This window comes from Xyrauchen texanus, chromosome 15 (assembly GCF_025860055.1).
Source record: "Xyrauchen texanus isolate HMW12.3.18 chromosome 15, RBS_HiC_50CHRs, whole genome shotgun sequence".
Classification (NCBI taxonomy): domain Eukaryota; kingdom Metazoa; phylum Chordata; class Actinopteri; order Cypriniformes; family Catostomidae; genus Xyrauchen; species Xyrauchen texanus.
In genome coordinates this window covers 26,238,701-26,382,879 of record NC_068290.1, presented here as the reverse complement: position 1 = coordinate 26,382,879, position 144,179 = coordinate 26,238,701, and the positions used below count along the sequence as shown (strand labels likewise).

At 40.0% G+C, this 144,179-nt stretch overlaps 4 protein-coding genes, 2 long non-coding RNA genes and 1 pseudogene across 8 annotated transcripts; 2 read left to right on the top strand and 5 right to left on the bottom strand.

The window, feature by feature from the left end:
* Nucleotides 1–2,147: 2,147 nt before the first annotated feature.
* LOC127655694 (probable N-acetyltransferase 14) lies at nucleotides 2,148–7,358 on the bottom strand. Its single transcript, XM_052143633.1, has 3 exons — nucleotides 7,225–7,358; nucleotides 3,531–3,621; nucleotides 2,148–3,362 (listed from the first exon to the last, which is right to left on the bottom strand). Exons 2-3 carry the CDS (start codon nucleotides 3,609–3,611, stop codon nucleotides 2,601–2,603), a joined length of 843 nt encoding a protein of 280 aa, XP_051999593.1. The 5' UTR covers nucleotides 3,612–3,621; nucleotides 7,225–7,358; the 3' UTR covers nucleotides 2,148–2,600.
* A 1,600-nt stretch (nucleotides 7,359–8,958) lies between these two features.
* LOC127655680 (zinc finger protein 628-like) lies at nucleotides 8,959–36,024 on the bottom strand. Of its 2 annotated transcripts, XM_052143604.1 has the most exons (7): nucleotides 35,750–36,024; nucleotides 29,495–30,030; nucleotides 29,134–29,206; nucleotides 14,243–15,319; nucleotides 13,484–13,820; nucleotides 13,052–13,206; nucleotides 8,959–11,805 (listed from the first exon to the last, which is right to left on the bottom strand). In XM_052143604.1, the coding sequence occupies exons 2-7, from the start codon at nucleotides 29,866–29,868 to the stop codon at nucleotides 9,601–9,603; spliced, it is 4,221 nt and encodes a 1,406-aa protein (XP_051999564.1). In that variant the 5' UTR covers nucleotides 29,869–30,030; nucleotides 35,750–36,024; the 3' UTR covers nucleotides 8,959–9,600. The 2 variants fall into 2 exon arrangements, with proteins under 2 accessions (XP_051999564.1, XP_051999565.1); XM_052143605.1 differs by lacking the exons at nucleotides 29,134–29,206; nucleotides 29,495–30,030; nucleotides 35,750–36,024 and adding an exon at nucleotides 17,248–17,320 and having other exon boundaries at nucleotides 8,964–11,805.
* Nucleotides 36,025–51,398: 15,374 nt separating this feature from the next.
* Nucleotides 51,399–60,667, bottom strand: LOC127655701 (uncharacterized). Its single transcript, XR_007972069.1, has 3 exons — nucleotides 58,137–60,667; nucleotides 54,263–54,401; nucleotides 51,399–52,261 (listed from the first exon to the last, which is right to left on the bottom strand). It is a non-coding gene; the product is annotated as an uncharacterized LOC127655701 (long non-coding RNA).
* Nucleotides 60,668–79,151: 18,484 nt separating this feature from the next.
* On the bottom strand, nucleotides 79,152–98,060 carry LOC127655581 (ras-interacting protein 1-like; annotated as a pseudogene).
* A 2,889-nt stretch (nucleotides 98,061–100,949) lies between these two features.
* LOC127655699 (uncharacterized) lies at nucleotides 100,950–102,755 on the bottom strand. The gene is made up of 3 exons (XR_007972068.1): nucleotides 102,470–102,755; nucleotides 101,615–101,774; nucleotides 100,950–101,392 (listed from the first exon to the last, which is right to left on the bottom strand). It is a non-coding gene; the product is annotated as an uncharacterized LOC127655699 (long non-coding RNA).
* Nucleotides 102,756–104,337: 1,582 nt separating this feature from the next.
* On the top strand, nucleotides 104,338–112,861 carry LOC127655697 (cytochrome c oxidase subunit 6B1-like). The gene is made up of 4 exons (XM_052143640.1): nucleotides 104,338–104,357; nucleotides 104,691–104,813; nucleotides 110,325–110,425; nucleotides 112,546–112,861. Exons 2-4 carry the CDS (start codon nucleotides 104,708–104,710, stop codon nucleotides 112,597–112,599), a joined length of 261 nt encoding a protein of 86 aa, XP_051999600.1. The 5' UTR covers nucleotides 104,338–104,357; nucleotides 104,691–104,707; the 3' UTR covers nucleotides 112,600–112,861.
* Nucleotides 112,862–123,178: 10,317 nt separating this feature from the next.
* On the top strand, nucleotides 123,179–138,986 carry LOC127655687 (solute carrier family 2, facilitated glucose transporter member 3-like). Of its 2 annotated transcripts, none has more exons than XM_052143619.1 (12): nucleotides 123,179–123,310; nucleotides 123,991–124,105; nucleotides 128,488–128,589; nucleotides 128,682–128,842; nucleotides 129,093–129,333; nucleotides 129,520–129,682; nucleotides 135,159–135,346; nucleotides 135,577–135,681; nucleotides 135,810–135,911; nucleotides 136,096–136,170; nucleotides 136,264–136,464; nucleotides 137,630–138,986. In XM_052143619.1, exons 2-12 carry the CDS (start codon nucleotides 124,079–124,081, stop codon nucleotides 137,891–137,893), a joined length of 1,629 nt encoding a protein of 542 aa, XP_051999579.1. In that variant the 5' UTR covers nucleotides 123,179–123,310; nucleotides 123,991–124,078; the 3' UTR covers nucleotides 137,894–138,986. The 2 variants fall into 2 exon arrangements, with proteins under 2 accessions (XP_051999579.1, XP_051999578.1); XM_052143618.1 differs by having other exon boundaries at nucleotides 136,261–136,464.
* Nucleotides 138,987–144,179: the final 5,193 nt, after the last annotated feature.

Sequence of the window (144,179 nt, the reverse complement as noted above, 5' to 3'; positions counted from 1 at the left end):
CACACTGAAAAAAGGCAAAGCAGCTCTATTGAAAACACTAAGCCAGTAGACTTCTACTTAATATATTTTTGTTTGAGATGAGAAATAATTATACTGCATAATATATATATATATATATATATATATATTAAACAGTCATCATTTGCTCACATTGCTATGAAATGCTGTTCAAATGGATTTAGACTTCTAACAGATGGTGTTCATTCAATGTGATTTTTACTGCTTGCTCAATGAACTTATTTAAAATTAGCCAATGCAACACAATTCTTTAACATTTCGTTATGTACAATCCATCTATGTTCACTTAACCCAATTGTGCTGGGATTATGAATTATATTCAGCCTTTGTTCAGTTTTACTAACACATGATAGAAAAGTAGCAGCAGCAAAACTTCAAGCAATCACTGAATTGTCACATAAGTCTGTTTACATTTCAGAAAATTGTGCATAATTCATTGAGAGCATGAGTGCACTACTACTTCTGGGCTTAAAAGATACAACTATGAATTTTTTTTTCCCTTTTCTCTTCCAGGATCTACTTAATGGCTGATCTGGCCCCTAAATAATCACACACACCTGCTCAATTGAATATGTAAGGCTAATACTGTAAATACTGCACATTTTCACAAAACACACAAAAATGCATAACTTTTATCATGTCAAATGACATGAAGACTAAAGCACTATCACTAATTGACTAAACATTTGGTTACTTCCACAAGTGACCCAAAGCCGACTTTTGTCCTCTGTCTCACGATTAGGAAGGATGATGGCGACCACCACATTGTATCGAGGGGCGCAATACAAATGAACGAATCATGGCAGGAAACACAAAGTCATATTTTCCGAAACCTACCCACACACAAGCACAGAACCCCATCGTGCAGACAAATTCAACCACAACTCCAAACACACTTACTTTCCACAGTCTTGAACTCGCATCTGTTTCCTGATGACAATAATAGTTACACATCGGTTAGGGGGCATAGTAGCAGGTGTTCATTTGCCTGAGTAGCTCTGTTCATTTTAACAAAAGGTCTTCCACAACAAACTGCCCACTATGACTTGCAAAAGTTACAAAAGGAAAGATGATGAAGTAATTGTGAGCTCATTAATTGACTAACATAATAGCAGCCCATAAAACTTTATAGGGACTAGCACTGAAATGCATAAAACAGGTTTTTACATTGCATTTGTGTTGGTAACAAAAAAAAAGAACAAGGTTAATGGTTCTTCCAAAACATTCACAAAGCCCTGCATTCATCAGTGATTCATTTCGTTTTCTCAATGTGAGTATCTGTGAGGTCTGACAAAATGTAAAACATTTCAGGTAACAGTTCTTATCATCCTGAAACCAGTAATTAAACCTAAACATTCACCACTATGTGTACAGTAATCTCAAAATCAGCTAAATGAGTACTACTTATTCTGTTTTATTAGCTAGAAGTCATTTAATTACTTCATTAACCTTGTTGGTGTTAATTGTTAAAGTTCAGAGTCTGCATGAAGTTTGTGGTTTTAAAAGTACAACAATAATCAGACAAAGGTTTTGAATAAGTTAGCACTGAAAGCTTAGGCTAAACGTGACAGCGCAGCTTTCTGTTGCAGGTGAGCATCTCCCCAACCACACTGTAAACTGTATAAACATCCGGTGGTGAATGAGAGCAAAAGGTGCTGTTGGGTATAGCGTGAGTGGTTAAGGTATAAGCACATAACCGCACAACATGAACAGCTCTTGGTTTCAAACTCGGCGTCACTAAACTATATCCACCTCACACACTTGGGAGCATGCAGATTTTAAACGTAGTTCTCTGTGCAATGTTTCTGCAGTAAATTTAAAGCAATCAGTCTGTATATGAGAAGCTGAACTCCATTTACAAGAAAGTTTGTACAATGTTGTGTCAAAGATTGCTTCTAGTGAGACTTATCAGAGCAGTGCTGCAAAACCACAGATATTTTGGTACACAGCAATCAGCAAAGCAGAAAATAAGACAACTGTACCCATTTGAAACACAATAACTAACAGGTTCACATTCAGGGTACATTGATTAATTTTCATCCTGTGAATTTTAGGAAAACATGAATCCCAAAAGGACAAACCTCTGGAGCAAAACTTTTATTTATACTTTATAAAAGCTTTGCGCTCATTCTTCAACACTCAAGGGAAACATACAAAAAGCACTCAAAAGGGAATAGAGCTCAAATTCACTATATTATAAATACAACACAATAAATAAAGTGAATAAGGTAAACAGAAAGCGAAAACAAACAATAATTATCTTCAGTCCCTTTTCTAAAAAATAAATAAAACTCCAACAAGGTTTCTATAAAACCAATCAGTTATTGACTGATGAATTTTTCAGTCACTCCTTCAGAAGCTTAAATAACACCTTCATGACTAGGGCTCTGAACCCCTGAGATGAAATATGCAATGTTCAACAATATTAAAACACTCTTGCACAACAATATCATTTTTTATGATTTACACATTTATGATTTGTAAATATAAACAATCATAGAAAATAACATGTATAGTAACAAAGCGAGAGGTGTTCTCCGAGTTTACGGCTGTGGTCTATAATTAACTGGAAAAATTGACACTTATAGATCCTTAACAAACACTTTTGTTAAAGGGAACCCTAGCCAACCTCTCTCTGGCTCTTCATAGTCATCATCTTCCTCTCCCTCAGTCCCAGCAGTCTCACCCTGCAGACGATAGCCCAGCCTCCTGAAGAAAGCCTCTCCCATTTTGGAAGGATACGGCACGTGGGCATAGACCCGGCATATTCCACTCTGCTTTACTTTAGATTCCAAGCCCTGCAGCATCAATCTGCCCAATCCCTCTCTGCGGTACCAGCTTTGAACCACCAGCCTGCAGATCCGACTTACACCGTCCCGACTCCTACCATCTCTAGCCACACACCCTATAATCTCCGCATCAGAGTCTGCCACCCACACCTCTCCAGCAACCTTCGCCCTCTCCTTAAGCTCATCCTCATCCACCTTCTCTCTCTCATTTGTTTTCTCTTTCTCCTTGGCTTTTTTACGTCGTCTGGTTTTCTCTTGGTTGGGGATCAGTTTAACTCTGCCTGAGTGAGGATTGGGTAGATCTGGCTCAATGTTTGCATGGTAACTGCTAGCCATATAATCCCAGTATGGCCTGCTGGAGCCCAGGATGCCCACCGATTGTGGGATGGTGAGTTTGAGGTAGATGATGAGAATGAAGACTGGAATGACCAAGGCCATTATAAAAGAGTGAAGCACACAGCGGAGGATGGAGGAGAGAGTTGCAAGCATGAGTAGAGTGAGCGGACGGGTAAGAAGGTGAAGAATCAGGCGGTTCTCTGTTCCCTCACATCCCTCCTGTAAACAGAGAGAGAGAAAAAGAAAGAAAATAGGACAAATGAGGAGAGTGAGAAGGGTGAGGGGGAAAAAAAAGTCTATGAGGGTTATACTGTATGAAGTAGAATGCGCTGAATAATAATAATAATAATAATAATAATAATAATAATAATAATAAAAACATTCTACCTTGATAAGAGCCTTAACAGCTTCAAAGTCCTTCTCCTGCATCCGTCGGAGGACTACATCACCAAGGTCCAATCTAACCATCACACCTAACCTTTTGAAGAAATTAAAGAGATAGTTCACCCAAAATGAAAATTCTCTCATCATTTACTAACTTTCATACCATCCTAGATGTGCATGACATTCTTTCTTCTGCTGAACACAAACAAAGATTTTTAGAAAAAAAATTCAGCTCTGTAGGTCCTCACAATGCAAGTGAATGGTGACCAGTAGGGATGAAACGATTCCTCGAGAAACTCGATTACTAAAAATCATCAAAGCTTAGTTTAATCCGTACTCCTCAGTGGTCAGTGTATTGCACAGATGATTATTACTGTTGCACAACATGCTTATGCTGTGGATAAATGAGGTAGATGTGATTTGATGGCACAGATTGCAAAATGGAGAAAGGGAGAGAAAATAGCGAGGAGCGAGGTGAAGAGACAGGCCAGAGAAAATGACAGTGTGTACAGAGTTTGGATAATTTTAAGCTGGAAAAAAAAAACGAAAACTCTGTACAGTGTGTCTATTGTAAAACCGAACTTGCCTACCACAATAGCACAACGTCAACACTTCAGCATCTCAGCAGAAAGCATCCAGTCAACGCATCCAATCCACAGAGCGGACCCAACACAAGGTTACATTAACGTTAGCATTTCAGTATGATTGCTAGTTGAGATGAAGGCTAGTGAAGAATGTGCATTAATTATGGCTATATGTAATGACTAGTTAAGAATGTAAAACAGTATGTTGGCTAGTTATGATGTCCCTAAGTTAGCGAAGTTTTGCTCAAGAAAATAACCATAGAAAATAAAATGCTGCAGTCAATTTGTGAAAGCCTGAGCTTCATTCACGTTGTTATTATGATAGACTCTCTCTCTGTCTCTCTCTCTCACACACACACACTCCCCTCAGAGTGATTAATAAAATACACCAGAGAGCAAAATATCAGGTGGTGTAAGTAGAAATTGGAGCCTAAAATGCACCAATCCAATACAGCAGATATATTCAGTTAATTTGATTGCAATGAGTTGGGTCAGAAGGTGTAGGGCAACCCTACAACATAGTAAATACATTTACATTAGCCAGTATTATTAACTTCAGGCCTAGTAATAAATATCAATAATTATTATTATTTCACCTCTTTGTCAGTAAATCACAGCGTCGTATGGACAGCTTCGTTCAGACAACTGCACCATGTTCAGTTGAGCAAGCAGCTGAGTTCACAGACAGCATTTCAAACATGGGACACATTTCAAACACTTGCTGCCAAAAAGGAAGCGTGGCAGCCCAACAAAAGTGAAAATGGAGCATCCAGCACAGCACAAGACAACCCAGTGTCAAGAGTGCAACATCGTTCCTCGACAATATACTGGAATCATCATCAGACTCCAGCACCAGTGATGAAGAGGATGAGGAGCAGCAGTTAATAATAAACTGTTCAGATGGAGGTGTCTTGATATATTTCAGAGAACATCCCCTGTCCAAGGAGAATCCGCGGTCATGATGGAAAACAAATGCAGCGCGCTATCCAACATTGGCAAAGCTGGCAAGTCCTTGTTGTGTATTCAGGCAACATCCACACAATCAGAGCATCTGTTTTCTGCAGCAGGAAACATTGCATCAAAGTGCAGAGCAAGTCTCAGTTCTGAGCATGTTGACATGCTCACTTTTCTTAATTGCAACTACCACATGCTCCTTTAAAGGCTTACACGCACACGCACGCACACCATATCTACTTCATCCAGGAGATACAATCCTGCCAAAACCTTTTTCTTTTTGTCTCCTACAGATGCCAAAAAGCCTTCCAATAAGACAGTAAAGGCTTACGTTATGCCCGAGCTGTAGTTAGGTTGAAACTTGTAGTTCTGAAAGTTCAGTTGCACCAACTTTATTTATATATTTTTGATGCGATATCAGCAGCAGTGGCTATATTCATGGCACAGACAACAGTGTTCAAATAAAACAATGTTTACAATAGTTTCACAGATACGAAAAAAAAAAAAAGAAAAAAAAAAATATATATATATATATATATATATATATATATATATATATATATATATAACAAAAATAACAGTAGTAGTAATAACAATTATATAGCGTTTTTCAGTTTAGTATGTGATAGAAACTCAAAAAAATTCACGGAGAGGCCTTATTAAAAATATCCTCAATATATTTTTTAATATCATTTAGATATGGACATTCTATCAAAATATGTTTTATACTCAATTCATTCTTACATAGATCACAAACCAGTTCCTCTTCCCCTTTCAATAAGTATGAATGAGTGAGTCTTGAGTGAAAAATTTGACATCTCGTATTTACAACCTGGTCATATCTATTTTCAAAGAGGAAATAATAAACTCCTTGGTTTAATACTGGGTTCACTTGATGTAGTTTGTTATATATACACATTTATTCCATTCGCCATTTGTAAAGCAATTAATATTATTATTTATTATAACTTAAATATATGCCTTAGTTTTAGGTTGTGTTTAGGTTAAAGTAATTTGAAAAAAAAAAAGTTTCTTTAAACCCCAGAATGTAATACAGCACTTAAATGCACTAAATGGGTTTAGTTTTGACAGATATTATTATATTCAATTTAAGCAATACAAATGTAGATTTTTCTAAAAAGGAAACCAACAAGTTGTTCATTTTAAGAGACCTGTCTTTTCACTTTTGTATATTTAATAATGCTCTTTAAGAAGGCAAAAAGTTTTTCTTATCCGATTACTTGATTAATCAATGGAATAATCAGTAGAATACTCGATTACTAAAATAATCAATAGTTGCAGCCCTAGTGACCAGACATTTGAAGGTCCAAAAAGCATTTAAAGGCAGCATAAAAGTTATCCATACGACTCCAGTGGTTAATTTCATATCATCAGAAGATATATAATAGGTGTGGGTGAAAAACAGATCAATAATTAAGTCCTTTTTTTTTTTTTTACTATAAATTATCTTCTATGCTATGAGGGCGAGCAAATGATGAGAGAATTTAAATTTTTGGGTGAACTATTAGAACATATATAAAACGTTCAAAATTACCAAGGAATTTTAAATATGAATTATCTGAGCCAGGACACTTCGGAATTAGTTTATGCTTTTTTTTTGTTTTTCATCGATTTTGGTATAGTTGCATACAGAAACAGATTTAAAATCAGAACGATTTATTTGAACACCAACAGAACATTTTATGCTTTTATAGAGCAATGTTATATGCGAATGAGGACACATACATTTACTGGAACCTTCTGGCCAACGTGTTATAGACTTGATCTTTACGTTTGGCTCTATATGGGGTTTAGGAAACTATGAATATTACATGTATTGGGGGGCCATGTTACACAAACCTCCTCAACGCGTTTTAAAACATAGCTAGCTCCATATATAAACATGAATGAAAAATATGATTTGTCAACGATTTACAGGATGTGCACCTGATCAGAAGCATTTAACAGGTTTAAGATAGCATGGTCTACCGTTAGCTGGCTCGCTGTCAACCCCCATGACGCCTTTTAAATCCTTATATGGTAAACGCCGCTCATGGCTATAGGCAAATTGTGGTTATGGTATTTAGAGCATGCGTGACCTACTTAACTAATATAGAGACGCAACAAAAAAAAATCAAAGCAAGATAATGCAGGAATACCTTTCTCTGTAGCCTGTTACTTGCAATGTTTGAAGGATTCAGCGTTGTCTCTTCCCACATGGAATTTCACTTCAACCTATCCTTATCCGTGAATCCGACCCTGCGCAAACTGCGTAGTGTAGAAGCTCACGTAGCGTTTGACGCCAGTGAGCATGCGCACTTTGAGGATTTCAGGCAGGCGTCACAGCTAAACTCAGCAAAAAAAAGATACATCCTCTCACATTCAACTTCTTTTCACATTCAACTGATTTTATTTTCAGCAAACTTAACATGTGTAAATATTTGTATGAACATAAAAAGATTTAACAACTAAGACAAAAACTGAACAAGTTTCATAGACATGTGAAATTGAATAATGTGTCCCTGGGGGATGTGACACATATTTTTTGCACCAAATCTGCACCAGATTAGCCAGTTCTTGCTGTGAGATGTTACCCCACTCTTCCACCTAGGCATTTGCAAGTTCCCGGACATTTCTAGGGGGAATTGCCCTAGCCCTCACCCTTCAATCCAACAGGTCCCAGACATGCTCAATGGGATTGAGATCCGGGCTCTTCGCTGGCCATGACAGAACACTGACATTCCTGTCTTGCAGGAAATCACCCACAGAACGAGCAGTATGGCTGGTGGCATTGTCATGCTGGAGGGTCATGTCAGGATAATCCTGCAGGAAGGGTACCACATGAGGAAGGATGATGTATTCCCTGTAACGCACAGCGTTGAGATTGCCTGTAATGACAACAAGCTCAGTCCAATGATGCTGTGACACACCGCCCCAGACCATGGTGGACCATCCACCTCCAAATCGATCCCGCTCCAAAGTACAGGCCTCGGTGAAGCGCTCATACCTTTGACTGGTGAGACAAAACCACAACTCATCAGTGAAGAGCACTTTTTGCCAGTTGGACGTTTGTCTGGTCCAGCGAAGGTGGGTTTGTGCCCATAGGCGACGTTGTTGCCGGTGATGTCTGATAAGGACCTGCCTTACAACAGGCCTACAAGCCCTCAGTCCAGCCTCCCTCAGCCTATAGCGGACAGGCTGAGCACTGATGGAGGAATTGTGCATTCCTGGTGTAACTCGGGCAGTTGTTGATGCTATCCTGTACCTGTCCCGCAGGTGTGATATTCGGATGTACTGATCCTGTACAGGTGTTGTTACACATGGTCTGCCATTGTGAGGACGATCAGCTCTCCTTCCTCTCTCCCTATAGCGCTGTCTAAGGCGTCTCAAAGTACGGACATTGCAATTTATTGCCCTGGCCACATCTGCAGTCATCTATCATTTGGTGTTTTTCAGAGTCGGTAGAAATGTCTCTTTAGTGTCCCAAGTTTTATAACTGTGACTTTAATTGTCTGCCGTTTGTAAGTGGTGGTGTCTTAATGACCGTTCCACATGTGCATGTTCATTAATTGTTTATGGTTCATTGAACAAGCATGGAAAACATTGTTTAAACCCTTTACAATAAAAATCTGTAGTTATGTGGATCTTTACAACATTTTCTTTAAAATACAGTGTCCTGTACTGTCCTGAGTTTATATTGCAATGGAGCCTTTGTCATCTAGATAAATTATATGCAGCAATATCAACATGGAGTGTATTAAGTGCATCCATTAAATGTGATCCAAGATTCACTTGATATGAAGTTAACATTTCTAAGCACTGAAACGAGTGAATTAGCAAACACAAATACTGACATTCATACCTATTTTTATTGGTAATTGTCAAACTAGTAACAATATGAAAAATGAAAACAAATAGAGTAGACATATTTACAAAAGTTCACTCTGTACAGTCACTGTCAACATGACAGCATATCTGAATATAGTTTATAATTAAAAATAGATCATAAATTATTTCTCTTTTCAGTGCACCCTGGATGTAGAAGAGCACCAGAGACTTCCTTCAAACAGAAACCATTATTTTCAGCCGGGTTGTATCTGATGATTGTGGTTTGTGAAACAGCTCCCCATAGGGGCCAGGTGAACAAAGTTCTGCAACTTCCAAGCAATATGCTTTATCCTCATGAAGTGCAGTCTGAAGGTAAAAACACCAGAGTAAGAAGAAACCGTGGTGTTCTACAGATGTCTATTTGTGCAAGGGAAAAGTCAACGTTGATTTATATACTTTAGGATCCAACATTCTTGTAGGTCCTGTGTTGGTCCTACAGCTACAATACTGACATTTGGTTCCTGTCTGTAACTTTTAATCACCATCCAAAAGGAACACTTTATAATAACAGAGAGACAACCACTACTTCATATGAATAGTTTGGACATGAAGTGTCATAAAGGTGTGATTTGTGTTAAAGCCAGTTAAACTAAAAAACAGTTATGTCATATTTAGCCTGAAGTTTTGATCATTCCGATCTCCAATTATTATATGCTCTCGACCTCATGAACTTTTGTCTCCTCTAATGTTACTTCCTCTTGTGCTTCATGTGTGTAATTAGTTTGCCTTTCCTCATTTTCTTCCACTAAAGTATGTCCTACTTCTGCTGATTCTATTCCACCGTCTCCCAAACTGCTGGTGCTAACTTCAATTATAACAATGCCCTCTCCTCCCTCTAACTGAAATATTCCCTCCATTTGCCCAGAGTTTGCCTCAACAGCCCCTTTAAAACCACCCCCTCCCCTAGAGCTGTTCCCCTCACCTTCTATCAGTGCAATCATTTGAACACTGTCTCCAGGGCCTGTGCTCACATCCATTTTAGTTTTATTACCTAGCTCAAAAACCACATCCTGCCCTTCTAGAGGCACCAAGGCTCGGGCAGGATGGCAAGAAAGGCTGAGATCCTCACCTAAGCTTCCAATATAGTCCGAGCTTGGCTGAAGGTCCTCCTCACCCTGAGGATCAGTTTGAAAATGAAGTACAAATGACTTCTCTTCAACACTTCCTTCAGTCTCAACAGATCTATGCCCCTCGCTCTGACCAGTCCACTCTCGTAGAAGGTTAAGAGAGACCATTTCAGACTTCTCTCTTTCTCCATCTCCCTCATGTTCGTGCTCTGTCTGAAACCGAAGCACATATTTTTGTTTTAGTCCCTCACTATTGCCTCCTCCTTCTTGCTGCCCCTCATCTTCAATCTGCAAGACATATGACCGCCCTGCATTGCTCCCTCCCTCCATCTCCACCTTCACCTCCATCCCATCACCCTGTCCTCCGTCCTCCATCCCTTTCTCTAAACACAAAACAAAGCGCTCCCTCGAGATTTCTTGAACAGGTTTCTCCTCGACTGGAGAACTCGCAGGATCACCTCTTAGATCATGAGAATTATAGGAGTTTTGTGCCACTGACACAATGCCAACAGCAGGGACAATAGGGCTTTCAGGCACTTGGCTAGAGCTGACAGATGACACAGCTGGTAGATCATAACCATTAAGCTGCTGGAACTCTGTCCTTGAGGAAGCAACAGAAGAGGCAATGGATATTGTGGTAGATGTGGAAGTTGCAGCTGACGACATCAATGGTTGCTTGACTGCTATATTCTTAATGGCAGGGGGGGTGGTTTGGATAGCAGCTTTAGGCTTCCGTCCACACCTAGTACCTCCTTTCCTGGTACGACTAACAGTGCCTAAAATGGGTTGAGCAATTTTTGGTATGCTTTGGGGATGCAAAGTACTGAGGGGAGGATTATTATTGGTCAATATAAATCTCTGCTGTATCTGAACTGATTGAAATTGTTGGATTTGAGGTTGGGCTGGAGCCAAAACTTGGGGCAGTGCTGGAATGGTTTGCAACAATGGAAGGGACTGTGGTTCTGAAGGGGTGCAAAGAGTGTTTGTATTGGATGTTGTGGGGACTAGAATCAGACTAGGCTGGTTTCCATTGTTAGACTGGCACTGAAGAAGCAGGAAATTCTGAGTCTGTGGTTGTGGTGGAGGAGGAGGGGCAGGTTGTGTTGGTATGGGATTGGACAGTGGGATCAGCTGCAGCCCTGACATTGTCTGGATCATGAAATAATTCTGTGATGTGTTTGGAGGTATGTCTAGATTTGGGGGTGAAATAATCAATGTAGAATAACCATCAGTGGGAAACAATGAGGGAAGCCCACCGTTTACATTCATGTTTAAACTCAGCATTGTTGTCTCTGGTGCCCCACCACCTTTAGCCACCTTCTTCACCTCCTTCGTACCTACTACTACACCCCCAGAACTATGTGTCCTCAGGTGCCTCTGCAGGGAGGAGAACGTGACAAACTCTTTTACACAGTTTTGACACTTGAAGTCCTTGCGCAAGGAGTGTGTGCGCAGGTGCAGCTGCAGATTGGATGAGTGTGTGAAGCTCTTGTGGCACTGAGAACACTGGAAGGGCCTCTCTCCGGAATGTGTCCGTTCATGCTGTTTGAGGTTGGAGGTCTGAGAGAAAGTCTTACTACACACAGAACAAGCATGCGGACGTAGGCCAGAATGGAGCTGACTGTGGCGACGGAGACAGCTGGTGTTCTTGAAAGACTTGCCACATTCCTGACATACATATGGGCGCTCGCCTGTGTGCTGGCGAAGATGGTACTGGTAGTGTGAGCTCCACTTAAAGGTCAGTGGACAGTAGGGGCACTGAAAAGCCCGCACACCTGTGTGGACCTAGATGGGTTGGGAGCAATTGTGAAGTTGTTTTAACTCTGTTTTTAGCACATTGAATGTTTTAAATGCATTTTCATTCAAAGATGATTTAGAAAACATACACAGGATTTAACAATTACTTTTTCCCTTAATATGACATAATTAAAACATGAAAAATTATTAATCAGTACATTCTTTTCACAGGATTATGTAGTTATTACCATGTAACTAATGAATAAACCCTCAGAGACCCTATCAATGTAATTGATGAGGTCTTGGTTGTTTTTTCTCCTCCTTGAAAGGGTTTTTGGGAAGCCACTGGTTATAAACATGATGGTTCTTATGAACATTTTGTTATAGGGAGAATTTTGAAAAAACGTTGCCTGTTGCAACTCTGGCCATTTAGGGTTACACAAAGTCTCTACTCACTACTGTTTTGTTAGAGTTATATTTTTTTCATTCACAACCCAATTCAACACACGTAAGAAAATGAACATTATTTATTACAAGCAGTAAATGTAAATTCATAACCAGTTAGGGACAATTGATACTGATGACATATTTGCTGGTATAATAAATTTAATTGATTATTAATGGTTTACTGTATAGTATTAGTATATTTAATAAACCAATATATACCATGAATTTTTTTTAATGACAGAACAGCACAGAAAACTGAAGTACAGTAATAGAAATCATTTGGAAAAGTCTCTATTGTGAGAATATAGATTTTGTTTTTTAATTATTTTATTTTTTTTACCAATAATGCCTAAAATTGCATTTCTTCTAAACTTAGAAATATCATATTAAATCATTTAAATGAAAACGTTTGAGGACAAATTAAATGACAAATTCAAGATTATATTTTGGGGGGCTGTACTTACAGTATTTTTCCATTACTAAACATGTTGGGAATTAAGTAAAAAATATTACAGGTCAAAAACTTACTAGGAAATTTGTTACGTTTGTTCCAAGAGTGTTTCGCAATTGGGTCATCTAACTGTGACCTTTTTCTGTGAATTTAGCTCTTAATTTCTGACAGTTCATATGCACCAAATCAGTTTTGTGATACAATTCAGAGTGTCAGCATTGTTATGTATACTTTTTCCCATATTTAAATGAAAGTGTGATATTTAATTGCTTTAATGTTGCAATTCTGTTTTGCTGGGTCTCTGAAGGTTAAATACATAATAGATTTAATCATGAAATGAATTTACTTATTTCAAATACTGCTCCTATACAATAGCAATAAAACATGTTTGTATACCCGTTGGTGTATGGAGAGCAGTGAGGACCTTTTGAAGCTCTTGCTACACTCTGTGCATCGATACGGTCTCTCCCCAGTGTGATCTCTCATGTGGTACCTAAGTCCCGATGAACCTTTGAATGACTTCCCACACTCAGAGCAGCGATATGGCCTCTCTGGTAGAGAATGACAGCAGATTTAGAAATACACCCACGAGATGAATATGGGAGTCACATGTTGTGTATGGAAATGCAGGTAACCATATGATAACTATGTATCAAATGTCTGTGTGTTAAACAAAAGCTTAAGAATAAATACTATCATTCAGGATCAAAACCTAAACCTCACAGTCAAGGAAACCAGATTTTAAATATACGATTGTGTTCGACACCTTCAAAATTCAGCCAATTAGACTAAACAAATGGTTTAACATCCACCACACCATTCTCTTACCATTATTTGTGGCAGATGTCTTGCTAACTCCACCTCTCCTGCTTCCCTTTCCTGATGCTTTGGCAGATGGCTTTACAGCTCGTCTCTCTCCCTCCTTAGTGACCGCAATTAGACTGACGTGGATCTCTCTTTCTCCATCTTCTCCCTCTCTCTTTAAAGAGGGAAGGGGCAGTGAGAGAGAGGGGCAGACAATTTCTGCCTCCGCCTCTGCAAGCAATCTCTGCTCTGGAGTGTGGGAGTGCTGGTGGGTGAGCAGAGAAGAGAGCAGCGAGAAGGAGCGGTCACATGCCGAGCAGTTGTATTGAGAACGGGACTCAGACAGAGCGAGAGGATGGAACTTGAAAGAAAAGAATGAGAGATGGAGAATTATTGGCACAAAATTTAAATTAATAAGTGAATTTTCAAAGGGATAGTACACACAAAAATGCTAATTCCATCAAGATTTACTCACCCTCAAGTTCTTCCAAATCAGTATGATTTTCTTTTCTCCATGTTACACAAAAGGAGATGAATGTTAGCCTCGGTAATTATTCAATTTCATTGCATGGAATGGTGGCTGTTTCTAACGTTCTACCTGACATCTAATTTTGTATGCACGGAGGAAAGCAAGTCATGCAGATTTGGAAAAACATTAGGGTGAGTATGATGGCAGAATGGTCCTTCTCACCAAAACAGCACTCTGCATTCAATAACACTCTCCACATATAATTCAACTGTCTAATTACTGCATGTCTCCCACCCTCTCTTTCTCACCCTCACCTGGGCCATGTGTCGTGTCAGTCCACTGCTGGTCTTGAAACTCTTCCCACAGTCAGCACATTCTGTTGTAGATTGTGCACTTAGCACACAAGAATCAGAAGGCATCCGATGCATAGACGTAGGGAAGTTTTGCAGAAGATCAAATGGAGCCTGTCCTGATTTGTTTCTGACCCCATCCAGACCAAGTAACTCCGCCCTCTGCCCACTATCTACAACTGTGGTGGTTTCAACAACCTCTTCAAAATCAGCCAACAATGGTGTTGTCCCTACCAGTGACATCTCACTTCCCTCAGCCTCAGTGCTATTTTCTGTTGCAACTTCACCCCCAGTCCTTGGGCCAAGGCTGTTCAGGTGTAGTGCCTGATGCTTCTCAAGGTGACTTTGTGTTGAAAATGTCTCATTGCAACTGCCACAGCTAAACAGCAAAACACTAGCGCCAGTGTCTGTCTTATTAACATGCAAATGCTCCGTGACTGTGATATCGGAGGAAGTGGGTGTGAGTGTAAGCTGGGGAAGGTGATTTTGATGGGCTGTGCTTGAGGTAGCAGGTGAGGGTGCACTGTGAGACAGGAACACCTGCCCAACCCCTCCCTCCTGTCCACCCACAAGACCAACCATTTCAGAAATGGTCATCCCAACGGTGTTCAAATCATCTGTCAGCACCACCTCTCGAGGAGCTGACCCTGAGCTGGCCCCTCCAGCACCCTTTCCCTTTCCTTCTATGTGCGAGATGCGATGCAGTGCTAAGTTGGACGAATGCGCAAATCTGCACCCACATTCCCCACAAACATATGGACGTTCACTCGTGTGTATACGCATGTGCTGTCGCAGGTTAGTCGACTGACTGAAGGCTTTATTGCAGACATCACAGATGTAAGGCTTGAAACCCAGGTGTACATTCTTATGGCGACGCAGGCTGCTGGAGTTCTTAAAGGCTTTGGAGCAGATGTCACATGGGTACGGACATTCACCAGTGTGCTGGCGGAGGTGATACTGGTAGTGTGAGCTCCATTTGAAGGTCAAAGGGCAATACGAGCACTGGAAAGTGCGCAGACCTGTATGCACACTGCGATGAATCTGGATATACAAATCATTGTGACAGTAAGTACATCATGTATTGTAAAATTTCAACCAAAGTCAGAGTGAGAATCACTTTGAAGACTAAATACATTAATTCATACATGCTGAGAATGAATTTTTTTTTATTTCTTTATAACAGGGACAATGCATATTAATTAACATTGCTGCCAATATGCCAGAATTAGCCAGAAGGCTATTTTTCGTCTGCAGTCCCAGGACAGATTTTAAAAGTCACCCTAAAAAAGACTAAAATTACATATATATAAAAAATATATATAAAAAACTGTCGAATTACAGCAAACCAACAATCAAACAAACATCAAACAACAACAAATGGTTCTTAAATGTACAATAGGTTTTTAGATTTCTGATTGTTAAAGGAATGCGGTTCCATTCAGTAGCAGCTCGAACAGAAAAAGAAGTATGACCAAATACACTTTTTCTAAAGGAAATGACACAATCTCCCCTCACTGCACCTCTGGTTCTGCTCTGATCAGCTGTACGGATGTTAACAAACTGGTGGAGTGGAGGGGATGATAAACCATGAATAATTTTATATCCTGGTTTTGAAAAAACTAAAGAAGCAATGTTTCAATTTGTGGTTTAAACCGTAATTGTCACATACTTCAACAGTGCATATTGAATTATTAGGTTTAATAATTTAAACAAGTTTCAACAACATAGAGGAAAGCACTCCAATTTAAAGCATCTGTGCAGAGACAGTGCTTTAAAGTGACGCAAAGAGAGAGCAGGGCATTCCATTTTACATATACATTTTGCTACGATTCCTCCGTCCACATTTCCTTTCCTTGCATCCTTTCCTCATTTCCTAAGGAAAGGAAGTAAACGACGAAGCACAATTTCAGAAATGAAAAAGAACTCCTAGAAGTCAACATTTAGGCAGGGGTCAACAATATTGCACTTGACCAAACAATAGAAATAAATATATATTTATTTTAATTTTTTTTTATATTAGGGCTGTCGATTTAACACGTTAATTCTGTAATTAATTTTATTAAAAGTGTTAAAAAAATTACAGCAATTAATCGCAATGCCCCCGGATTGTAATAAGGAAGATTCCTGAGAAATGCAAGCTTGTAGTACTACCTGTTTACTCCAGAGGGCAGTAATTGAAACTTCAGCTGTGTGGCAACAGGCAGTTTATACAGTGAAGAAAACAACCAGACAGCACAAAACAGACATTCGTTACATTCTTGCATTCAAAACATTTGGAGCACAAATTTAAACTAAGGGATCTCAAGATGTGTTAAGTATTAAACTATATTTAACTTGACACAGTGACCTAAACATTTTATGTTTATGAAGCAACGCACCAGAGACGCTACACAAGCATGTCTGATGCTTGTTGAAATTGACGGGTCCTTAAACAAGCCCTCATAATAAATCCCAAACTGATTGACAAATTCACTTGTGAAATGGATTGCTGTGAACTGTATGCCAATGATTGGCTTAAGATCAATAATATGGTAGTAAACAATACATTGTATTCTAAAGCCATTTTTTTGTATTGTCTTATCAATGATTAACTCTTCTGCCACAAGAATGTAATGCATTTTTATATATATATATATATATATATATATATATATATATTTATATTTAAAGATAACTATATATCATTATTTCATCATTATATATTGAATTATTGTTATATGAAGGGCTTTCTCAACAAATATTTGTATATGCGATTAAATGCTATTAATTAATAGGGAAACCATGTAATTAATTTTTGATCGAATTAATCGATTGACAGACCTAATATATATTATTCTTGTTGCACTCTAATCTGTCTTAGTATTTATCTGATTCAATATAAACTTTATGATCAAGCTGTCACAGAGCGAGACAAAGAGACCCAAGAGCAGAGGAACAGTTCAAAGGATTTATTAACAATAAATATTCACATCAACTGTGCTGGCTAAGACTGAGGATTCTGGCATCAGCAGCAGTAGCAGAGAGAATTTTGTTGGTGCATGTGTGCCGTGGCTTTGCAATGGGAAAAATCCAGAATGGTGTGTTCATAGGCGAGTGTGTGCAGTGTGGATTTCAGGAGCTGATTCGTAGTAATCCTCCATTGAAGCGTAGTGAGGTGTAGAGAACAAGCGTACAGCAAACTGGAAGGCAACCACACTCCCGACACACAAGGTAGACATGGGCAAACAAACAGATACATGAGACAGCACCAACTAGGCAGAGTGAGTAACTACTTCACATCAAACAGTTTCCATAATAACACAAAAATCAGACTATATTCAACATTCCAGCAAAGAATATGACACTTGAGGGGATTAAAATAAGCAGGAACAAACAAGGGACAGGTGCCGCTCACCAGCTGAAAGTTGGCATGATCAGCGTTCCCATGGAAACCTTTACGGTTCCCATGGAAACGCTGATTCCACATGCCAATGACACCTGAAACACATGAAGGAGAAAATGTCAGCATAATTGGAACAAAAACAAACAGAACATGAAGCATCCAGATCCCGATACAGACCGAAACCGAACCATACAGGAAGTCAGGATCCAGACCCCATGCTCCGGACATCACAACAAGACAACTCAAGACTTGTGCGCTCACACAAAGAACATACACGAAACACAAGACAGAACATGGGGCGATGATGTCACGGTCCCATCAGACAAAAACCCAACCTGACAGAATGGCAAGACCAGTGGTAACTCACGACCGGACCCATGTGCTCACACAAAGACAAGACACGAAACACAAGACAGAACATGGGGCGATAATGTCACGGTCTGGGAGGCGGCCTCAAGGCAGAGTCGGCAGCAGCTGGACAGGGTTCAGGAGGGACTGGCAGAGGCAGGGGAACGGCTTTCGTGGACACGGATGCTGGCAGTGGCAGGGGAATGGCATTCGTGGCCGTGAGTGCTAGTGGGGAAGTGGGAATGATCTCTGTGGCAGTGGGCACTAGCAGCGGCAGGAGAACGGCATTTGTGGCCATTGTCAGCGACAGGGGAACGGACGGCCTCTGTGGCCATTGTCAGCGACAGGGCTCCTACTCCTCCCCCTCCAGGCTGTGACAGGTTCATCAAACTAGACCAACGGAACTAGCCACTTGGAGACCACACCAACATCCAATTCGCTCCACTCAGCTCCGGAATCCCCTGATCAGAAAACAGCTTGACTGGCTGATCCGTCAAACGGATTTATTAACAATACATATTCACTACAACTGTGCTGGCGAAGACTGAGGATCCTGGCACCGGCTGCAGTAGCAGGAAGAAGTTTGTGGATGCGTATGCGCCATGGCCACGCAATGGGCAAATCTGTGAATAGTGTGTTCGTAGGAGAGTGTGTGCATTGTGAAATTCAGGAGCTGATTCTGTAGTGGGGCTTTACTGGTTTTGAAATTAGTCACCAATATGGGGTGTCTAGTCAGGACACGGAAGGCAGGGATATTCGTTGAATGGTTTAATATGTAATAGAAATACAGATGCACAGGCACTATTTCTCATTAACTTTACAGTGCAAGTGTGGTTCTGAAAGAAAGGAAATAAACATCAATATTAACTAACTGTAAACCTAACATAAATCGCTACTATTAACTTATCCATATGATACTTGTAACTTACTTGTGGTCATTGACGCACACGAACACAACCTGAAGCTTAACTTCGAAACTGAAACTAAACTGGCGATCGTTCTCTGTAATCCAGGACATGTCGCAACATGTCAGAAAAGAGGCGTGGTCTGAGCCAACACTCGCTGTACATGCTCAAACTAAGTTCACATCACTTGAGCCTTTTGCACAGCCCCATAATTCACGGTGTGACTTATCTCCTTGAAAGGCTCAACCATCCACAGGAGCTGTTGTCAAGGCATCCTCTGGGATGCCCGGCAGCTCAATGAGCTTGGCTACTGGTCTGGTGTAAGTCCTCCCGTCCACCTGTACCTCAGCAGTCCTCACTTTCCCATCAACACTCCTAATGGTCTTTGTGACTCGTCCCACGGGCCACAATGCCCGAGCTAACCTTTGGTCAATTACCATCACCACTGTACCAACAGTAAGGTTCTCTGTGTCCTTTACCCATTTCTGCCTTGACTGCAAGAATGGTAAGTAGTTCCGAATGAAGTGGGTCCAAAACTGGTCAGCTAACACCTGACTGTGCCGCCATCTTCTCCGACTGAGAATCTCAGACTCAGGGTACACCACTTGAGGAAGCGAAGAGTCGGGCCGCCCCATGAGGAGGTAGTTGGGGGTTACGGGATCTACATCGGCTACATCTGTGGACACATAGCCCAGTGGCTTGGAGTTGAGAATTCCCTCTACCTCTATCAGAACAGTCTGCAATACTTCTTCGGTCACTGTCTGTGCTCCCAGAGTAACGTAGAGTGCAGCCTTAATGGATCTGACTTCCCGCTCCCAGGCTCCACCAAAGTGAGGTGCATTTGGTGGGTTAAACTGGAAAAGGATCTGGTGCTTAGCCAACTTGGTCTGTAGCTCTTCGCACATGGCCTCAAAACTTGCTTTGAGCTCGTGCTCTCCTCTGCGGAAGTTGGTCCCACAGTCAGAGAGAAGCTCGAAGGGAGTTCCCCGTCTGGCCACGAACCTTCTGAGTGACATAAGGAATGAGTCGGTATCCATGTTGGGCAGCACATCTAGGTGAAGGCACCTGGTGGTCATACACTTAAACACTATTCCCCATCTCTTTTCTGTACTCCGACCTCGCTTGACCTGGAACGGGTCAAAGCAATCTACTCCTGTTGAATAAAATGGAGGCTTCAGGAGGCGGAGACGACAAGGGGGCAGATCTGCCATCTTAGGAATAACAGGCTTTGCTCTCCATTTCTGGCACTCCGGGCAGGATCTCTGATGACGACATGACAGCCACGGCCTTGCAGGATCCAAAACTTGCGTCGGAGCTCCGCAAAGACCCTTTCCGATCCAGAATGGAGTAACTTATTGTCATACTGTTGTATGATAAGTCTCATAATATGGTGCTTAGGTTCTAGCACAATTGGGTGAATGACATCTTCCAGACTAGTAGAACGGCGCAACCTACCACCTACTCGGATAAGGCCCTTAGAGACGTCGTACTCTGGAGCAAGTGACAAGAGCTGACTGCTGTATGGAAGTGCTTTCCCTGTTTTTAGACTCTTTACTTCGTCTGGAAAACTATCATATTGCGCTCTCTGAAGGATCCGGAGTTCTGCTTCTGCATAGTCATCTGCACTGAGGGCGCTTGACTGGGAGGCCGCCCCATGCAGTGACCTTACTCGTTGCCTCAAGGAGATCCTCAAAGGTAGAGTGGTCTTCAGCGGCTGGGATCTCTGGAGCAGTAATGCTGACAAGATGCCACAGAACGCAGATCTCTTCATCTCTGTCTCATCTGGGACCTCCATGAAAGAAGTTGCGGCTGGCCAACTCTCACGTGGTAGCCGAAGGAAGGTAGGACCTTGACTGAATTGGTTTGGCTTAGCTAGGTTGGATAGTGTCATCCCTCTGGTGATAGCATCTGCGGGGTTATTCTGTGTGTCCACATACCTCCATGACCGGTGATCCGTTAGCTCCTGAATCTCAGATACAGGAGTCCCTACAAACACTTTGTATCTGCAGGACTCTGACTGTATCCAGGTGAGTACTGTGGTGGAGTCAGACCACAGCACTGTATTACTCAACTGAAGGGTAAGCTCTCTCTGGATCATCTGGGCAAGCTGAGCTCCGGTAAGGGCGGCACAGAGCTCAAGGTGTGGCATTGATTGTTGTTTCTTCGGTGCCACTCTTGAGCGTGCCAGCACAAAGGCTACATGGACTTGGCCATGAGGATCCTCACCACATAGGTAAGCAACTGACCCATAGGCGGACTCTGATGCATCACAAAAGACGTGAAGCTCGAGGGTGATGGCACTTACATCCACGTCCAGTGGGAAGTAACTCCGGGAGAGACTGACCATTGGGAGCTGAGGGAGCTCTTCTTCCCATGTAGTCCAGGCATGCAGGAGGTCAACCGGTAAGTTTGGGTCATCCCAGTCGCGGTCTTTGGCCCACAGTCTCTGGACCAAAACTTTGGCCCTTGTGGTGAAGGGCAGGATATGACCTAGGGGATCATACTGGCTTGCTAGTATCTTATAGATATTTTGCATGGTCGTCTGGCTTGGGGCAACCGGGCGATGCCTGTAATGGAGTGTGTCCTCCATGAAGTGTCAACTGAGGCCTAGCGTCATCTCATGAGCTTCAACATGCGTCTGAGAAACCCATCTTTCGCTGCTGTCAGACTTGGCCTCCTTAGGCAGGTTACAAATCACCTCTGGCTGGTTACTGGCCCACTGGCGTATATCGAAGCCACCTGCAGCTAGAAGAGTTCTAAGCTTCGTCACAAGGTTACTGGCTTCTACTACAGTGGGTAGACTCTGCAGGCAGTTATCGACGTAGAAACACTGTTCTACACTGTGTCGGACATTTTCCCCTGGTTGACTTGACTCATTGACGTGTTTCTGGAGAGCAAAGATCGCGCAGCACGGACTGCACGTCGTCCCGAACGGCAGGACCTGCCACTGGTACACTGATGGCTGTTCATCCATCTTTAGATCCCTCCAAAGGAACCTCAGCAAGGGCTTGTCTCTGTCCAGCAGGCGGACCTGGTGAAACATTCCTTTAATGTCTCCACTCACTGCAACTCGATGCTCTCTGAAGCGCAGGAGAACTCCAAGAAGTGAGGGTCCTAAGGCTGGACCAGGAAGGAGGTAGTTATTTAGACTCTGTCTGCCAAGCTGGAAGCTGCAGTTGAAAACAATCCCTTCCTTGTTATTGTGCCTGACCATGTGGTGGGGCAGAAACCACGAATCCTCTGAATAGTCCGCCTCACGTGAGTCAATCTTGGTGGCGTACCCAGCAATCTCCAGTTTCTTGATCTCTTCCTGGTAGGTAGATGCACGCAGTGGGTCTTGTACTAATCTCCTCTCTGTGTTTCGCAGATTCTTCATCACACCTTCCTTTGAAACTTGCATCTTGGGCATGTTTGGGGCTCGTAGAAGGGGTGTAGCGTACCGATGCACTCCGTTTACTTCGACACGGATGGTCTCGGCCTCTAATAGGTCCACAGAGTACTTGTCCTGTCTGGATCTGGTCACCAATTTCTCACTTTTAAAAGGCAATGTATCTAACTGCCACAACCGTTCAACTTGACTGAACAGCTCAACAGAAGGGGAGGAAACTGTGGTGAACAAACACTGTGTGTTGGGAAGCTGCTGCCGCAGGTATTTTGCTGGACCCTGGAGTGTCCAACCGAGCTTAGTCTTTACTGCTGCAGGACCACCAGGGGACCCAGATGCACTGGCTCAATCGAACGATCAGATCAGCATTATCCGATCCAATCAGGAGGGTTGGCTGAGCTCCATCGATGGGTGGGATTGCCAGACCTCTTAGATGCCGATATCTTATCTGGAGCTGGGTAACTGGGTAGCTGTACTGAGAGAGACCTAAGTGTTCACCTGTGAATGCGCCTTGAATGGAGAACCTCTTCGTTGGTTGGGAAGCTGGAGTGATCGTAAAAGACACACGTGAGCCTGACAGTATCTTGTTGTCTTGGCGGATAGTACGGAGTGTGAGGTCTTCTGCTTGACCCTGGCGTGCTGCAGACGAAAGCAGGATGGTTCTCTCAGAGCCATCATTTAACACTGCATACGTGTCGAGCACTTTATCCTGGTATTGCAAATTGACTCTGACAATCTTCAACAGCACCTGGCTATATCTATTTGGCTGATCCAGGTAATGGGTCTCTGCTGTCAATATGATGGTGGGCTCGTTCTCACTCCTCTGGTTGACCTCGTGTAGAACAGAAAGGTGTTTTGACTGACAAAGGCGACATGGCTTCTTGAGGTCACAGGCAGAGGCTAGGTGAGAACGTCCGCATCTCCAGCACCTTCTCTTGACTTTAATCCAGTCCACCATCTCTGCTTTGGTAAGCTTAGCGAAACTCTCACAATGGCTGAGGTAGTGTTCTGCCTCACAGTAAGGGCAGTATATCTTACCCTTCCCTTGGGTTCGGATAGAATGAGCTGCTTGGGAGGACATGTCGGATGGATGGTTACTGAATCTGCCTGTCCCATGCATAACAGTAGTGATCTTAACCTTGGACTTAAGCTGCTTGAATTCTCTCTTGTCATTCTCACTGTGAGTTTGGAGTGAAGGCTCAATGTCCAGGCATCTGACTTCTGCTTTCAGCCACTCTGAAAAGTCAGTGAGCCTTAACTTTAGTTTATCAGGGTCCTTCCTATACTGTTGATCTACTTAAATCGCTCTTGCTGGTGTTTGGGGAGCCTACTTAGAAGGCGCTTCACATTTGAGCCGCAGTGGAGTTCCTCATGGCCTTCACCTCGGAGAGCTTTCAGCATCCCGACAAGCGACTGCACTCTGATGGAAAACTCGTCGAGAGCCCTATCATCTCGGATGAGGGGTAGACGTTCAATATCCTCTATCTCCTTCAACACAAACTGATATGGATGCCCATAGCGTTCATCCAGAGCTTTCAGAGCTTCAGAGTAGGGCATAGTGGACTCTGCATGAGCTAGCACGAGGCGATGTGCATGTGGCACTTTGACATGTTTCAGCAAAATGGCATACTTGTAATGCTCGGACTGAGAAGGATGAAGAAGTGTGCTAAGGGAAAGGCGTAGCTCCACATATTGAGCTCTATCCTCCTTGGTAAAATCAGGAAATGATGGGCCTTCTATATTGAGGGGTGCATGCTGATACCCGGTAGAAGGATAATGGGCCAGCATGGCTGGGTTCCCTTGGTAGAAGGGTTGGGGTACATAACGAGGCTGGTGCATTGACTGGTGCACGGATGGAGGCCTCATCTGATCGAGAGCTTGATTTACATGTAGCGATCTGGGAGGAACCACATGTGGGAGATAGATATGAGGCTCAGGTGGCACCAGATGTGGATTTCCCAACTGAGGCTCCCTACCCTTCTCGTGCTGGCTGCCGAGTGCTGCTGCGTTGGGCTTACAATTACCTGAAATGGGGTAGGATGGTACTGGGCTATAAGGCATTTCTTAAAAGGCCTACTGAATGCTGTAGTCCCTGGGGTGACCCGCTAGGATGGCTGGGCTGAAGGTGAGCTGGTGGATCATGTTCAGTATCCTGCTTGACAGCCTGAATGACTCGGCTAAGAGGCGGAGGAAGTGTCATTTGTTTTAGCTGATGAGTAAGGTCTGCAGCAACACTTGGGTGATCCTCAGTTCTGTGGTGGTGAGGAGCAAGGGCTGGGGAAGGCTGTGGTTCACCTCCTCTGTCTGGGTAGATTTGGCGTACTGGGGTCTGATGCCGTGATGACCTCCTTGACCACTGAGCTGAGGTCCGAGGGGAATGGTGCTGCAGGAAAAACTCCAAAAGCTCTGTTTGTTTCTTGGCCGTTTCACTCTGTTGCCGCGCTGTCTCCAAAGCCTGATGAACAATGGCGTCATTTGCATTCTGCATTGGTGTCATTGAGGATATACTTCTAGCAGGACTGAGTAGCTTCCTCTCCTCTTCGTGCCTGTGCATCTGCGCTAAGCTATGCTGGTCGGAATATTCGACTAAAAAATCATCCAGATATCTTGGGCGTTGCACTGCGCGTTTGGGGCGCGTTTGGGGCGCGCAGGTGAAACAGGGAGGCTGATTCCTTCCTTACTGGTTGCCATATCGTTGACTCTATCCGGCTCCTTATATAATATAAATTATATAGGACCATAAATTGTAGTGGGGCTTTACAGGTTTTGAAATTAGTCACCAATATGGGGTGTCTAGTCAGGACACGGAAGGCAGGGATATTCGTTGAATGGTTTAATATGTATTAGAAATACAGATGCACAGGCACTATTTCTCATTAACTTTACAGTGTAAGTATGGTTCTGAAAGAAAGGAAATAAACATCAATATTAACTAACTGTAAACCTAACATAAATCGCTACTATTAACTTATCCATATGATACTTGTAACTTACTTGTGGTCACTGACGCACACGAACACAACCTGAAGCTTAACTTCGAAACTGAAACTAAACTGGCGATCGTTCTCTGTAATCCAGGACATGTCGCAACATGTCAGAAAAGAGGCGTGGTCTGAGCCAACACTCGCTGTACATGCTCAAACTAAGTTCACATCACTTGAGCCTTTTGCACAGATTCATAGGAATCCTCAGTTGAAGCGTAGTGAGGTGCAGAGAACAGCGCCCAGCAGACTGAAAGGCAATCACTCTACCGACACACAGACAGAGTTGCGGAATCCTCCGTTGAAGACTTGTGAGTGCAGAGAACAAGCGTAGAGCAAACCGGAAGGCAACCACACTCGGGCAGAGACGGGCAAACAAACAGATACATGAGACAGGACCAACTAGACAGAGAGAGTGAGGTAAGTACAACACATCAAACAGCTTTCTATAATGATAACACAACAATCACTACAGACTACATTCAACAATCCAGCAAAGACCATGACACACGAGGGGATTCAAATAAGCAGGAACAAACAAGGGACAGGTGCCGCTCGCCAGTTGAAAGTTGGCATGATAGGCGTTCTAATGGAAACAATCAGTGTTCCCATGGAAACGCTAATTCCACATGCCAGCGGCACCTGAAACACATGAGGGAGAAAACGTCAACATAATTGGAACAAAACCAAGATCATCGAGCATGAGTGTCCGGATCTGGATTTGTTGGCCAAAATAATATTTTGATACATTTTTACATTACCCATTCCATTTATGCCTCAAAATTGTTCATTTAGCTGAAAACCCTATAATAGGCTGTTTAAGGTGTAGATTTAAAGAGAAGTAAAATACAGTTAAAATCTATATTAAAACATTAATTGAGGCATGTTTTCCACATATTATTTTCACTAAATGAATACAAGGAAGAATGTTATTTCATCATTTATATGCACCAATATAACAATACCTAGTAATAACCAGAAATATTTACCTACATATATTTTTACAAAAACATTCTAATGTGTGAATGACTATGGAAACAAATCACCGAATCAGAGTTTTAAATCAATTAATTGAGATGGACTGTGTGAAATGATTCACACTGCATCGGACTTACCAACTCTAAAGCCATTTTGCTACACTGAAAAATATAGCTCAAAAATATGATCAATATAGCATAAAAGATTAAGTACTTTCAACATTTGAACTTGAAATTATTAAGTAAATTCTACATTTGTCCTCAAAACATGTCAAATTGAATGCTCTAGCTTATATGTATTACTTATGATTGTTTGACATTTTTACAACATGTCATCATGTATCAATCCTAAAGTTGAAAATCTTGTTTCGTAAATTTAAGTAAATTTCACAGGTAAACTAAAAAAAATTTATTGATTTTACCATTATGCAAACTTTTACATGGTGTTTGAACATAAATGTGTGTTGGCAGTGTGGGTATACAACAACCCTATAATGATAAAAATCCACTCAGTCCTTTTTTTTTTAATCCCCATTAATCATAAGCACTGTCTCAGAACAAGCCGTTCGCAAATTCTGTAAAAGTGACTTCACTTTGTACAGCCCCAGCCCACGACTGTTGACGGACACTGCAGACGGACATGTTTGTTTGTGTGTGTTGTTTTGTTATAGTGCATAGCGAACAATGTAACTAGGGATATGCATTCATCAATAATTTGGTATTTGAATATATAAGCTCATAAAAAACAAATAGAATATTCTTTTATTTAAATAAAAGGTAATTAATGAGAAAGTGACGTTGTAAAATTACGTTTTTAGTCATAAATGTTGCATCACCATTAAAAAAAACAAGCTTCTAATTATAATCAAAACAAGCTTATATCATGTCCTGTGTTTTTTTTATTTATATATATATTTAAACAAGCGATGCATGAAAACAAACAAAGAATAGAATGAAAGCATTTAAGCTCACGCAAAGCGAAGAAAAGTAAACGCTAATGAAGTAGACTGACGCAGTTAACATACAGGACGAGTATAAAAACTCCGCATATAATAGTTTTCATGTTTATATTGTATCTCGTGTCATGTTTTTGTTGAGAAAAACAAGCATATCCACGTGCTCAGTAAACTATACTCATTTATACAAGTTTAAATGATGGAATGTCCCTTACCTCAGCTAGCATAGTCTTTCTCAGATGCAATGTTTGTTGTTTACAGAAGTGTTGCAGGAATTACGTTGCTACGGGGTTGCTGCTTTCTGACGAGCAGCACATGTACGAGAGGAAAGTGTATACCACTTATCCAGTACATTTAAACAGGAACCCAGCTTTCTCACAGTAAGCCACATTCTCAAAATAACCCTTTTCTGGTGTCCATCTGAACGCACTGAGCGACAGAACTGTTTTCTCAACGAATGTGATCAACAGCACCACCCAGTGCATTCTGTTATAACTGCCAGTTTTAGTTTGTGTGTTCAGGATTGAACATGCATCTCACTGTATAAAAGGCCAGCAAAGCAAAACTTTGCGAAATTCGAATAGTATTTTTACTATTCTAATAATTACTGCAGAACGAATATTCGACTACTCGTGCCCATCCCTACTTGTAAAAGTATGTGTGTGTGTTGCTCATTCATCGTTTCAAAACTGCTGAAAACACTCAACAACAAATAAATACATTTATCAAATAAACATTCTGAAACTTCCTGGTTCGTTCTCAAAGTTGTTACTTCTGATGGAGTCTCTCCCTCATCAGTGTCTGACTCCGGTTCAAACATATAGGGCTGAATACCACTATTTTCACTGTCAGTCATATTGCTTATGATGTCTAGTTATCCGAAGCAGAGATGTCAAAACTCTGCCCTATTCTGGATATGGGGCGGGGAGTACCAGCTCGTTTGAATTTAAAGACACAAAAACAGCTTGTTTTTATTCCCACCCCAAAATTGGCATTTTCAACACGGTATAATAAATTATCTGTAGGGTATTTTCAGCTGAAACTTCACAGACACTTTCTGGGAACACCAAAGATTTAAATTACATCTTGTGAAAAGGGGCATTAACGTTACAAAGCTGGTGCTCCAGCATGCACAGTGCATGAACAATTAATTAACTTGCAGTGTTTCACAGATTTTTGTTTTAAAGTTTATTTACACTGTTTTTATTTTTTATTTTTATTACATTTGGTAACTTCTTGTTTTGTGAAGTCTGAAGTTTATTTTCTACTCAAAATATCCCATTCGTGATGACATTTTTTTTTACTTTTGATTGTAACCATCATTGTTTTGAAGCTCTGTATTTTGTTTCTATCATCAGTAATAAATACAAGGTAATGTTGTTCAATAGACTACATAGCATGCGTAAACCTTTCCTGTGGAAGACTTCCGTATGTCATTTGGTACATGATTAAACATGTTTATAAAGGAAAGTTAAAAATGTGAAATGTTCATTTAAATTTTACTAAATTTATTTCAGTACCATGTACATCAAATTTGTAAGTAAAAGTTACCATATTAACTGAAATGTTTATTACATTTATTCACTTTAATATTATGTTATGAAGTTAAGTAGATTTTACTTAATTTTATACCATTAAAAGTTTCTTTGAAACAGAAAAATAGTGCAAAAACTTAATAAATACGTAATAAAGAGATTGTAAAATTAGTATAATAAACTTTAGTCTAAAAAAACAATTAAAACTGTCACAATATTTACATTGTTGCTTAATTTTATATTGCCTGCAAAATAATTGGGGATATATTGTGACCATTCCATCACCCAGCCCTAATTAGTACATATCATCACCAGTTAACATGTGAAGTTTGACTAAAGTCTGAATCTTCAACAGAGAAGCCCTACTTTTGATGGGAATGTCTCACCTGCAGAAGAGAGGAGCGCTTGAAGGCTTTTCCACAGTCGTCACATTTATAGGGCTTTTCTCCTGAATGAGACCTTAAATAACACACAAATAAATTTTATAGTGGGAGCTTCACTTTTGTAAATACAGGACACTTGTGTTGAAATATAACAGGACTAATTGAAGAAACCCTAATCAAGTCAAAAGAATTGCTATTTTCTGTAAACTGAAATGTTTTTTGTGAATCATAGAGAACATGGTAAAAAAAAACAATGTGTATTTTGGTGATTTGAGGAAGCACCTTAGAATCACATCTCCATACATCATACATTTTTTGAGGCTTTGTGACCTAGCATGTCAATTCATATCAGTAGAGCTCTCACCTCTGGTGGTAAAGCAAGGCAGATGAGCCCTTGAAAGCCTTAGGACAGAGGTTACAGCGATATGGCCTCTCATTGTTATGGCTCCTCTGATGATGTGCCAGTCTGGATGACCACTTAAAACTCTTGCCACAGTCCAAACACTCAAATGGATGCTCTGGGTTTTGGGCCACCGTCGTAACAGGAGGTATTGATGAGGTCACAATGTCACCTGTGAGCACGGTTCCTGACTCTTTCCCCTGTTCTTCTCCCTTCTCTCCATCCTCCTCCCCATCCACTACAGTGGGGAGGAGGGAAGGAAAGGGAGAAAGGGATGAGGATGTTTGAGAAGGTAAGATTTCAGTTTGGACCACCAGAGTGGCAACAGTGTTGGCCATCACACCTGGTGAGAAAAGATGGCCTGTAGCATAGGGATCTCAGTCGTCTCTGTATTTTGCTCTAATTAAGGCAGCCATTGTTTGCATTTGGTGGGGTTTTCAGCCAGTTTGATTCTCTCTGAGACTATATGACTTGGGCCGCCTCCTCCTTAGCTGACAGAGCTGTAATAATACATAGAACTACCTTAATTTATCCAGATAAACACATTCAATTTATACAGAATGTTCAGCATACATCATATAACACGTCCAACATGTCATTTAACATATACAGTTGAAGTCAGAAGTTTACATACAGCTTAGCAAAATACATTTAAACTCTGTTTTTTACAATTCCTGACATTTAATCGTAGAAAACATTCCCTCTCTTAGGTCTGTTAGGATCACTATTTTATTCTAAGAATGTGAAATATCAGAATAAAGGTAGAATGAATGATTTATTTCAGCTTTTATTTCTTTCATCTTGGGCTGCAACTAACGATTATTTTGATAATTGATTAATCTAACGATTATTAGAACGATTATTCGGCTATTCTGCGATTAATACACCAATTAATCATTCGCTCTTAACGGATTATTCAGCTTGTGCTCTGACTTAAAAGGTTGTATCAAACATGCTTACTAACAATAATGAGGGCAAAATCATCTTTTAAAGATACCTTTAAATTACATTCACTGAATTAAAGGAACAAAAAACATTTTATTATGTTTAATTCAGTAAAATAAATCACTGCAAATCATCCCATTGTTATTGTGTTTTTGTCTTGTTTTAAATTTAAAATAGTCAAAAAATCCTTAAAAAATATACATTTACTCGAGAAGCAACATTTAAGATATTTAGACTTGCTGTAAGAGAATGTATCTTAAATATGAGTGTATTTTGTATTTTTTCACTTGGTTATATTTCTGCGAGTGCAGTAAAGACATATACTTATATTCAAGATCTATTCTCTAAAAACAAGAATACATATCTTATTTGTTGTTTCTCAGGTGAATGCATCATTTTTTAAAGGATTTTTAGATATTTTAAAATAATTGTATTTTTAATATTATATTAAACATTCTCAGATAACAATTTTTTCTTCTGCAGTATAGCTGCTGAAGTAAATGTATGTTGTTTTAAAAGGAGTTTTAGATATTTATATGGGAAAACAAGCCAAAACAAAAACACATTTTTTTTGCAGTGTATAATGGGGGAGAAGACTACCCTCTCTCACCTTTCACAAAAAAACAAACTCTTTATTAATAAATTTGTGTATTGCCAATTTTCTTAACAATAAGAAACACACAGCAACGCATATATTATGATTCAAAAAGTCGCGAGCTATCACGTTATAATCCACATGACAGAGTGTGCATAAACCAGATGCAGTCTCGATCTCTCCCCCTTAGATTGGGACATTTGCGCAACTCATAGAAGAGGCGCTGACCGCACAGAGAAATGCCAGTTTCTGAGTTTGTAGTTATTTACATGATCTGCTTCCATATTATCTTAACTTTAATAAAATTATAATGAATTAAACATAACTTCATTTAAGATGTAACGTCAGGGTGTTTCCTTTAAATAGGCTCGATGCTCAAGTTTTGCTTCAGCGGAGTGGCAGCTCCAGCTCTGCTTATTCCACAACGAGAGTGCTTCTGTATTTAATTATTTGGTATTTTTGCATTATAATTCCCTCATACTTTGCGATCTACATAAGCTGAAGCTGTGAAAGTTTAGAGTGCATCTGGACTGTGATCTGTGTAATTCTTCCTCTCCTCAAGCAGGCGCGAACTGCAGTGCTGTTCTTGCACATCATCATTACCGTACGTTCACACCAGAGGCGGCGAGAGCGTCAAATCGACCGGAAGTCATTCATTTTCAATGACAGCCAGCGTCTCTCGGCGGCGAGAAGCGGCGCGGCGAGTCTTGGGCGCGTGAGCGCCAGATGGAAGTTCAAGTGCAGTCAACATTATGGTAATGAGCTGTGACGCGGTTTGGCGGCAACCTATTGGAATATAGAAGTGCTCCGCTCTAGCGAAGTCTAGAGAACACAACCGTGTAAACTTTGGTTCCCACCAAACATTAGCTCCGAAGATAAAATGGAGGAGAAACTAATTATTGCCGTGACGGGTTTCCCTGTAATATATGACCAAGACCACAGTTATTATTACAAATGTATTTTATTTTTATAACAAACAACTATAATTTTAATTACTTTCTGCCATCGATCGATTTCTTATTTTCACATTTTAAAGAGTTCATGAGGATATACGCTACTTGTGATAGGTCGGCAAAAAGTAAATTGTCGACATGTCTGGATGTTTAAATTGCGGCCCCTTTAAATATAGTTAACAAATCAAAGCATTCAGAACAAACGTTGCCGCCTATTTCAACTACGTCAGAGCGTCCACGAGCGTCCTTGAGCGTCGAAGGCAGGGCAGCCAGGGCGAATTTTGACGCTCTCGCCGCTTCTGGTGTGAACGTACAGTTAGTGTTTAATGCGATCTCATGTTACATTAAATTAGATCAAATGATTATTCAACAATGAAAATGTTTGTAGACAATTTTTATTGTCGATGTTTCAGCCCTACATTCATCGCATTCCCAGTGGGTCAGAAGTTTACATACACTTTGTTAGTATTTGGTAGCATTGCCTTTAAATTGTTTAACTTGGGTCAAATGTTTTGGGTAGCCTTCCACCAGCTTCTAACAATAAGTTGCTGGAATTTTGGTCCATTCCTCCAGACAGAACTGGCGCAACGGAGTCAGGTTTGTAGGCCTCTTTGCTCGCACATGCTTTATCCGTTCTGCCAAAAAAAAAATATATCGGACTGAGGTCAGGCCTTTGTGATGCTCACGGTCCCATGATGTTTATTAAAATACATCCACAGTTACACCCCCAATTGACTCCAATTAGCCCATCAGAAGCTAATTGCCTAAAGGCTTGACATAATTTTCTGGAATTTTCCAAGCTGCTTAAAGGCACAATTAACTTAGTGTATGTAAACTTCCGACCCACTGGAATTGTGATATAGTCAATTAAAAGTGAAACAATCTGTCTGTAAATAATTGCTGGAAAAATTACTCATGTCATGCACAAATCAGATGTCCTAAACGACTTGCCAAAGCTATAGTTTGGTAATATTAAAACAGTAGGTTGGTTAAAAAAAAAAAAAGTTTGAATTACTTCAAACTATATGTAAATGTATGACTTCAACTGTATGTATAAAAGCATAGAGTAGTATATCTTAGGTACTGTAACTGTTCAGCATTTTTTTATTATATTTTTGCTTTCACTAGGTCATTTTAATGGTTCTGCAGTGGTTTGACAACTTTTTTTAAATTTTTGTTTAAAGTACAAATATTGCATATAGCATCTCAACTAACAAATATATACATACAGGTGAAACTCGAAAAATTAGAATATCGTGCAAAAGTTCATTAATTTCAGTAATTCAACTTAAAGGTGAAACTAATATATTATATAAACTCATTACAAGCAAAGTAAGATATTTCAAGCCTTTATTTGATATCATTTTGATGATTATGGCTTACAGCTTATGAAAACCCCAAATTCAGAATCTCAGAAAATTAGAATATTACATGAAATCAATAAAAAAAAAAGGATTTTAAATACAGAAATGTCGGCCCTCTGAAAAGTATAATCATGCATATGTGCTCAGTACTTGGTTTGGGCCCCTTTTGCATTAATTACTGCCTCAATGCGGCGTGGCATGGATGCTATCAGCCTGTGGCACTGCTGAGGTGTTATGGAAGACCAAGATGCTTCAATAGCGGCCTTCAGCTCTTCTGCATTGTTTGGTCTCATGTCTCTCATCTTTCTCTTGGCAATGCCCCATAGATTCTCTATGGGGTTCAGGTCAGGCGAGTTTGCTGGCCAATCAAGCACAGTAATACCATGGTCATTGAACCAGGTTTTGGTACTTTTGGCAGTGTGGGCAGGTGCCAATCCTGCTGGAAAATGAAGTCAGCATCTCCATAAAGCTTGTCTGCTGAAGGAAGCATGAAGTGCTCTAAAATGTCCCGGTAGACGGCTGCGTTGACTCTGGACTTAATAAAGCACAGTGGACCAACACCAGCCGATGACATGGCTCCCCAAACCAACACAGACTGTGGAAACTTCACACTGGACTTCAAGCATCTTGGATTGTGTGCCTCTCCATTCTTCCTCCAGACTCTGGGACCTTGGTTTCCAAATGAGATGCAAAATTTGCTCTCATCAGAAAAGAGGACTTTGGACCACTGAGCAACTGACCAGTTCTTTTTTTCTTTAGCCCAGGTAAGACGTTTGACATTTGAAGCTCATGTCCAGGACCCGTCTGTGTGTGGTGGCTCTTGATGCAGTAACTCCAGCCTCAGTCCGTTCCTTGTGAAGCTCCCCCACACATTTGAATGGCCTTTTCCTGACAATCCTCTCCAGGCTACGGTCATCCCTGCTGCTTGTGCACCTTTTTCTTCCACACTTTTCCCTTCCACTTAACTTTCTATTAATGTGCTTTGATACAGCACTTTGAGAACATCCAACTTCTTTTGCAATTACCTTTTGAGGCTTTCCCTCCTTGTGGAGGGTGTCAATGATGGTTTTCTGCACAACTGTCAGGTCAGCAGTCTTCCCCATGATTGTGAATTCAACTGAACCAGACTGAGAGACCATTTAAAGGCTCAGGAACCCTTTGCAGGTGTTTAGCTGATTAGAGTGTGACACTTTGAGCCTACAATACTGAACCTTTTCACAGTATTCTAATTTTCTGAGATTCTGAATTTGGGGTTTTCATAAGCTGTAAGCCATAATCATCAAAATTATATCAAATAAAGGCTTGAAATATCTTACTTTGCTTGTAATGAGTCTATATAATATATTAGTTTCACCTTTTAAGTTGAATTACTGAAATTAATGAACTTTTGCACGATATTCTAATTTTTCGAGTTTCACCTGTAATTCCACAGGACTTTTATTTTCTTAATGTTCTTTGTTAAAGATACTTGCTATAAATAGTCAAAAGATGAATCCTAGCATGTCACACAGCAGGACCCTTCCTAATATGCATGAAATGTATTTAAAGGTATAGTTCACCCAAAAAGTTAAATTCTCTCATCATTTACTCACCCTCATGCCATCTCAGATGTGTATGACTTTCTTTCTTCAGCAGAACACAAACAAAGCTTTTTAGATTAATATCTCAGCTCTGTAGGTGCATTCAATGCAAGTGAATGATGATCAGAACTTTGAAGCTCCAAAAAGCCTGTAAAGGCAGCATAAAAGTAATCCATACACCTCCAGTGGATAAATCAATGTCTTCAAAAGTGAAATGAAAGATGTAGGTGAGAAACAGATCAATATTTAAGACCTTTTTTACTATAAATGATCCTCCCTGCCCAGTAGGTGGCGATATGCACAAAGAATGCAAATCTGCAAAAACATAAAAATGTGAATGTGAAGATTTGTAGTAAAAAAAAAAAGTGGATCTTCATAGCTCTGGCCACCATTCAATTGCATTGTATGGACATACAGTGTTGAAATATTCTTTAAGAAAATCGTTTTCTGAGCGGAACGTTTTCACTCGATGATCGTACGCTACACGGACGGGTTTAGCCGTTACGCACACCCTCTGTGTTTACATCAGCGTCTCCCGCAAAACGCGTTTACATACGCGCCCTCCCGACAACGTCGACGGGAAATCCCGTGCATTAATGCTGCCCTGATCAATAGTAAACAGACCACCTCGGCATTGATCCACCTTCCCCTTTAAAGATCCTCCTCCTCTTGCCTGATTCACTCCCCCTCACTGCCTTACCCGTTCTCTATCTGTGTGTCCCTACCTTCTTGTCCTAGGGAAATAAGGGGGAAATAAAAATAAAAGACCATATCGCACTCACCCTTTAGTTAATCAAAACAGGATTTTCTTTTTATCCGCTGTTTGTTGATTTATGTGGTGTCAGGAGCTGGCCTTTTCGAATCCATCTGTCTGCGTTCTTCTAACGTCGCAGTATTCGTCGGAATTAGTGTTTTATTCAATTAATTTGTTATTTCCTGTGTTCATTGATGTGAAATGGCTGGTGTTGTTGTAGTAAAATAAGGCCGAAGTGCGCAGTGATAGTCCACACAACCTTAATAATAAATTAGAGCACAAACTAACCAGCAGTCACCCGTCTGCGACCGCCTCTCATTAAAGTCGGCGTCTATTGGTTCAGTCTCGTCATTCGTTAGCTCGTTTCATTGGTCTGTAACGAACATTGCATTAAAATAAGTGTTGACCGTTTTCGTTTTTCTTCCTAGGTCATAGAAACCCTTAATTGGACTTTCTACAAGAGTTGTTCCCTAAATGCGTCTATACAAATCTAGATTATATACTAACAATGGGTTTGTTATATATTGGTTAAGCTCTGTATAAAGGTTTGTGGGTAATGTAGTTTAACCGATACTAGTGTGTCACTTGTAACCGATTGATTGCTTTTTGATATCAAAACGGTATATGAATAAACCTAACTACAGTAATTTTATAGGCCTGCTCACACGTGGAAAACAGTTGTCGTGTTATAAATTCGCTAGCATTTCTAATCGTGTACTCAGCTTCTCTTTTAGACAAGACAACAACAACCAGGTTTATGAAATGTACACGTCAATTCCTTTATTGTCTCTCTCATACGGTACACACAGTTTAACAAAAACAGAGTTTCTGCTTGTTTTAGTTCACATACGTGTAGCAACTTTTGGTGTAGACACAGAAACGGACCTAAACAGAGATGATAATTGATTAAATAAGTAGTATAAAAGTAAAAAACATGGCAGAAATCTTACTTCCGATCTGCGGAAATAAATCTTCTTGAGAAGAAAACAATGACAACAACTATTTGATAATAATCAATTATAATATCAATAAATAGTAAATACTGTATCAAAATCTTAAAAAAAAAAAAAAAGGAGAGAAAGGAAAATTAATGTTAATAGTGCAGCATACTGATAGAGCACTGGACATTATATTGTAGAAAACTATATTATATGAATTGCATTGAATACACCAATTTACATTCGGGAACAAGCGTGTGTATAGCTGTACAGTACCAACGTATCACAATACACAGTATTTTAAGGCTTAGGGTGTCTTTTTCTCAATTATTCTGCTTAAACTGAGGTTAACATGTTACTGAATCACATGATGGATTCATACTGTAAATATAAACCCCAATATGTTGTGCAAATTAAGAAGAAGAAAAAAAAAAAGACAAGCAAAGTTTAGGTCAGTGCTAAACCTCTCTTATTCAGCACTGACATACATTACACTCCCCAAAATATTGCTACATAGTGGCAAAGTACTGTAACCTAGATAACAGTGAAGAGGAAATTAAGACAAGAGGAAATATAATCAGTTTGATAAGACATACTGTATGTAGTTGAAGTTGTCAACCATGTGGTTTCTTTTTGATACAGGTATTAAAGGAATAGAGTAAATTTTACTTCTTTACTTGCAAAAGATAGAACATTGACAATGTAGTTGACATGTTTCTCAAGGAATCAAATAAATAAAATTATCAAATAAATAACGAATTAATAAATAAATAAATACATAAATAACAAATAGTTCCAGAAAATGAATTGTACTAAAAAGGAAAAGGCAACAGAAAATTAAATAGAGCGTCATAAGCAGGATGTCGACTGGAATGCAGAGAAGTCGCACTGTGAGTTTCAGATCAGACTCGTTGACTGATTAGGCTTCTGAATGTGACAAAGATCTCACTATCCAGGCAGATTTTAGTCTTTACAATTGAACTGCGGATGCAATGTTCCAGTGGGTTAATAACGGTAGCAGAAATGAGGACTAAATCATCATACCATCTCATTAATACATAGACTACCGGTTATTGCCTTATTGGTTGAGTGGGTCTTTAGCATCTTGCACACATGAAACACATTAAATTGCAGTAAAACTGCTGCAATACCTTTTCTGGTAAATGTACCATATCTGCTATTCACACAATAAACTGATTTCCATCTTTTATCCATATTGCTACCATACACACATCAGTATGCTGTTCAAACTCTGAGATGTAATTTGCTGGAAATGCTCGGATGGATAGCAGCTCATTTGTTTCAGTGTCTGTCCAATTTGATGACATGTATTTCCACAATGATTTTGGACTCCCACATCACAGGCTTACAACTAAACGCATGATGTAATTGCGTCAGCTCCTTCAGAACTTTGTGACTGGCTCAAACTGGTACATTTCTGGAGCTGATTTGCTGGCATTTCAACAACATGTGCTGTTCACACATGACCTCTAAATGGAAAAATGTCATTAAATTTAAGAAAAGGCTGTATGTGTGAAAGTGCCAATTGAGTCCTGACAATTGAGAGTCCTCATGCCTGTAATCTAGATTTAAGGGTAAGGAACACTCGTGAGGCCCAGTCACAGAAGAGCCTGAACTGCTGCAGAAGTTCCTGAGAGGATTGGACCACCTCCCAGTGAAAGGCAAGATTAGGTGGGAGCGACGGAGAAGGGACAGGGATCCGAGGAGCTTCTGCTCTTGTCATCTGAAATTTCACAAAGACGAGAGGTTAAAGGATGACGCACAAAGTCCAAACATCAACATAATGATGATGCTATTTTCATGGTGTTTGGATGGCACTAAATGCTCATTATTACTCACAATACAAATACAGTAAATTATATCTCTATGAAAACATCTTTAATTGATATCAATTAGAGGTGGACTGATAGTGGTTTTGCTGGTACAGATAACTAAGGTGACGGAAAAGGCAGATAACCGATTAATCAGGAGATTGTTTTTAAATGTATATTTACAGATTTATAGAATGATTTATAAAAAATATTCTTAGACTTTCCTTACTAAGATGGGCACAGATACAGAGGCTACAAGAGTCCAAAATAAATCAAAACCCAGTTATATTTTATTATTCAACCAAAATGCCAGATTTTGTCCCAAGATATAATGCATAATGCGGGACTTTTAGCTATAAATAAGCCTGGAACACACAAGGGGCTCTTATTTTGGAATGACGGATAAACTTTTAATTATTTAGTTAAGAATTAACCAAATTAAGCTTTTTATATCCTATATATTCACCAGATGAAGAATTTTTGTATGTATATACACTCACCTAAAGGATTATTAGGAACACCTGTTCAATTTCTCATTAATGCAATTATCTAATCAACCAATCACATGGCAGTTGCTTCAATGCATTTAGGGGTGTGGTCCTGGTCAAGACAATCTCCTGAACTCCAAACTGAATGTCAGAATGGGAAAGAAAGGTGATTTAAGCAATTTTGAGCGTGGCATGGTTGTTGGTTCCAGACGGGCCGGTCTGAGTATTTCACAATCTGCTCAGTTACTGGGATTTTCACGCACAACTATTTCTAGGGTTTACAAAGAATGGTGTGAAAAGGGAAAAACATCCAGTATGCGGCAGTCCTGTGGGCGAAAATGCCTTGTTGATGCTAGAGGTCAGAGGAGAATGGGCCGACTGATTCAAGCTGATAGAAGAGCAACTTTGACTGAAATAACCACTCATTACAACCGAGGTATGCAGCAAAGCATTTGTGAAGCCACAACACGCACAACCTTGAGGCGGATGGGCTACAACAGCAGAAGACCCCACCGGGTACCACTCATCTCCACTACAAATAGGAAAAAGAGGCTACAATTTGCAAGAGCTCACCAAAATTGGACAGTTGAAGACTGGAAAAATGTTGCCTGGTCTGATGAGTCTCGATTTCTGTTGAGACATTCAGATGGTAGAGTCAGAATTTGGCGTAAATCGAATGAGAACATGGATCCATCATGCCTTGTTACCACTGTGCAGGCTGGTGGTGGTGGTGTAATGGTGTGGGGGATGTTTTCTTGGCACACTTTAGGCCCCTTAGTGCCAATTGGGCATCGTTTAAATGCCATGGCCTACCTGAGCATTGTTTCTGACCATGTCCATCCCTTTATGGCCACCATGTACCCATCCTCTGATGGCTACTTCCAGCAGGGTAATGCACCATGTCACAAAGCTCGAATCCTTTCAAATTGGTTTCTTGAACATGACAATGAGTTCACTGTACTAAAATGGCCCCCACAGTCACCAGATCTCAACCCAATAGAGCATCTTTGGGATGTGGTGGAACGGGAGCTTCGTGCCCTGGATGTGCATCCCACAAATCTCCATCACCTGCAAGATGCTATCCTATCAATATGGGCCAACATTTCTAAAGAATGCTTTCAGCACCTTGTTGAATCAATGCCACGTAGAATTAAGGCAGTTCTGAAGGCAAAAGGGGTCAAACACAGTATTAGTATGGTGTTCCTAATAATCCTTCAGGTGAGTGTATATATATATATATATATATATATATATATATATATATATATATATATATATATATATATATATTTTTTTTTAATAAGTTTTATTATTATTATTCACAAGATATTAAGTATAATATATGTGCTGATGGGGCACGTTTCCATATAGATCCTTCATTATCTAATCAAACAAACAAAATATGCATTGAAGACACTGAAATGAGGATAAAAATATGGATGAATTTTGTCAATGATGAAAGATTGAGGAACACAAAGGAATAATAAAAAAAAAAAATCTGCAACTATCGGCATATATTTTTGTAGATAACTGATAGTTTAAAGAATCAACTATTGGCACCAAACAATCGGTAAAACCAATATAGTATATCTACAGTTTATAGGGTGTAAAATCTATTAATAAGCCCATCTTGCAACAATAGTGCATGATGTTCGCTGATAAAAAATAAATGCGACACACTTTTCAATGGGTTGCAATGGGCCGTTAAATTAAAAAAGTTACATTTAGTGACTGCAGAGTTTTTAAAATCAAATTTAAGAGTTATTAACACATTTTTCCAAGACCTGAACAAATTAAATGAATACTGTATCCCCATACCAAAACAAACCCACACAATCTCAAAATAAATCATGTATCACAGACTCTTACTTAAACAGGCAGGAGCATATATTCAACGTGTCCTTAACATTGCTTATCAGTAAAACAGGGTAGGATCTACTGTATGCAAGACATGCTTTCCACATATATATCACATTAATATTGGTTTATGTACCATTATATAAATAAATACAAATTAGAGGTTGCCCAATATTGGATTACATTTTTAGCCTTTATTAAATGTTCTTAGTCTTTCCTTCCTGTGATGGGGAGGGATAGACAGAGGCCACAAGAGTCCAAACTGAATGAAATTCCAGATGCAGTTTGTAACCAGGAAAAAAAAAGAAGATTCACAGAGTGGAACTTTTCACTTTAAAGGCTGAAATATACCTGGAACTCTTATTTTGAAATGTTTGCACTTCATTTCTTCCAATTGCTCATTCAAGCAAAGAAGGGAAAAAAAATTTATTCTCCTACAATAATCTACAACATATTACAATGTAAAAAATAAAAAGTAAACATTGTCATATTTCATCAACACTATATCATCATTATCAACAGTTGATCATTAGTGATCATTTGTCATAAATTTCCAATATAGTCATGATTGCGAACCTCTTTGCAACAGCTGGAATACATGAAAACTAACAAGCTCCTGACTGAATGCAGCACATGCATTTATTTAATTAAATCATATTCTTTTGAAGTTTGATTATCACATTAGGTCATATCAAGATAACATATCTTTCGGCCTCCTAATTTAAGACCTCTTTAAATGATAATTAAGACTTTTGTTGTATCATTTAAGATATTAAGGCTTTTTATGACCTTCATTTCAGAAAACTGAATTAAGACATTTTTAGACTTTATAAGGATCCAGGAGACCTGTGTCATTTGGCCCGACAGTGGAAATGCGGCTAATGTGACACAAAATGATGGAGCAGGTCATAAATCAATGAGTGTTTGAGCATGTTACCTGACGCTGTAAGGAGTTTATCAGGCTCTTAATGTGGGAGATCATGTCTGTCAATTTTGGTACTGAGCTGTGCTGCTGTTTACGTGTCACTCTGTTCAGCCACTCAAAATGGTGCTCAAAGGACTTGAGGTCTGCATGGAGCTGAGAAAGTGTAGGCTTGAACTGTGAAAGAGAAAAAATGGGAGAGAGCAGGAATATTAGTAAAGGTATTTGGATACACAACAACAGTGGTTTCCAAATGTCACTGCTGTCCTGCATTATATTTAAAGTATGTGTATACACTAATGTAAAAAAATATTTACTGCTAAAGAGATACAGTAAATAGGCCTTTTTGCCCTTACACACACCTCCAGAGTGTTGAGGTCGCTGACTCTGCTACTGATCGCTGGAAGAGACTTGAATCTGTGATGATCAACCTCTGTGCCAAACACTGGGTCTTTCTGAAAGAAAAGAAAAAAGACAAAATAGGCATTAATATAATGATAAAATTACACATCACACACACACTCTGAATGGAAAAATGTCAGCAAAGTCGTATCATGACACTTTTAGAATTTCAAGGTCTCAAACTTTGAACTCGACAACCAAAACAAAACAAGTAAAAGTTGTCCCAGAAATGAAACGATTGGCATCCACTAGCACCACCACAGAATTACAGGGAACAGGAGTCACCCAGAGTTCCCACAAGCTTTAACTTCTGAACCTAGAGAATTCAAGTTCGTGACCTGAAGCCACAGGATGTTTTCTAGAGGAAGAATAACAACATATGCAATGACTAAGGTGCTTGAAGTGGAATTGACAACACTGGTCTGCAGGGAAACTCCAGGGTCAGGACTAAAAAAAAGGTTCTGTGACATATGGCCAGTCCATGCCTTGGTAGTACTCTCCACAGCAGGCACTAGAGGGAGACACAAACACAATTTAACACTGCACAGCTGTTTATAAGGTATCATGCAAATGGGTGAAGAATTACCCAAACTTGCTCTTGTATTTAAACAATGATCCGAGGTCTGCACTTTCTTCATAACGTGGTCACCATACAAACTGAGCAGAGACTGTTTACGAGTCATTGGAAGGGTTGTTTGTGAACACTAATTAGTGCTGATAACTGTTTGACTGACAGGTGTGCTGTACCATTTGCGTCATTGGAGCCTCATCAGAAGAGAAAAACAACACTATCAACCAATCAGAAGGCAATGTGATGACAGAGAGCCATGTCATGTAAAAGCCAGCTTTCCAATGTTCTGCATCCTTCATCCATCTCTGCTTTTTCTCTATCTGTAAGACTCCATAATGACGACACATACAATCCGTTACTTCATTAATTAATGTCATAACTTCATTCACTAGTGGGAGTTTCAACTCTCTCTATCTTAGTGGGCCCTTTGACTGTCATTATACACACACGCACACACACATACACACACACACACACACACACACACACACACACACACACACACACACACACACACACACCTTGTTGAGCGTCCCTCATCCAGAGCACTCTCTGATCTCTTTATCTCCTCGGTTACTTGTCCCTTCGCTCCCCATTTGGATCATGACCTCACTCAACTGATTCTTGTCCCCTCCCTCCTCCTGTTTTCCTGAATGCAAATCCGGTAGTGATAAATCAGACTGATTTTTATCAGGACACTTTGCTGTGGAGACCGAAAGCTAAACAAGCAGCCCCACACCTACACAGACCACAACTATTTACAACATGCACACTCGCACAGGCACGCACACACAATCATACAAACATAGTATGTATATACACTCTCACCTCCTCACACAAGTAACAGTAAAACATTCTGTGCATGCACTCACACACACACATGGTTTTATAACTTTCTTGTGGGGACTTTCCGTCGACTCCCATTCTATTTTTCTTTCCTAGCCTTGACCCCTGTAAAGTGGAACTCCATGCAAGAATAGAAACCAAAATAAATGTTTCATGTCATTGAAAAACTAACAAAATATTTTTCAAAGTGTGTTGGGCCCTTTTGTCACCAGTGGGGTCTTTGATACATTTCTTTGCTGTAACATCTGGTGCACATAAACAGGGAGGCTGATACTAAACACCCATATATACAACACAAACACACTCACAGCCAATCAGAGAACAGCATTATTGTTTCTACAGTATTTGAAGCAATGAGCTGAACTTAGAGAGATGACATTTTGGACTTTGCCTGAAAGAGGTCAACTGAATCTGTAGCCACTTTTCCACTATTAGGCCAGTGCAAGCCAGGTCTATCAACTGGCCAGCCAGCTAGTTAGTGGAAGCACAGCTAGTGATGGAATCAGGGCTGGTACTATTATGCAACCTATGGTGGGGCATGTTTGGGGAGGGCAACGTTGATTGTTTCACCTTCAGTCCAATTGTTTTGCTGTCAGTCAGGGCGGGGGCATCAAAAGTCTTTGCGTGAGAGGCACAAGGCAAAAGTAGGGAGGCAATGAGGCCATGGATGGAAACAGACCTAAAGAACAGGTGATTCTTGATGCTGCAAGAAAATCTGCTGTCTTGTTAGAAAACTATAATATATAGTTAAATAAACCATCCAGTTCAAAAGAAAAACACAAATATGACAAGTAAATATCTTAACGACAAACTTAACAATCTGGAATCACACCCTAACAAATGATTATACCTCATACTGTGGCATTAAGCAGTACATCTGTTAACATTTTCCTAAAGTTCTACTTTACAGTGGAACGACATAGAAGGCAACACTGGCAACACTGTACTGTTCACCTTTCTGTGCCATGTGCTTCGCTCATGCTGGTAAACAGGACCTCCAAGTAACCATGGGAACAAGGACCTGCTTATGTTTCTGAACAGAGAGGTAGGGAAGGGAGGCTTCAAAGAGGTGAGGTGAGCATTGTGGGTTCAATCCCCTCAAAGTGTGGATCTCCATCACTTAGCAACCACAAAACTTACCCCAAAGCCCACGGTGTGACAGTTTGAGCGCTGGATTCGAGCACAAGGCTCAAAGAACCCACCTAAAGGCCTTATACGTTTATGTTACCCACAACCCCCATCCCATAGGTTCAGGCTCATTAGGTTGAAAGTTTACAAATGTTACATTACTAGCTTTTATGAAGCCTGGGATGTTGGCACTGCTGCTGGGCCTGAATCCATAGATCTTTCTTTTAGTCAGATAGAGGTTACAGTAATGAGCTTTATCTGCTCCCACATGGACACAAAGCCACCGCAATCTGCTATCTTGCCTCTTACCATGATTAATATAAGCCAGCTGAATGAAAAGTAGAACATTGTATGTATGTATGTTTGTGTGTGAGAGAAAGTGCGATAAGGCAATTCTTGTCCGCAAATCTTTTTTTGGCAATGAGCATTACTGTTGCCAAGTCATCTCTCACAGCTGTGCAGAAGCTTGATCAAGATGAAGCATCTGATAATCATCAACATCTCTGATAGTACAGTGTTAACTTCCTTTCCTGGTTAGACACACACTGAAACCCAGCACTGGCACTGCTGTCACATCAGATCATAGGAGCCACAGCATTCAACTCACCAGCAGATCTTGAGTCAGCTTAAGAAGGTGTCTGGTTTGATTGGTCAGCTTGTCAAAGTCATGGAACCGGTACCGGGCAGGTAATGCCGACGTGAACAGATGCAGCTGACCCAACAGCAAAGAGAGGAGCAGCGATGAGGAGAAGTCACACAGCACTGCGGAGGAAAACAATTTATTGATTACTAGCCTATTGAAGACGCTGCCTGCAGGCACACAATCAATAATATACTGTAGGTAACAAGCAACACTCCAGGGTTCGTCCCAGGAGCCTGTGCCACTGTTACAACATCACCATGTTTCCACACGTCCAAAAGCATACCAACAGTCTCAGCCAGAGGACACTGCTTGCATCTCTCGAAAATAACAAGCATCAAAAGGAATAGCGGTCTGTAAACAGAGTTGCGCGCTGTTGCGCGACCTGAGCGAATAACGCTTGATCCTTTATTACTGTCGACATGATAAATGATTCACTAATGAACTAACCGCGAGTGCCTCAGGCCATTATCCTGTCAAACTAACTTTACACAAACAATCCATAAAAATTTCCATATTTATAAATCACACGTGGTCTAAAGACAAATAATTTTTGTGAGTTCAAAAGTCTGTAGATATGAGTTCTATATGGTTTATTTGAGCTGAAGTTAATGCGTCACAAATGGATTACGAAACAGAGTGATACAATTACACACTGGCCATTTGCTGAGTTAAAGCAACAAGTGCCGCTACACTGGAAATAACGGATCATTACATATGTGTTGAATAAAGCGTAAAATATATCAGAGCGAATAGCCTATGACTATAATAAATTATTTGGCACTTACATTTCATACTTGTCCAAGTCCTTGATAAGAAGATGATTTTCAAATAAATTACCAAAAATAAATATATAAATAAATATATAAATAAATAAAGTGTAAAAAATTAATAAATAAATGCCGTTCCAGACACTGTCACGTGCTCCAAAATTCGTCTCGCGCGCTCTCTCTCTCTCAAGTGTCCGCGTGGACAGCTCGAGACAGTAGTTGACAGAGGAAGAGTGTGAGGTGAGGAAGAAAATGAATGAATGACAGAAGTGCAGAATTAGTGAGAGCAAGAAAAGGCACCAAAAGTCACCCCTCGAAAGAGACTCTGTTCAGTCCTAATAGTTGTTTAGTATTAACAAATGCGAGTAAGGATGGAAAGATACACGGTGAGGGACAGCGAGGTGTTTGGAGGGAGAGAGAGAGAGAGAGAAGGATGCAAGTGTGTGTAAGTCTAATTTTTCGCGAAGTGAAATGTTTAGGCTTGTTTAAAACTTCCTTTATAAAGACGGGGGTATGACACATCCTGAGTCACCACTTCATTCATAAAAACTCTCTCTCTCTCTCTCTCTCTCTCTCTCTCTCTCTCTCTCTCTCTCCACACACACACACACACACACACACACACACACATTCGACTTCTCAGCGCGCGCCTCCCGCCCCTTGGCGCTGTCTGTCTACTTTTGCGAATTTTTTGAAAGAAAAAAAAAAGTTTCTGTTGTTTTTATTTTTTTCTCTGGCAATATCATTTCTCTAAGTCTGTCTATCTCTCCACGTCCATCCTGCTGCTGCTATCTCTCTTCCTCTGCCCCATCCCGCTATCTCTGCCAATCAAATCATCCATCTCTTTATCGTTTCATCTCTAGATCTCTTCCCCGCTCTCGCTGCAGAAGTTTAAAAAGCCCATTGTTTCATTTTATATCGGCCAATCTTGGTTTCATAACTCTATCCCTTTCTCTCAACTCCGTTATATTAGGAATAAATAATTACATAATTTGCATGGCAAAGTAAAGATGATACTATAATCAGGGTGTGTTTTCAGAAACACATAGCATTGCACATATTTACCATATACACACCTTTTCAAACTTCGCTCCGAGACACCAGTCTGTTATTTCCATCCTTTCCAACCTCTTTTTTTCTCTGACGCTCCCCCTTCTTTTTCTCTAGTGTAAAGGAAAGAGTGAGAGAGGGATTAAAAGGGAAAGGTGTTGCACAGTGAGGCTAAGTGTTGCATAGTTACAGTTGCAGGATTTGCAGAACATAAGTACAAACCTTACAAGTGCAAGCTAGGGAGGGAGAGAGAGAGACAGGGAGACGTTAATTTAGCATATACAGAAACCAGTACATGGCGCTGGAAACACAGTGTCACGTAATAAAACAGCACAGTGTTGCAAAAGAGGCAGAGAGGAGTTTCCAGACAGAAAGAGAATGACAAGGAGAAAGTATGGGCGAGGGGTTAATGCAACCGTAAATAAATTAGTGGCTGACCATTTTCATATTCACAATTTAATAAACACACTCAGAGGGGTGTAGTAATGACTTGTGGGGGGCATTGGAGCAGTGGCACAGTGGGCATGTACTCATGAAATATAACAGCAGTTGTGGATCATTTGGTTTGTATCATATCCCATTCCCCTCTGTTCCTTCACATTAATGAAATGTTCTGGGTTTTATGCACATTAAGCTCAATCGACAGCATTTGTGGCATAATTTTGATTATCGTACCCCGTTTAATTAAAAAATAATAATTTTGTGGTTACAGTAAGGCACTTACAATGGAAGTAAATGGGGCCAGTTCATAAACATTTAAATACACACTGTTTTAAAAGAATAACCACAAGATGTAAACATTATGTTAACATCATTTTAGTGTGATAAAATGGCTTATTAACCTAATCTGTGTAAAGTTTAATATTATACCAGGGGTCTGTTGAATGCTTGATTCTGATTTATTGAAAGACTTTGTGTAAGTATTTTCCAGTAAACGCACGGCTATGAAGTAGTTCCAGGTCTTCTTGACCGCATAATAGTTTCATATTACTTCGTTAAATTATTTCAAAGAGCCGTATAGGCTACCACAGCAAAATAACAATATAAAAGAAAGACATTGGCTATGTATATCAGATAAAAAGGACAAACAATGTCTATAATATCCTAAATTAATTTCAATTTCTGTTGAAAAAGCACCCTTGCGCTAACTCTCTCCCTCTCTTTCACTCTCCTCTCGAACCCCCACATACGCTGACACACATACATACACATAGATATTTGAATCACGACCAACAAATAGAGCCACACCCCCTCCACTTTATCAATACAACAGTTTCTATATTATCTGAAATAACTTTTAATATGTGCAAGTGTTTCAATGTATTTTGCCCTAATCAGCCTCCCATAATGGAAAGCACCTTCGCACTCCCCCTCCCCCTCTCTTTTGCTTTCACACACGGACACACACACATACTCGGGAGCAAAGTCAGCACACCCCTGCAACTCAATGGGGTTGTAAACAGTTGTTTAGCAACGGAAAAGCTAAATACAAGAATGGTAACACTGCTGCTGATAAGAAGAGAGTTAAGACTTAAACATCTTACCAGAGCCACATAAAACACAGGTAATCCCACACACGATTGCTATCATTCTCTCGCTCACACACACACGTACACACACACACACACGACCAATGCTGAAAAGCAGCGCATCTTCCGTTGCTAGTTCTCAAGTAAAATTTTCAAACTAGCAATGAAGGCTTGAGCTTTATCAAAGCAAGTTGCTGAATCCTCTCACAAGAGCGTTTTAGGGACAAATACCAGAAAATATTGTGAATGATGTCTTGAGTGGTAACCGTGGTATAAGATGAATAATTGACTCCAGTCTGTTTAAGCACGGCCACATTACCACCTCGGTGTGTGCATTATTTTTTAATAATTCAAGGGGCCGTCATCAATTATTACTTTATTACAACACTGATAAATCCTGTAATCTGGTAAAAGCCAGATTCTGATTTTGTCTCACTAAAATTATGTAAAATTTTTGTGGCTATCCTTTTGAAACAGTGTGTTTTTGAATGTTTATACCTGGCCCCATTCACTTACGTTTTAAGTGCCTTACCGCAACAACAATTTTTGCTTTATTTTAAATAAACAAGGAACAAGTTGAAACTATTTAAATGTTTTGTGGTAATTATGCCACAGATGCTTTTGATTGAACTTAACTTCCACTGAACCCTGAACATTGCTTTAAAAAGCCCATAAATACATGATTTAAAATGTATTTAAAGTACCATATACACCCCTGCATTAAGTGTGCATTAATGCACGCCCCCTAACCCTGGCAGGGGGCTCGCGGTACCTTAATACGCCCCTGCAGTGCACACACACTCTCTCACAAATTTCTGTATGCAGTGTTCACACATAGCCATTTATCTTCACACTCTCTCATGCACTTACTGTACATCCATAAACACACACAGGGTATGGCGAGGTAATGCGGTTGCAGGGTCATGTTCTGGATTTGTCGGGTCAGCCATAAAGAAGAAAGGGAGCAGAGAGTAAAAGCTGGAAGTAAGGGAAATGGATGAGTGTGCAGGAGCAACGAAGGGATGGAGGGAAATATTGACACACACGCTCTTTTAATTTCCCACATCAAAGACCTGTTTGAAGACACAGCTGGGAAAATAATAAAAGAAAGAGTAAAGTTAGTCACTCACCAACTCTCTCTGCCTGCATGCCCTGATGGGGGTCTTTTGAGTGGTTGATGGTGAGTCTGTTGAAGTCCATAATCCAAAGGGCGTGTGTCTGATTATGTGTGTATGTGTGTTGGTGTGTTAGTGGGTTACCAATCAGCACTGATGGCTCTGCTGTACGCTTGTATGCTTGTGTGTGTGTGTGTGTGTGTGTGTGTGTGTGTGTGTGTGTGTGTGTGGTCCTCATGTTCAGTTCGTCACATCACTGATCACTGTACACACCAGAGGCAGGACCAGTAGTCTGAGCTGTCCAGCCACAAACCTCACAGACATTACACACCAACTCCAACACATACACACACCCTATCCCTCAATCAAGGGGGAAGTGAGACACAGGTGGGGAGCAATAAGTGTCCAGACATCCTGATACCTCATTACTGTAATGAGACACACACACACACACACACACACTCGTTCATTATGTGTAGGTCTGCCCATTCACACACTGTCAGACCTCCCATCCTGACATACACAGCAGCACACAAGAATACACACACTGTTTCATTGCCCATCCCACACACAATCTTCGAAATGTTTTTGTTGTCTTATTTAATAACTTCCTTTGATCAGTCAAGACCTCAGGCAAGAAGCTTAATTGGAACAATAGAGGCACTAATGCATTTCTACAGGTTGTAAAAATGAGTTTAAGAACTACTCTTGAAAAGCTTCTTTCTCAGGACCCAAAGTATACTTCGGTAAGACTCAGACAGGATGCGTGATGCAAATCTAATCATCAGCAGAGTGCAAGAGAACTGATCGCACACAGCCACATTTTTCAAACGCACAGAATGTGTATGCGCCTGGAATTATTTCCATTAATTAGTGGGTCCAGAAGTTGGCAACACACATTTGAGCTGTTGCTGTCACAAAGAATCGCTAGAAGAAGATGTAATCGCATGTAAACTTCAGGAGATGAAGGTAAAAAATAACAAAAGTGGATGTGCACGTCAAGAGCTTGTGTGTAGGGAGATCAGGTGATACCTGCCTTTGTATAACTCGAGTCTGAAGCACTATTACACTCCAGTCTCATGAAAATTCATGCATATTTTATGAGTTGGCTATTTTTTATGATTTCATGAGTTTGTTCGTATAAATTTGTATGATTTAATCACATGAAAATGCCTGGATGTCTAATGTGGAAGCGCGAGTTTTGCACACGAGGAGATGCTTATTAATATTATCCCCATACCCAAACCCCTTATCTAAACATAACCGATCAGTAGAGTGTGTAAACATGATAGGAAGCTGTTGTGTATGGCAGAAGGCAAGACTTTCATTATATAACTTTCATTGTATAGAAAAGAACATCATGAACATACAGCTCAACATCTCCTTTTGCTTGCACTGAAGAAAGAAAATCAAATGTGTTTGGAATGAAATGAGGGTGAGTAAATGATGACAGAATTAAAAACAATTCGGTGAACTATTCCTTTAAGTGCAGTCTAACGTATATCTGCCTTCAGAATTCAAGTAACCTTTAACAAACTTTCTTCTGCAGATAAATAATACTGTAAAATCCACATTTTAATTTCCCATGCCAAAACCTTACAACAGCAGCAACCATCATTTGCAACATATGATCATTTGGTTTTAGTCCATTTTGGTTTTACTGCCAGACTGCAGATTTGCATTATTTGTGGAGTCATTTAGTTAGCAGACTTAAATGGAAAACGTCTTCAAAAATGTAGAATGATTAAGATTATAAATGTGGATGTAAGTGGGGGGGGGGTGGAGGAACAAATAATTGTAAGTTTATTTGACAGTGTTATGGAGCAAATTTCTACCAGTCTAAATAGGTAAAAACATTTTTTTAATAATTTTGATAAACACAAGGATGTTTAAAGTTCATTAGTAAGTAGTTAAATAAATCAAATTTGTTTAAAGTTACTCTGTTCTCCAGTTGTTCAAAAACATGTTGGCTGTTCTCAAATTATAATCGCCAAATTGTTATTTTATTGCATTCTGGCCTATCTCTGCCTCAGTCATGAACACACACACACAAATATCAACAGTTCGGCAACATATATATGACACCGAATAGGAAAACAGAAAGGATACCAGCTGAAACACAAATTTATATAAATGAGTAATTTCTCTATCATCTCAAAAATATCCCAGAGGGAATTACACAGTGTCAGTGTTGAGAAAGAAATAAGGAAACAAGAGGAAGAGTGACTGCTGGAAGATGAATGTGTGTGCATTCGTGGGACGGTGTATACAGAAAGTTCATCCTTATGAGAGGATGTTTTAGTGTCCTTTGACCCTCTCTGACTGCTCCCATTCTTTGTGACAGAGGTGTGTCCAATCCAGCCACATCTGGGAACCCTCTCACCCCCCTTTCACCTTTCCCAACTCCTGTACCGCTCCAAAGACGTCAGAGTAAGTGAGTGTGTTAATGGCTCTATGGGAAAAGCAAAAGTTTGGGGAGAGATAAATAAAAGAATGACACACTTCAGGAAGATCATTGGGCAATAAAGTGACGTCTAAAAATTCTTCTCACATCTCTGCAAACACACATGCAGAAGAATGCACACACACATCAAACCACACAAAAACACTGTGCTGGATTGCACCGCTGCCAAATGATTTCCAATCACACGGGAAGAGAAAAGTAAATGTGTTATATACAAGCCAAGCAATTCACCACACTTTGCAGCCACACACACACAAAGAACGGTTAATGTCACTCTGTATCTCAGCCAAGTATTACTGTATATGCACACACACAGATCCCATTATCCCCTTTAAACCTGACATACTGGGGTGGTGGTAAAAATGTTATATCCTTGCTGCATTGTAACACTCTTACAGTACAAACACTTAATCTTATTATGAACATTCCTATAAATGGTATTAAATAGAGCATCAATCTCTCATGTCAGTAGTGTTCTGATATTACCCTGACGCACGCACGCACGCACACACGCACACACACACACACACACACACACACACACACACACACACACACACACACACACACACACTGATGCAAGCTGTTTGCTGGAAGACATTAGGAGAGAATGAAAGTGCATTGTGGTCAGGTCAGTGGGTGCAATTAAATATTTTTAATAAGACGGACATGAGAAAAAGATAAATTAAAAAACAACTATTTTTATATTTCATGTGCCAGATTGTGGTACATACGGAGCTCATTAAAGGTATAGTTCACCCAAAAATGAAAATTCTCATGATTTACTCACATTCATGCCATCCCAATGGCACAAACAAAGATTTTTAGAAGAATATTTTAGCTCTGTGGGTCCTCACAATGCAAGTGAAAAGTGATCAGATGCTTGTAGCTTCAAAAATCACATGAAGGAAACATAGTTATCCATCTGACTCCAGTGGTTAAATCCATATCTTCAGAAGTAATTTTACAGTTGTGGGTGAGACACAGATCACAATTTAAGTCTTTTTTTACTCTAAATATCCACATTTTCACATCTGAAAGTCACATGTGTCACATGAAAGTCTACCTCTTGTCTAGTTTCACTATCACATCTGAAAGTGAAATTGAAAGTGGAGATTGATAGTAAAAAGGGACAATATTGTTCTGTTTCTCACCTACACCTTTCATATTGCTTCTGAAGATATGGATTTAACCACTAGAGATTTGCGGATTAGTTTAATGTTGCCTTTATGTGATTTTTGGTGCTACAAAAGGTCTGGAATTTATTTTCTGAAATAGTTTAGCATTTTCACATTTTTGGGGGTTCCTTTGCAATCGCTTTATTACAAAAATTAACCATTGTTTTACTACAATAACCACAGTTCAACTATGGTATTATTTGTAGTAAAACCATAACCACAAAATTACCATATCTTTATTATGGTAACCATATTTTAACCATAATTTTTTTAGTAAAACCATAGTAAAAAATACAGGATACAATGGTAATAAAAATTACAATAATTGCGCTAAACAAAATATGGTTACTGCATTTTTACTATAGAAATTTGGGTACAAATACCATGGTAATTTAAAACTATGGTGCTAACCCAAACAATTAAACTCTGTTTCACAGTAATAAAAATGCAGTAGCCTTTTTCTTTTTTTGGCAGATTGATTACGATTATTATTACCATAGATTGCATGGGTTTTACTACAAATTTGGTTTAAAATATGTTAAAATATGGTTACAGTAGTAAAACCATTGTACATTTTGTGGTTACAGTGGTGTGATAAGTCACTTGTTCAGGTAGGAAGGAGAAAGCGGGAGCCGGATAAAAAATCCACATAAGTTCTTTATTTGCACAACTTTTCAGTACACATGGTTTATACACGGGTCGGTCTCTCTCTATCCTCTGGCAGTCTGGACTGCCCTTTTAACCCCCTTCAGCTCTCACTGCAACACAAAACAGCTGTTAGAGGTGATTTCCCACAGGTGTCAATCCTTACCGCTCTTACTCTCTTGGCCTCGCTCTCCACAGACGTCGCTCAGCCACGCACACATCACCACATACCCCTTCACCCAAATCAGGCCAGGAGCTCCCTGAGAGAGCTCCCAACCTCCCAACCCTCGGTCCGATGCATCCATCTGCAATATAAAAGGGAGAGAGAAGTCAGGAGAGTGCAATAACGGCCCATCGCAAAGTGCAGCTTTCACCTGTGTGAATGCCTGCTGACACGGCTCTGTCCACTGGACTGGATCTGGTGCCCCCTTTTTTGTAAGATCAATCAGCGGGCTGGTGACGGTCGAATATTTAGGCACAAACCTATGATAATAACCAGCCAGCCCTAGGAACTGTCTCACCTCCTTTTGGTCTTAGGTCTTGGGCAGGCTACAATCGCTGCAGTCTTATCAATTTGGGGCCGCACCTGCCCATGACCCAAGTGGAAGACCAGATACCGTACTTCAAACTCAATTACTCACTTCTTTGGGTTTGAGTCCCACCCGTCTCAACAACCTCAGGATAGCCCTCAGATGCTGCAGGTGCAGCAAGGTAGTGTGCGGTATGAGCATTCAGTCCATGAGCCGCTGAAAAGTAGCTGGGGCCCTGAACATACCAAACGGAAATGTCACGAATTTGTGTAATCTGAACAGTGTGAAAAATGCAGTCTTTTCACAGGACATGGGAGATAAGGGGATCTACAAATATCCCTTTGTTAAATCCAGTGTTGAATAAAAGCAACTTATCAATCCGAGGCATCGGGTATGCATCAAATTAAGCCACAGCATTGTCTTTTCTATAATCCACACAGAACCAGACCACACCGTTGCTCTTCAGAACCACAACCACCTTGCTGGCCCAGTCACCGTGGAATACTTTTTTACCCCCATATCGAGCATGGCCTTTAATTCTTACCGAACCACTTTTTTTTGTGCTCAGGTTATTGGTAGGGATGACTACGTACCTCTGGGGTCGCTCTCAATATGGTGCTCAATGAGATTTGTACGACCGGCAAGAGGCGAGAACAAGTCAGAGTATTCTTCTTGCAACCTCCGTGAATTGGGAAGGTGAGAGGTGGTCTCCACAAGTGACCGGGGTGACTCGATCGGTTACTTCACTTCCGGTCCGAGCTCCTCCCTATCTATCCGTACAGTCACCAAAGTCACCGGGACCGACTTTCTCCAAGGTTTTAGGATTTTGAGGTGGTAAATCTGACATGCTCCACCTCTATCCATTCGTTTCACCTCATAATCGATTTCGCCAGCTCACCGTGTGACCTCAAATGGTCCTTGCCACTTGGAGAGCAATTTAGAGCTCGATGTGGGGAGCAATACAAGGACTTTATCTCCCGGTGTAAATTCCTATAACCGAGAACCCATATTATACAGCCGGCTTTGATGTTCTTGAGCCTGGAGCAAATTCTCCTGCTTTAATTTCCCCAGTGTGTGGAGTTTTGCACTCAAGTCAAGAATTATTGAATTTCATTTTTGTTGTTTGAAGGTCCCTCCTTCAAATTTTCCTGAAGGACGTCGAGCACACCGTGTGGTTGACGCCTGTACAATAATTCAAATGGGAAGAACCCCGTGGAGGCTTGCGGGACCTATCGTACTGCAAATAATAGAGGCTCGAGCCACTTCGAGTGTCTTCATGCACAAACATACGAATCATATTCTTTAGGGTCTGATTGGGGGTGGAAAACACTTGTTCAAATCAATATATTCCCCAATAATATGTACAGTTCATGTAGTTTAAGTGACCTAAACATAGTGCCCTGATCAGTGAGGATTTCTTTTGGAAACCCTCTCATGAGATAATTCTGAAGAGTGCCTCCATGATGAAAAGTTGCGCACTGCTTCCGGATATCACATTGCATATTTCACCAGAACGAATACAAAGCGATGTCCACGTGCCGTCCACTCTAATGGCCTGACAAGGTCCATACCAATTCTTTCGAAATGGACCTCGGTTAATGGAAAATGGTGCTCTTGGGGTGGCCGGCGGATTCACCAGCTGACATTCACGGCATGACGCACACCACCTGCAAACATCCCCGTGAATGACCGGCCAATAGAAAGGGGTCATTAGATAGTTCAGTGTCTTTTCCTGCCTTAAGTGACCCGCCATCAGATAATGAGCTGTCTGGAATAACATTTCAAGACGGCTCCGCTGTATTGATAATTATGTTATATCACTCGATACAACTGATCTTTCATAATTAAAAAATTTAAAAAACATATCTGGCTGGAGGTGCTGACCATCAATCACTTTCACTTGATTAAAGGCATCCTTCTGACATGGAACTGATGTAGACGGACCTAGCACCGCCTCCCCAGCCAGCGAATCATATACCACACACCGAAACATTTTGTTGCAGGATCCATCCACACAATAAAGTTGTAAATGCCAGCCAATTAGTACCCAAAGTGTTGGCAATGTTGCTCTGGGCTTCGGCCAGCACATTGCAGAATGGCTTTCTTCAGATCTTTGTACGCCAGGAGGTTGGACGTAGGTAGTTGGTGGGCCATGAATTGAGGTTCCCTGGACAACAGCATCATGAGACGGGCCACCCACTGAGTGCTGGGCCAGTTCCATGCTCCTGCCATCCACTTGAAGAGCTCAAGGAATGTCTCTGGGTTGTCTTGAGGTCCCATCTTCATCAGCGTGATGTGCAGTACGGCCGTAGGTGTGTCCAAGGTCGCAGTGGAAGACCCCTCCTGGTCAACCAAGCTCTGTTGCACCTGCCAGTCCTCCGGTTGAGCCTGGAAGAGTGCCTAGAACTGCTGCTCCTGTTCCAGACACAGCTCAAGCAGAGACTGATGTTGGGCTTGGTGGATGCTGGCGAGGGTCTTGAATACTTCAGTCAACAGCGTGGACTCCATGATGGCATTTTATTCCTCCTAATTCCCAGGTTTCCGCCCCACTGTGATAAGTCACTTGTTCAGGTAGGAAAGAGGAAGCGGGATCTGATAAACATTCCACGTAAGTTTCTTTATTTACACTACTTTTCATTATAACACACACGGTTTACTTTTCAGCAGGGCACACACACACACACACAGTGGTCTCTTTCGCTCTCTCCTCCAGTGGTCTGGACTGCCCTTTAAACCCCCTCCAGCTCTCACTGCAACACAAAACAGGTGTTAGAGGTGATTTCCCACAGGTGTCAATCCATATCGCTCTTCCTCTCCCGGCCTCACTGCCACGCACACATCACCACATATGGTTTTCCTGTAATTACCATTGTTGAACTATGGTTACTGTAGTAAATCCATGGTTAATTCTGGTAATAAAGCTATTGTGAGGGAACAAAAAATTATTGTGATGGAACGCAAAACGTATTGTGAGTGAATGCAAATTATTGCAAGAGAACGCAAAACTATTTCAGAAATGAAATTCTGAATGTGACTGTGTGTGTGTGGTTGTGTAAGCATGTATTCAATGTATTTTAATTTGTTTGTTACATTTATGTATATATTTATTACTGTAACATGCTGTTATATTGACTGTATATTGCTCTGGGCCCCTTTCCTATTAATAAATACCAACTTTCACCCCACTAGCTATGAACATGCTATATTTTCAGGGAGTAAAAACATCTGTTAATAAATAGCAATAGGTCAGTGAAACAGAGAAATAGGAGGAAAACAGGAGACAAAATGTAATAGAATGAATAGAGAAGACATCCCACGCATAAAGGAATGATTTAAAGGGTGGGCAAATCTTTCCATACTCTCGCTCCCCCTCTCCCTTCGTCTCATCTGTCCATCTCACAAGCATGTTAACATTTTGCAGACATAATTTCAGTCTGTTAAAGCACGTGCATACAAACACAGAAACGCTGACCATCCCTCTCTGAGTCTGCTTAAACATTCTTTCCTCACCTGTCATTGTATATGTCCTGTCTGTATTGCTCACCATCTCAGTTTCTCAGCCTGTCTGTCTCTATGTCTCTGTCTGTTTCTCTGGGTTTACCGCTTCTGTCTCTTTAACCATCTTTCACCATCTCTCTTCATCTCGGCAGAAGAGTAGGTGTCAGATGGAGAGGGCTGAACATAAACAAGGGGGAGCCAAAAAGTAACAAAAACAAAAACAGGCGGATGGAAACAGTATGTAAACAGGTCTGGTCACTATGCTGATCTCTCTCATTCTCTCTTCCTCTCTCTCTTGCTCTCTAAGGAACCTCATAAGGGACAATTGAAACAGAACTAAAGAATGATGGAACAAAGGAAAGAGAATGCAAGTGAGTGGAGCTATTTTTAGCTCATTCTTTGTTGCTAAAAAAAGGTACCCAGGAGACAGAAGACCAGAGACATTCTGCATTCTCAGTGTCTTTGTCAGGCTCGTCTGATATCTCACAAGGGAGCAGCGTCACAAGCTGTCCAAAGGCCAAACTCATCACCCTCCCCTTTACTGGAGACCTGCTGTTACACTGGACAGCACTGGACCTCCCCTTCCTAGACCCCCTTTTACCCTCCTCCTGCGTCACAGGGCTGACGGGAGGGCTGTTTTTGGCCTGTTTTTTCGAAGGGAGGGATTTCACGACAGAAAAACAGATGAGTAAGGAGGAAAGGAAAAGGAGATTAAGCAATGTGAAGCAGGATGAGATACGATGGACAGTTGATGTTGGCTGACAGTGACACAGTGGGAACAAGAGAAAGAAAGTGAGCGAGCGTGCCGGAGAGAGGAGACAAAAGATTGTGGAATGCTTAAACGTCATCGGCTTGTCCCACTGACTAGGCTTTCATCATGATCCCAGCGATGTGAAAGAGGGTACCCTTTGGAGGGCAACACACATAAATTCTCATGCTGTCAGTCGTGTGACTAATGCCAACCAACTCTCAATGCTTAACAAGATGTGCCAATGAGACCCACATTTAGTCTGGCTCAAAGAACTGCTAATCTCCACTGTCGTATAGCTTGTGTATTTCAAAGGATTTAAATATTGATCTGTTTCTTACCCAAAGTGATTGCATCACTTCAGAAGACATGTATTAAACCACTGGAGTCGTATGCATTACTTTTATTTTATTTTTATTTTATTCGATTTTTGGAGCTTGAAAGGTCTGGTCACCATTCACTTGCATTGCATGGACCTACAGAACTGAGATATTCTTCTAAAAATCTTCTTTTAAGCAGAGGAAAGAATACAACATCTGGGATGGCATGAAAATAAGAAAAAGATGAGAGAACTTTTTTTGGGTGAACTTTGGGCACTTTCTTGATGAAAACTGACAGACGATGTCTCTCCCAAAAAAGTGATTGGCTCTTTTAATGTAAGGCGGGACTTCCATTCCTAGAGCTTCCAATAATAACTATACCAGTGATCCATCTCATTATATACAGTCTCTGGTATAGTATATTTCTTTGGTTCGATTTGCTTCTATCACCGAGGGTCAGGCTATTGTTCTTCAATTGTAATTAAAATGTGTACTTGCCTATGTTGCAATGCCTAAAAGGTTACCTGCCAACTGGCCAGTAATATTGGCAAGTAAATATTTAATGCAATAATTATTACAAAGACAATCCCACTAGTGCAGCCTGGGGATGATTTATGGGCCCCGTAAGGGAAGGGCTGTAATTGGAGTTTTTGTTCTTTGCCACAGACGCTTTAGCTTGCTCACAAGTGGCTTTAAAAAAGTCTGGAAATTTTTCCAGACTGGTCTCATGAAAATTGGTTTTTATGGTGAATATTTGATGGAGGTTTAAATGAGTAAAACATACCTACATAACCTAAAACTTTAACCTAAATCCAACCAAAAGTGATCTAAAATTAAATGAGTGGTAGACACAAAAAAGACATCCCTAACCGATAGTGTCCAAAAACAAAATGAGCAAATTTTTTGAAGCAACCACGTCATTTCGTGTTGCTTCTGGCACTCTTTCTTGACTGTTCTCGAACCGCAGTCTTCCGATTCCTAAATCCAACACTCTATTAGGTGAGTTACCATGGAAGGTAATCACCTTGGATTAAGTGTGCAGAGTTAAAATGTATAGTTTTTCAAATTATGTGTCATAGTAAAAGTGTTTTGATTTCATAACATAGCAGTGTGTGAGTAATAGTGTGAAAAATATGTGTTTATAATGCCACAATCAGTTGTAGTCATGATTTGTGTAAAAGGTTTATAAAACACACAGTTGTTGTAGTGCCTCTAGTGTTCATTTCACCTGGAAACTGCAGTAGAATAAAACTACAACATAGAATGCAGCACGTAAAAGTCAGTTTGCAAAAATGTAGTTATAGTAAAATTCATTCTATAAAACTAGGTTGGGTTTTTCGATGACACTGCTCACTGGGGAGTTTATTACATGTATTAGATTACAGACATTAAAATGAGATTTTCTGTAAAGCTGCTTTGATACAATGTTAACTGTGAAAAGTACTATGCAAATAAACATGAATTCACTGAGCACAGGGGAAGAGGGTCCCACCCTTTAAATGTGTGTGAATTTTAGCAAGGACCCTGGTTAAGGGGCCATTGTGTCACTACATCTTTTTTAACAAATGTTTGACAGTTCCTCTTATGCCAGTCCTTTTATTAGAACATTATGGAGTCTTTGGTAGTTTGGGCTGTCACCAACTCCTTGTTTGGTAACTCTTTGGTAACCTTTGTCTTGCTAGCTCTAATCTTGTGAGGTCTGATGCCAAACCTCATGGTTGTACTGGCTCTCTGCCTGTGCTAACGCAGATTTGCCAGGGATTTTCAATACTGTGAACATACAATAGCTGTGTGCTTCTCTACTACTTCACTGTTTTTATATGTAATCTTGTACTGACTGGTCTTTTCTTACTCATCACTTATACTCTGAAGATCCTGAGAGACGTCCAGCAGCTCACTTAGTATCATACCCACAAGATCTTGCATTGTTTTAATATTCCACTGCCTGGATATCACCAACTACACAGTCCCTGCAAGCATGGCAATTATTTCCACAATCATTACTCTGCACCTCTGGTGGACACCTTCAAACAGTCCTGCTGATCATGCTTCCAAAACCTTTCTCAAATCTTCGAATTGCACTCATAATTGTTTATGTGAAATTGTCCTGGTTTCCATGGGACCAAAACCAGTGTCTCTTCAGTAGGGCTGGGCATCGTTCAAAAAATGTCAATATCGATACCGATACCTTGACTTCGATAACAAGATAACAAACATAACACATTAGCTCAAAAAAAAAAATTCTGTTTGTTGACTTTTTTACAGACTCAAAGACTCATCTCTTAAACCTTCTGGTCTTCTCATGCCAGAGTCGGCAGAGGCTATAACATTAATAATAACATGAGGAGAAAAAAAAACAAAAAAAACAAGAAAGCTAAGTTATTAATTCAGCCAACCCTAAGGATAGGTACGGTTTAACAAGGTAACTAGTTTAATGTACGTTAAACTTGATCAGTTACTGTCCACCTTAATGCATTTTTAGCATCGATTTAGCTATCTCTAGCCATACATCCAAACAATACCTAACGTTACGTAGTTTATAGGACTATGTCACCGCGCACAGAAACTTTCATTTAACATCTACACAAGCATGTACCACTACAAGTTAGCCGATTTTGTTTGTTGGTTTGTTTGCTAAACGTCAACCTTACCTGTCCGAGTCCCAGTCATAGAGCCGCTGCATTCATCAGTAGTTTTAAAGAAAGTTCTGTGGAAGGACGCTGAGAGGATGATTGCACCGGCGCGGTCTTCTTGCAGTCGAAGACAGAGCAACTTTCTGTTCTTAAGAATATTCCATGCACTGTCAAATGCTTCATCAGATTTGTCGCGTTGCCGGTCTTGGCAGCAATTATGTTGTCGCAAATATTGCATTGCGCCTGGTGAAATGCAGCCACACTTTTGATCTTTTCCACATCTTTTACATCTATGGGGGTTGGGACGCACACACACTACAGCCTCATGTGTGAGATGCGTCTCTGGGCATAACCGGTGTGAACTAGTGTTTTATCTTGATGCCTAAACACAGCCAATCACTGGCATTAGTGGGAACATCTAGCATGCTACATGCTTATCACTGACATGGACGAGATTTTACACCCCTTTGGTATAAAAATTTGGTACCGAACGACAATTTTTCGATACTCCATTGAGGCAATTCGGTCGGTGCCTAAAATGTATCAACCTCGATACCCAGCCCCACTCTTCAGCGTCACTGGAAAAGAAATACAGAGTTGAACTGATGCAAAATGTCTGGTAGGAGATGGCGCATATCAGTAACTTGTAAATATGTGGTCGAAGTCAGGATACCGGAACATTTGGTAAAAACATATCGAGTTCCCAAACACTTCCCCCTTCTGCCACTGGACGGAAATGAGAAAGTCTCATCACAAAATCAAACCATTGGTTGAGCCAATGTAGCTGTGTCTGCCTGGTCGGGACACTCAAACAGACACTACAGAGGCTCTATTTTCATGACCATATTTCGCGCAATGGCCCTGCACTGCATCTTATCCAATTTTTTGGAGAATGCTAATTCTATGCACAATTGTTGTCCCTGTGCAATCCACAAGTGGGTGTGAGTGGAAGTGTGTGCACAAACTGTTCAATTTTGATGGTATGTGTGAATAGCACATGTCAAAAATTTACCAGTAAATGCAACCCAACTATTTTCCTGTAATTTATCTGATTGCATGTGTGACATGACATGGAGAAAATCACAGTTTGCTATTTTCCTGAAAAACAGTTTATTGCACTAAGACGTCTGAGAACCACGTCTATTCTCGGCGCAGAGTCTGAACTCAGTTCTTGCATTTTCAGTTTGGGGGTTTTACCAAAAATCTATCAATCTCTTTTTATACTGGTCATGATTTGTGTGTCAGTAGATCAATATGACTGCGTTCTTTATCATTCAACACAGCCTAATTCCAATTAGTTTGATTGCTTGTTCCGAACCAGAGTTTGTTTCCTCCCGCTGCCCTCGCTGGTCTCTGTCCACATCATATTATTTGGGTATGAACCGCGGCCCGATTATGTTATTAATGTGAGTATAAGACAAGTGACAATTGTTTAATCACTGGAACTTGGTAACAACTCAAGAAGCTTCACTATGTTACTGTAAGTGAAGCATTCAAGTTTGTCTCTTTGGATTTGTAATGAATATCAGCGTCTGTCTGCCGAGAGGCCACACATGCTTTGCCAGATATGTAAAGAATGTGAGCTGCTCACCGAAGGGGATTTATTTGAACACAAGCAGGTATGCGAATGCATTAAACCATGATAATTGCGATCGGGAGCCTGCAAATATGCAAATTACGTCATCACAAGTGGTTCACTTCCGCGATTTGGTATGATTGCGTTCATATAAGCAGCGAACCGTACTAGAGTTCACATGAACCATACCACAGACCACCTTTTCAAGCGGACTCAAGTTTGGTTCCCGGGTGCACACCCAAGTTCGGAAAACAGCGTTCACATCCCCCAAATGAACCAAAATCTGACCTCATTCAGACCTGGGAGCACACCAAAAGTGCTAGTGTGAAAGCACCCTAAGACACAAATGGTTAATATTTCTATTCTTGTAATGCATTGCATACAGCCCATTTAAATGCCAAATTCTTATGAATTTGCTGCCTGCATTTATATCAACATTGCTTGACAGGGAATGGAATATATTATAGGACGCAGACAGCACAAATGAAAAGAGCCACAGAATTAAATAACACTTGACCAACACCATTCACGCTTTGCACATGCTTCGCCAACCTTTCTAAAGCATAAGACGACTTTGCACGCAAATGACACATCACATTGTACTGCACATAAGATAAAGTGGTCTTAAAACAGGGCTCTTTAAGGCTTATTAGTCTTTTTAGGCTTTAACCACATCACTTTTCTAGTTTTGGATTACTCTAGCACTCTATTTTTATACACTAAGAGGAAGATCTAGCACTTTCTTTTTCTTTTTGTTCTTTCTTTCTTGAAAAAAAAAAGGTAAAAGCTCTCTGACCTCGGAACCAATACATTGCACATAAACCTAGCTATTTCAGCTGTCCTTGAAAAACAACAACACAATTACTGAAAGGTCTCAGATACAGGAAGTCACAGTTTACCGTATGATTGGTCAGTTTTACAATCTTAAAGTGAAACAATCCCACTCCATCTTTCTCATTCATTATTTCTCCCTCTGTTTCAGCCACTGAAATGTGATGTATGTCATAATGACCGGTCTATATTTATACATTTGTTTACATGGCCATTTAGCCTCCCACAGTCAAAAAGATCAATAAAGCACACTGTATTCATACTAAAAACTCCTGGGTCTGTCATCCCGCTAATACCACCCACTCAGTTTCTCTCTATCCCTCGCTCCCACACACTCTTTCACACACATTTTTCATCATCTTATACTTGTAGGTATGAAAGGAATGTGAGGAATGAAAGAGTCATAGAAAGAGGGAAATTCCTTGAAGGACAGTAGACATGTAAGAAAGTATGAAGTCACAGAGAGACAATGAGGAGAAGTGGGGGATGAAGAATGAGAGGAAGGGCAGAGGTGAGGAGTACAGCAAACAAGAAAGAAAATACTTGATGAAAAGAATCAACACACTGTAGGGCAGCATTATTCAAACACTTCTAAGTGGATCATTCCCACCAACCTTACCATGACTCAGCCTGAACTAATACTAGATCTGTGACAGCCCCTCACACTTTGTTTGTCTGTCACTAAGCCGACAATGATCTCAGATCAGAGCCTTTACCTGTTACACACAATTCATTTGACTTTCACTGCAAAATCACATTGAGCCTACAGCAGGTGACTTGTGCATTGGTCATTCATCTTGACCTCAAGTTCCCCCAAATAACAGTGATAGACAAAATGACAAAATATGGGCAAGTACAATAATGAGTATAAAAAAGGGGAGAGAGAGAGAGAGAGAGAGAGAGAGAGAGAGAGATCAGATTACAGGACCGCCGGGGTTGATTTCCCCCTGTTTCCTGAAGTTACATCATCATTTGAACTGTGCAGGGCCTTAAGCATTCATATGCCATATGCCTCCCACCCAGAACACACACAGTCTTGACAAAAGAGCCATCAGTCTCTCTATATTAGGGCCTAATATGTATAGATCAGTTCTGGGAGGAGTCTGGGAAAGGATAGAGACTCCAACACCATCAGTGAGGAAACATCAGAACAGCAGCTATCTATTGCTGCTGTAAAACTGCAGCTCATCTGTGAAAACGTGCAAATCAGTGAGTAAGAGAGAGACAGATGTAAATTTCAATGCCCTCTTTAGATAATGTAATATTGTTCAACAGAATGGGAGGAAGAAGCATCTATGTCATCATCCCCTGTTAAGATTGAAAGAATGAAAGCAAGAATAAAAGATGTCTAATGTTTTCTTTACCTTAGCAGCCACTGATGTGGAGAGAAAGCTGTCATTTGGCTCCGTTTCAAGCGCCGCCCCCTAAATGATTTACAAACGGCACGCTGTAATTTCCTTGAATGAGAATGCATCACTGGAGTTTAACAGGTGATGTCAGAGGGCTTTCCAAGATATCACACTGAGATGTTGACACACACACACACACACACACACACACACACACACACACACACACACACACACACACACACACACACCTACTGCATGCTGCTATTCACAAAGAGTCCTATTGATGAGATCCTAGATAAAACAATGCTATAAAATGCACATGCACGTACAGATATTTTGGTTATGACCACAAAGGTAACTTTTGTGTACTAGTAAATGTAGAAAACACAAAGATTAGCTCACCTCAGTGATTACTGTATATACAGTACATCTGCTTTACTGCTAATGGGATCGTTATGATTTCAACTACATCATGAAAGGAAAGCTTTGTGAAAATGTTATGACAGCAATAAAGACAGACAGCCTGCAAACTTACATTAGTCTCACTAAGAGTATGCTGCCACTGTTTATAATCCTTGGCTTTGTTGGCTTCCTTAAAGGGATAGTTTACCCATAAATGAAAATTCTGTCATCATATACTCACACCAACCAACATGACATTTCTGCTGTGGAACACTAAAAGAGATGCTTGGCAGATTGTTAATCTCAGTCACCATTCACTTTCATTGCATCTTTTTTCCATACAATGAAAGTGAATTGTGACCAAGGCTTACATTCTGTATAACATCTCCTTTTGTGTTCCACAGAAGAAATAGGGCTCTTTTTTCATGAGTGATCAAACACAGTGCTATGCGCAACAACCATGCACAAAGTCTTATCCAATTTTTGTGGGAGCGTTAATTCTAAGTGCAATTTTCGTGCCAGCGCAAAGCGCAAATGGGCATGGGTGGGAGTGTTTGTGCTACTGTGGGTATAGGCATGCAAACTGTGGGCGTATTGTATAATAATGAAGTGGCACAAAAGTGCATTTTCCTATTTTCCTGAGAAATATGTCATTGCACTTACGTTTCAATACCACATTTTAACTCAGCGCAAAGACCAAATTCAGTTCCTGAATTTGCAGTTTGGAGATTTCACCAGCAGGTGGTAATAAAGTTCACGTCCAAATTTTGAAAGTACAGAACATCAAATAATGTCCTTGATGATCGCTGTTGAAGCTGTTTGTTAAAATAATGTCATGGTTTATTTTTTTCAATTATTATTATTATTTTTATTGTTATGTTTCGTTCACTGCAAAAGGGGCCGTGGAAGAAACTAAAATGTTTGGATTTGGAATTATTTTTTTGACCACCTCGTTATGTTGATTTTATTTTCATGTCGTTTGAAGTGTAATTTGAATGTAATTTTTTCGTGTTTCAATAAATGACAAAAAAAAATCAAACTTAATGTCGGTAGAAGTGAAGTGCGTGCCGATACAATCACTTTTAATACTATCCATGATTTGCGTGTGAGTAGATGAAAATGATTAATCATACTTACATTCTCTGTAATTTAACATCCATATAAAAGGAATGTGTCACATTTAACAAGGATGCACAAAATAATGTAAATCCATATTTTTATTCTTCCAATTCATTGCACACAGCCTATTTACACAACCAACTTCTTATGAATGTACTGTCTTTGTTTATATAGCTGGTGCTTGAAAGGGAATGGACTGTATAATAGGACGGAGACAGTACCAGAGAAGAACCCCCATTGACCCAATTGCGCCTTGTGCGCGCGATTTCACCAAACCCACTTGCACCTAGACTTAGAGCATGCTTGCACAAAAATACCAACACTTCATGGCCATGCCCACTGACTTTGCGCTTATGACTTAATGCGCTTAATGCTTTCATGCTTAAAATAGGGCCCATAAAGTCGTATGAATTATCAGAAATTTACATTTTTATAACGGGGCAATATTTGCCCCTGGAACTGATTTTTTATGCACACTTTTACCTTTATGAGGGCATTTAAAAATACTTTAAATATAATACATTAATTAAAATAATTTCCAAATGTATTAAGGCTTTCTCCTATAAATTTAAATCATCATAATCTCATATTGTGAGATAATGTGTATTAGGCTTAAAATAAAATTAATTGAGGGGGCATTTTTTGCCCTAACATTCTAAATTTCGGGACATTTTGTCATTTTCGGTGGTATTTTTTCCACAAGCTTCCATTTATTTCTGACACTGGTCATATGGGTTTGTATTGTCATGAGGGTGAGTAAATGATGACAGAATTTTCCATTTTGGATGAACTATCCCTTTAATGCTTTCTTATACTTTAATATGGTAGACTAATTTTTACACCATTTTTGCAATTTATTCACATGAGATCCCTTTATCTGTCTACCAACAATATAAATGTCAAAAACCTGCATACATTGTTCTTATTTTCAACAATTAAAAACATCCAGTGAGTGGCAGTTCTGGGGATGGAAATGCCTTGTTGATGAGAGAGGTCAATGGAGAATGACCAGACTGGATTGAGCTGACAGAAAGTTACGGTAACTCAGATAATCACTCTGTACAATTGTAGTGAGAAGAAAAGCATCTGACAGCAGCACAAGACCATGTGAGGTACTTTATTAGGATCATAGTGTTTCTAATAAAGTGCTCAGTGAGTCCATCCATCCATACACACATACTGTACATACCAGTAGCGGGCCGTGCATTTCATTTCTAGGCCTTTGGTGTGATTCATGACATTTAAGAAAACACAGTTTCACAATGAATAAGACACCCTATGCCTTTGAGCTGCATACATTATGTCGCAGCTAACTAGTAATACCAACTGACATTTTGAAAACACGTCCACGCACAAAAGTCAAAACTTGAAACAACACTTAATGCTCAAGCAACCCTAATTTTAACTGCAGCATGACTGATTTGTGGAATGAACGTCTCCCAACTAGACATTCAAAAATCATAATTTTTCATTTAAATCTACCAAGGAGGTCTGTAATACCTGGAAAAATCTAATAATATTTGCGATTTAAATGTAGTTTTAAAAAATACATTTAGTTTCTTCAGGATACACAGTTATGCTGTTCTATTCAAGTTGGATGTGGGATATTCCTACTTGATATCTCCGACCATAAATGCATTCCATTCCCCCGATATTCGGAAGATGACGTTTAAGGAAAAAAAAACTGCAAAGCTAACGTTAGCTTAGCAGGGGTTTAACTCTCATTAGAGATGTCTCTTAGCAACCCAACTGAAAAACAATCCAGCAGCGCAAGCATTTGTGCTTCAGGTGTACGATAATCAAAAGAGATTATAATGTTTTATACACCTGTTTCTGCAGCAGGCATTTGTTAAACAAGCTGTAATATCATGTAATGTGGAAATGAATTCATTTATCGATTTTTCTTAATAAAGTGAATGTTTATCACTTACTTTGAATAACTCCCTGAGTGTCGACAAGTTTGTGACATCATGCCCCTGCATCACGGCGAAATCTGAGTTGAGAATTTCTGCACAAGCCTACAAGTTGTAATTCTGACTTCAAGATGCATTTTATGGCATTTTCCTAGTAGGAAGTTGTCAAATCTGACTTTCCGAGTTGAATGGGACGCAGCACTACTTTTCAAAACTTGATCTGACACTGAATGCTCAAGCAGATTAATATGCAATTAGAAAACTCCTGATGTTAATATAACAATGCAAAAAGCACTTACCAATTTACCTGAAGTGAACATCAGTCAGTTAAAATCAGTAATTAATAAATTAAGCAATAATTGTGTTTTTTAATGGCGATAGCGGCAGTAATGACAGCCGACTCATCAGCAAGACCTCTTCGCTTTCAAATTACTTACATCACTTAAAGCGTGATTGGTCACTCGAGGCGAGCTAGAAGGCCTCGACCGGGACATATCCTAAATATCACAACCACCAAGAACGAATAATTCAATCTGATTGACTGATGAATCTGACAATCTGACTTTAGTTGCTCATTCATTTGCACTGTTGAGGGATTCTGTAGAGGGATCTCTGCTTCGGGCATGCGATTTGTGAAACAATTGTCACACTTTGCTTGTAAGCATAAAGGAATAAATCCTGACTGGATAAAATTTTAGTTTTTCTCTATTTGTTTGTAGATTAGTTAAGAGTGGAAAGTGATTAAAAATACATAGGCAAAAAGGTGATTGAGAAAAAAATATTTCTTTATTTGGCAGTGAGGCCAGCAGAGAAGGCTTTGCTGGCCCTGAGAATTCGCCACTGGTACATACATACACGCATACTGTACATACATACATACACACACACATACTGTACATGCATACATAAACACATACTGTACATACACATATAATGTACTTACACATATACTGTACATACACACATACACCCATGCATACACACATACTGTACATACACACATACACGCATGCATACATGCATACATAAACACATACTGTACATACACACATACTGTGCATTCATACATACAAAAATACATACACACATACTGTGCATTCATACATACACAAATACATACACACATACTGTACATACATACATACATGCCTCCCCCACTGATCACCTTGCATGTTTGCCTGATTTTCTCATTGACTTTGCATCCTAGCATGTCCCAAAGTATGTTCATTTCTAAATAGAAAAATCAATAATTTCAACAAGTAAAGTTACATTTACCCCACAAAACAGATGTTCTCTAATAATTTCTCATCAATGTGGACTTCAGATTTCCCAGCAGAGAAAGAATACTACTGTGAATATGCAAACTGATAATGACAGTTCAAACTTGCAATACAATTGAAATATTCACAGACCGTCTACCCTACAATATTTATTTATTTATTTACAGTTTATTTATTGCTCATTGATTTTACACTGTTCTTCACTGTTAATAACTGCCTACAGCTAACATGCCTCTAGTTTGAACACACAAATGTACTCATTATTTGTGATGCCATTAAAGCTCAATTAACTGAATTACAATGAATTTGAAACAGACAGACAGAGAGAGAGGGTCAGAGAGAAAATAGTGAGAGAGAAAGAGGCACAAAATGTAAAAAAAACTAAAACTAGTTTTGGCACAGACAGTGAGTGATGCCGTGAGCGTCAAACACATTGAAGAGGTTAAGTACCTATTATGGGATTGTGGAGGCGTAATAAGGGTTGATGGAGTAGACACCGGGTTGCCACCACAGTCAGACTATCGGGTTGCCACTCAAAAGAGAGAGAGAGAGTGAGGGAGACAGAACTCCCATCCTGTCCCCTTTTATCCCTTCTCTGACACTAATATGGAAAAAAGCGTGTTTTGAGTGAATACGAATGCAAATATTATTCTTCCTGACTATTAGCACTGCAAGCACCTCTGCGCGGACAGCCAAAGTGCTGGACAAAAAGCCCAAAGACTTTCTCAACCCCTTCAAAGAGAGGCTACATATAATAAACACGGCCATCAGATTACAGCCGCTAACATGGCTCAGTGTTAGGCTGAGCCCGGGTGCGCGACTGCCCGGTAAGTGTGGGGTCTGCTCAGTCAACACGATGACGCAGAATGGAACAAAAGCACGACAGAAAAAGCAGGTCTAACAGAACACAGCCCCAATCCACTGCACCGCTGCCCCCTCCGCCACTGAGAGAGAGAGAGAGAGAGAGATGCAAAAGTGGCTGAATGGGAGAGTGGGTGTGGTGTGCATTTTGGACAAGACCCCTAAACCTAAGACCAGAGAGTAGAGTCCCAGCCCAGGCAAGGCAAGGCAAACCTGAAAGAGAGCAAATATGAAATAGAGGGAGGGAAAGGGAAAAGTGGGGAGAGAAAAGCAGAGCAAAGGTTAGGGTGGAGTGAGAGAAACTAGATGAGAGATGTACTGTAGGGAGAGGGAGGAAAAGGTAGAGAATACAGCAAGGGATAAAAGGGACAGAGTGCATTGATATTATAATTTGAAGGAGAAAGACAAGATACAGTAGAACGACAGAATGTGCGTATATATGTGTGTGCGCTGAACCAGTGGATAACCTCTGTCTATGACATCACAGGGCTCTTCTAATATGGTGGGTAGTGATGATGTAATCGGCCTGGTAGCAGGAGAAAGTGAATCTGTCCCAGAGGAGAGCATGGGGTGTTTCACTCGTCCCCAGTCTTACCCCAAACCTACACATGTGGATTCAGGAGCATACACACTCTCTCTTTCCCATGCACACACACTGACTACACAAACACTCCATTCCATATTTTCCAAATACACTTAAAGACAGAAAGAGAAGGATTTGGGTCTCTAAGAATGTAAATGAAAAGTGACATGTGTTAACCCCTCTGCTCATGGATAGAAATACACACGCAAATACTGCACGCATGGATAGATTCTCTCTCTCTCTCTCTCTCTCTCTCACACACACACACACACACTCACCGACTTTGTCAGAGAAGGGTAGGAAACTCAGGGCAGCTCAACCTCAATGACCGCAGTGGCTGCAGAGAGATCTACTGCGCACACACACACGTCTCCATTTATGCTATTTGCCCTCTTTTGCCACTAACATAGTGACCAAATTATGTATTTAAGAACATATGTTTTAAAAAGACAGCTGGAGCTAAGTGTGCATCACATATTTAACCTAACACAAAAATTATTAGAGCGCTATGTTGTATAATTTATGTCAGAAATAGAGCAAAATCTCCAATTTCCTGATAAATGCATCAGTTTGACAAGATATTGCAGATGTTGAATGCTGATTCTAAGTCTGGGTGACAATACTTCAAAACAAGGTGCAAGTAACATTTACTCACTCTCATGTTGTTCCAAACCCATATGACTTTCTCTCTTCTGCAAAACACAGAGGAAAATATTTCAAAGTATGTTGTGACTGTTGACGGTGACTGAATTTAAAGCTTAAAAATGCATCCAGAGGTGTCATAAAAGATGTCCATGTAGCATATGTGTCTTATTCTAAATGTTCTAAAGGAATACGATCATTTTGTATGCTGAATAGACTGTAGTTTACGTAGTTACTCAATCTGAAATGTATTCATTTCAAGTATACACATATGGCCTTCAAGTGGTGTCGAAAAAAAGCGTAATAACCAGTTCCGAGCACATGAATGATCAAGCGAAGTCATATTTACAGTGGGACAGTCTCCGAGTTGTGATGTTTGAAGGGGGCGTGTCTCATAAAAGATGAGGACACCAATCATTTTGCCAAATTGTTTAAATTTCAGAGCCGTTTCAATCATATTAATTTGTTATGTATGAGAGGGCTTTTAGTCAAGTAATGTACAGCTATTATCTCACCTTTTTGCAGTTTGTTGTATGCAAATGAATTAGTAATTTGTTCGATACCATGCATTATTAAACCACATAGGTCATGTAAAAGTGCTGCAGATGTATTTACTTATGATTATCCACTGGTACAACAGAATTTGTTTTTTTTGCCATTTCTGTTTTGTTATCCTTGAAAAGTAGGTAAGATAGTACATTCAAAAGTTGTTGAGCAGCTGGTGGCCTGAATGATCAGGTGAATTGTGTCGTAGCCTGGAAAGCCCCATGTTGTGTAATACAGGCAAACTGAAGCAGACCTTCAAAATGACAATCATTGAGAAAGCTGCATGTGTGTGTGTGTGTGTGTGTGTGTGTGTGTGTGTAGATTTAACTATAATTAAATATTTTGAATATGTTAATACTAATATAGTAAATCAAAAACTGACTTGTGAGGACATTGTCAGTGGTCCTCACAAGTTAAATGGCTCATAAATCGGCCTAATCATGTTTGAGGAGAAGTCCCATACACCCTCAAACACACACAGTTGACAGCTGACACACACACATACAGTGACCCTCCCTTTCTCTCTTCACTGACTCAGCAGTTTTGTAGGAATCCTGTGCTCTTTGAAGGTGGAAGAATCTATCATTACTTGAAAGATGTAAAAACAGAAAGGAAACAGAGAATAAGTGCTCCATTGTCTGCTTTGTCAGCCCTCCTTCCCCCTCGGCCTCCGAAAAATTATGTTGTCCTAATTACAGAGGAACTTCAACAGGTGCGGGGAACTGCACCTGGATGTGTGTGTGTGTGTGTGTGTGTGTGTGTGTGTGTGTGTGTGTGTGTGTGTGTGTGTGTGCGTGTGCAATACAAGCACATATTTCAGGACAAGGCAGACAGTGACACAGAACAAGGATGGGGAGATTGACTGTTCTTCTCACAGACACATCACACTGGCACCACTGACCCATAGCTGTATGACCACTTGCCTGAAAAACATATTTACTACTTTAACCCAAATAATAATCAGCAATTATTCCGTGATGAATGGAAGAGCAGTTCAAAATAGCCCCTGGACAGTCTCGCTCATAAACCACACAGATTCGCACATCATAAGTCGTATAGTAACTTAATTGATAAAGTTCAACCACATGGGAAGCTGTATAGCGACTCATTCAAATCTGTCACTGTCTTGATGATGACATGGCACTGATGGTGGGGTTTTACAGGAATATTCCGGTGTCAACAAAAGTCAAGTTAAAGCATTTGAAGCATAATGAAAATTAACAAAAAATTATTTTGACTTTTCCCTGCATTTCATAAAAAATAAATAAAAAAAGAGTCTGGGTTACAGTGAGGCACTTACACTGGAAGTGAATGGGGCCGATCTGTATACATTAAAATACTCTCGGTTTCAGAAGTATAGACCCAAGGAGAAAACAATGAGTGTTAAATAAGACTTTAGTATGATAAAATGGCTTCATAACGTTTTATGTGTAAATTTATATCTAATTTTACATCTTCCTTGCCATGATGATTTAACACTGTAAACCCTGTAATCCCACAGAAATTATTTAAAGGTGCACTCAGTAATTTGTCTGTGTCATCTTGGACTTACACTGACACCTAGAGGATTGGATGCAGCATAATTTAAAATCTATCGTTTTCAGTTTCCGATGCCATTGTAGAAATGCAGTATTCCAGTCAGCCATGATTACTTTAATCAATGAGTGAAAGTGTCAAATAACAGTACTTTTACTGAGATTAAGTGAGTAGATTTTGGCAGCTCATGTGATACTAACATGGCAGGCCCCATGCGTGGACCCTCTCCAATGAGGAATAAAACAGCTTTTATAGATTACTGATATGCCTGGAGTCTTCCTTTTAATGTGAGTGGCCATGATTTCCTACATATATTGCAAAATTACAATTCATGTCTATAGGCATTAAAAATGTTTAATGAGGAAAAGATTTCGGAGCGCACTTTTTTAGCAAATTTACGGCTCAAATAATACAAGAGTTTTAACAGAAGAACTGATGTAAGTGCTTTTATAAAAAAAACTATACACCAAAAACTGGCCCCATTGACTTCCATTGTAAGGGACTCACTATAACCTTGATATATATATATATATATATATATATATATATATATATATATATATACATATATACATTCACACACACACTCACCTAAAGGATTATTAGGAACACCTGTTCAATTTCTCATTAATGCAATTATCTAATCAACAATCACATGGCAGTTGCTTCAATGCATTTAGGGGTGTGGTCCTGGTCAAGACAAACTCCTGAACTCCAAACTGAATGTCAGAATGGGAAAGAAAGGTGATTTAAGCAATTTTGAGTGTGGCATGGTTGTTGGTGCCAGGCGGGCCAGTCTGAGTATTTCACAATCTGCTCAGTTACTGGGATTTTCACGCACAACCATTTCTAGGGTTTACAAAGAATGGTGTGAAAAGGGAAAAACATCCAGTATCGCGGCAGTCCTGTGGGCTGAAAATGCCTTGTTGATGCTAGAGGTCAGAGGAGAATGGGCCGACTGATTCAAGCTGATAGAAGAGCAACTTTGCCTGAAATAACCACTCGTTACAACCAATGTATGCAGCAAAGCATTTGTGAAGCCACAACATGCACAACCTTGAGGCGGATGGGCTACAACAGCAGAAGACCCCACCGGGTACCACTCATCTCCACTACAAATAGGAAAAAGAGGCTACAATTTGCAAGAGCTCACCAAAATTGGACAGTTGAAGACTGGAAAATGTTGCCTGGTCTGATGAGTCTCGATTTCTGTTGAGACATTCAGATGGTAGAGTCAGAATTTGGCGTAAACAGAATGAGAACATGGATCCATCATGCCTTGTTACCACTGTGCAGGCTGGTGGTGGTGGTGTAATGGTGTGGGGGATGTTTTCTTGGCACACTTTAGGCCCTTTAGTGCCAATTGGGCATCGTTTAAATGCCACGGCCTACCTGAGCATTGTTTCTGACCATGTCCATCCCTTTATGGCCACCATGTACCCATCCTCTGATGGCTACTTCCAGCAGGATAATGCACCATGTCACAAAGCTCGAATCATTTCAAATTGGTTTCTTGAACATGACAATGAGTTCACTGTACTAAAATGGCCCCCACAGTCACCAGATCTCAACCCAATAGAGCATCTTTGGGATGTGGTGGAACAGGAGCTTCGTGCCCTGGATGTGCATCCCACAAATCTCCATCAACTGCAAGATGCTATCCTATCAATATGGGCCAACATTTCTAAAGAATGCTTTCAGCACCTTGTTGACTCAATGCCACATAGAATTAAGGCAGTTCTGAAGGTGAAAGGGGTCAAACACAGTATTAGTATGGTGTTCCTAATAATCCTTTAGGTGAGTGTATGTATATATATATATATATATATATATATATATATATATATATATATATATATATATATATATAAAAGTAGGGACGGATCTTAATTTAGATTTGTTGTAATCAACATTATGACACAAATGCTGTCGATTGAGTTTAACTTGCTTTAAACCCAGTATATTCCTTTAAGAAAAATGAAGACCGGTGCCGCTGACTCTGGGTAAATGTGACGTAAACGGCTCTCACGGGATCACATTCTTACCGTAAAAAAATGCAATAAAGCAGCAACTGACCGGAAGGAACAGAGATCTGGCTCGTTGTCAAGACACAACGCGGAAAGGAAAACACAGTCTTATTATAAGTATGTAATAAAGACGATATGACGTCCGTAGAAGTCTTGGGAAAGTTTGTCTAATCCTCAAAAACAAGTAAAGCTAAACATTTGTGGCAAGGATGAACCTGCCGCCACTTCCATGCAGCGCATCATTCAGGTCAAGACGTCACACTGTTAGTGACTAGGCTGTTTTATCAGAAATGAGAAACACAACAAACAGTAGTAGGCGGAGAACCATTCTCTCTCCGTCACAACATTAGCTTATGAAGAGCTCTGGCTGTTGTACTGTATAACAGCTGGATCGATCTAGAATAAGCCACTCCCCAAACATTTACCCTGGTGAACATACTGTAGCTTCCATCAAAATAACATTATTTATGGTTACAACAATAAAACCGTGAAAAATTGTTTTAGTAAACTGTCATCAAATTAACAAAATGACAGGCATGAATGCCATATGAATTCATAGCGATTTTACAATAGTAGGCTACCAATAACTTTGGGATTTTGTTTGGTTACCACGGCAAGTTTTGTAACGTGCAAATATTTCGTATTTTATCCTAGTTTACATATTTATCACTTTTTAAAATAATTTTTAAAAACATTCAAGATAATGACTGTTATAAGATTATTTTAATAATAAAGGTATTAATTACTCTTGTAATGTACTGTGCGTGTAAATTAGGCAAAGCAATTGATCAGTGGTGTTTCTCAATAACTGTTCATTGCGATCATGCCACCCAGCGTTGATTAATAGAACAGCACGTGGGCACCACTTTTCCAACATTCTGCCTGTTTTTGCTTAAAGTAATATTTGCCATTAGTGATGCACTGGCGGCCAAAAGTTTGAAATAACAGATTTTGCTCTTATGGAAAGAGTAATTTTATTCACCAAAGTGGCATTCAACTGATCACAATGTATAATCAAAACATTAATAACATGAAAAATTACTATTACAATTTGAAAACAATGTTCAGAACCTCTTAAACTACTTCAAAGTGTTCATCAAAAAATCCTCCACATGCTGCAATAACAGCTTTGCAGATCCTTGGCATTCTAGCTGTCAGTTTGTCCAGATACTCAGGTGACATTTCACCCCACTCTTCTTGTAGCACTTGCCAAAGATGTCGTCTTGTTGGGCACTTCTCACACACCTTACAGTCTAGCTGATCCCACAAAAGCTCAATGGGGTTAAGATCCATAACACTCTTTTCCAATTATCTGTTGTCCAATGTCTGTGTTTATTTGTCCACTTTAACATTTTCTTTTTGTTTTTCTGTTTCAAAAGTGTATTTTTCTTTGCAATTCATCCCATAAGACCTGCAGCCCCAAGTCTTCTCTTTACTGTTGTACATGAAACTGGTGTTGAGCGGGTAGAATTCAGTGAAGCTGTCAGCTGTCAAACTAGAGACTCTGATGTACCTCTTGTTAGTTGTACATCTGGCCTTCCACATCTCTTTCTGTCCTTGATAGAGACAGTTGTCCGTTGTCTTTGAAGACTCTAGTTTACACCTTTGTATAAAATCTTCAGTTTTATGGCAATTTCTAGAGTTTCTATAGAAAGCTGTTTCTTTTTGCCATTTCGGACCTAAAATTGACCTTAAGACATGCCAGTCTATTGCATACTGTGGCAACTCAAAAACAAACACAAAGACAATGTCAAGCTTCGTTTAACGTACCAAATAGCTTTCAACTGTTTGATATAATGAAAAGTGATTTTCTAGTACCAAATTAGCAATTTAGCATGATTACTCAAGGATAAGGTGTTGTAGTGATGACAGCTGGAAATGGGATCTGTCTAGATTTGATCAAAAATAACTTTTCAAATAGTGATGGTGCTGTTTTTTACATCAGTAATGTCCTGACTGTACTTTGTGATCAGTTGAATGCCACTTTGGTGAATTAAAGTACCAATTTCCTTCAGAAACCGCAACATCTGTACATTATTCCAAACATTTGGCCGCCAGTGTATATGTGTATGTGTAAAGGTGTTATCATTGAAACTGATTTACCTGATCATATAATTGAAATTGTTAGTTTAAATTATATATGGAAGAGTTTAGATAATATATCAAAGTCTACTGTAAAAGCACATTAGAAGACAATGTTGAAAATAATTGGTTGGCATTCATTTCAACCAGGCAATGAAGTTCCTATAACATCAAGTTTTCTTCCATTCATCTTATTATTATAATATCGCTATAACCTATGTTATTTGTGAGAATATTAATCTGAGGGCCCCAAAAGTCACGTCCCCATCTTTCTCTTACTTTTCTAACAGATATTAAAGAAAACTGAAAGGCAATGAATTATACAGATTCATAATTAAAACAATTTATAACATGATTATGTATTGAAATTTACAGAATCTACAGTACCTCTAAAAACAAGCCGCTTAAATATAATTTGACTCTTGATGGATGTACGGTTACATCATCTTCAACAGCGAAGAATTTAGGTGTTCTATTTGATACCAATCTGTCCTTTGAAAATCAAATTACCAATGTTTGTAGAACAGCGTTCTAACACCTAAGAAATATTGTTAAATTAAGACACATGCTCTCTGTTGCTGATGCCGAAAAACTAATTTATACGTTCATGACCTCAAGACTAGATTATTGTAATGCATTACTGGGAGGATGTCCAGCAAGATCAATAAATAAACTTCAATTGGTTCAAAATGCAGCAGCCAGAGTGCTGACGAGAACCAAGAAATATGATCATATTAGACCCATTTTATCCTAGTTACATTGGCTACCTGTTAAATTCCGTATTCGTTTTAAAATTCTGTTAACTACGTACAAAGCTTTGAATGATGTAGCCCCGATTTGAGATGCAGACACACTCAATCAGTTTAAATCTTGACTAAAGACTCATCTATTTAACCAGGCATACACCGAATTTATCCTTCAACCCACAATTAGGCTGCTTTAGTCTAGTCTGCCGGAACCAGAAACATTGATCATGATCTATAACTCTCAATAAATTGAATGGCTAATATTATTCTATTTGTATCCCTGTCACAACCTTGGGACTCCTATCCTGAGGTCACCAGAACCGGCTGGATCCAGCTCCATTTCTGCTTCGTGTTGGACTCCAGTCCGTGTCTCTGAGTGATGACGACTAATAGCAGCCGGTGCAGCCAAACACCACTTCAGTCTATTAAGATGGACTTCAGAGGATGAACTGATGCCAGATCCAACCATAACACATGGGAAACTTCATATTCCATTGCCCAAACCTTGGATTTAAGATAGACCTCACCGAAATTACTGGCCGATTGAACTGCGATGCACCTTACTGAACTTGTGGTTGTATGAATTACTTTTATGCTCCCTTTATAAATGCTGTAAAAGTATTGTTCATAGTTAGTTCATGTTAAATAATGGAACATTATTGTAAAGTATTACAGAGAATGTACATTTTTGGGTGAACTATTCCTTTAAGCCTGCAAAGTAGTTAGTGTAATCTCAAACTCTCACCTGAATGAGGCAAGTCTAAGGTACGCACAGGAAGTTGACAGTAACTGATAGCTTCGTAAGAAACTCGGAAGCAATATCTCCAAGGCCTGCTCCTTGTAGCCAGTCTAGGACCAGGTCCAGATTAGTTTGGATTTGAACCGCACAAGACCAAGAGAACAGACTATCTGGATGAGAAGGAACAAATGAATCATTTCCAATTTCAAACTCCCATTCTTTCCAGCATGTCCTGCTTGAGTCAGAATGGTTAAATGCTGTCATCACTGTTCCAAACCATGCACAAACGCAAGTGTTTATTAAAGACTGTATATTGTCACCTCTCTCCAAAAGTGTGTTAAGAAGAGATGTGTTTGTGAAAAAGAAGAGGTAGCCAAACGTCTGGGAGGTTAGAGGTGGAGAGAGACAAGCCTCCAGGGAAAGCTGCAGAGAGCACCGATATATTTCCACCAGTCCAGCAACAGTGGGAGGTAAAGAGGAGACGACCTCTTCCTTGTCTCCCTCACCGCCGCTACCTGCTCTGTCTTTAGTGCCTGCTTTTCTTTCTTCTTCGCTGGAAAATGGATTCATGTCTAACAATGCAGGGAGCAGGGAGTATAATGTCTGGAAGAGCGAGAGAGGAAGAGAGAAACATGAATAGAATGATTAATAAATGCATCAATACATGTTTTGCAGGAACCAAAACATGAGGTGTTATGTACTAATTATGCATTTAATATAAGCAATACTAATGCTTATCCTCTCACCTTGGTAAGATGGTATACACACTGCTGAAAGGTGTCATCCAGCTGTGCCAGCGCCTCATGTGTCCATGGTGTCCATGTCAGCTGACAGAACAGGGTCACCCGGAGCGACAGGTGGACTCTGTTTGACCAAACTTACTATTTATAAAACAAAATCCAGTTGAAAAGAACATAGGCCATGCAATGTGACTTAATACCAATTTTTAACACTTATAGGTTTCATTCGCCCAAAAATTTAAAGTCTGTACTCATTTACTTTCATTTTATCCCTATCCCAAAATCAAAGAGATACAGCATAAACCAAACATAAAGTGACAAGTAAATTCTGCCATAAATATTGTGACTATGTACATTCCGTGACCAAGAACAGCTCGTATTTGAGGTGCATCACTCATATGGCAGTTTGTATAACATATTCTTATTGTAATTCAATTTTAAAGGTTCAGACCTTTTTCGCAGCACATAATATTGAAGGAATGCTTGCTTAGACTGGCAGGTTGACCAAAAAGGACAAGATGGCATTCTAAAAGATGAGAGGAATCGGATTTAGGTGAGCAAAAGATATAACCCTTCTAAAAGAGTTATGGCATGTTTTTAAAGATTATAAATGTTTATTTTGAGAAAACACGCCATAATTGCTGATCTCTCTCTCACCTTCAAACTCCCATTCTTTTCCAGTGGCATTGGACATCCAGAACATGAGGCTGAAGGTCAGTGTCACGAAATGCAGACAATGAAGGCAGACGAAGGTTGAGGATCCAAATACAGCTTTCTTTATTATTAACAAAACACAAAGGAAAACCCTCAGTGGGGAAATAAACATGAATAGAGAACTCGGGCAGGGAACACAGACCAGGCTAACTACACTCACAAACATTCAACGACAGACAAGGACTGAACCAAAAACCAGGATATAAATACAAAAACATGGGACAAAGGGGCCAATGAACAAACAGAACACAAACTAGATGACAAGGTAATTAACAGAAACCAAAAGGCAAATTAACAAGGGCAGGTGAAAACAATGAACAGTGAACACGAGGGAAAACAAGACTGTGGAGCTACAAAAGGGACAAAAGTGAAAACTATGGAATAACAAAGGGACAAAAAATGGAAAACAAAGGGGCAACGGTAAAACAAGACAAGGTCATACATAACATAGCCCCCCTCTAAGGATCAGATCCCAGACGATCCTAAAAGAAAAAACACCAAAAACAAAAAGGAACCCACAGAAAACAAAATGATGGCACCGGGGGCACAGAGGGCAGGCAGGAAGTCCAAGGGGGCACAGAGGGGAAGGACAGGTTCAGGTGGTCTGGGAGCTGGCCACCGGGCAAGGATAGGTTCAGGAGGCCTGGGAGCTGGCCACAGGGCAAGGATAGATTCAGGAGGCCTGGGAGCTGGCCACAGGGCAAGGATAGATTCAGGAGGCCTGGGAGCTGGCCACCGGGCAAGGATGGGTTCAGGAGGTCTGAGAGCTGGCCACAGGGCAAGGATGGGTTCGGGGGACCGGGGAGGAGGCCACTGGACAGGAACAGGGTCAGGGGGCCTGGGAAGAGGCCACAGGACAGGGGCCGGGTCAGGAGGCCGGGGAGGAGGCCCTAGAGGCGGTGACCTGGAAGGCTCGGGAGGCAGAGCCGTAGGAGGCTCGGGACGCTCTGAGGGCGGAGCCATAGGAGGCTCTGGAGGCGGAGCCGTAGGAGACTCAGGAGGCGGAGCCGTAGGAGGCTCGGGAGGCTCTGAGGGCAGAGCCGTAGGAGGCTCCGGAGGCAGAGCTGTAGGAGGCTCAGCTGAGGGAGGCTCTGAAGGCGGAGCCGTAGGAGGCTCAGCTGAGGGAGGTTCTGAAGGCGGAGCTGAGGGAGGCTCTGGAGGCTCCGAGGCCTCAGGGGGCGGAGCCGTAGGAGGCTCCGGAGTCTCTGGGAGAGGAGCCGTAGGAGGCTCAAGAGGAGGAGCCCTAGAAAGCTCTGGAGTCTCTGGGAGCAGAGCCGTAGGAGGCCCGGGAGGTGGAGCCGTAGGAGGCTCTGGAGGGGGAGCCGCAGGAGGCTCGGGGAGAAAGGCCGTGGAAGACTCGAGAGGTTCTGAAGGCGGAGCTGAGGGAGGCTCTGGAGGCTCAGAGGCCTCAGGGGGCGGAGCCGTGGGAGGCTCAGGGGGCTCTGGAGGCGGAGCCGTAGGAGGCTCGGGAGTCTCTGGGAGAGGAGCCGTAGGAGGCTCAAGAGGCGGAGCCCTAGAAAGCTCTGGAGTCTCTGGGAGCAGAGCCGTAGGAGGCCCGGGAGGTGGAGCCGTAGGAGGCTCTGGAGGGGGAGCCGCAGGAGGCTCGGGGAGAAAGGCCGTGGAAGACTTGAGAGGCTCTGGAGGCGGAGCCCTGGAAGGCTCGAGAGGCTTGAGAGGCGGAGCCCTGGAAGGCTCGAGAGGCTTGAGAGGCGGAGCCCTGGTAGGCTCGAGAGAGCTTGAGAGGTGGAGCCCTGGAAGGCTCGAGAGGCGGAGCTCTGGAAAGCTCAGGGGGTACTGGATCTTGGACGGTCATGGCCACTGGCACTGGCTCAGGGACGGTCGAGGCTACAGGCGCTGGCTCAGGGACGGTCGAGGCTACAGGCGCTGGCTCAGGGACGGTTGAGGCTACAGGCGCTGGCTCAGGGACGGTCGAGGCTACAGGCGCTGGCTCAGGGACGGTCGAGGCTACAGGCGCTGGCTCAGGGACGGTCGAGGCTACTGGCGCTGGCTCAGGGACGGTCGAGGCTACTGGCGCTGGCTCAGGGACGGTCGAGGCTACTGGCGCTGGCTCAGGGACGGTCGAGGCTACTGGCGCTGGCTCAGGGACGGTCGAGGCTACTGGCGCTGGCTCAGGGACGGTCGAGGCTACTGGCGCTGGCTCAGGGACGGTCGAGGCTACTGGCGCTGGCTCACTGACTTCTGAGGCGACAGGTACTGGCTGGGTGACCGTAGCTGACGAGGGCTCTGGCTCGCAGACCGGGGCAGGCGAGGGCTCTGGCTCGCTGACCGGGGCTGACGAGGGCTCTGGCTCGCAGACCGGGGCTGACGAGGGCTCTGGCTCGCAGACCGGGGCTGACGAGGGCTCTGGCTCGCAGACCGGGGCTGACGAGGGCTCTGGCTCGCAGACCGGGGCAGACGAGGGCTCTGGCTCGCTGGCCGTGGAAGGTGTGGGCTCTGGCTTGCTGGCCGTGGAAGGTGTGGGCTCTGGCCCGCTGACCGTAGCTGATGAGGGCTCTGGCTCGCAGACCGTTGCAGGCGTGGGCTCTGGCTCGCTGGCCGTGGAAGGTGTGGAGTAGCGAGCAGAAGCTTCTGCCCTCCTCCTCCTCCTTCGGGCTGACGAGGTTGAGCGCGCTGGTGCAGGAGCAGAGGAAGCTGGGCACACCGGCTCTGGAGCGGACCAAGCTGGCGACGCTGGTTCGTGGATTAAGACAGGCGTGGAGGTTGGCTTGCTGGCAGGTGGGGCAGGCGCGAAAGGACGAGCCATGGACGACTGGAGGGTCACCACTGCGGGAGGAGAGGCAGGGTCCTCCTCAACAATGCCCACAGTGAGTGATGAGCCGCAGACCAGCAAAGTCTCCTCCACGAATTCCAGGAGAGTCCAGCCGCGCGTCGCCGGTGGCAACCGCTCCTTAAGCGAACTGTTCAGATTGCCCCTGAAGAAAGCCACCAGGGAGGAGTCTGGGAAGTCCTCGAGGAAGTCGCGGATGTGGTCCTCCACAGGACGGTCCTCTTGTTTCAGGCAGAGGAGTCTGAAGTTCGCCTGTAGTACCACTGGATCCATATGTGGTCTGTCGTTCTATCACGAAATGCAGACAATGAAGGCAGACGAAGGTTGAGGATCCAAATGCAGCTTTCTTTATTATTAACAAAACACAAAGGAAAACCCTCAGTGGGGAAATAAACATGAATAGAGAACTCGGGCAGGGAACACATTCAACGACAGACAAGGCCTGAACCAAAAACCAGGATATAAATACAAAAACATGGGACAAAGGGGCCAATGAACAAACAGAACACAAACTAGATGACAAGGTAATTAACAGAAACCAAAAGGCAAATTAACAAGGGCAGGTGAAAACAATGAACAGTGAACACGAGGGAAAACAAGACTGTGGAGCTACAAAAGGGACAAAAGTGAAAACTATGGAATAACAAAGGGACAAAAAATGGAAAACAAAGGGGCAACGGTAAAACAAGACAAGGTCATACATAACAGTCAGAGGAGAGCTTTTACATGCTTGGTGGAGGAAGTTCATCCTCCGCCTCTGCTGAAATGAACACACATAAAAAAACACGATTAAAACCTCAGCATGGAGCACCAAAGCAGCACATACATACCTATATACACAAGTATTTATATGTGATAAAATATTCAGCTATGTTTACATGATTGATTTCAAACTATAATTTTAAAATATTTATATTATTTAATTATATACATATATACTCACCGACCACTTTATTAGGTTCATCTGTACACCTACTTATTCATGAGATTATCTAATCAGCCAATCATGTGGCAGCAGTGCAATGCATAAAATCATACAGATATGGGTCAGGATTTCAGTTAATGTTCACAGTCTCTAGAATTTACTCAGAATGTTGCCAAAAACAAAAAACATCCAGTGAGTGGCAGTTCTGAGGATGGAAATGCCTTGTTGATGAGAGAGTTCAACAGAGAATGGGCACACTGGTTCGAAATGACAAAGTAAAAGTCTAAGATGCGGGTTGGTGCTGTTTTGGCGGCACGAGGGGGACCTACACAATATTCGTTTTTAATGTTTTGCCTGATTGGTGTGTATATATACTGTATATATACTGTTTATACAGTATTTACTGTATATTTTGATAAGTATATTTAATAAGCAGTATAAATTCTATACAAGCATGTATGGAAATTTTACTTCAACAGAATGGCATAATACTAGCTCAATGCTAGGTAAGAGGTGTTTTGTGTTTACAGCCCATAACTGTCACTGAGCAACAATGTTTAAACAGTGTATACAGATGAGGAATAGCATAGAGAGGTAGTACAGGTTCTTACTTTTGTGTTAAATTTTTGTCACCAAACTCTTTAATTCTGTCCTGAGAAATGAATTATGGAAAGAGAGAGAGAGAGAGAGAGAGAGAGAGAGTGAACTGGAAAGACAGAGAAAGAGAGAGAGATTAAAGTAGACTCGGATGAATGCTTGGGCGGGTGTGTTTGGCTGATGTGTCCGGACAATGACAGCACATTTTCCAAACGGGTGGAAATGACATCAGTCAACCTCTGTTTACAAACTACGGCGAAATTCCAGTGAAAGCCCATCTGTGTCTGCAGCTGTGGCTCCTCAACCACAGATTTACAGAGACAGTACATCTTAAGGCACTCTCGGACTAACCCAATGGCCAATGCACAAACACTCTCTGCAGAAAAACTTTATTACATTAAGTGTTTGTTGGATTTAACCAGTTTTATCTATGCCATAGTTAACATAACAAACCACATGAGCAAAATTGGGTAGAAAAAGTGTGAAGAACAGTAATGGCTTATGCTCAATATCGCTTTTGCACTCCAATGGCTGTCACTGTACTGTTACATAACAGACCAGCCCTGTTTGTGGAGTTACTCATTAGGATATTGTGATGTTTTCTGTCACCTAGATATTTGGATACTCACCCAAACAATACCTTTGATCTGATTGGCTGCCTTTAATAGCAGTTGTGGTGTTAATGCAGGATCCAGATGTTTTGAAGCATAGTCAATCACGAGTGACAGAAGATAGGCAGGTGCTAATGCTCCACCCCTTTATCTGGGATAGAGTTCTTTGAGATAATTTCCTGAAATAATTAGTTGGAAGGACTTAGTATCTGATTGGTATAAATAAACATTATAAAGCCATAGCAAACACTGAAGAAAGTTCACCTGCAAATTATAATTCTCTTCTCATTTACTTACTCTCATGCCTCCTCAAACTCGTTTGACTTTCTTTCTTTGACAGAACACAAACAAAGATAGTTTCAAGTATGTATTAGTTGTTTTAGTCCATACAATGCAAGTAAATGGGGTCCAATACTTTCAGCTTTCAGCAATTGTGCCAGATGTCAAGGTTTTGAGTGAATAAGGACTTCAATTTTGGTCTTTTTCTCACCCAATGCATGGACTAAACCACTCAAGTTGAGTAAGGATTACTTTTATGCTGCCTTTTATGTCCTTTTTGGAGCTTGAAAGTTTTGGACACCACTGACTTGCATTGTATGGACAAAAACACATCATACATCCTTCAAAATTTCTTAATTTGTGTTCAGCAGAAGAAAAAATGTCATACGAGTTTGAGACGCCATGAGCATAAATGATAAGAAAATTATAATTTTGGGGTGAGCTAACCCTTTATGAAATTCTTTCATCAATTACTCACCCTTATGATGTTCCACACTAAGAAACATTCTTCTGTGTAACACAAAAGGAGATGTTTAGGAGAATGTTGGCTTCAGCCGTCATTTACTTTAATTTTATGGAAAAAAGCTGCAAATAAAAGTAATGTAACAGAAGCAAACATTCTGCCTTACATTTCCTTTTTCGTTCTGTGAAAGAATGAAAACCATATGGGTTTGGAACAACATAAGTGTGAGTAAATGATGACAGAATTTAGACTCATTTTTATTTTGGTGAACTATCCCTTTAAACTGCTGCAGTATTTACTGATGAATATTTTTCACCAAAATAACATTTCATTCCAGCACTCACAAAGCGTGTGCTGCATGCTGGCCATATTATAAACATTTAGGCAGAAATCTTGCCATCTGTGGTTAAACTTTAATTGCACTCTGATTTTTAAGTTGATGTAGCTAGTATGTACTAGTATTTGTTTATGATAGATAGTCTCAAGGGGTATTTGATTGTATCTGTGTTTACCTGCAGCAGGGCTTCTGCATGTTTGGCCTGGAATCTCAGTAGCGACTCTGTGGACCCAGATACTGCCTGAGCATTTCCTGTCTATCAGTCATGCTGCTAGGGCTGTAGGAAGTTGACATGCCACTTTGCCATGGTGGCGATAATGCCAGGGGTGGGGCAGGGGTAACACGGGGGTCACGATAAAGGAAAAGGAAATGACTGCAGCAAGTCTCCAGGCTTTAGAGCTGCTTCTCTGTACAGTGGAGTTCCATTAAGAGTGACAGGTCCTCCTCTGAATGGACGAGCCATGGCTGGGGGAAAATAGGAACCAGAAGAATAATGGTAATAATCAGATGTCCTCAAGGTTAGTTCACGGGTCACCCAAAAAGCACATTTCATTGCAAAAATGAAATGATACTAGAGGCACCATTTGTGGTTCCTCAGACTGACACACAGGAGGAACCCTTTGTAGAGCCTCAAGGCACCGTTTTAAAAATGGCAGTTCTCTGAGAAAACAGCCAATGAGTTTGAGCCTGACTTTATGATGTGTGATCACGAGATGCACAAGAATCATTGAGGTTTAATGTTATCAACATAGATGCCATATTGGATTTCAGCACCGTTTATGAGCATTATCAATGATTTGATTTTACTTTAGAGTGAAAAACGACTTAAATTTCGGTCCATTAATCACACTTTTTTTTTTTTTTAAGCTTTAAATTGATTCTCTATGTATTGCAATTCTATTTAATTCAGCCAACAGGATATTCATTAAAGGCATCATGTCATGATGAAACAAATATTCCTTGATTTTTTTAGATATAAAAGGTCATTCTACTATACAAACTCAAAACTTAATTCCCAATGCAATAAAAGCATTTATTGAAATAAAACTGCAAAAACACCTCGTTCTCTACTTCCGCGACCTCACTACGTCAGTCGGGGGCCCATAAATTCATGACCGCCTCTACAGCGAAAAACATCAATGCCTACTTGACATCATCGCACCCTTGGCCTCATCCACTGTGAGAGAGCAGGACAAACAGGCTTTGTGTGGCCTAATTATTCCTGAATGCCAAAGGGGATCCATCTGGACTATTTTGAATAATTTTTGTATATAAACCAGCACTAGACAGACGTCTTTGACCATTGTAATGTATCTCGTGCTGCCTTTAAAAGACAAGTGTCAAGTTACAACTGCCTTGAAACGGAGACCATGTTCCATTCAGCTTCATCTTGTTGTTTTGAGCACAAATGTGTCCTGGACCAGTTCTCACAGTTAGACCAAAACCAAGCATTTCAGACAGAGGGCCAGAGACAGTGCGGAAAATTATCATATATTACTAATTTATGAAAAAAAACTTTAACAACATTATCAGTGGACCTCAGGGAAGATGATCAAATTATTTAAAAAAAAGTGTATGTTATTGCACTTTTGAATTATTTCCTTTTGTGTTCTGTAGAAGAAAGTAAGTCATGGTTGATACATGGTTGGAACAACATGAGCTGTGACTAAATAATTTTTCATTTTACGGTGAATGTGACGAGGTGGAGGGCGTGGCTGGGCCTTAACGATGGATGGCCGGCCACGCCCTCCTCCTCATCACAGAGAACTATTCCTTTAAGAGTCTATAATATCTGTTATGCTATACTGTCTACTTCTTAACTCTAAATCAGAACAAACTATCACAATTATCTGAAGTCCTTGGTGCTCTTGAACTGCTGTGATAACACAAATCAGCACTTTGCTCTGGTATTGCAGTTGTTTTGGTAACACTTCACAATAAGGTACCATTTGTTAACATTAGTTAATGCATTAGGAATCATGAACTATAAAAATTAACAATACTTTTACAGTTTTTATTAATCTTGGTTCATTTTAATTTCAACATATACAAATACATTTTTTAAAATCAAAAGTTAATGCACTATGAATTAACATGATCTAACAATTAACAATTGTATTTTTATGAACTAACATTAGCAAAGATTAATAAATGCTGAAAAAAATATATTGATCATTGTCAGTTCATGATTCCTAGTGTTTTAACTAATGTTAAAGAATGTAACTGTTGTTTTAAATGTTTCTTTTGTGGTCTATGTGTCAGACTACCTTGACCGCGGGTTTACTCAGGGAGAGCTGTGTCTCTCCTGATCAGGACGTGTCGAACAAGCAGGCCTCTTCCCCTTCTTCTCTCTCTCCCCCTGCCCATCTCACGCTCACGGAATGTTGGCTGTTGGATGTGTGACCCGCCATTATGTACAACACAAAGTCCTGCACAAAAAATAGCAAAAGCAACAGAAAGAGACAGAGGTTTATGGAGAATGAATGAGAAAGAGAATGAGAATGGGAAAAAGAGAGAGAGTGGAAAAAGCTGTTATCATCTTTATTGTGGTCTTTATTATAATCTGTGCAATCTCCTATCTTAAGTTGTACAAAAATACACCGCCGATAAGGAATGAAGAGTGTTACAGTTTTCAACAATGCACACTTGTGTGAGGTCATTGTGCAAAGAAGATGTAGACACAGCATGTTTGTATTGGTATTGTCCGGCCCGCGTGGGCATAGAGAGCTTCTGTATGGCTGTTTTGTGTTGTGCGTTCAATGGCCATTCCACTCAAAAGTATGAAAGCGCTGATGGTATGTTGTGATTAAAGGAATACAGGTATGATGTCGTGTGATGGCTGTAAGATAAGTGAGATGATGCATGTCTGGCCTTGCTCTGGTCATAGCCCTGCAGTAACAGGAAGTAAGGGCGATCGGTGGGCTGAAGGATCAGACTCTACAACATCACTTCCAAGTCACAGGTGTCTCTCTCTTCCTCTGCTGCCTTAGTTCTACCTCAGCTCCGCCTCTTGACCCAGTGACCTTGAGAACCAGGGAAAGGTCAAACAGAAAATGGATATTTCACTCAACTGTGTGGCTTGTTAAGATTGCATGCATTTATTGTAGCACAAACATGGTATCAAATTGACTTCTTATGTTTTTTATTGATATAGGGGTGACCAGGGCTAGTTGTCTCACAGGGAAGTTGTCACAAGGTCTTTTAATATACATAAGTTATGGAGTCAAAAATCCAATCACACTAATCTCTGTTTCCTCTAGCAGTAGTTTGAATGCTGGTTTCAAACAAGCAGTTAAAACTGTCTAAAATTAGAATGATATTTGTGAATTCTATCGTCCAACATAAAATTCTAATATCTTATTTTTGGTACACAAGTAAACTAAAAACAAGGAACACTAAAATACACACTAGTGTACATTCAGGCAAGCATCAATATTATTATCAAGGTACAATTTAACCGAAGTTTTCAAAGTTGTCACATGTAAAATATATTTCTATTTCTAAGTTATAATAGTAAATAATAATAATAAATTTTTATATTTATTAAATTACAATATTTGTTGGCCAAAACAATATTTTTTGATACATTTCTGCTGCTTCATGAAAGGTTTTTTTTTCATAGTTCTTTTATTATTTAAAAATTGTGCAGAAAACTTATAATAGGCTGTTAAATGACAGATTAAATTATGACAACTTAGCCCATATAGTGAAACGTGTTGTCACAAATGGTCAATGTTTTCAGTTAACTATTTATTTTTTCTGGGGCAATAATAGGGGAAAAGTTCAATAGAATCTGCATAAACTACCTTAAGAAATATTCACTTGAGATTTAAGTGTGACACCTAGCCCCGGTCTCCTGTATGACTTTTAATGATCAATTCCGTTTTACACTATTGGGGGTGTAAAGCATAGCAAAGGCTTGCTAGAGTCTGTCTGTTTCAATATTGTACCTCTCCTGGTTCAGTTGCTATCATGCTCACTATGTTCTTCCTATCCTGTCCATTTTTGGGGAATTGCCAGTACGCTGAGGGTCATTAGGAGCATTGTTGCCTTGCCGATGCCTTAGTCTCAGGTCCATATCACTGATGCTCCTCCTAAATTCAGTGTTCCTCCCGCGATGACATCATTCTTCCACCACCCCTTGAGGCCATGCGGCTCCGCCTCCAATGCACTCGTGTTACCATAATAGTAAGTGTTTTCCCACAAAATAATTGTTACTTTGGCTAATGCACTTGCAATAATATCACATGATAAAGCAGAAGTGTGTAATTGTATCTATGTTAAAATAAGCAGAGACAATTAAGCCATCTTTAGGTTGATTTCCCTGAAAAGTGCGTACAATGTGGCTTTGTGGTTGTAGCAAAGGTACGTATTCGGATCAAAGGAAGAAGCAGGAGCCGGTTTTCACAGTCCACGTGAGTCAGAGATTTATTAACTAAATAAAAGAAAATCGCTTTCCAGAGCATGGGCTGTGCGCTCGAAGAGCTCCAGTATAACCTCCAGGTCATCCTTTGCCAGTGTCACATGAGGGTTCGCTGCTGGCAGGTTCGCGGTGTGTGCCCCACTCCCCCGGGGTACCAAGCTCTGCTTCGGCCATTGGACACCTGAGGAAATAATCAAGGGAAAACCAATCATAAAATGAAACTAACAGGAACCAAGCAAGACAGAGTATATATGACATATATGACAGAGACCCCCCCCCCCTCCCCCCCTTTAAGGAGCAGATTCCAGATGCTCCACAAAAGAAAAGAAAAAAGCAAATTGTCCATGGAGTGTCGGGGAAAACAGGTGTTTCAGGAGAGCACAAGGGGCAAACAGGCAGTTCAAGGGGGCACAAGGGGCAAGGGGAGCAGAGAAAAAAGGCAAGATCAGGGAGGCTTGAGACCAAAGCAGAGCTGGAGGGTTGGAGAGCCAGGGTGATGCTGCAGGCTCGGAAGACCAAGCTGGAACCTGAGGTTCAGAGGGCTGAGGTGGAGCTGGGTGCTCGGAAGACAGAGCAGATTGAGACGGTGAGAGTGAGGACCAAGGAGACCAGAGCAGAGCAGGCAGGTGGCTAGGAGACCAAGGAGACCAGAGCAGATCAGGCGGGTAGCCAGGAGACCAGAGCAGATCAGATGGGCGGCCAGGAGACCAGAGCAGATCAGACGGGCGGCAAGGAGACCAGAGCAGATCAGGCGGATGGCCAGGAGACCAAGGGGACCAGAGCAGATCAGGCAGATGGCCAGGAGACCAAGGGGACCAGAGCAGATCAGGCAGATGGCCAGGAGACCAAGGGGATCAGAGCAGATCAGGCAGACGGCCAGGAGACCAAGGGGACTAGAACATGTCAGGCGGAGGGCCAGGAGACTAAGGGGAGCACCTCAAGTTGGGGACTGGGTCAGGAGGAATGGGAGGTGGGCGCATGGCCAAGACAGGGTCAGTAGGCCTGGGAGGTGGCAGTAGGACAGGGTCAGGCGGCCTGGGAAGTGCTGAAGGGCTGAGGCAGGGTCAGGAGGCCTAGAAGGTGGCCGTAAGTTCGAGGCCGGGTCAGGAGGCCAGGGAGGCAGCCACAGGGCCAAGATAGGGTCAGGAGGCACTAGTAAGGCAGAAGGAGTCGTCTCTGGGGAGGTGGGCGGAGCCACTGATGGAATAGACTCTGGGGGAGCAGGTGGAGCCATGGGAGGAACTGTTTCTGGGGTAACAGGCAGAGCTGAGGGAGGAACTGTCTCTGGGGTAGCGGGTGGAGCCGAGGGAGGAACTGTCTCTGGGGTAGCGGGCGGAGCCGAGGGAGGAACTGTCTCTGGGGTAGCGGGCGGAGCCGAGGGAGGAACTGTCTCTGGGGTAGCGGGCGGAGCCGAGGGAGGAACTGTCTCTGGGGTAGTAGGCAGAGCTGCGGGAGGAACAGTCTCTGGGGGAGCGGGAGGAACAGTCTCTGGGGATGGAGCCGTGGAAAGCAGAGCAGTGGAAGCCTCTGGGGTTGGAGCTGTGGAAGGCACTGGAGGCGGAGCCGTGGAAGACTCTTGAGGGTGGAGCCGTGGAAGACTCTGGGGTGGAGCCGTGGAAGCTGGAGCTGTGGAAGGCTCGTTGGCCGTGGCAGGTGTGGCCGTTGGCTCTTTATGAGGTTTCTCTGAAGCGAACATCTCTAAAATACTTCACATATTCTTCCCACGTGTAGTCACCGGTCTCCGGTAATTCCTTCCACTCATGAGCAAGGAGGCCAGTCTGGTACAAGGACTTCAAGTGGGCATCAGCAAATCCTGTGCATCTGGCAATGGTGCTGAACAGACGAGAGTATTCTCTAACAGGGAGGTTCACTCGGCTCAACCTGATGAAGATCGCTGCTAGATCCATTTCGATGGTCAGTCTTTCTGTGACGAGGCAGGCGAGGAATAAGGATCAGCTTTATTAACATAAAAATAAACAATCTAACTCAGAATATTAAGAAAACCAAAACACAGGGAACCAAGCACAGAGCATTAAAGTAAACATGCAAAGACTGACAAAGAAAACTGGGAAAACCAGGGCTTAAACACACAGGGGCAAACAAGGGAACGAGGGACACCTGAGGAAATAATCAAGGGAAAACCAATCATAAAATGAAACTACAAAAGGACTACAAAACAAACAGGAACTAAGCAAGAATTTCAACATAAAAGTCAAGACAGAGACAGGGAATATATGACAATATTGTGCATTAAAGAACTCACAATTGGGGGTTCATCAGTAATGGAGAAATGCACAAGCAAAAAGGTTAAATGGCTCTGTTTAGCATATAAGCTGGTTTCTCTGCAGTGCACTGTGAGAGTATTTCTCTGAAACCCACCTCCACCCCAGCTTCACTTGTCTAGATCTGCTACATTGGGATTGGTGTAATGTCAATTTGTCCAGCAACATTTAATACATGCTCGATGAAGCATGTCTTGCATTATGTCTAATTGTACAACATGATAACACTGTATGTATGTTTATTTTATGTTTATTGTCTCTTTACTTGTTCAGCAGCAGCAGCAGCAGCATTGGCAGATCTAGTCCACTGAGACCAATTTCCTATCAATCTGTCATAGCCACATTAACATGCTAAATCTTTCTTAGAGTTGTCATGACTGAACTATCTTTTTGACCGACCACTAACAGAAGGGAGGAGTGTTCGGGAATCCAGTTTGAAAGCAATCATTATTTTTGCAATTACATTTGGTGATGTTGGTGTCTCAGAAATTTCAAACTTCAGCTTTAACCAAATGTTACAACTACCAGCTTCAGCCATAAAAGCATTGGTGCCAGGTGTTTTGGAAGACTTACAGTTCAATATAAAAATATTCTACAAGATGTTCTAACCTTGATAACTCTCACCATCCCTTTCTCTCTGTATCTCCTTCTCTTTCTCCTCCCTCTCATATTCATCAAGGTGCTGGATCTCGAACCGTCTTTCAAAGCCATCCTTTATCCACTATCACATATCCACTAGCTGTAAGGGGCATTTCCAGGATGCAACACTCCTTCGGCACTCCATTTCCCATTTAATAGCTCCATCTGGCTGATGAATGGGCTTTCCAATGACATCACATAACAGGAAGTCCACAGGGAATATTTCTGGAGAGCTGACCAGGTGAACAGGACGTTGGGAGATTCAGAAGGGATTGATACAATGAATAAGTTAAAGTCTGATTTCCTACTTCTAATCTGTAATGTCTCTACTCAAAATGCACTACTTAAACATTAGTCAATGTAGCTTTTCCAAGTTTTGAGTGCGGTTTTTAAAGTTAGAAGGCACAGCTAGTTAAGTACAAATATGGGATCAGGATTGGGTGAATTCAACATCTGGATTGAAATAGTTTATATATATATATATATATATATATATATATATATATATATATATATACACACACATTTATACATTTGTTAAATAAAAACTCTTGTCATTAATTAGGTAAATCCAAACCTGTATGCTGCTATTGTTTTCCAATAGCAATAAAAGGAGAATTTCAGAAAAATCTCCACAATTTTCAACTCTCTCTTTTTTAACACAGATAGTTTGATTGAACACAGCTAACAAGCTCTAAAAATGAACTGGTATAAACAAACTGGCATCATATAAGTAGTCCATACGATTAATACACTATATTTCTTTTAAGTGTTCTAAAGCCATGTGATTGCTTTGTAAGAGAAAAAAACTATATTTAGTCATCATTTGCAGAAAATCTCCATCCCGCATATTCGAAACAGTGCATCACATTTGGTTACTACACATGTAATGTATTGGTTTCAATTACAATTTTTTAATCTGAAAATAATCATGACTGAGGTTTCAGCACTTCTGTCAGGGGGAATATTATGGAGGATTATCAGTGAATAACAACTTAAAGTTTACTCTTTTCTTCATACGAAGTCAGCATATGACCTCAGAAGACTTGGTTTGTAGCACAAAAAGTCATATAGACTACTTTAATGGCCTTTATGATAATAATGGGTTTTTTTTGTCCTTTTGGAGCTTGATAGATGTGGTAACTATGAATTGTTGTTGGATAGAAAAGAGCGGAGTAAACATTCTTCAAAATCTCTCCTTTTGTGTTCCATTAAAAAAAATAACAACAGCATACTGGTTTCAAATTAATGAAGGTGAGTATATAATGACAAAATATGCATCATGTTATGTAATATGTGCATTTTCACAAATTTACATATTCATTATCATTTTAAAAAACTAACCAAACTATTTCTACTACAGGGAAATCAATACCTGTGTCTTCACACTCATTCTCTCTCTCTCTTTCAGTGTAGCGGGTGATGACCTGCTGAATGAGCTGCGAGCAGTAGTGAATGTTTGCCAGCAAGCTGTGATAGTTAACCCCACTGGACAGGGTGTCTCCATAATTAGCCCAGGGGCATTAGAAGATGCGGGAGGCAAGTAGTGATGTGATGAGTGGGCGGCAGAATGTGCCCATATTTCCCTCTCACGTTCTCCAATGGCCCGGTCTCGGTCGCTTTTGGAACGGCCTCTGCTTGGCACGAGACTGCTGATTGGCTGGGAGAGGGCGGAGGAAGGCTGAAGAAGGGGATGGAGAGGGTGGGTCTAGAGATGTGGTGGAATGAGAGAGAGAGGAAGAAGCGATAGATGATGGGACCTCATGCAGGGAGGCAGCATCTGAACTAGTTGTGAACCTAATAAAAATAAGAAACAGGAAGGAGATGATTTACAAATCACATATCAATCGAATAATCTTAAAGCCGATTCACACTGCCCCAACAAAGTAAAAAAAAAAACTCTAACAAACACAAACATTCTAAAGTTGACTGTTGGATTTAGAATTGTGTTATTATTTTGTTAACAGAGTGGACACACTGAGTAGTGTGAATTTGCCTTTAAAGGGATAGTCCACACAAAAATGGAAATTCTGTCATAATTTACTCACCTTCATGTTGTTCCAAACCTGTTTGATTTTTTTCCCCTCTTCTATAGAACACAACAAGAGGTTCTAGGCAGATTGTTAGTCTCAGTCACCATTCACTTTCATTTAATCTTTTTTCTATAAAATGAAAGTGAATTATTAAATTATCGTCTGATTGTGCTTATTTGATCTAACCATGGTTATTTGAGAAAACTGCAATTATTGTGCATTTTAAATTACAATCACATTTTATTGTTCAAATAAAGAAATGAATTGCACATCTGAGCATCATATTCAACTGAACTCCAACCGTCTCACTGAGCAGCTCCTGAAGAGCGTGTGAAGATTAACCACTTCTGAACACTTCGGACATAAAGTGCTGTGATAATATACTAACAATAAAATATAATATCTATTCAGTTTAGCTGGGTTCCAAAAACAACAGTGTAAATGCAAAATGGACCAAGACTAACGAGACAGATATTTTAACTATTTTGATATTTAAAATAATATTTGTAATGTCATTCATAAGTTTTTAAAGCCTCAAAGGAAATCATGTAAAAGTTAAATATGAATAAATTACAATTTGTATGACAATTAATCATCATAATCTTAAAAGCCCTTAAACAGACAAATAATCTTCAAAATCATGAGAGTCCTAAAACAGACAGTTAATCGTCATAATCACAATTATTTGTTTGACAATTAATGATCAGCCAAAGTTCATAATCATGACAGCCCTAATTATATGGGTTTGGAGGATGAATAAATTACAGAATTTTCATTTTTGGGTGATCTATCACTTTAAGAGCTGTATAAGCCTTTGTAGCTCAATGTGACAGAAGGACAGAAGTCCAGCATAATAGTGTTTTACTGCTTGAATTATGAATTAGTTGGCAAAATCTGTCATATTAATAATATGCATGCAAATCTTTCCATACTTGGATCAGTTACAGTGGTGAGCATAAGTCACTTACTTATGCAATCAAAACTGTCAGTGCAGTGAGGCCTATAGAGACAAGGAGAGTATTTAACAAAGCAACGGAAAGTTCAGATGACTGACTTGACTGAGGCTGCACTGGGCCAGCGGGCTCCCAGCTTGGCAAAATGTTTCCGTGGAGAATTTATCCACAAGCCAAATGGAGCTTCCTAAATCAGGGAATACCAGACTCTTCCATCTGATTGAGAGAAAAAGACAGGTGCGAGTGTGGAGAATGGAAAAATAAAATGACAAAAATCAACTGACAAAGAAAGACATTTAGAAGATCAGGGAGGAAATGTCCTAGGGAAACAGATGGCAAAATATATAGCGAAACACCAGGAGAACATTGACATAAGGTAAGAAGATTAGACGTCTTGCTAGACTTTTGAAGTTTTCTGGGTTTGTGTCACTGAGGTTTTATCCTCTACAAAATCAGATTTCAGCAGTAGAATGAATGGCACTTTATGACATCAGTAGATGAATGGGAGGAAAAGCAAATATCCCGTTGAATAATCAGGACATGCAATGTCATACATTCTTCATTCTCTACATCTAAATGTCTGTGAGTAACAGAGTATTAACGGAGCTAGTGGGAAATGCCACAGAGTTGACAGGGCAGGCGGTGAATAGTTATGGCTCTGAGAAAAAGATTTATTTCACATTCATGTCTACATCTCTAATGAAAAGCAGAGGTTTGGCACTGTCGCTCCTGAGCTAAGCAAACTTGTGGATGTCAAGTAAGAGTCAAGTGGCTTCGCCAAGAGGCCGTGACGAGGATATCAACCAACATGAAACTATCACCGCTGAAGTTCAGCCAAGTAGCCAAACCACATTCTGTGAATATCATCTTTTTTTGTACTTTGCTTAAAATGTTGAACATTGGTCATATGTAATAACATACAGTTTTTGTCCTCCACCCTGACTGTGGGCTTCACCTCCATGTATCCTCACAGACAGATGGGGAAAACCCCTGGACAGACCCCCTAAGGATCATTTGCCATCAGTCATTCCTCAAAAGTGAAGAAGTTCACTCAACTGTGGATTATACACCATCTATTATGTAGACTCTTTGACCATAATTGATTTCATCAAATTCTAGAAAGTAAATGGTGTATGCAGAACAACCAAGAAACAAAATTTACAACTTTTGGTTGGGAAAAGGTTTGAAGTAAATGCTGACTACAGCTTAAGAAATCCAAATCATTCATTTTGCTTGGTAAAATGGCTTTTCTCGCCACCAGATGATTTGAACGTGACTTACCCACTGTGATGGGCTTCCTCTTTATATTGGATAAATCTTTTGTATGGCTGTTGCTGTTTGTAAAAGCGAATTATATGAATCCTTATACCAGAGTAAGTATGCTTACATCCATTTCTGTTTAATGCCATGCATTGCTTGACCAAATGTTTTCCTTTCATCAATAATTTGTTTTCAGCATGTCTTTTTCATTTTTGATCTAGAATTTTCTCCCTGTTCTCTAAAAGGGTCCTCTAGCGCTAATTCTTGCATTCAATTTCTCCCTCTCATTCACCCTTTTTCTGTCTATAGATAGAGAAGCAGGCACATTGTTCTAAATGACAGAATTTGCTTTCTCCTCAATGGACAACACCTATATCCTGAGAGAGAGAAAGAGAGAGAGAGAGAGATAATGAAGTATACACAGACAAACATGACACTGCTTTACGTACAAAGAGTGAAACCAAAAAAAATGAAACTATAGTCAGAATGTTTGGTGTGCACAATAACAATCAGCTCTGCCATTCATACAGAAATTTCTTATAATAAGAGGGATATGACATTCACATGTGAATTGTTAATTCTTGAGTTATTGGAACCATTGACTGGAAATAGAATATTTATGAAAAGGTTACAACTGTATATATTTTTATTACCCAAAGGAAAATCCTTTATAGGTAGAAGTCTAATTAGCACTTGCCTCAGCATGTTTTATCCTTAGTATGCTCTTAGATTTTTGTTGTTATGGGCTTCTGCAAAAAAAGGGGGAAGCATGAAACCTGTGACAGGATGTCAAAGAGAGAGATGCACCTGTAAACTTTGACCTTGTCAAAAACAGAATGATGGTGTGAGGAAAGAACAACTATGTGTATATATTTACAGTATATAGCCATATAACTTTTGAGTCTTTATGTGTGTACAATGGTAAAAAAAAGAAAAATAATTGGTGAGAAATAGAGACAAAATAGATGTTGATCAAAACAATAAACAAATTGTAATATACCACCCAAACACAAATAATTCAGGTTTCCCACACTTTCTGATCAATTAATTTGAGTGATTTTTCCATGACATGTTTAGTCATTTGTGATTACTGGATTGAAAAATAATTTACATTCACTAATGAATCATTCAGACCAATTTGTGAACTGATTAAAGTTGAGAACAACTAACTCAAAAGAACAACTTACATTACTCACAAAAATGGTTTACAAACTAGTTTTACTCTACACAAGCTTTAAACAGGAGCAATATCTAACTAAATAAATTTTAGAGGATAACTTGAAAAAATTATATACTAAACAAATTCCCATTACTTTTTAACCTTTAATAAAAAATAAAAGGATAGGGGGCCTGGGTAGCTCAGCAAGTAAAGATGCTGGCTACAACCCCTGGAGTCGCAAGGTTGAATCCAGGGTGTGCTGAGTGACTTTCTAAGCAACCAATTGGCCTGGTTGCTAGGGTGGGTAGAGTCATGTTGGGTTAACCTCCTTGTGGTTGCCATAATGTGGTTCCTGCTCTCGGAGGGGCACGGTGAGTTCTGCGTGGATGCTGAAGAGAATAGCATGAATTCTCCACGTGTGCTATGTCTCCGAAGTGAGGGGCGGAGCTTACGTTCGAAACCGAGTAGCGCCACCTAACGTTTTGGAGAGTACTTTGCATTTATTACAAACGAAACATCATACTTTATACGTATGTTATAATGATTCTTTAAGGTACAGTACAATAAGCATTTTAAAACATTGATCTTGTGTAATATAATTGTATATATTTATCCGTTTCATTGTATTATGAGAGTTACTTCCTGATCATGATGGTGAAAAAAAATGCTTGAAACTTATGGGCATTTTATATAAAGTATACTTTATTTCACAAGAACATGTGCAGCATGCATTTTTCTTTATGTAAAATAAAACATGTCAAAAAACTAAAAAAGAGAGAAAATTAAGCATAATTTTAAAAGAAACAATAAAAATATATACAACAAATGACCCCCGCGACCCTGTACACAGGATAAGCGGTTGACGATGGATGGATGGATGGATGGACAACAAATGACCAATTCACCCCTAGGCCCATTTTATCATGACAATCCTGTATAAATTAAACTTAAAATGTATCAAATGAGGAATTCACTCTCAGGCCCATTTTGTCCTTACATTCTTGCTAAAATAACTCCATGTCATCCTTGAACACAAAATGAAATAGAAAGGGCTCTCTGGAAGCTTCTGACTGTTCCAGGAGATTGTTGCGGGCCTTTTCCTTGTGGTCTTCATTCATTCTAAATGTCTCTACAAGAGATGAAAGCACCACACAATAATCTCAACGTAAAAAAACCCCATCAACTATAAGGTAACATTAACTCACAAACAATGCATATAACAGAGGAACGTGGAACAAACACTTTAACACCTTCACAAGATGTCTTCAAAACGTCACCGCAAGGCTCATTTACAACTTAATATATGCGATAATTTTTCACAAAATGATGTCAAAAACGTTACACAACTCACCATGCTCTCCGCCATGCTTGTCTCATTGTCAAAACTCCGCCCCTCACTTCAGGTTCTGGCGCTGGGGTTCTGAAACTGGTGGTGCTGCGGGTCTGCAGCTGGATATGTCTCGGATTTGGAGCAAAGTGGGCGTTCCAAATTGGGGAGAAAATCCAAAAAACTAATAAAAAGATAATTTTTTTTTTAATGTTGCAGTCATTATATTTTTTCCTCATTAAAAAAGCTTTACTTGTAAAGAAATGAATAATATTTTTTAAACATATGTATAGAATCAAGACCACTCGTGTGAGATGAAGACTCCAGTCATATCAGGAACCTTATAAAATATTTTTTTTATTCTCAATGGAGCAAGGGCGCCACATCGGGGCGACATGTTAACATGACCATCTTAATACTACTCGCTTAATCTCAGTAACTGTTATAGGACACGTTCTTTCGTGGATTAAATCAATCCTGTTTTATTATGCATAGTGATTTTCTACAATGGCATTGTAGAAAACTACTCTCTTTGAATGATGCAGCATTCAGGCCACTAGGTGTCAGTTCAAGCCATACATCGACATACTTAATAATAAAAAAGTAGGCAAACCACATCCAGAATCTTACAGCAGTTCTGGAAGCAGAATAAGTTGTAAGTAATACACATTCATCATGTCAGACTACAAACTAAGCCAAAAGCTCTAAAAGCAGTTGGACTCTCAGACAGGAAGCACTGACAGCAGGCTGTGAAGGCTTCTGTGTGTCATTCAAACTAGTCCCTCCATGTTTGTTTTTAGCATAAGTACCGCCGCTCCCTGTAAACAGACTATAGCAGTTTGCGTAGGGCATCAACTCCCTAGGGGGGCATCATCTTACCATAGGAGGTACCAGAAAGTCCACCGGCTGCCCTTACTCGCACGTTAAACGTGATTCAAGCAGTTGCGGAACACAGATGATCGCTTCACCTGGAACTCTGCGTTGGGCATCGATTTGGCCAGCGGCGGCCCTGTTTAGCATGTACGTGAACGCTCATCCTGGCTCCTGGTTAAATGAATTGTGCATGGAATGAATGACTTTGCATGCAGTAGTTTACGCTTACTTGGTAAACAATTAAAAGTTGAGCTCCATTACTGTACTTCTCTCAGACTCTGGCCCCAACAGTGATGTCTAACTGAGTAGGGGAAAGAGAAAGTGGTTTGGTAGCCAGCAGTGCCCTGTAAAGGCAGAGGACAGTAACTACACGTTCTTCAAGCATTACTATCTTTAGTCTAGGTGCTGTGGAAAAATGTACATCCCTGATCTAAGTGTAGTTTAAAATGTTCTTGCTGCTATGGTTAATGCTGTAGTAGTCATGGAAATAATAATATGTCAAAACAATAATAACAACAACTTAATGCTTAATTGCATATATGCCAGTAGTGATGTACCTATTGATAAATTAATGTAGAACACTCAAAGTGAAATCAGGTTAGTTTTAATTATTTTAAATACCGGCCAACTGTATGAAACTGTTTTAAAATATAGTTTTCTACACCACCTGATCTAACAAATGTAACCTTGAAGGCAGGTGACCCTAGAGGTCAAAGAAAACAATAAATATAAAAAGTAATGTATACAGTGCATACAAATAAATGCATAAGGACACTGAGATGGAAGTGCAGTAAACATAGAGGCAAACATCATGAATGACACATTGCTCATAGATTTATATTGAATTTCATAATGTTTTAAATTTAAAGACTCTATTCCTCTTAATCATTTGCCATAATATGTATATTGACATCAAATCAAGAAATACTTGGTAATTTGATTGCAAACGTCAGATCTGTCCACAGATATCTCCCTTTTATAAAATTAGATAAATAACATTTAAAACACCATTTTAAATAATTATTTACACAGAACAACCCACTCTATATACTTTGACAAAAAATTTGTGGATGTAGTAATGTAAACATAGGATGAGTATCCAGAAGGAAGCTGTCACTAAGAGTAATGTCTTCCTCCTTCAGATTGCATTTGAAGATGAGAGAGGACACGCAGTAAACACAAGAGGGCCATACATACATGCATCATACATCTCAAATGATAAATATTTATTAAGTGAGTTGCAGGCTAAGTTCACCCAAAAAAGAAAATGTCCACATCATTATTCACCCTCATGCTATCCCAGATGTGTGTGACTATCTTCTGTAGAACACAAACAAAGATTTTTGGAAGAATATATCAGTGTAATGCAGCATAAAAGTAATCCATATAACTCCAGAGGTTAATCAATGTCTTCTGGAGCGATCAAATCGATTTTGGGGGAGAACAGACCAAAATATAGCTCCTTTTTTCGCTGTACATTTTGCCATTACAGTATCTAGGCACAATTATAATTTCAATATCGATTACACTTGGATTGCCTTGGATTAAACCACTGGGGACTTTTATGCTGCCTTTATGTGCTTTAAGGAGCTTCAAAGTTCTGGCCACCATTCACTTGCATTGGACCTACAGAGCAGATATATTCTTCTAAAAATCTTAATTTGTGTTTTGCAGAAGAAAGAAAGTCATACATATCTGGGATGGCATGAGGGTGAGTAAATGATGAGAGAATTTTCATTTATGTGCGCACTCGTCCTTTAATTAATCTTGTGCTCTGGTCTCATAAGCCCCGCCTTGCGTCATTTCTTGTTCGGCAGACATGCGTTATCTTCCCACAATTCAGTGCGCTGAAAAAGTATTTTGCGAGGACATCAGTTTAAGGACACAGCTGAAGGTAGGCCTCAACAATTATATTTGTATCGTTTAAGGTGTCTTAAAATTGTTAGTCTCGTTTTAGGTATTTTGATAGTCTGACGTGTCCAATTATGCGTTGAATGTTTGGAGAGTTCATTTGAAGGGTAACGGGTAAAGAGTGACATCAAAACATGCGTTGTTTTATGACATTCACTGAGGCACCAGCACTAAATTCTACTGAACATTGTGACTGTTACAATTATCTGCTGTTATTTTGATTGGCATCTGTCTGAACTACGACATTTGAGGGTACTTTTATTTCATTGGTTTTACACCGTTATTGATGTGTGAATGTTTACTGTATATCCTGCAGGCCGACTGTCTTTGAAGATGGCTGATGTTATTGAGGACAAGATCAAGAACTACAGAACGGCTCCATTCGATGCCCGTTTCCCAAACACCAACCAGACACGAAACTGTTTTCAGAATTACGTCGGTAAGCGTTATATGACCAACATGTTAATAATTATTAATTTAATGAAGACATAATTGTGCCTTTAAACATCACAGTCCTTGGGCTGCTGGATCAGTAATAAGTAAGCAAATGCATTATTGTTTGAAAGAGCCTAAGATATATGTGTGTTACACGTAGGACTCTACAAAATCATCAGAATAATACAAATGAATATGGGCTCAGTCAGTTGTCACTAAGCAGATGCTTTTCGACAAGATCGATTAGTAGTAGCCTATTATTAGTTTTCTGATAGTAGTACTTGGAGCAAACTGGGCTTGAGTGCTTTGTTCAAGGTCACAACAACAGTAGAGAGGAGTTGTGTTTTAGTAAATCTCCAGTTCCTTTGTCAAGGCTTGTGTTAGAAGTCTATATCCTTGTGGTTGGACCTCCAACCACCTCAGGACTGGTGACTTCAATAATACTGTGCCATTCTAACCTGTACTGACTTAAGATTTATATATTTATTGAAAGTATATTAATATCGGCACCAAATTGTATTTACTATTTCTGGATAATCCAATCAGTGAATTAAATATTTACTGTTCTCTTTATTTGGAACTTGACAATAGTCCAAGTAAAAACAATTACAAATAAAAAATAAAACCTACCAAATTGTTTTTAAATTATTCTTACCATAAAGCTAAATTTCATATTATGCCACATTTCAGTCTGATATTTTGTTGACATTATTATTATTATTATTACACATTTTCCTCAAACTCAAGATGCACACTCATTTCATTACATCAACTCAGGATGAAGAAATGTTTATCAACTGAAAAATATATCTCTGTCACTCTTTCTGTCTATCTTTCACTAGCTGTGTATCATTTGTCTGACTGTCTGTTACAATGTCCATTTTGCTTGCATATGAAAGAAATGTTCTCCCAGCCAATGCTGTTAATTATACAGGGGACCTTCTAACTAGAGTTGAAGTCAGAAGTTTACATGCACTTAGATTGAAGTCATTAAAACACATTATTTTTAAACACTCCACAGATTTCATGGTCAAGTCAATTTTATTTGTATAGCGCCTTTCACAACACACGTCGTTTCAAAGCAGCTTTACAGAAGATCAGGCATTAACAGATGATAAAACAGTAATGTCTAAAACAACCAGGCCAATTTAACTGTTACACTTGTGTAAAATCACCTAAGTGATTGAGGACAAGATCAGGAACTACAGAATGGCTCCATTCGATGCCTGTTTCCCAAACATTAACCAGACACAAAACTGTTTTCAGAATTACTTCGGTAACCTGTATATGACCAACATTTGAATAATTATTAACTGCTTTATGCAGCACAATGAGCTAGTAGCTAAAAGCTAGTGGTTGTGTTATTGTTTTGTGTCTTGTTTAAGATGATGTCCCGGCAGTATAGGCGGCGCAACAATGATGATCAACCTATAATCCACCCACGTTGAGTCGGCACTAAAAAGCAGTGGAAAAGTTAACTCGGAAAAGTAAAGCGAGCAGAGTTGAACCGAACGTGCAGTGGAAAAGTGCCACTAGAGATTAATGTAGTTTGGTGCAAAAAGTGCAAATCAGACCCTGAACAACAGCAAAGTACTTTGTGAAGATGTTGGAGGAAACAGGTAGACAAGTATCTATATCCATAGTAAAACGAGTCCTATATTGACATAATCTGAAAGGCTGCTCAGCAAGGAAGAAGCCACTGCTCCAAAACCGGCATAAAAAAGCCAGACTACAGTTTGCAAGTGCACATGGAGACAAAGACCTTCCTTTCTGGAGAAATGCCCTCTGGTCTGATTAAACAAAAATGGAACTGTTTGGCCATAATGACCATCGTTATGTTTGGAGGATAAAGGGTGAGGTTTTCAAGCCAAAGAATACCATCCCAACTGTGAAGCAGGGGGGTGGCAGCATCATGATGTGGGGGTGCTTTGCTGGAGCAGGGACTGGTGAACTTGACAAAATAGATGGCATCATGAAGAAGGAAAATTATGTGGATGTAGTAAAGCAACATCAGCCAGGAAATTAAAGCTCAGTCGCAAATGGGTCTTCCAAATGGACAATGACCCCAAGCATACCTCCAAAGTTGTGGCAAGATGGCTTAAGGACAACAAAGTCAAGGTATTGGAGGCTCCATCACAAAGCCCTGTCCTGAAAACTTAATGTATTTGGCTAAGGTGTATGTAAACTAGGGATGGGCAATTGTACTCGAGTACTGGAACATGACTGCCATGATCGATCATTAAAAACAATGATCATGAGTTTAAAAAAAGACAGATTTTTAAATTTTTCTGATTGGTTCTAGCAGAATTTTGGGCGGCACCTTGAGCTCTGATTGGTTAGCATTGCCAGAGCGTGCGTTCCAAAGTCCAGACCAAAGAACAGAGAGAAACACTGTTTCAAAGTTGCATAGTGATGTCTGGCTTCAATTCGACAAAATGGATGCAAATACAATTCAATGAAAGATGCGCAGCGCCAAGCGGTCGCACAAACGTACCACAAGTACAATGCATTATCATTTAGTATTTATACATAAAATGTCTTGCGATACCAGTGAGGCAACTCAGATGAGCATCACATCTTTTACCGTCAGACAGAAATGCAACGTAGCCAGAAACAACAACAGCAGAAAGTACCTGAACACAAACTTATCCAGTACTGTCGCAACATTGGATCCAAGACACAAACATCTGCAGTTCCTTGAGACAGAGCTTCGAGAGAGAGAGTGAGTAAAGGAGCATCTGAAACAGCTTTACAACACGGTTACAAATTCTGTCACACCCATACAAAGTGACTCTCATCCTGATCGAGCAGCAATTACTGTGCTCGACACTCTTTGGTGAGGATTACGGCACGAGTAATGTTTGTTCGCGTGACACCGAAATCTAAAGTTACTTCAGTGAGCCGTGAATCTTTATAAACCAGGATCCTTTATGTGGTGGAAGGTAAATGAGAAGCGGTTTACAAAGCTAAGCATTGTACTTCGCTGTTTCTGCGTCATCTGTTCCAGCGGAGCACGTTTTTTCCACCGCCGGCCTAATTGTTAATAGACTCCGCACACGCCTCTCACCTGTGCAAGTAGATAGACTCCTCTTTTTGAACAAAAATATGTAGGATGTAGCCTATGTTTAAGTTTCATCAGTCATTATAAATATACAGGATTTTTTTGTTTTGAGTTTTATAAATCATCCTGTCTGTTTTATTTACAATTAGCAGTCATTTGTTTAAACTTGTTAAAACTTTTTTTCTGTAGCTTTGAAAATAAAAACTAAGCTGTTCGTTTTTGTTGTTGTTTCAAAAGCACAGTTGAAATATGCTGCTAAAGTATTATTGAAGTAATATTGAAGTCAACGTTTAATTAAAACATTACAGTTGAATAACGTAGCCTAAAAGCAATCATGTGTGTGCATTTTTAAGTCACATCTGAGAATAAAAACACAGAGAAAAGTAATATTAAATAAATTAGAAGCCTTTATAAAATAATATACAGTCAGGTCCATAAATATTGGGACATCGACACAATTCTAATCTTTTTGGCTCTATACACAACCACAATGGATTTGAAATGAAACAAACAAGATGTGCTTTAACTGCAGACTTTCAGCTTTAATTTGAGGGTGTTTACATCCAAATCAGGTGAACGGTGTAGGAATTACAACAGTTTGTATATGTGCCTCCCACTTTTTAAGGGACCAAAAGTAATGGGACAATTGGCTGCTCAGCTGTTCCATGGCCAGGTGTTATTCCCTCATTATCCCATTTTCAAGGAGCAGATAAAAGGTCCAGAGTTAATTTCAAGTGTGTTATTTGCATTTGGAATCTGTTGCTGTCAACTCTCAATATGAGATCCAAAGAGCTGTCATTATCAGTGAAGCAAGCCATCATTAGGCTGAAAAATCAAAACAAACCCTTCAGAGAGATGGCAAAAACAATTTGAAAGTTTGGAACATTCTTAAAAAGAAAGAACGCACCGGTGAGCTCAGCAACACCAAAAGACCCGGAAGACCACGGAAAACAACTGTGGTGGATGACCGAAGAATTCTTTCCCTGGTGAAGAAAACACCCTTCACAACAGTTGGCCAGATCAAGAACACTCTCCAGGAGGTAGGTGTATGTGTGTCAAAGTCAACAATCTAGAGAAGACTTCACCTGAGTGAATACAGAAGGTTCACCACAAGATGTAAACATTGGTGAGCCTCAAAAACAGGAAGGCCAGTTTAGAGTTTGCCAAACAACATCTAAAAAAGCCTTCACAGTTCTCGAACAACATCCTATGGACAGATGAGACAAAGATCAACTTGTACCAGAGTGATGGGAAGAGAAGAGTATGGAGAAGGAAAGGAACTGCTCATGATCCAAAGCATACCACCTCATCAGTGAAGCATGGTGGTGGTAGTGTCATGGCGTGGGCATGTATGGCTGCCAATGGAACTGGTTCTCTTGTATCGCCTAATATATATATATATATATATAAGGCGATGTCAGCAATCACTTGATAAAGTAGATGAAAATACTGTAATGTAATCAGAAATATACATAACATTATGAGAACACTATAGAATGTTGTGAATTATTTTTGCTTGCCTGTGTTTCAGCGCACTGTTAGAAGAGTGCATCCACAACGGGAGTTACACTCTGACTATAGCACGTAACTGCATTTGCATCCTTATGTGCAGATACAAGTTGTAATGTTACGTTTATGTTGTGTATCTAGGATATCTGATTAATCTCATAGGATGCGTCATAGAAGGTGCTTCAGTTTACTGGATTTCATTTATTCTTCAGCTTCACCTCATGCAGCTATTCTATTTCAGATGTTTCTTTTTCAATACCATTGATGCAGCATAAGCAGTGTTATTTTTTATAGGCATATGTTCATGTTTTCATAGACATGTTTATGTTATTTTATTTAACATTTTCATAACAATCTTATATTTTCATTATCTCCATGACGGACACGCCCCGCCCCTCGAGTACTCGTTTTTTGAGACCTATCAATGATCGAAATAAGAAATCGACAAAAATGCCCATCCCTAATGTAAACTTGACTTTAAAGAGACATTATTCAATGGAAAAAGGAATTGCGTGGATCTTGTCCTTGGACACGCATTACATGGAATGAGTCTAATCAAACTTTTACTCTTTAACATAGCAAAATGATGAACTTCTTAGCCAATATACTACTCAATCAGTGGTGATTAAAATATTAACATTTACCAGCCAGTGGCTAATCACATACATTTTTAGTTGCATGGCATGAAATTTGGTATCATATGTGAGTGATTTTACTCTCATTGTAGAGAGTTGCACATATAGGACAAGATTGATCATAGGATTTAAGGATCGATATCACTATAGTTCAACTGAAACATGTGTTGGCAATGCGTTGGCCAAATGCTCAGGTCTGCGTTTGTGTACTTGCATAAATTATCTTTCTGGCATAACATATGGTAGATATCAGAGTCATAGGCAGAGACCATATAATTTAATGCTTTATTTCCCTTTCTCTTTTTGTAAGACTTTCACAGGTGTAGTAAGGCTTTGTCGAGCAAAGGACAGGACACTTCTCCCTGTGAATGGTATCAGAGAGTCTACAAGAGCCTGTGCCCAATGAGCTGGGTAAGACCATTCTACTGAAAACACCTATTTATCTGAAACCCTATTAAGCATTAGAACCAAGAGTCAAAATAGAATCAGTTGACATTATATTGTTATTAAATGTTTGTGGTCTTATTCTATTGCTTAATTCATCTGTGCACATTTATTCCAAAGAAATAAAAAACTTGTTTTAGTAATATTTCGTCAAAATATAATAGCTTGCTCTGGCTCTGAAATGCTTTCCTTTTTGAATGATGTTACCAAGGAGTTCTAATGTCCTTTCACTAGTGGTATATTTGAAATCCTTGATCTAGACTAGTGAATTAAGCCAAGCATACACTACACAACTTGCAGACGGCATCCTGCATCTTTCAGTCTGTTTTTTTCATTGTGCTGGTGCAAAAATTTCAGGACTGTAGTGTATCAAATACATGACCATTCGTCCTTGACAGAGACCATGTGTACACCTGGTATTAAGAGGAGTTTGGGTGATCTGATCACAAATGTACTAGCGAGACATCACCATTACACCTGGTCGTCTCTTTTGACCACTTGTGTTTTGTGTATTTTCAGGAGAGAGTCTCATTTCACGAGGACATACAGAAATCGTTATGTCTGTTTTATTGAATAATAGTAAAGCGAAGGACAGTGTTGAAAACCGGAGCACGGTTTCTCTTAATATTCCCAAAAATGACGTTTCGAGCGGAATTCTAAGTTGTTTTAGTGCAGTGCCTGTAACTGAGCTTCTAGTGTGCCTGCTGCTCATTTCGGTGTCCCTGTTGTATGTTCATGCATTTGTTTTTTAAACTTTCCGATCATACGCTTATTCCCTTGAAATCCACACGGAACTGGCAAAAAACATTGCAGATTCAGCTGCCCTTAGCACCATCCCGTTTCAAACAGATCGCCAAATGCATCGTAAAATTAAGATAATGAAATTCATTCAAAAACTAGGGCAGTTTATTCTTGATACATGTAAAGAAAACATGAAAGAGTGGCTCTCGTCCGTTTTCGTGGTTTATTGGCACCATTTGCAAAGGAAAAAAATAATAAAAACAGGTTTTATTTTATTATATTCTAATATTTTTTTTTGTCTTCTGCTTCCTAATACCTTGCCTTCCTCTTGCACTATCTGTGTTTCATTGGATTTGGATCATTGTCATCCCTCCCTCATCGGGACAGTGCACGCACATAATGACATGGCATCTAGATGTCAAGATGATTTGAAAACTGTCGAAGCGCCTCTGCCTGTCGCAGGAGTGCGCACACAAGACCTTTTGTCGTGAGATCCTAGTCTTCTCGTTGCTGACTCAAAACTTATAATACAATATTGTAGAATGAAATTGTATTGTAGAATGAAATTGTCCCCTCCCCATTAAGCATAAATATTACCTACCACTGATCTAATGCAACAGTAAGCAAATAAATTCGTAAGCAAATAATTTGACCGCCTAATATTTTGGACACCTCAATGTCCTTCTGATGATGACCATGGGCCTCTTCACCTGGACTGTCACGCTCGGCTCTTGGCCCCTCCGCAATAGAATGTAGAATGAATGTCTTCATTGCTTTTCTTCAAAGTACAGTACAAGCTGTCAAGTGTGTGTTTGGAGGTAAACTAAAGACTATCATCTATCAAAAAAAATATATCAGAGTGCAACCTCATGTTAGCTAGCCAAAGTTCTCCTTTCTTCATTATTGTAACCCGGCATGTTCCCTGGCTTTTATTTTGGAAAGTATTAACTTTCTGATCTTTTAACTCTGTCGACAAAACTTTTATTATTGGAGTGTGTGTTCTGCATCCTGACCTCCAGGTATTTACATATTGCTGCATGCCAATATGTACCTAATAATACAGAGCGTAGTTGTTTTGCTGCTTTGCCTATATTGTCATTAAAACATGGTGGAAAAGGAAGGAATAAAGCTTGGAAAATGCGTTGTCATTTTGTAAATTTGTTAAAGGATCTGGATTCATAAAATCAGATCAGATGTTTTAATGTGTATCCCAACTATAGCCACCAGGTGTCTCCTTTCCTTATCTTAAATCTTATGATTCATATTCAGAACAATGAAGAAATGTAGTGAAAGTTCTGCTGGAATTTATGTCTGACATGCAATGTGTTGTTGTGTTCTTTCTTCAGTTGGAGAAATGGGATGGCCAGATCGAGGATGGAAGCTTTCCTGGAAAGATCTAAATGTTTGCTGTTACTTTCAATCTATGGACTCTCAATGATTTGTAGAGTACATCATAATATTATTATCCAGTGTTGATGTTGTCTTTGGTAATGGTTTGCAAGCTTGAGGATAAATTCTCATTCTGAGAGAAACTGCGTCATATGACCTTTTGATCTTCAATATTTTGAGGTCATAACATGGCATCACTCTTACGGTTGCAAGATACTTAAAAAATAAAGATGCACAATTTCAACCAATATTGGTGTTGTATTTGCGTTACCGCTTTTATGATGTTAAGGTAAAATTAAAAAAATGGTATGTCTGCAATATAAACATGCTTTTCAATGTTGTTTCAGTGTTTCTCAAACACCAAACAAAAATTCCAGTGTACATCATCAGACTTAAGTCTGACCTCCTATTGACAAGGGACTCCTTAGTGGCTTTTCAGGTGTGGAGTTTTATATTTTGTTTGTATAGTGCTTTCTACAAAAAATAATGCTCTAAAAACCCTTAGTGAACAAGCCAAAAGACACCAGTTTTATCATTGACCCAGTCTTGAAAGTGAATGTCAGAATGCCCAAAATTGTATTTAAGGTCTTTGCAGGCAGGGTTGGAAATATGAAGAGGGTCAACAACCAGGGTCAAGTCTCTTCACCGGCTCTGTTCAGTTAATGCTTACCATTAGATACCGGCTTTGGCCATCCAGAGATCAAGTCATCTCACAGAGGCCAATTCAGTTTGAATTCAGGCTGGATGAGGTTAAGGAGTTAAAGTTTATATGCCACTTGAATAATGCCAGGTAATGGATTAAGTTGAATAATGTTGCTTTAAATGACCATGCTATTGACTGCTGTGCATTAAATACAGCAGATGGTGGTTATTTAACATGACTTGGGTGCTCATTGCAGTGGCTGAGATAAAGAAATAAACAGCTGACTATATGTGTGTGTGTGTATATATATATATACACACACACAAGTTTTTTTTTAACTTCTCGTTTATTGTAAATTTTTCATCACTGTCATGACTGCTATGTTGCTTGGAACTGCAAACAAGTCTTTTACCCACTTGCACTTGTGTATATGGTTGAGTGACAATACAGTGATTTGATACTCCTTGTTCACTTTTGCTTTAATATAGCCACTATAAGTTTGATTTAAGCATTCCACTGAGAGCTTACTGCAGTCAACTAATGGTGCAAACATATAGCATTTTATATTATGAATCACATATGTCCAGTTTGTTTTTTTCTATTATTTTATAATTTTGGATTATTAAGTGAAAATAATTACTTCTGTTCACATTTGGAAAGACTTGAAGGAGAAGCATTTGTATTGAATTGCCTTCACTTTATTATTAGGTAAGATTCAGCAGACATTCTGCAATCCAATAACACCTTTGAACATGTAAACTCATTTTCCTGAGAAGAAAGGACCGAGACATTCCTATAAGCACTATGGGGAAGTCCTTCTAGATGACCTTGTTGAAACCCTTAGTCAAGCACCAATCTTCTGTTTGGCAGTGGTGTCTTGACACCCACCCCTATATGCACGCAGTTGGCCTATTTAAGCCAGCGGTCAGTCACCATTTCTTCAGAATGTTCTGACTGGGACAAGAATGAGTCACTCGTATTATGAAACTCTGGAGTAGTAGTGTGACCAGCTTTGGCAATGTTCATCTCAGGGAACCAAGGTTATATGTGTAACCGGAGACATTCCATTTCGATTCAGTTCACTCGAAATTGCCATAAGCACTATGGGGAATGGTATCCCATCATGCTGTACTACGTGACTTTACACTCCTAGAGTTATAACACTAAATAGAGATATTCATAAGGAGTCACAGGCCAATAATGTACAAGTCATATTAAAGTGCATATGAATAGTCCCACATGGCGGATGCCAGATGGAAATTAATGTAGTCTGGGATCTACATGAACCATATAGATATGCACAGTATGGATTATTAGCCCTCTCACAACAAGGTTGGGAAAGTAGGTTTTATTTCTTATGGGAGTGCTTATGACTTTACAAGAAGCAGTTCAACATCATATAATTAGGTGGCTGTGTTGATTATAGTTGGTTGCCCACCCGTAATAAGGGCTAGGGATCACCTGCTTGATAGTAAGAAGTGCTCCATACATAGAGGACTTGTGAAGAGATGGATGCCACGTCCAGGTTATAAAACCTTGCAAACATGTTTTGTGAGGACCATCCTGCTGCCAAACATATGTTCGACACCCTGTTTGTCCACAACCACTTTGACACCAATAGGGCAATTCGCACTCTGTGATTCATTAGTGAGGGCGATCGTATCAGCGATCCAGCGAGAGAGCCTTTGTTTGGAGACAGACATTCCTTTTGTGCATCCTCCATAACAAATAAAGAGCTGATCTGACAGGTGTGCTCAACATATGTATGCAAAATTCATCTGAATTAAATGGTGGGGGGGAAGCAGGATTGTAAACAAACCACATGAGCCATGAAGGGCATTGATAAAACCTTAGGCATGTAGCCTTTTTTAGGTTTAATGGTGGCTTTTGACAGATCTGGACCAAACTCCAGGCATGAGCTGTCAGTCGACAGTGCTTGCATGTCACCCACCTGTTTAAATGAGGCCAAAGCCAATAGGAGTGTGGTCTTCATGGAAAGACCCTGCAGCTCAACAGATTCCATTGGCTCAATCGGGGAGTTTGTGAGTGCCTTCAGCACCAGATTCAATTCCAAGTTGGCACCATAGCAGGACAAGGGGGGATCAAATGCCTCGCTCCCCCAAGGAAATGTATGGCTAGATTGTGTATGGCTTTCAGCTATGCTGGATCAGTGAGGGATGGATTGTTTGCTGGGCGCTGACGGAATTAGATCGGTAACATGCCGGGAAATGGGAAGTGATAAATTCTCTTTCTCGTTTCATCGCTTGAGACTGTTTTTGCGCTGCGATGAAGCACTCTAAAAAGTCTTAAACAGCATTGCCAAAGCGACCGTCGGGCGACCATGGTGTCGAGGAGGGTGGTTTTCTCTGTGTCACAAATCTCTGTGAAAGTTAGCCAAATATGTTGGTCCAGAACCACCAGGCTGCTCACCACTTTGCCGATGGCCTGAGCAGTAGCATTCATGGTTCGCAGTGGCAAATCTGTAGTGGTGCGGAGCTCTTTGAACAGCTCTGGATCGAAGCCTTACTCAAGCTTAGCTTGAAAAGTCAGTGCGGACGTCATTCGACACAGTTTGGAGGGGTGGGTGGGTGGGTGGGGCGGGATGACTGCAGTAACGGAAAGATGGATGAAAGGCTAATTCTTGCTGTTAGAAATTTTCCAGTGCTCTATGATATGTCTCTTAGTCTTCCCACGTACAAGGACATTTTTAAGAAAAATACTGCGTGGAAAGGTGTATCTGAGATCGCGGGGATTTTGTGGACCCAGACAGACCGGCATTTGCATTTTCGCCGCAGATAAACAGCCGCTATGGCAAACAGCACGCCTTGTTTCTCATTCATCTTTGATATAAAGCATTTTATGTACTGATTCCATTTATATTTAGTCTTTTCCCTCCAAAATGTTTGTTTTTAGTGGCAAGAAAAGAGATTCGCTGTCAACAGCAATGGAATGACATCCGTGAATGTCATTTATAAACGTTACTAGGCAACCAGTAGTGGGAACACCCACTAGCGACTTCACCGCCAGCCACTGGCGACCTGCAGCGATAAAGTCGCTGGCAGTGTGTACGCACCTTAACCAAGAGAGACAGCATCGAATGGCGGAAAAACGAAAAGAGAGGGAGAGTAAAGTTAAAGAAAAAAGCCTAACAAAGTCGCTGACAAAGATGAAGAATAAAGAGGATGAAATGCACATTTGTGGCACTGACATTCAAACAATGCACGCATATGTATTGCAAGGCACTACAGTTCCTTTAACGGATTCAACGCCCAGTACCCCTGATCCGAAGAAAAGTAAAACTGAACCGTCCCTGTCTGAAATTCAAGAAAACATCATGCGATGCATAAATGAAAGAGTCAACGGATTAGAGGAGCTCTTACGGGCAAATACGTTGAGCATTGAAGCTTTAAAGAAAACGACGGAATTCCTCTTCAATGAAGTAAAGGATGTCAAAGATGATGTGAAAACTTTGAAGAAGGACACGAAGGCGATGCATGAGGTCAGTGATGCACATAGTAAGAAAATGTCGGAGTTCGATTCCAGGCTTAACGAGATAGAACGGTATAAAAGAAGATGGAATCTGAGACTGTACGGTCTGGCTGAGCAGACAGGTGAAGATGTGAAGGCCCAAGTTGTGGATATCTGTTGCGCAATTCTTCCAGAGTGCACCACCAAAATACAGGAAGATGTAGCTTCAGTACACCGGCTCAGAAGAAAACTTGAAGGAAATGCCACGAAAGGGAGAACTGTCATCATCCAGTTTGTGTCCAGATCCTTACGAGACGTACTTTGGAAAGCGGCAAAAACCAGCACCTACCTGAGATCTAAGGAGCTACGGTTTGGAGAGGATTTAATGACTATGGACAAAGCCATACGTAGGCAAATGTGGCCTAAAGGTGCGTACACACTGCCAGCGACATCGCGCGCGACAGCGACTCAATACCATTCATTTTCAATGCGAGCACAGCGACTTCCGGCGATACGAGCTGTCGCGACCGTTGGCGCTAGATGTGGGCGTGTCCAGCGACGCGACAAAGTTGAGAAAAGTTCAGCTTTGGAGCGACTAACGGAAGCGACAGCCAATAGGAGAGAAGACGGGAGAGCTCACGTGATCATTCTCTCTCTCAGCCCCTGCAAGATGGAGGAAAAGCTAATTCTTGCTGTTAGCAATTTTCCAGTGCTATTTGATATGTCTCTTCCCACGTACAAAGACATTTTTAAAAAAAATACTGCGTGGAAAGATGTATCAGAGATCGTGGGGATTCCAAGTAGGTTCATTTAATTAATAAATGATTTGTTTTAAAGATGTGTTACATGTATGACAGCAAACAAAACCATATAAATAATCAGATATTGTGAATAAACGTACCATATTAATAACTTACTAATATTTTTATAATTACATTCATAATTATATGAATTGTATTAATATTGATGGATTATAAATAAACAGTGCTAGACTCTCCATACACAATGTATACAATGTACTGTATACTTATGTATATACTGTATATTAGTACTACAGTATTAATACTGTGTGTGTGTATATATATATATATATATATATATATATTGTATATATTAATACATCATGTATTCTGTGAGATATACTTTAGTACATTATATATCTTACAGAGTATATAGCATTATATTACATAATAAACATATACTATGGTTACTCATTACATCTGTTCATAAATTGTCATCATTTGTAATAAATTGTCATAAATTTTATATTTATGTCTGTGTGTGTGTGTGTGTGTGTGTGTGTGTGTGTGTGTGTGTGTGTGTGTGTGTGTGTGTGTGTGTGCACTTGCCTTTTTTGGGGGGGATTGTTAGTGGAAGAATGCAAAAAGAAATGGAAAAACCTCCGTGACATATATAGGCGAGAATTGAACAAATTGAAAGACAGAAAAAGTGGCTCAGCAGCTGATCACATGAAACCTTGGAAGTACAGTGCCATCATGGGCTTCCTCAAACCCTTTATGGAGTTCAGAGTCACCAGTGGAAACATGCGTCAAGGGGTTTGGGAGCCCATTTTGGCAACTGTAGTCCAAACCCAACAAATGAAGGCAATGCAAGTAAGACAGCCAGCAGGTCAGGGAGAACATGACAACCAGCCAGATCCACTCAGCAGTCAACCATCCACTGTCACCAGTCAGCCAGATCCTGCAAGCAGCCAGCTAGATCCAACCAGCAGCCAGCAGAATGCAATCAGCAAACAGCTAGGTCCAGGCAGACATGGAATGGAATCAAGACAGGAGGAAAAAAAGTCTCCCCAGGGCATTTCAAAAAGGCACCGGGGGGGTGGGACAATGACTGTTTTTGAGAACAATCTCATTTCAGCCTTAAATAGGGCAGAGGCAGCACCATTTCATCCCCCACCAGCATCTGAAGACCCAGATGATCTTTTCCTCCGGAGCCTTCTGCCACAAATTAAAAATCTTAATTCAAGAAGGAGGGAAAGGGTTAAATTTGAAATACACAAAATAATATTTGATGCTCAGTGCAGTCAGGAACAGGAAGAGAGTGGGGTAGAGCTGACAGGGCCTTGAGGGGTTTTCATAAGCTTATTTACTCTTGTGGTCCTGTCAGCTGTACCCTGCAGGCAAGGTTCATAATGTTCTTTAGTCATAATTCATAGTGTTTTTTGTTGTGTATTTAAAAAAAAAAACCACAATAACTTTAAGGTACATTTTTTTATCAATACATACATTTGTTTCAGACTTTTCACTCTGCTTCTTTTTGTGATTATTGTTAAGGGATAGTTATTCTGCATAAATCCAATTATATTTTGAAGAATGTATAAGTGTGCAGTGAAAGTCAGTTGGGACCAATATTGATTTAATAGATGAAACTGTTGTATGTATTTAAGTTCATAGTCTTTTCTAGTGTGATTAACATACTGCAGTCACTATTGGTGCTATGCTTTATTATTCATAATAATAAATGCTTGATTATTCATACTTATTCATTTATATTGCTGTTATGTATTTGGGGAGATGTGTTTAATGGGCATATCTAATAGTGTAGGCAGGATATCACTGTTTCAAAAAATGACACATGGAAACATTGCTCTTTTATTATAATGTGGGTGGCTCTTAAAAGAGCCTTTTGGTTTGGTTCTGAGAAACACCTTTCATGCCTGTCACACCTGTGGCTGCCAGGGAACTGCACCCTCAGCACAAAAGTAGTCAACAAGGGTCTCCCTCACAAGCATTGCTTCCCGTGCTGCATTGTTGCTCCCTACTCTTCTGATGTTCTGCAGTGCAGAGGCTTCTCCGTCAGCAGCAGGGGTTAGTGTGTCCAGCCTAGTCCTTGTTGTCCTCCGCAGAACGTTGTGTAGAACACAGGTGGCCTTCACACAGGCTTCCGCATTGGAAGGGCTGACACCAATTACACGTCGATACATTCGCCACTGTGCTGCGAGTAAACCAAACGCATTCTCAACAGTCAGTCTTGCCCTTGAAAGCCTGTAGTTGAACACCCTGTGTCTACTGGGAAGGGTGGTACCTGGGAAGGGTCTCATCAGGTCTCTGCGGAGAGGGAAGGCTTCATCTGCCACGAAGACATAAGGCTGGGGCTCCAGGTGCTCTGCTCCTGGCAGCAACGTGTCCTCTGGTAGGCCGAGGTTTCCACTGCGAAGAGCGTTACCAAAGGGACTATTAGCCAGAGTCCCACCATCACTGGTCTTACCATAACTGCCAACATCTATGATGCGGAAGCAGTATTTGGCATCTACAACTGCTAAGAGGACAATAGAGAATGTCCCCTTGTAGTTGTAGAATAGTGATCCAGAGTTGTTGGGAGCCTGGATCAGTACATGCTTCCCATCAATAGACCCTAGACAGTTTGGAAAATTCCAGCGATGGTGGAACTCTGCTGCAATGTCCCGCCAATCTTTGGGAACAGGCATGTAGTCCTCCACCAGGGAGTCCCAAATGGCCTTTGCCACTTCTGCCACAATACCAGCTACAGTGCTGTGCCCAACACGGTAGCTGAAAGCAATACTGCGGTATGAATCCCCTGTTGCAAGGAACCTGTGGAAATATGCAAGTGTCAAAGCAGACATTTTCATGAAAAGCATATTGACCAACAGAAAACATATGACAGTTATAACTTATATATACACACACACACACATATATATACACACACACACACATATATATATATATATATATATATATATATATACACACACAAACACCTTTTAATTGTATTAAGACAAACTATATTCATTTGTATTAACTGTATATTAACATGTTGAATCATAAAATCATACATGGCAGGTAATTCGACATATTACATAATAAACATTCTATCTGAATTAAAAGAGACATACAATGCCCTCTAAATCAATCAAAATATTCAAATCAACCAGGTTCAGTAAACACATTATGATACTCACCGTAAGCAAATTGACAGCCGTTCACCTGGGGAAATGGTTTCGATTCGCGATCGAAACCATTTTCAAGCGATTCGCTGTCAACGGCAATGGAATGGCATCCGTGAATGTCATTTATAAACGTTACTAGGCAACCAGTAGTGGGAACGCCCACTAGCGACTTCACCGCCAGCCACCAGCGACCTGCAGCGATAAAGTCGCTGGCAGTGTGTACGTACCTGAAGCGGGTCGGTGGAGAGGCTGTATCTTACCTCAGAATGATGTCTATCCTAGAGTGCAATGTCTGGAGATTCATGCCCTTGCAGTGAGGGTAATCTCCATGAGAGCTGCTTGTGTGTGGGCGCAGGCAGTGAATATAGCTTTCGAGCTCATCAGATAGCGCGATGTGCCGTTCGCAACTTCGCATAGGAAACACTTGTGGATCGACATCTTTAAAAAGACTATCACGCAAGCGCCTCTTTAGTTAATATTGTATATAAAAAAGTATAAAGTAACTCCAGCCAGAGCTCTGTGTGAGCAGGTAGAATTTCACTGATGCTGCGTTGATCAATGACGGGCGCCTGAAGCAAAGAACCTGTTCATCAAGAGCATCATCGACGGCAATGTGGAGAACTATTCACCAGAACTCTCAGGGGAGCGGAAGCCTCTCGGTGCAGGCGCTGAGCACAGGCGATGAGTTGTCCTGTTCGCGTCTTGCTGAGAAGTTCTGTCAGCTGTAAGTGTATATCAAAGGTGAAGCCGAAGGGTTCTAAGACGAAGAAATGGTGACTGAGCACCCGCTTACATAGGCCAACTGCACGCATAAAGGGACGGGGCTCAGACACCATTGCCAATCAGAAGATTGGCATGATTGAATAAGGGTTTCAACAAGGTCATCTAGAAGGACTTCCCCGTAGTGCTTACGACAATGTGGAGTGAACTGAATCAATAGGGAACTGCAGTTTAGTGTCTTACTCAAGGATTCATAAGGAGTCACAGGCCGATAACGTACAAGTCATATTAAAGTGCATATGAATAGTCCCACATGGCGGATGCCAGATGGAAATTAATGTAGTCTAGGATCTAAATGAACCATATAGACATGCACAGTATGGATTATTAACCCTCTCACAACAAGGTTGGGAAAGTAGGTTTTCTTATGGGAGTGCTTATGACTTATGAAAGAACACAACTAAATTAGATGTTTCTATTTAACTCAAATTGATATTTCTACACTGATCAGCCACAACATTAAAACCACCAGCCTAATATTGTGTAAGTCCCCCTAGTGGCGTCAAAACAGCGCCAACACGCATCTCAGAATGTTATTCTGAGATGATATTCTTCTCGCCACAATTGTACAGGGTGGTTATCTGAGTTACCGTAGACATTGTCAGTTCGAACCAGTCTGGCCATTCTCTGTTGACCTCTCATCAACAAGGAATTTCCGTCCACAGAACTGCCACTCAATTCTGAGTAAATTCTCGAGACTGTTGTGCATGAAAATCCCAGGAGAACAGCAGTTACAGAAATAATCATACCAGTCCGTCTGGCACCAACTTGACTGGGGGGCACTGGAGCATCTGGAGGAAAGAAAATGCAATCACAGGGAGAACATGCAAACTTCACACAAAAAGTCCCTGGGTGAGCCGGGACTCCAACTAGAGACCTTCTTACTGTGAGGCTACAGTGCTACCCACTGAGTGCCGACAAGAAAACTTTCATTTTACAAATTGAAATGGATAGAATGCAGTAAAATCAAGCTGTGCCAAAATGTTCTAGAATTGTGTTGAAAAGACAGATACTATCTATAAATAACTGATCTCAGTTACCAAAATGTGTTTCCTTTAGCTGGAGACAAGTTCCTGTTGTCTGTCTTCAGATAAAGTGACAACACTAAAGACACAACAGAACACTGGTGCTTTTTTCGAACTTTATTTTCTACATTTATGTCCTCTGTGTATATTCAATAAGAGATTGAAATTAAATTGTAATGTACCTAAACCTCACTCATTTCCATAAACCAAATGAAAACTTCAAATATGAGCGTAGGCAATAAAACATTTGCTTTTATCGCTAGATCAGACTCGTATCAAGTGCCAGACAAACCCCGCAAATTGTCCAATCTCGGATGAGAGGACTGTTTGTTTACAAACAAAACAGGCGTCAGTCTCTCACAGCAGCACTCACATGACAAGAATAACTGTTTCATTGTCACAGAGAGCGGACTTGACTAGTTGGACTGAATCCGGTGAGATGTTGCGAGAAAAGGAACAGAGACATGATTCACATCCCTTTCTGTTCTTACAAATGACCAAATAAGGACGTTCAGACAGAGCGTGTCTTAAAACTCCGTGAGCTCTTAACCTAGACAGCATTTAATAGCCTATAATAGCACTTTGGGCTTCTAGGCGCGTACTGGTCTCGTCCATCTTAATCGGAAGCTTAATTTCCAATGAAAGGATGTTGAAAGGAAGGTGTCTTAAACTTCTCTTGAACTTCTCGTTTACAAATCATGTGACTCCCATTTTACCGAAACGGGGGAGATCATCTGTATGACGAAATAAACTGAAACGTGCTGTTGCTCGTGTCCCACTCTCATTAAATCCGCGACTGCCGAATGAGTTTTAGTAGAAGTGTTCAACACACATCAACGACTTCTGATTGAGAAACAAGCGCTGCAAAACTAAAAGTAAATATTTTTATTTTAAATTATGATTACAGAGCATTGTTTTAAGTTTTGACTTTATCTTTTAAAGAATTATTGGTAAAGATATTTCTTCATTAGCCTACTAACTAATAACTGTATTATTAATAATAATATGTTAGGTCAAATATAATTATTGCCTATTTAAGACTAATAGGTGATGATATTGCATTCCAATGAAACTACAGTTTTAACTATTCTGTGTATTATGTCTTTATTTATGTGTTTTCTTTTCCTATCAAAGAGATCAAATGCACATTGTCTTGAATCAGGCATGCTTTTGGAAATATGCAGTTATAATGAACTAAAACTCTTACTTATTTTCAACTCACTGGAAGACTGTATAACATTGCAGTTTGGAAGGATTTTGACATTACAAGAAAGTCACAGATTTCGATAATTAACATACAAAGCCTCACATTTTATCGAGAGATAAAACGAGAGGGGATCTTGAGCTGACAGAGGTCTACTGCCTCTTGTATTTGACTTCCACATTAACTTTGAAATTTGCATTGCACAATACTGATTATTTAACTGACATCTCAACTGAGCTTACATCCGATGCAGGAAATCAACTTTTTGTGGTATTTGACGAAGACTTAAAAAAGTGTCTAAATTCCTGTTTATTAGAGAAAGTAATGATATCTTTTATCTCTTTTTTTCAGAGGCTTCCCAGAAAACATTTCACTGCAAGAAGAGAAAGACCAAAAGCTCAAAACACTTTAAGTCTTCACTTTCACAGCAGCGAGCAAGATGGAGAAGATGAAAGACAGTAATAAGGTAGTTTTTCCACTTCTGTATCTGTGCAAAAGGATAAGATAATTATGTTTTATAACAAATACTATAGCTGTGGTTTTTTTTTTTAACTATTCACTATTAATTAATTTATATGCAAGAACTAGTAAAGTATTTGACGTCATTTTTTTAAAGTCATTTTTACACATTTCTTCAAACTCAGGTCACTGCCTTCAAAAAAATTTACATAGCCATCTGAACACTTTATTATTGTCCTAAACAGATTGTAAATATTTCTTGATTTTTATAATTTTCTCGAAATTTCTCTGATACAAGATTCATGCTTTCAAAAAAGTTAACACAGACAACTAAATGAAAGTAATATTTTAATACGTCAGGTTGTCAAATCCTTCATATTTATATCTGATGCACACATCATACATGCACACGTAAAAAAATATGCAATTTACTAAATTCTTCACACAACTATCACGACTTTGCTATCTATAAAGGTCAGACAAGTGCAATGAGGACGATGAAGATGAAGAACAGGAAGTACAATATGAAGAAAAGATGCAAAATTAGAAGAGATAGAGTGGGTAAATGAAGGGGAAACAGGAGGAAGAAGTGACGAGAAAAGGAGAAGTTTTTCTCATTTTTATTCAGGGGTGAGCCTTGAAAGAGTTGAGGAAAGATCAAATGGAGATGGTGTAATGATGTGAGCTGAGAGAAAGAGGACAATAGGGTAAAAGAGTAGAGTAAAGGACAGAAGAGGGACTTGCTAATGCATGATTTAGCTGCATTTATTGCAGCTACTAATGGTTCCAAGGCAAGAAAGAACAATGATGGGGAAAGAGGGCAACCCTGCCGGGTGCTCCCATCCAGCGTAAAATAATCTGAAATTAATCCATTTGTTTGTACCGCTGCTACATTACTGGTTCTTGATGATTTCATAAGTGTGTTGCATGCACTTGCTCTGTGCTTACTTAGCTATCCTTGGCTTTCAGTCCATTAGTGTTCATTTGAATAGTATGTCATTAGTTCTGCTTCATTCTAACCCCCTTGATCAAAATATCCCATCAACGACTCCCAGCAACATTCTTTGGATACTGTGCACCCAAATCCCCTCTGTTTCCCGGAGGAAACGCTCCGAGTTCTCTGGAAGTTAAGTGAGTCATTGTGCAATATGAGAGACAATGTTCTTAGATCAAATTGTAATACTAGTTAGGATAAAATACCATGTGAAGTAAGAAATGGAGGAAGAGAGAGACATGAGATATGTTTGTTCAGAGCAGAGTTCAGATGGCATGTTCAAACTTGAGTATAATATAAACAGCATTCTACAAGTTCGTCCTTGTTTTAGAGTGAACAGACTGTAGAGGAATTTTCCAATTCAAGACTGCTAAATAGTGTGTAATATCCACTGTAGTTCATTAAAAAGCTATTAAATGGTAACATTGAGTGTGGTGATGTAATAAATAAGTATGGTTCATTTGATAAATTAGGTAAGAGATGTGGTGTGGGTGCAGGGTGGAATGTGGGGGATAAATATTATTGGTCTGTCCTCATTAAATAGGGTTGAAGGATAAATAAAGTGATGGATCGTTTTCCGTAGAACACTTGGGTATGAACATTAGATTCAAGGAGTGCTGACTCCTCTGATCACATGACATACACAATACTGTGCAAAAGTTTATGCACTTGGGGAAAATATTGCAGAGTGAGGATGTTTTCAAAAATAAATTGTTTTCATTTATCAGTTAACGTCATACAAAATCGTGTAAACATACAAAAAGCTAAATCAATATTTGGTGTGGCCACCTTTGCCTTCAAAACAGCACCAATTCTCCTAAGTACTACTGGACAGTTTTTCTTGGTTGTTGGCACATAGGATGTTCCAAGCTTCATGAAGAATTGGCCACAGTTCTTCTATCTATTTTGTCTCAATTGCTTCTGTCTCTTCATGTAATCCCAGACTGACTCTATTTGCAAAAGAAATGTTTGGGAGTCTAAATTGTATATTTCGTATTGACACACTAAAGCTGAAAATATAAATTACCATCTTAAGACAAATGTTTTTGTGAAGCATCTTATGTGCTTAATAGGATTTTTGCACAGTATTGTATATATAAACACCCCAATCCTTGTTTATGACCACTGCTTTAGCACCCCCCACCCCCCACCCCCCTTTTTATTTGGTCTAAATATGATTTAACATCACTGAATCAAACTGAATATATTTGGTTACACCAACAAAACAAATTTTTAAGGGTTAGACCAGGCAGCTCCTTAAAGGGTTAGTTCACCTCAAAATGAAAATGATGACATCATATATTAACCCTCACTACATCCTAGATGTGTATGTCTTTCTTTCTTCTGCTGAACACTAATTAAGATTTTTAGAATAATATCTCAGCTCTGTAGATCCATACAATGCAATTGAACGGTGGCCAGAACCTTAATGGTCAAAAAAGCAGCATAAAATTAATCCACAAGACTTCAGTGGTTTAATCCATTGTGAAAGACCTCTATTCAGTAGGGAAAGGAGGAGGCAGGAGTCAGATGCACATTCAATAAACTTTAATCCAAACACCACATTAAACTAAACACAGAACAAACTAAAAACTACTGCAGCTCTGCTCCCAGCTTTATCCCCCGCCTACTCACGCCGTCATCACTCACCTTTGGGCGAGTTCAATCGCCCCAGGTGCACACATTGGCCTCGCTCCTCTCTGTCCTTGCTCTGCCCCACCTGGCCTGCCTGCCACACTCCCCCGTCACTCGATTCAGGCCTGGGGACCTATCTGGCCTGTACTTACTCCCCTCCCACTCTGGAGAGGAACCGCAGTCCTTCCAGTCAACCCAGCGCCAGATGGTTTTCCCCACCTCCGGTACTCAGTCACCACTCTAGGTGAGAGAAGGAGAGAGCGGTTTTTGCGATTCACATTTGTCATGCTACTGGGTAGGAAGGAAAATTTGTTGTGAAAAATACCTTAAATATTGATGTTTCTTACCCACACATATATCGCTTCTGAAGATATGAAGATAGTGGAGATAGAGAAGTAGTGGTGGCGTAGTGGGCTAAAGCACAGAACTGGCAAGCAGAAGGTTGCCGGTTCTATCTCACAGCCACTACCATTGTGTCCTTGAGTAAGGCACTTAATTACAGGTTGCTCCGGGGGATTTTCCCTGTAATACGTGCACTATGAATTTAACCACTGGAGTCTTATTGTTTGCTTTTATGCTGCCTTTATATGCTTTTTGGACCTTCAAATTTCTGGCCACCATTTACTGGCATTGTATGGACCTACAGAGTTGAGATATTCTTCTAAAAATCACCATATTCAATCTAAAAATGGTTTGTGTTCTGCAGAAGAAAGAAAGGTTTAAGGTAACAATTTAAGGTAACAATTGAAGGTTTTAGAAAATTCTTAAGCAAACACACATCTTAAATTCAGAGGTGCAAGTTATAGCAAAATTTAAGAAGAAATAATATAACTGCACAACTAAAAATACAGGCTCATTTATTTGAATAATAAAGGAGCCTGTATTTGTAACATGTTAAATGTATATATTATTTATTTGAAAAATATTTAGAGCTTGTATTTTGAGTTGTGCAGTTAAATTCTTTCTTCAACAATTGCAGGTTAACACTTTTTTACAGTGTAGCAATTCTTTTTAAAAATATATTTTATTTCTGATCAACTTCTATAGCCATACAGACAATATTTATTGCTTGTTACTTAGTCCACCGCTAACCATGAGCTTCAATCTCTCTCTTCACAGTTTCACATATGACAGTTTCAGTAATTAATTTACAAAATGACACATATTAATACAAATATGGTAGTTGGTTGTCACAAATATTGCTGTTCAGGTTGGAATAATGACTGATGTTATTGATCTCTTGATTGTGTGCAGTAATTATGCTCTGCTATAATGAAGGACTGTAATTATGTGGTGTAATTACACTATAAAAATGTTAAGGAGCTTTTTCTATGTGATCTAACCCTAAATATTTTTTTATGTGAAACCTAATGTATTCAGGTTGGTTCAGAGATGTTAATAGTTTTAGTAGTTGAATTAGTTAATTTAGATGTTACCAAACATTTTCAGGATAAATTTTTTTTTTTAGTTTAGGGTTAGGGTTAGGGTGTTCCACTTTCATAAATACACTGGTAAATACGGTATTGTGTAATATGTTGTAAGTCCAAAAACCACACACATTGCAGAGCTGTTTCACATGATAGCGGTCATGCGAGAAATTACAAAATAATAAATAGGACATTGTGCACATATTTGCAGTGTTTATGCATATGTTGAGACTTTGTTGGGATGCATTTTATTTCTGGATTACTTTCAATCACTCTTGTGATTTTCTGCATGTCACAGTAATGAGCTGTATGCTACTTCTCTTTATTTTTTAGGGGAAGCAGGTAACGTGTTGCCTCATTTTCTGTGTTTCCACGGCTGTGATTGGCTCACTGCAGTTCGGCTACAACACAGGAGTCATCAATGCACCTGATAAGGTAAATAATGTTTTAAAATGTATAAGTAACTCATAATGACTCTTCAACAAGTCTGAAACCAACACGCTCTACCTCTCTCTGTTGATGATCAGAAAATAAAGGACTTCTTCAGAAATGTGTCTCTGGTGCGCACTGGAGAGCCCATGCATGCTTCCACTGTTACGACTGTGTGGAGTATTGCTGTTGCTATTTTCAGTGTGGGTGGCATGATTGGGTCTCTCTGTGTTGGTGCTTTGGTTAACAAGCTTGGGAGGTAAGAACATTAGAGAAATGCTGAAAACATTTATTATACAATGTATTGTAATCATAATTATATGATTATAATTATATGATTATTTCTTGTGATATAAAACCAATAAAAAGCTAAAGTTATGTTACAAAAATGTGATTCTGCCAAACATGCAGAGGATGCTTTTATAGTAAGAATTAAGCTACCACTAAATTAATTTATTTTTCTAATTTTCCCTTATTCATCGCCCTTCTCTTCTATCTCCTCTGTACAGACGGAAGTCCATGCTGCTGTCCAACATCCTGGCTCTGATTGGTGGAGGGCTGATGGGTTTATCCAACATGTGCTCCTCCTATGAGATGATGATATTGGGTCGTCTGGTGATCGGTGTGTTCTGTGGTCTGTGTACGGGGCTGACACCCATGTACGTGGGTGAAATTGCTCCAACAGCACTGCGAGGAGCTTTTGGTACACTTCACCAACTTGGGGTGGTCATCGGCATCCTAGTAGCACAGGTTAGATTTAACTGTAGACTAATATTAATTTTGCATGCCAAATATTTATGTTTGTGTGCTCTGTGCCAAATATATGGTTGGCGGCAAACCAATTATTTACAAAATTGCAAATCAGAAATATTGAAATAGATGTCTTTTGGTGTCATCAAGTTATTAATGGGTTATTTTTTATGAATATTATGTTAGATCTTTGGTCTGGAGTCATTGCTGGGGTCTGAGGATTTGTGGCCATTATTGCTGGCTTTGACTGTCCTGCCTGCAGTGCTACAAAGTGTTATGGTGTTTTTCTGTCCAGAGAGCCCACGCTACTTGCTCATCAATCTGAACCAGGAGAAGGAGGCACGCCAAGGTGAGCCTGATATACTGAAAAAAGTGGTAACCTACAAATGTAACTTTAAGGAGCTATTTATACCTGATCTAACCTTAACCTTAGTTTTGTTAGTGTAACCCTGTTTTCAGTTTGATTCAGTGGTTAAATCTTATTTTTTACTTGAATCAAACCAATTGATTTAGATGTTATAACATCCAGCATTTTTTGGTTAAGAGTTTTATTAACCTTTTTAGTAATTAATATTAATGGGAGAGTTCTCCCAAAAATGAAACTTCTGTCATCATTTACTCAAACTCATGTTGTTCCCAACAACCAATATGGCTTTCTCTTCTCTGTGGAACACAAAAAGAGATATTAATGAGAATGTTACCATCAGCCATCATTCACTTTTATTGCATTTTAAATTTTTTCCATACAATGATAGTGAATGGTGACTGAGGCTGTCAGTCCCAAACATTCTGCCTAACACCTCCTTCTGTGTTCCACTGAAGAAATAAAGTCATAAGGGTTTCTAACAACATGAGGGGTGAGTAAATGACAAATCCAAGTATCATTCATTACATTTCCGTTTTGAAATAAAAAAAAAAAAACAGATTTTCTTTTTTCATTTTTCTGCAAAAGTAAAAAATAAAAAATAAATAAATAAATAAAATCCTCTTCTCATCACCAGCAGGGGGAGTAAAGATAAGACACCTGACATATATTTTACATGAGGCAAGAGGATGATGTGACTATTCAGATGATAAATAATAGTATAGTAAATATGGCATTTTGTGGAGAAAACTATTGTTATCATGGTGAATTTAAGGGATATACAGTATATGGACTTTTACGGGGGAAGGAAAGAGATGTGTGTCTTCTGCATTTAAACACTTGTCACCATGTAACTGATATTTTATAGGCTATCAGAAATCATGGCAATGTTGATTAATTATGCAGGAAATATTAAACATTATCATATACTGTATCTTGGATTATTATAAGAAATTGATTGGTATATCTGGCAAATACAACAGAACTGGTGATATTAGCTAGCCTGAAATCATATATTACACACTTGAATAAAATATGTGGACAATCCATTCGCATTATATGCATAGTCCCTCTGCAAAATATGTGGCGTGGGGGGCAAACACAATATTGCGAGTTCATCTGAAATGAAGCGCGTTTTACAACTTCTGGTGTCTTCTCTTGACCAACATCCACTTAAGACAATTGAATAACTTGAGAAACAACAAAAGTTAAAGTGTTCACAGGTTGGACAGTACAGAGTCACTGGCATTTTACCTGCCTATCAGTTTGCGCGGGATTATAAATGGGTAATTTTTACCGGCCGTTTTATAAAAGGTAAATTAGCTACATTATAATCTTTATTGGCGAGGGAGCGTGCAGTCCATAAAAAGTCTGGAAAAATTACTGGCATGACCAATTCGCATGGCATTAAATTCAGGGAGAAACTCTGGTAATTATTACCTTTCCCAAAGTCCCCATATAAAACCAAGATCCAGCATCTATCCTTTCAGGAACAACAGAACATAGGTTAATCCTCGTTTGCCTACAAACTTCGTGGACATTTTGGGAAATAACAGCCTACAAATGAGTTACAGATCATTGAAAAATCAAATTTACAAAATCAGTATTACGGTTATTTTTCTAAAAACATTTTAGTGAATAATTTAGCAAGGCAAATAATTTCTAAATAAAAAGACATGTTTTTTTTTTTCCTTTTCTTTTTTCGTTTTTCTGTTTTTTGATTTTCAAAACAGATATGGAATGAACGGAAGCTACACAGATTATGATAACTGACTGATCCACTAAATTGTATTTATACTAGTGATATCAGTCTATTGAATTTTTAAATGCGATCAATCACAGATTTTGAAAGTGCTGAAATTTGACTCTATATATACTTTATATATTATATACTGTAACAATATAATGATTTATTAACAATTTACAAACAAAGCCTTCCACAGAATAAAGATATATAATATGCACCAATTCATGTAACATCAAACGTTTCCCAAATTCTAAGTGTGAGTTTGTCTAATTAAAAGAAATAGTCCCCATAGTTTGAGTATTTATTGCAATGGGTATTAAATCTCTTAAACTTCCTTCATACCATTATATTAATCTGCTGGTTGACTGTGCCTATCCACTTTGCTAGAGCAATTGAGAAGCTGAATTCACATCTCCACATGAAAAGTGCTGCAGACAACATCCCGTTATGCATTTTCGTGATAGTTAGGACTTAACGTGCTTTTGTGGTAATTAAATGCACCTTACAGAGGCTGCAAAGTACGCTACAAAGTTTAGTGCATCAAAATAAAGCTGATGGAAATGCAAATTATCGCTAAAACTTCACAAGTGTCGACATAATATTTTTCTGTTTAACTCTAGCGCATAAACTCTATGTCGATACTTCAAATGTCATTAAAAACTGGTTTGGAAACACTTTTTGTCGAGAAAATTGGCATTAACACCAATATTATAGTGTCACATTTTGCATGTGTTAATCATGACGACAAGGTATACATATTGAAAGCCAGTTTCTTGTATGTGATTATGGATTGATTTTAATGGCATATATTATCCGATCTGCAAACAAAACAATTCCAGGAGTGCCAACACAAATATCTTGTATCATGCACATCGACAAGTGCACAGAGAACAAATGAATGGCCACTGTTTGCGATTAATTTAATCATGGTAGACATCCGTTTATTTATTAAAGTTTCTTTTCCACACCATTCAAAATAATAGACAGTAGTCACAGAATCAGCCCACAATACAAAAAACATATAATTTCTATGCACAAAGATGTTTTAAATTAAAAATAAATACTCAATACTATAGGAGAAAAGCATCAGTGTGCTTTTTTGGAACACTAACAGCCCAATTCTATACAATTATTGTTTAGCTTACTTTTGAAAATGCTGGCAACAATCCCCTGTATTAAATTAAATAAATGACCAAATGAAAAAATAATTACATAAAATAAATACATTTCCAAATGAAAAAATATATATATTTTAGACCTATATATATGCCTTTTCTTACACAAACTTTAATTAGCCTTACCCTGTTCTGTAGACAAAAAAAAGTGATGGCAATGATTTAGACATAGGTGAATTACTGACCGGGCCAATGGGCCAGTGCCCAGGGGCCCTTGACTACCAAGGGCCCAGGGTGTCCCTGTGCTGCAAGGTTTCACGGCCCATCAACTTTGAAAACAAATGTTTGTATATGCTTAAATATCATTATTCTACAGCTTATACAAGGCCCCCTAAACAGGGCCCTGTGACTATGAAGGCCCCCAGTCCTCTTTTAGAACCCTTTTGCCTTCCGGTTTCTAATAAAACATTTTGAGCCTCTCTTTAATCTTATAACACCACCTGGTGAAAGTTTCCATGCTCTTCTGGAAGTAGAAGACCTTGTAAAATAATTTCCAAAATGTTTTGATGCACTCATCTTTTTTATGTAAAGTCTTTGCTGATTTTGATCAAGTAAAATGAACAATAAAGTTTATATTGTTACTGATATTTCAAAATTAGTATTTATTGAATTCAAGCAACATGTTTAAAATGTCATACATTTTTTAGAAAAAAAAAGGTTTAAACATGTTTAAAAAATATCCTACATTACAAAAAATAACTTGGTGGTTGATAAGAAAATATAGATATTTTACTTTATGTGGTTGAAAAGTACTGATTAAACTAGATACATAAAGTTTGTTGAGACAAACTGTAATGTTGGTCTGACAAAACTTTGTCTGAAAGTTAAAAATGCTGTAGTTTTAAATGCTTAAAGTTAGAAATTTGTACAGGTTTAACAGTAAGAAAGAAAGAAAGGAAGAAGAACATTTTAAAGCAGATTAAGGGCTTGTGTGTAAATTTTGACAGCTGAAGATTGAAATTACAAACATTTCAAAACAGACTTGTAGCTCATTTAAACATTCTGTCAATATAATGTAGTCTAGGGGATTTTTGGACTCTTTGAAAAGTCTTAAATAATGCCCTCGCATGGGTTTTTGATGGATGAATAATAATTGTAGCCAAGCTGTTGGGTCGTTCCAAACAGAATTTCCAAAAAAATGACCAAACGAACACTATTTTTTAGCCCCAAACCTTTCAGCACTTCTAAGCTATAATAATGGAGGGTAAAGTCTTTGAAGGAAATAGGTATAGGGATGATCACTTCTGAATGGAACACACCCCATAATTCAGATGAGTTAGAAAAGATATAGCAGCGCGAGCCAGAACTACCTGAACCCTTTGCTGAATTTCACCAAACCCTTGCATAGATACAAATATTTAAAGTGTTTGATGAATTAAAATATTTCATAATTTATTATGGGTCCTTTAAATATCTGCATTTTTTATGCATAATTTGAAGTATTTACATTAAGTTCACATTATGTATAACAAATGTTAAAATGGCACTGTGGCTGTTCAGCGAACTTGTTTCGGTTGAACGATTTCTTTACCACATTAATTAATCTGACTGTAAATAACAGAACAGGTATTAAAAGAGACTTAAATCAATGAAAATTGATTGCACAGATCTCAACTTGAAAAATAATTGGACTAATTATTCCTGATTGAATATCAGGAATATATCATATGTAAACCCTGAAATTACACTGCATAAAATTTTCTTTAATAGTTGTGCACACAGCATATAGACATTGATGGATGGTCCTTATACTAAGACCGAATGTTTCCCCCATTACTTGGTGTGGGTTGCCAGCTTGAACAGGGCCATGACGATTTGATTTTGGGTCAGAACCGGTAGCAACCTGCGATAGGCGCAACATTACAGTCCTATCAGAAGGGCAACTGTTCCCTTTTGAATGCAATTCCTCTTCTGATTCCTTTTATTATTTGTGAAATTAAAATGACAGTAAGCTGTCTAATTTCAATTAATTGTCTCAATACTCTCCCAATTTTTCAAAGACTTCAGAGGAAAAAAATTAGGGACATCTGAGAGGCGAATTAGCGATAAACACACATTTCTGTATGAAAGCGGCTTAAGGGCACATTTCTATTGTGATAAACCAAAACTTATGCGACAAAGTGTTTTTTTAGGCATGACGTCATCACGCATACCATTTTTATCAATAAAAGGCCATTTGAATGGAAACAGGCAGAAGACGGGCAATTTCACAAATGTTTTTTTTTCACATTTTCACCTTGTCGATAACAAAATAGCGTGAAAAGCGGATGGAAACTAGGCTATTGACACAGAATCACTGTTGTGGTGTGTCCATCAGCGTAACGACTCTGGGAAGACACATTCCAAAAGTTATGCCCTTTGAGTCAGTGTTTATACAGGTTTATGCTATATTATCAGTAAATGTGTTAATCGCGATTAAGAAAATGAATGCGTTAAACTTTTTTAAGTAATTGCATGCATTATTGCATTAATATTTACAGCTCTAATTTATACTCTTCCACACTGATATTTTATCTTTCTATATTTCCTCTTCTCTCAGTGCTGATGCGTCTTCGCGGGCATTCAGATGTGGAGGATGACATTCGTGAGATGAAGGAAGAGGCCATGAAGATGGCCATGGAGAAGAAGGTGTCGATTCCAGAGCTGTTCCGTAACCCCGCCTACCGACAACCCATTATTGTCTCCATAATCCTGCAGCTATCCCAGCAACTGTCTGGCATCAATGCTGTGAGTCTCACACATCACAGATTCTCCATACCATAAGTGTATGAACTCGAACTGTGATTAGCACATCCCCTTAAAAGTCTTTCACTACATTTCACAAAGCTATTTATGTCATTCAGTGCTCAGTAACTTTCATCATTTACATCAGATTGCACAGCTTTCCACTTAAAGACCACAAAGCCCTTTGTTTGAAATGATCTTGATCTAAATCTATGTTTTCCGTATTTTTCCAGGTATTTTATTATTCAACAGAGATCTTCAGGACTGCAGGCATCACTGGCCCTGTCTTTGTCACAATTGGGGCGGGTGCAGTCAACACTGTCTTCACCGTAGTTTCTGTGAGTTTCTCATTGATTTCTGCCATGCATTAAGCAGCAGGGCTAAGATGAGTCTTGACCAAGATGTTGTGACTTAAGCGGAAATTGTTCTCTCTCTGTGCGGATGCTCCCGCTTCTTTGATTAACAGCTCTTCCTGGTGGAGAGGGCAGGGAGAAGAACTCTTCATATGATTGGACTGGCTGGAATGGCTGCCTGCGCTCTACTCATGACCATTTCTCTTAAACTTGTTGTGAGTTTGTACTTTTGACTTGCCAGTCAATTTACACATGACAGATTCTACTTAACTCTTTTTGAAAGTTGCATATAATCATTAAATTGCCCTACATGATTAGATGTGATTGGTTCATCTAAATAGAACACCTTTTTAAGTAAAATTTGAATTCACTTTTATTGCCTTTGCTTATCATTCAAAGAACACTGTAGGACCGGCATTGGAAAATGGTACTGGACTGCTTCAGAATAGCACTGCTGTCATAACATCTGAAGGGGTAAGTGTTTGATATGATTTAACATCCAACTTACATTTATGCTAGAATTCCTCTAATCAACTACTGTATCTCTCTCTCTTATGTGGCTAGCAGGGAACTTCAGCGATCAGCATTCTAGCCATTGCAGCAGTGTTTGGATTTGTGGCTAGTTTTGAGATGGGACCAGGACCAATCCCATGGTTCATAGTGGCAGAGTTATTTGCTCAGGGTCCCCGGCCGGCAGCCATCGCTGTGGCGGGATGCTCCAACTGGACTGCCAACTTTCTTGTTGGACTGCTTTTCCCACTTTTACTGGTAAGGACGTTGTCACAGAATAAAAATTGGAAACAACACCAAATACTGTACTTATTCATATCACAATTTTCAAGTTGGTTACAGTACAGTGCAAAGACCAACATGATCACACGGAAAATTGACTGTATTACATAATTATAACTAAACATAAAACTTGCATTTGCCGCCACCCAGTGAACATTTCACCTCAACAACACTTCCAGCTTTGGCCACTGGGGGCAGTAGTTCAAATTTCGGTAAGCACAGGCCAATGTCAGCAGCAGAGCGTTCGACCTTCTGTTACTGAATTTACAATGTGATCAGTCTGCAAGGACATGATAATTTATTCAAGAGTGTTACAACTTAAAATAAGAGGGTCATAAGTTAAACAGGGCTGAGGCAATATATGACAAAAATATATTACTAAACTTTTTTTTGTAACATGTATTTTTAAAATGTATTTTCTAGGCCTATAGAATTATTTTAATTATTCGGGTGGAGACTTTATTTAATTGAAATATTTGTAATAAATATATTTGATTTGAATTATTAAATTGAAGTATTTGACACAAAATGATGACAACCTAATTGGTCCCAAACTGCACACTTCTTCATTATTCTACATTATTTAGTAGTATGTAAACACATGACAAGTACTATGTTAACACTGAAAATGCAACAAAAAGAATGTGTTTTGAGTACCCGGATGATGTACTCCTTCAACTGTCAAAATGGAGTGCCGAATGTTGGACACTTCATGCACTCAGCACTTGCAGTTTGCCATATGCAGCGGAAGGGGCAGAGTTACCTGGTTGCATTGCTGGTCTGACAAAAATTGTAAATAACAGAGAATGTAGTAATGAGTAAAACTTCAGAAAAGACAGCACCTTACTTGTAAGTTAAATCATTTACCATCACCCCACGCTGTGTAAAAATGTATGTTGTTTGAAATACAATTGTTGAACTGAGGTTAGCTAACGCACTAATTCTAGCGGCAACACATCAAATGCATTTGAAACTTCACCTCTGTAAGCTGTAAAACAGCAAATGCTTCTATGTAGGAAAAACATTGTGTTTCATATTACACATACACTTATAAACCTCTTATTAAGAGAATACATTCCCCTTAATGAAAATGTATGTTTTTGACACTATGGAACACTAATTGTACCTTCTTTCTTTCCAGAAACTGTGCGGTCCGTACGTGTTCATCATATTCTTCATCTTCCTCATCCTCTTCTTCGTGTTTACGTACTTCCGTGTTCCTGAGACCAAGGGTCGCACCTTTGAAGATATCGCCAGTGGATTTGCCAATGCTGCAGGCTCTAATGTTGCAAACTACTCTTCACCAGAGGGTGTGGTCACTCTGCCAGTAACCCTGTCATCAGAGAAGTTTCAGATGACTGAGTTACCAGGACAGGAGACAGGAAAAAGTGGAATAAACCCATAGAGAAAATATACACAAGATACACCTGACATACAACAGAGAGTAGAGAACAGAGGCAGCTAAATAATGGGCATTGTTACAAAAAACTAAAAACTGTAGCTCCATAAGGGACAAAATAGTGTAAAATACAGGGTAATTATCATATCATTTAGATCAGTGTTTCCAGGCCATGGTGTACTTGGGGGTGCACAGAATTAAGTTATGGTGTCTGCAATTGTGCAAAATTTATCTTGTTACAGATTTGTCTGTATCTTGACATACTTGACATTTATTGATAAATAACATTTTACATTACAAGATTTACAGATTATAGTAGTCAGTAATATCCATTATAATAATAGCACTTCTCAAAATTGAGCTGAAACTTGATTTGCCTACCAGAAAAACAGACCTAGTCACTTGTAAACATGCAGGCTCATCCATCTCACTAGAAAGAGGGAAAGCAGCAATACAATTTTTTATATGTGTATCAATATTTTGGGATTTTTATTTATCAATAAGGTATTTTATTTTTCATGTACAGGTTGTTATTCTAGGTAAAAATTTGATTATATCTCTGGCTATTTCCAAGTTTTGGATGAAATAGGTTGATGGGGGTTTGAACAATTTTTTATGGGTGTGTTTAATGTTGTCAAGTATAAGAAGAGGGTGCACAGCCAAAAAGGTTTGGGAACCACTGACATAGATGTAATAAAACACCAAACAGGGTATAAAAAAATACTCATTACAGTAATACATATATTTCAGCATAAACATTTAATGACAGTTAGAAATTCTTTATGAACGCATGGCTATTTGAGCTATGTACAAGGAATCAGGATTTGTTTCTCTATGTCTCAAGTGTATAATTTTTACATATTTCTTAGACATTTGTGTTGGTTACAGAGGCCTTAAAACAATTTGCTTTGTTAAATTAGATTTTACTAAATGTAAACTTTTCAAATTTAGTTACATATAGGTGTGTTGTCAAATTAGTTAAGTTGTTAAATATGTTAATGATGTGTAAAGAATATACAAAGCACCAAGCACTTGATCTTAGTTCCCCTTCTGTCACTCACTCGACGTTGTATCAAATTAAATGACACAAGGGGTCTTCCTTGGGAGCCTCGCGTACCTCTGAACTTGAGAAAAGGGCAATGTGAAATTGGCAGACAGAATTTGCATGTCCCGCCCCCGGACATACGGGTAAAGAGGGCATGTGTCATATGGGTAAAGGGAAGCAGGCATGTGTCTGTCAGTCAGATTTTTTCTTCAGAGCCGAGCGGATGTGCAACAGCAAGCTGAGTTCACCACTGATCCACTCACCTCTACTGGCAAGAAGCACTGCTGTTTGATCCTACGGCGCATTTCCAGCTGGCGTTCTCTCTCTCTGCACGCTGTGCAGTCCACGCCCCTGGGCACTTCGACAGCGCTTTCACTGCCTAAAAGGGTGTTTCCCCACCTATAAGAGTTTTTATTCTCTAAAAGAGTTTGAGTTTCACTCATAAAAGAGCAATACATAGCAGGCGTTGAACGTCCTTTTCAAAGATGTCTTTCCGCCTGTGTAGTTCCTGGATCTTCCTATGGGATTGAGGATGACCCGGCTGCCGTTGAAGGCAATTTGAGGAGGATGACGAGCTCTGTTTCGCCGGGTAAATCCCCACGAACCACCCACCCGGGATGAGCTCGGGATGAGTCCGCCTCATCACAGCGGCGTCTGATGCTGATGACACGTCTGAGCTCCATCTTTGGGTCCGTTCACCCAGTCTGAGGCTGACGTGTGGATGTCCGCTATGCTTTCCCAGGCCGCAGTGAGCGCGAGGCTGGACTGGAAACTTCTGTCCCCCCCTCATGCCTAGTCGCTCGGTTCCACGGGTCAGGTCCGGTACTCCACTCCAAGGCCTGTAGGAGGACATCGTCACTGACTTTGAAAGCCCTGCAATGCCATTGGACAGGCCGCCTCCGCCCTGCTGGCCATGGCTCTCCTGCAAGTCCACCAAGCCAAGGCACTTAAAGATCTGCACTTGGGTAGTCCTGACCCCGACATGTCGCAGGAACTGCCTTTCCAGGACCTCTTCCTCAGTCTCTAACCTGCCCCCTGCCAGGTGCGCAGAGCAAGGTGAGTGCTTTGAGTCTTTTCTCAGAATCCAAGCCTCGGGACACTCTTCTGCCTCCTGACGCTCTATTACCTGGTCCCCACTGCCGCGAAGCTCCGCCCAGTATGTCAAAAACGACCGTCCCTCTAGGGTCTCTCGCGTGGAGTGTGGACATGTGGCCAAGGCCATCCGACTTTGCTACTTGGTTCAATTCGCCTGGCTCCCGCCTTGTTTCAGCGGTATTCGCTCCACCTCCGTATGCTGCAAAAAAGCCAGCGCTTTACGGGCAGAGATCACGACTCTGCTTCTCAAGTATACGATAGAGCCCATCCCTCCAGCCGAGATTTCCAAACCGAGAAGGGTTTCTACAGCCCTTAATTCATCATACCCAAGAAAGACTTTGGGTTGCGACCAATCTTGGACGTGCGAGTTCTCAAACGGGCCTTACACAAACTCCGGTTCAAAATGCTCACGCAGGGACGGATTCTAACCTGCGTTCAACAGATAGATTGGTTCAAGCACTCTCGACGAGAAGTGTGGCATCCTCGTCGGTGCTGGCACCTCCCTAGCAGACATTTGCAGAGCAGCGGGCTGGGCAACACCCAATACCTTTGCGAGATTTTACAATCTCAGGGTTGAGTCGGTCAAGTCCCGTGTTTTGTCAGGTCCGAGCGGTAGAACTCGGTAATGCGGAACAGCTGACCTGGTGTTCCGCTTGCACCCAGTGCCCTTCTTCAAGTTTATCCAGTGCGCTTTCTCTCCCAGGTTAGCCACTAAGCGTTGCTTCCTGGATGTTCTTCCTCCCTAGCCTTCTGGCCTGCTAATTCAGTGGAGCAATTTGTGACCAGATCCACTACAAGCCACAAGTGTTCCGTACTGTAGTAGGGCTCCACAGGCTTAATTCCCTCTTCAGGCAACTACCTGTGATGTATTTTCCGCAATACGGTCCCACTGTTGGCGGACCCGCCTCTCCCTTGGGCAGTCCCACTGCACCCGGGCGCCGTGTTTGTAGAGCTCCTCCCTCATCAGATAGGACCTACCACCGTGCCGCTCCCACGTGTGGCTTGACAACCCATGTGGGGTATTAGCCACATATCACCTCCCCCTAGTCTGTGCAGGATGTGGCCTCCACAGGGTCTTTTCCCACTGAAAGAATAGGATCAGGAAAGACAGACTTCCCAGATGTATTTCATAGCATTAATATAGCCCCAGCCACTTCACACCCTATGCAAGAGACATAGAGAGAGAAAAGGCCGCGGCTGCCGGGCTTGCTCCCATGTTGGTCATGTTCCCCCCTCAGGGCTGCTGGGAACCTAAGGTCTGTATATGACACCTTTTCTGGGGCGTTGGGGAGGGTTACGTGCGGTCGACACAGCTGCTTCTAGCACGCAGCAGCCTGCTTGCGCCTGTGTTCGCAGTTCACATAACATGGGCTAGTGCGTGGCGAATGGAACCCCTTGTGTCACTTCATTCGACACAACGTCGAGTGAGTTACAGAAGGGGAACGTCACAGTTACTGGTGCAACCTCCGTTCCCTGAGGGAGGGAACGAGACTTTGTGCCCCTTCTGCCACGGCACTAGACCTACCATTGTAAACGGCCATACCTTATTCTCGGCTCCTCAGTGCAAAAACCTGACTGACAGACACATGCCCACTTCCCTTTATACCCATATGTCTGGGGGTGGGACATACAAATTCTATCTGCCAATTTCACATTGGCCTTCTCTCAAGTTCAGAGGTACACGAGACTCCCAAAGAAGACCCCTTGTGTCACTTCATTCGACACAACATCTCGTTCCCTCCCTCAGGGAACAGAGGTTACAACAGTAACAGTGACATTATGTTTACAACTTCTTATAAATAAATAGTTAATTATCACAATTTTCCATATTGCCCAGAGATTTAAATCAGATTAACTCTATATTGAAAATAATACTATGGTTGTTATACTCCTGATCAGGAAACTAGAAATACAGAGTGATTATTCATTTTGTAGAGACGCACTTGAAATGCTGTTTGTCTAATCTGAACCTAGAAGAAAAGTGGAATGCTTGTTTCACATATTTATGCTAAACACATTGTTAAAATGCAAAGTGAAATCAAAAGTGAAAATCAGTCCTCCTTTTCTGTTTAAAAAATTAAGCAATCACACGATCATACAGAACATCTCTTGTTTTTAAATCCATAAGGATCTCTTTCTCAATGGTGATAGCGGCAGTAATGAGAGTCGACTCGTCAGCTTGATCTTGCGCTCTTCACTTTCAAATTATGTACATCACTTAAAGCGTGATTGCGTCACTCAAGGCCAGATAGAAGGCCTTGACCGGAACATATCCTAAAGATCACATCCACTAAGAACAAATAATTCAATCTGATTGGCTGATGAATCTGACAAACTGACTTTAGTTGCTCATTCATTTGCACTGTTGAGCGATTCTGTAGAAATTCTGAAGGCCTGAGAAGGTGGAGCTCAAACTCACACGCTGCTTCGGGCATGTGATTTGTGAAACAGTTGTCACACTTTGCTTGTAAGAATCAAGGAATATATTCTGATTGGATAAACTTTCTCTATTTGTTTGTAGATTAATTAAGAGTGGAAAGCGATTCAAAATGCATAGGCAAAAAAAGTGAAATAAAAACATTTATTTAAAGGCTTTGCTGGCTCTGAGAATTGGCAACTGGCTGTAATGCATATCTGTGGATTTTTAGGGCAGAGATTTGTTTAAATGTCTTTTTATTATTATTATATTTATGTGTAATAGTATCAAAGACACAGTGAAACTCTGAAGCGCTTTAGAAAATGGACCAAATATTAAAAGATGAAAACCTCAAGAGCCCCTAAACAAACTGATTTTGAAGCCCTTACTCCACTGTTCTTTTAGCCTAACATGTGCAGTTGTGTACTTGTGTGTTGTTGCAAAAAACAGTTTATATAATTTAATACTGGTTCCAAATGTCCTGCTGAAGTTATGAAGTATCTGTGTTTAAATAGTTTTATAAATCACTGAAGTATTTCTCATGACATTTACTCGAAATCACTGAATGAACACTACTGATGCAGGATCACATAAATGTCAATCATGAAAGCCCAAAGATCACACGCAAACATTTATTGTTTAACATGTCCAATACAGTGCATGTGCAGACTAAATTATGGGTTACTTAATTCTAAATAATTCAGTCAGCTATTCAGCTTTTGGTGTAGTTAAGAACATTACTCTGTAAGTATCCCTATGTACACCATGTAAATATTGTCTTTTGTTTTTTATTATAACTGCATTTTGTTACAGTCTGACTAGCTGATTGAGCTGCTTTGTGGAATTTTACCAAGTGTGCACCAAAGAAGTTTTCTTGTTTTTGTGTTATTAATATAGATTATATTTATATGTTTTATTATATTTGTAGCTTTTATAATGCCATTTTTTTTTTTTACTTTTGCCTAAAGTCCTAAATATATGAGAATGTTAAATAATGCCATGTGCTCATATTTATTATGTGTATAATGGACAGAGCAGAATAAGTGAGAGCTATGATGAGATAAAAACACATTTAATTTGACACATCATGTGTTTGTGACTGTTTGCCTGTTCCTGAGACTGTTTCACCCAATGGGATGGGATGGTTTTAATACTGTTATAGTGAGTGATTTATTTATTAGGATAGGCTGTTTAGTTGAGTTTTGAGTATGCAATTTATTTTGCCTTTTAACCACAGATGATTAAAAAGCATGAATGTGATATTTGTGAAATTAATTTGTGAAAGTTTAATTCTCAATGGTCTGATATCATGCAATTTGTGTGTAAAATGTAATATCATCATACAGTTTAAACAAACTCACTAAATTCAAATATTCACACTAAAGGCTGTCAATCAGTTAATAAATTGAATTAAAGGTGCACTCAGTAATTATGTTGTAAGTTGCAGTTGAAGTTGTAGTATGTTGAATTAGCTAAGCCTGGATGCTGCATCATTCAAACACAGTAGTTTTCAGTTGCCATTGCCATTGTAGTAATTCACTATGCACAGTAGGCCAGGATTAAATTAAATGTATAGTTCACCGAAAACTTTGAATTATCTTATCATTTACTCACCCTCATGCCATGCCAGATGTTTATGACTTGAGTAAATGTAATTAAAGAATGAGTAAATGAAAAGAGAATTTTCATTTTTCTGTGAACAATCCCTTTAATCCAAGAGTGAAAGTGTCCAATTA

Coding starts and splice junctions, on each gene's coding strand:
- LOC127655694 (XM_052143633.1), bottom strand. CDS start 3,611: ATGGTTAGATTGGACCTTGGTGATGTAGTCCTCCGACGGATGCAGGAG. Junction 3,363..3,530: donor CTGTTAAGGCTCTTATCAAG/GTAGAATGTTTT, acceptor CTCTGTTTACAG/GAGGGATGTGAGGGAACAGA.
- LOC127655680 (XM_052143604.1), bottom strand. CDS start 29,868: ATGGCCAACACTGTTGCCACTCTGGTGGTCCAAACTGAAATCTTACCT. Junction 15,320..29,133: donor AGCGCTCCTCTCTTCTGCAG/GTGAGACATTCC, acceptor TTGTATATCCAG/ATTCATCGCAGTGTGCATAC. Junction 13,821..14,242: donor TGACACGACACATGGCCCAG/GTGAGGGTGAGA, acceptor TTTTCTTTCAAG/TTCCATCCTCTCGCTCTGTC.
- LOC127655697 (XM_052143640.1), top strand. CDS start 104,708: ATGGCTGATGTTATTGAGGACAAGATCAAGAACTACAGAACGGCTCCA. Junction 104,814..110,324: donor CTGTTTTCAGAATTACGTCG/GTAAGCGTTATA, acceptor TCTTTTTGTAAG/ACTTTCACAGGTGTAGTAAG. Junction 110,426..112,545: donor GCCTGTGCCCAATGAGCTGG/GTAAGACCATTC, acceptor TTCTTTCTTCAG/TTGGAGAAATGGGATGGCCA.
- LOC127655687 (XM_052143618.1), top strand. CDS start 124,079: ATGGAGAAGATGAAAGACAGTAATAAG. Junction 135,347..135,576: donor AACTGTCTGGCATCAATGCT/GTGAGTCTCACA, acceptor GTATTTTTCCAG/GTATTTTATTATTCAACAGA. Junction 136,465..137,629: donor TGCTTTTCCCACTTTTACTG/GTAAGGACGTTG, acceptor CTTTCTTTCCAG/AAACTGTGCGGTCCGTACGT.